Source organism: Palaemon carinicauda, chromosome 3 (assembly GCF_036898095.1).
Source record: "Palaemon carinicauda isolate YSFRI2023 chromosome 3, ASM3689809v2, whole genome shotgun sequence".
In the NCBI taxonomy this organism is placed as follows: Eukaryota; Metazoa; Arthropoda; class Malacostraca; order Decapoda; family Palaemonidae; genus Palaemon; species Palaemon carinicauda.
The window spans coordinates 44,749,814-44,853,702 of record NC_090727.1 but is presented as its reverse complement, the minus strand read 5'-3'; the positions used below and the strand labels follow the sequence as shown (position 1 = coordinate 44,853,702).

The 103,889-nt window shown below is 43.7% G+C and overlaps 1 protein-coding gene, 1 long non-coding RNA gene and 1 pseudogene across 2 annotated transcripts; 1 reads left to right on the top strand and 2 right to left on the bottom strand.

Moving 5' to 3' along the window:
• Positions 1-30,172: 30,172 nt before the first annotated feature.
• On the bottom strand, positions 30,173-83,785 carry LOC137637202 (uncharacterized). The gene is made up of 6 exons (XR_011043474.1): positions 83,671-83,785; positions 82,527-82,689; positions 69,770-69,964; positions 38,075-38,211; positions 37,695-37,906; positions 30,173-30,427 (listed from the first exon to the last, which is right to left on the bottom strand). It is a non-coding gene; the product is annotated as an uncharacterized lncRNA (long non-coding RNA).
• Positions 77,583-77,701, bottom strand: LOC137638894 (5S ribosomal RNA; annotated as a pseudogene).
• Positions 83,786-99,277: 15,492 nt separating the features above from the next.
• Positions 99,278-100,759, top strand: LOC137631625 (uncharacterized). Its single transcript, XM_068363493.1, has one exon. The coding sequence runs from the start codon at positions 99,278-99,280 to the stop codon at positions 100,757-100,759; it is 1,482 nt and encodes a 493-aa protein (XP_068219594.1).
• The last annotated feature ends 3,130 nt before the right edge of the window (positions 100,760-103,889 follow it).

The window sequence follows — 103,889 nt, the reverse complement described above, 5'->3', positions numbered from 1 at the left end:
CTGATGAAATTACATTACAAATCAAACCTCTTCTAAATTTTAGTTATGGAAGGGGAGTAGTGTTCATTTAAGACCTGTACAAATTGACAGAGGAAGAGATACTTTCCATGTGTCCACTAAATGTATGGAAAGTGCATAAGGTTCCTGGAACATCAATGATTATACAGTTCTTACTTTCCAGCATGCCGATGTACCTTTCCATATTGTTTTTGAAAATGAAAGGATTAAAGTTCATCCTTTCAAGCAGAAGCCTCTGCAATGCTTTAATTGTTTTAAATTTGGACACCCATGTAAAGTTTGCGAAAATGAAAAAATGTGTGGTATTTGCCCAGAATCCTATCATGGAGACTGTATGCTTGAGACCAGGTGTTTAAACTGCAACTTGAATCATAAATCAACTGATAGGAGATGCAAACTGTATAAGTTGGAGGAAGCTGCCCTCAATAAATCCAGTATAGAACACATAAGTGTGGGACATGCATAAAGACGGCTGAATAAATCAGCTAGCTATGCAAAGGCCTTAAAATCAAAGGTAAATTTACCACAGGAGACATCAAACCCACCTAGCACTGCCAGTAATTCTAAGAAAAGAAATAAATCATCTAATAAGAAAGTGCTGTATGATGAGGTAAGCAATTGCCTTCTGAGGCTCTGCCACGGTACTGTATAATAAAACAGGCATTGCCCATTTCTGTACAGCCTTCATCCCCCATTACCAACAATAGGAATAACCTCTCTCAGGCCAGGTCCTTGCCTGATTTGATGAAGATTCCACCAGAAACCAAGTATTGGGGAAGGCACAAACACCTGGTAGCTCACCACCCATTATTTGGAAGAGAGACAGAGATACCTCTATCTCTCGCCCCTTCCATAAGAAATATTAATGTTTTGACATTAAATAAATAAGATGTTTTGTCTGTTGATGTTTCTGATCATTCACAAGCCAATTTGAATAAATCAGAAAGACTTCATTCAAAAGTTCCTCCAAAAAATAAACCATAGTTTTTCACTCCATTTTGCAATGGAATTGTCAGGGTTTAAGGGCCAAATATGAAGAACTTAAGCTCTTAATTCACGAGCATTCCTCCATAATTCTATGTCTACAGGAGAGTAAGCTTGATGCTTATACCCCTTGTCCTCGCGAATATATTAGCTATAGGACACCATATGATCGAGTAGGGAGCCTTGGCGGAAGTCTTATATACGTTCGTCGAGATGTTCCTCAAATATCTTTGTCTATCCGTACACCTCTGCAGGCAGTGATTGTACAGATTGATATAGGGAGAAAATATACAATCTGCTTTTTGTACTTGCCTCCAAATGACATCATCTCATACGATAATTTAGTAGACGTGATTCAACGACTCCCTAGACATTTTCTTTTACTTAGAGATTTAAATGGTAGACATCCTTTATGGGGTGATGTTTTAGCAAACACCAGGGGTAATATTATATCATCAATTGTAGGAAATGAGGATGTCAGACTCCTTAACACAGGAGAGCCGACATGCTTTCATTTTCAGACAGGTACTCTGTCATGCATTGACCTTTAAATTGCAAGCTATAACTGCCTTCTTGATTGCGACAGGAGGACATTAGAGTATTAGCATACTAGTGATCATGCACCTATCATTATAAACACCAATAGTCGTCCCCCTTTACAAAGATCCCCACAATGGAATCTTAACAAGGTGAACTGAGTTATATTTCATTTTCTAAGGGAGATCGAGGGAAGTGCAGAACAGTTTGAAAGGGTTGATGATGCAATAGACTTACTGAATGGAACTCTTCACACAGCAGGAGTCAATTCCATTCCCAGAACAACAGGGTTTCTGGGCTTGAACCTGTGCCGGCCAGTGAATAAGCTCCTATTAGCACTTATTCTTAGGTAATTTACTGCTAAATATACCAGAGAAAAAATGTAAAGGAGTGCTAGGTTAACTAGCTCGCTCACCTATTGGTGTCGGTATAGAATTGGGCGTATAATCCAGAGGTCCCGCACTATTTAGATTCATCCACGACAAAGACCCCAATAGAGGAGAGCCGTTCAACCTCACTCGGCACCACCAACTCTGCATCCGCTCAGAACCCAACTCCTTTTTAGCACGCCTGTGTGGTAACCCGCTTGTTTGTGCTCTCGTGTTTTGCCTTATTTTTCACTGGATTATGGCTTCTACATCGGTTTCCCAGGAGACACCGTCTAAGTTAAGTACCAAGCTATGTTTTGCTGTGTTTTGAGTAATCTAGATCGTTTAATATTTAAATTATAGGAGTTTATTCTCTTCGATCATCTCGGTCTTGCTCGATTCCGCTTACGGTTGGTACTCCTGTTTTGAGAGCTTTTAGTTTCACTCGCGGTGTTACTAAGTGTATTATTTTTATTATTAGTTTAAATTTTTATATGTTTTATTGTGGATATTCATTATTTAGCGTTTAGAACCCTTGTGGTTCATATTTAGGGCCGATATCATATTACGTATCGTAGATGGCTTGCCGACCTTCGTTACTGGGCGGCAGAATTTTATTATTTAAGCCATCAGGATGTTGTCCTTCGGGATTTATTTATTATTTTGCATGCCTTGCCCAAAATTTTTATGTGTATATTTATATATTTTTCAACGCTATTACTTTTATAATGAATATTTGTGCTTATTACTCCGTATGATCTGTTTTAATAGTGTTTGGGGATCGTCAGTTGGTAGCCCTGCTACTCCGTATCACGTGATCCTCCCCCAAGCTCCCCCTCTCGCTAGGTTGGTGGCTAGGCTTCTCTCCCCCCTCCCCTAGGGGACCGTTGCCTTCCCTCCTTTTAGAGGGGGTAGTTCAGTGTTTATGGACTTTGTCCTCCGGGTGTCCCGGCGGTTTCGTCTCTGTCTAGACGGGTTGGCCACCGGTCAACAGAGTAGGATCCCGGTGCACCCTATTTTATATTCACCTATCACACTTTTATTATGTTATACGAAACCCTCCGGGTTCTGTTGGTGGTTCTTATCTACGGTTCCGCCCCACTCATAATTTATAACAGTTCCTATGATTATATATGACAGATCACTATTCCGGAGTTCCTATATGTATTGGTTTATGGATGTACTTTTATTTCCCGGTCCGGGGCTTAACCTCGCGCCGGGAAATCAGACACCATGTGTCTTAATTCTTTGTTGCATCCTTCTTTATGATCCCGGCTCGACCGGAATGGATAGCTATACTCTAGTCTTAAGTTAGACTTATGTTTAGGCCCGGGTCCTCCGGACCCGCCCCTACTTAAGAGTATTACAGTTAAGCTCTAGTCTTAAGTTAGACTTATGTTTAGTCCCGGGTCCTCCGGACCCGCCCCTACTTAAGAGAATTACAGTTTCTCATATACTATTCTTTTTATAGATGGTGCATTGTCAGACGACGGCCTGTGCGGCTGTTCTTCACCAGCCTTGTGGCCATACTGTGTGTAGGTCTCACGCCCTCTGCGGAGTTCAGCTGGAAGACATAGTAGTCTGGCACCCTGATAATTGTATGGTCTGTTTTGACCTCATCACCACCCTCGGATCTGATTCGGTGAGTCCCGTTGGCTATGTTGTCTTTCTAATTATTTTACCTTTATTTGGTATACATACACTATTTAGTAAGATTTCTATGGTCTTGAAGGACCGCCGGGAATCTTCCTTTCTGTGATTCCCACTATTATTTCAGGCATCCCCGGAGCAGAAGACTGCGGCTCGGGCCACACTGAAAGTGTGGGTTGGGGGATTTGCCCGAAACGTGAAATCGAAACAGCCTTACGTCCTATCTGAAGACTACTGTGCGATGATCTACCCTAATGCCAAGTCTTCAGCCGCTGTGGCTAGGCATGTTGCGGCACCCATCATTGCCGACATTGATGCCACTATTGCGGGATTCATCGACCCGGAACAAGATCCGTTGGATGCCCCCGGAGATCTGGAAGACAATGTTGCCTCCTTGAACTTGGATGTGGAACCTATGTTGTTGGATGATCCGGATGCAGGTAGGGTGGTAAGTGAGGCAGGTGTTACCGGCGCTGAGATTCCTATCCTCAGCCCCGCTCTTTCTTCTTCATCTGATCTCTCTTCTTTCCATGGTTTTTCTGGGGACCGCGATTCGTCTCACCGATCACACCCGGTTCCCCCCAAAGATAAGTCTATATCTAGAACTTTGCCAAAAGCTCGTAAGCCCCACAAGGCTTCCCATAGTTCCAAATCGAATACAAACCCGTCATCTAAGGCTTCCGGCTCCTCCTCTAAGTCTCACGACCCGGGAGTACAATCCGCCACTTCTGCTCCTAACCCGGGCCTTTCCGAATCAGCCATGCTTCGCATTGTGTCGGAGATGCAGTCTAAGATTGTGTCGGAAATGCAGGCCAAGATGGACACGATGTTCTCTAACATTGGTCAGAGACTTGGGGCATTAGAGCATGGTGCTCCGGAGCGAGTTCAAAGCTCTCTCATCCCGGATGCCTCTAAGCTTCCGCCGTTTACCAAGAATAACCCTTGGCGCATGGCTCTTCATTCCCCATTCTCAGACGGGATGTTAACGTTGGAAGGTCTTGGTACTCGTCCACTAGAGGATTTTGAATTCTTTCCTCCTGGTCTCGCATTTCCATTTCATGGTTATGCCAGGCTTACTGAGGAAGCTCTGGTTCGGCTGGATAAGGTCCCCAAAGAGACCGTCATTTTTCCAAAGGAACAAGCCCAATCTGTTTGGGCTAGGTTTCTGAATGATATAGGTTGTACCAATACCATGTTGACGCCTCATAAAAGTTCTTTCACAATGTTCTTAATGGACAAGAACACCGTGACTCCATGCGTCAATAAGATTGCAGAGCTTGCTTTTCAATATGCTCTGGAGGAGAAGCCCTTGCCTCCCATCCGAGAGGTAGATCCGATCTCCCTCCTTCTTCCTTCAGGTAATGAGTGTTGGGACAATGTCCATACCACCTTTACTTCTGGCAAACTAACAGCGGACTGTGCGTCAGTAATGTTTAGTGAACGGCTTCCCCGTCTCCCGGAATCCCTTATTAAACAGGAGTATGATTCCCGCCTACGTGTTGGTCGAACTTTGAACTTGGCCACGTCTACGGAGTCGATAGCCTTAACTTATGATACTGAGAGTATCTTTAAGTCTCTCAATAAGGCTACTTTACAGTCATTATATTTTGACTTATATGACTTTGCTCTTGCTAAACGTAGGTGCCGCAAACACGTCCTGGCTGAGGCGACTATTAGGCACGAGCCGAATAAACTTATCCGGTCCTCTTGTTGGGGTCCAAATCTTTTCCCTGAGGATCTTGTGGAGGAAGTCTTGGCAGAGGCTACTAGAGTTAATCAGAGCCTTAAAGCCCGTTGGGGTTTGACTCCTAAGCGGAAATATGATCCCGCAAGTTACCAAGCCCGGGGTAGGAAGAAGCTCCGCCCGTATACCTCCACTCAGTTCCGGCAACAGCAGAGTAGCTCGTCCGTTTTCCGGCAGCCTCTTCCTCCATCTCCTGCTGTTCCTGCACAGCCTTCCACCTCTCAGGCTCCTTCCTCGGACGACTATGTCACCGTTCTGCTCCCTAAGAGCCAGCTTCCCGGTGCCTCCACCACCTCTCCAGCCTTTAACCAAGCTTATGAGGCTCAAGGCTCTTCCCAGGGTTATAACAGAGGTAGAGGCTACCACCGTGGTTCATACCAGAACAGAGGTAGAGGTAGATTCTTTCGCAAGGGAAAGAACTTCCGAGGCGGACGTGGAGGCAACTCCTCAAGCCAATACTGAGGTGCAGCGGGTAGGGGGGAGGCTTTATGCCTTCCGCAACAAATGGAGGTTCAGTCCCTGGGCTTTCAGTATCATCTCCAAGGGACTGGGGTGGAGTTGGATTCAAGGACCTCCTCCACCGAACAGATTTCATCAGCATTCCACTCCGGACCTAGTCGAATTTGTCCAGGACCTGTTACAAAAGAACGCCATACAAGAAACGAAACACCTGAAGTTTCAGGGTCGGCTGTTCAGTGTCCCGAAGAAGGATTCGGACAAGAGAAGAGTGATTCTAGACCTATCCCTTCTCAACTTGTCCATTCAATGCGACAAGTTTCGAATGCTTACCGTCTCGCAGGTGCGGACCTTACTTCCCCGTGGGGCCGTCACCACCTCTATCGATCTTACAGACGCCTATTATCACGTCCCGATAGCGAGACACTTCCGTCCGTATCTAGGCTTCCGCCTTGGAAACATAAATTACTCCTTCAAGGTGATGCCTTTCGGGCTCAACATCGCCCCAAGGATCTTCACAAAGTTAGCAGAAGTTGCTGTTCAGGAACTCAGAAATCAAGGGATTCAAGTAGTAGCCTATCTGGACGACTGGCTCATTTGGTCAGACACCTCCCAAAATTGCCTAAAAGCCACTCACAGAGTCATCCAATACCTTCAATCTCTAGGCTTCCAGATCAACTTCAAGAAGTCCCGTCTTCTTCCGAAATCAAAGTTCCAATGGCTCGGCCTGCAATGGGATCTTATATCTCACACTCTGTGTCTTCCCAAACCCAAGAGGTTAGAGATTGCAATGAACACCAAACGTTTTCTCAAAGACAAAGTAAGTTCCAGACGACTCCAAGAGAGGATCCTAGGGTCCCTTCAATTTGCTTCAGTGACGGATCTACTTCTGAAAGCAAAATTGAAAGATATCAATCGTGTCTGGCGTTCGAGGGCGAACCGGAAGCTCCGGGACAGGAAAGTCCGCCTTCCTCCCATTCTCCGGGAAAGACTTCTACCTTGGACAAGGGCCAACAATCTGTCAAAGTCAGTTCCCCTTCGATTTCCGCCTCCGAAGTTAATCATTCACACGGACGCATCCCTATCAGGTTGGGGAGGCTATTCTCAGCTCAGGAAAGTTCAAGGTCTTTGGTCTCCCTTATTCCGCCAATTCCACATCAATGTGCTGGAGGCCATGGCAGTTCTTCTAACCCTGAAACGTCTCGCTCCATCCAAGAGACAACACCTTCGTCTGGTTCTCGACAGCGAAGTGGTGGTCCGCTGCCTCAACAGAGGCGGATCAAAATCAGGGCCTCTGAACCATGTTCTAGTAGCCATATTCTCCCTAGCAGCCTCGAACCGTTGGCATCTTTCAGCTGTCCACCTGGCGGGAGTCCGGAACGTAGTTGCAGACGCCTTGTCCCGGACCTCCCCTCTAGAATCGGAATGGTCACTCGATCTAAAGTCATTCCGGTGGATTCTCTCTCGGGTTCCGGGTCTCCAAGTGGACCTCTTCGCCACGGAGTCCAACCACAAATTGAGAGTATATGTGGCTCCCAATCTAGACCCTCAGGCTTACGCCACAGACGCCATGTCACAGAATTGGGACATCTGGGAAAGGATTTATCTCTTTCCCCCGGTGAATCTTTTACTGAAAGTCCTAGACAAACTGAGATCCTTCAAGGGACGAGTAGCCTTGGTCGCACCCAACTGGCCCTAGAGCAATTGGTACCCTCTCCTGCGAGAGTTGAGACTACATCCTCACCCGATACCCAATCCGGTTCTGTCTCAGATAGTACAAACACGCGTTGTGTACGCTTTCTCAAACATTCAGAGCGCCCTAACTTTATGGACTTCATGAAGTTTGCGGCCATGCATGGTGCCAATATCGATCCTCAAAACACCCTGTTCCTAGAATCAGATAAACGGGATTCCACCATCCGCCAATATGATTCTGCGGTTAAAAAGTTGGCTAAATTTTTGATAGACTCAGACGTACACTGTATGAACTTGAACCTTACAGTCACTTTCTTTAGAACTTTATTAGAATCAGGTCTGGCAGCCAATACTATCACCACTATTAAATCTGCCTTGAAAAAGATCTTCCTAGTGGGTTTTAACATAGACTTAACCGACTCTTTGTTAGCTTCAATTCCGAAAGCCTGTGCCAGACTGAAACCGGTTACTCGTCCTACCCCGGTTACCTGGTTCCTTAATGATGTACTCAAATTGGCTTCTGATACCATTAACAGTTCTTGTGATTACATTCCCCTTCTCAGGAAAACACTTTTCTTGGTGAGTTTGGCTTCCGGGGCAAGAATTTCTGAACTGGCAGCTTTGTCAAGAGACCCGGGTCATATTGAGTTCCTTCCTTCGGGAGAGGTCCTTCTTTCACCTAACAAATTCTTTTTAGCTAAGAACGAAGACCCTCAGAACAGATGGTCCTCCTGGAAAATTGTTCCCCTCACGCAAGATCCGTCTCTGTGCCCTGTTACTACTCTTAGGTCTTATTTATCCCGGACCTCCTCTAACTCCTCGGGGCCTCTATTCGTTAGAGAACAAGGCGGTACCATTACCATTAAAGGGATCAGGCAACAAATTTTGTATTTTATTAAACAAGCTAGCCCTGACTCTTTTCCTCTTGCACATGATATCAGAGCGGTTGCTACTTCGGTGAACTTTTTTCACCACATGAATTTTACGGACCTTTCCAGGTATACAGGGTGGAAATCACCGTCAGTGTTCAAGAAACACTACCTTAAACATTTGGAAGCCCTTAAATTTTCTACAGTAGCTGCAGGGAGCGTAGTTACCCCCAGGTAACTCACATGTTAATTCCTTGTCATTTTATCTCTCCCCCTTACCTGCCTCATTTATACCCTATTTGTATTCGTTGGTTTCGCACCTGATTACTATTACTATATTTGTAAATTTTTGACTCCTGAGTATCTGTATATATCATCACTCACGGCATTATTATACCTTACCTTTTTTGTCAATTGTTCTACCAAGTGGATTTATGTTCTTTTTAAGATACCCTTATAGCTGTTTTTGGCACTCATCTCTGATTAAAGCAACTTGTATTTCCCTTATGTTTATGTTTTTTCCTTTATTTTGCAAGTTTGGTGACATTTCTCTTGTATATATTCACTGGCCGGCACAGGTTCAAGCCCAGAAAAGGGATTTTGACGTAGGAAAAATCTATTTCTGGGCGAGGGACCTGTGCCGCCCAGTGAACCCTCCCAGCTCCTCTCCCTTGGAGTTCCCAAACTTTGGGTGCTAAGGAGTTGGGTTCTGAGCGGATGCAGAGTTGGTGGTGCCGAGTGAGGTTGAACGGCTCTCCTCTATTGGGGTCTTTGTCGTGGATGAATCTAAATAGTGCGGGACCTCTGGATTATACGCCCAATTCTATAACGACACCAATAGGTGAGCGAGCTAGTTAACCTAGCACTCCTTTACATTTTTTCTCTGGTATATTTAGCAGTAAATTACCTAAGAATAAGTGCTAATAGGAGCTTATTCACTGGGCGGCACAGGTCCCTCGCCCAGAAATAGATTTTTCCTACGTCAAAATCCCTTTATTAAAATGACAACCAGTCCACTGGTGGTCTTCAGGACTAACTACCCTACACAGAGCCACAAGAAGATCTCTTAACACAATTGCGCAGACGGCGTACTGAGGAGAATTTAGTTATATACAAAAAATGCAGAGCATAGTTCTGTCATGCCATGAAAGAAGCTAGGCACCAGTCATGGGTGTCTTTTGTTTCTTCCACTAAGAGTAGAACACCACCATCATCTGTGTGGAGGGAAGTAAAAAAGATATCAGGCAAATTCACCTCCAACCCCACCAGTGTTGAAGGTGAATGGTGATTATGTGACTGGACCAACTGAGGTTAGCAATGCCATGGCCAATCATTTCTCAAATGTATCATGAAAATGTCAAGCAGCCCCTGGTTATCATTGAAGAAAAGAAAGTTTTAAATTTTGCAACAGGAAAGGATGAGTCATAGAATTCTCCTTTCACTGAAAGAGAATTTGATTATGCACTTTGTACTTGTAATGATACAGCCCTTGGATCCAATGGAATTCCATATGCAATGATTAAGCATGTACCTATTAATACCAAGTCATTTATTTTAAACATTATTAATAGAATATGGCATGATCATAGTTATCCAAGTGTTTGGGAACTAGCCATTATTTTAGCCTTTTCAAATCTGGGTAAGGATAAATTTTTAGCAGCAAACTGTCAGCCAATTGCATTGACATCTTGTTTATGTAAAATCATGGAGAAGAAATGTCAATGAATGACTAATTTGGTACCTGGAAAAGAAAGGTATTTTATCACCTATCCAGTGTGGATTTAGAAAAATGCATTCAACTACTGATGTGTTGATACGACTTGAGTCCTCTATTTGTGAAGCCTTTGCTTCCAAACAGCATCATGTAACTGTGTATTTTTTTTTTTACCTTGACTAGGCATATGATACTACATGGAGATATGGTATACTTAAAACCATTAATGAATTGGAATTAAGAGAAGAGCTACCACTGTTCATTCAAGCATTTGTTTCACATAGATTTTTTCAAGTTAGAGTAGGTGAAACTTTATCAGAGAGTAAATGTCAGGAAGAGGAAGTTCCTCAGGGTAGTGTGCTGAGTGAAACCCTATTTGCACTAGCAATTAATGGGATATCGTCAGTCATTCCCCAGGATATTCTCTCAACACTGTTGGTGGATGATCTCTCCATATCATTTACTGGAGCTAGAATGGCAATGGTTGAGAGAAAACTACAGCTCTCAATTGACAAAATTATTCAGTGGGCTGATATGAATGGATTTAAGTTTTCAACAAGGAAAACTGTTGTTGTCCATTTCTGTCGTATTCGGGTCCAGACCTGGATATGTACATCATAGGTCAACGGATCCCATGTGTAAGGGAAGCTAGATTTCCAGGGTTGATATTTGATTGTAGGCTTACATGTGCTCGCCATTTGAAAGCCTTAAAAGTAAAATGCCTTGAGGCTTTGAATCTTTTAAAAGTTCTGCAAAAATTTTGAAATTATACAAGGCCTTGATTTTTTCAAAAATTAGTTATGGGTGTGAAATGTACTCCTCAGCCACCCCAAGCCGATTAAAAGTTTTAGATTCTATACACCATGCTGGTATCAGATTGTCCACAGGAGCCTTTAGAACTTCGCCCTATCTCAAGCCTCCTTGTTGATGCTGGAGAATTGCCTTAAGACCTTTACTGGAAGTCTTCTATTATTTGGTATTGGCTTAGGTTGCAAAGACTCCCTAATTCTTTAGCCTGTCAGACTGCAAACCTTATAAAGCATTGTAGATATTTTGAGTAGCACCCAAAATCCCCTCAACCTTATGGTTTCCGGGTAAAAACATTATCGGACAGTTTAGATGTAGGTAGAAATAAAGTGCTCTTATGTAGGATACCATTAACCCCTCCATAGAAATTACCGGATAAATCTTTTTGTGAATATTTTATTTGTATAAAGAAGACTGACTACGAAGCCAGGTTGCTCTTTATGGAGCATGTTGAAGAACACAGGGAATCGCCTTTTATATATACTGATGGCTCCAAATTTGAAGCTGGCTCTGGATTTGGAGTATATAGTAGTGCTTTTAATTGTAGAGGTGCACTTCCTCTAGCATCCTCTATATTTACTGCCAAACTATATGGCATACTAACCGCTATTGAGAAGATAGCGTTGCAAGACGAGGGCAATTTTACCATTTTTAGTGATGCAAGATGTGTCCTACAAGTTTTTAATTCCAATAGTCTTTTAGTTTTAAAGATTTTAGAGTGGTTTTTAACTCCAAAGATCTTTTAGTTTAAAAGATTTTAGAGTGGTTTTTAACTATTGGTCGGAAAGGTATAACAGTTCGATTTTGCTGGGTTTTGATGGTGTCGGGATGTAAACAAAAACAAACCCCCACACCCTTGATCACTCTGACAGATCAATTATCCCACAACACAAACTTTCCCCCTTACTTTTACGCTAACTGGACTATTGCACGAAGGGAACAGTAAAACAAAACATTCAAATAATAAAAAAAAATGTCAATCACAAAACCTTAATACTAAAGACAGACAAGCAAATCACCATAACCTAAATCGTCAATAAGAAAATATACAGTAAATACACGTGTGAGAACAGACACTGTCGTCAATACTCAAAAAAAAAAAACCCTCACAAAACCCGACACCGACACAGTTCACAAACAGTACCAAAAACCACTTAAACTAAAATAATAATTACAGCCAAGTTTGCGATATATATATACTGTATGTATGCCTGTGTGGACACCGTCCGTCGTCCATACAAGGCCCAAGAGACCTTCACAGCCCACTGCCACAACTTATTGGCAAACGGTAGTACCCCGAGTCAAACTACCACACTCGCTTCCTATATCGGGACTAGTTAATCATAGTCATCATCAGCAATCCAAACGGAAACTCCTTCAAACGGGCTGGGTCATTATGGCATCATTATCAATAAAATCATAATCATAGTCCAGGTCAGCAACAATAGATCGGCATTCAAAAAAATAAGTTCTCCAAAGGAGGAATTACGGCCTGCAATAAAAAAGAAAAACGCTTACGAACACTCCTAGCTAACTAAACTACAGTATCGCACTATAATCAAAGATAAATAATAAACTTTCTATCATTCATGATTGCGCCTAACAAATATAGATGAAAACAGTACTTACTCCGATACAAAAAAAAAACACTTCCAAGCCGGCTGGCCGATGAACACAAAACATACAATTGACTCCTGCTACAGTGAAATAGAAAATGCTTTCGCCCAAGACATTCATCACCGCCTTAACCTAGCTGAAAAATGTGAACAAACATCCGCAATTATACCAACAGTCTTTCCCACTACAAACAACCATTGCGCTGATTACCCCTCGTTTTTTCGGCACGCACTGCGGACATGCACACACATACATAAATGCATATACGTACCCGCACCTGCTCTCTCTCTCTCTCTCTCTCTCTCTCTCTCTCTCTCTCTCTCTCTCTCTCTCTCTCTCTCTCTCTCTCTCTCTCTCTCTCTCTCAATTTGGCAAAACTAAAGCAAATAAAATAAAGATTTATCCTCCACATTGACACATGTAGTTGTGTCTGGAAATGAGAAGGCACATTCACTGGCTTAGAATGTTGCAGCTGAGTCGTTACCAAGAAGGTATCCCATTCTAAGTAATGATTTTTTACTTACAATTAAGAATTTTATTTATGATAATTAGCAGCAGCATAGGAATAGTTTACTTGAAAATAAGATGAGAGAAATAAGAATAACAGGATACTTCGAAAGTGGGAGACTACTCTTCGTCGTCTCCGCATTGGTCACACTCGGATGACGCGTGAGTTTTTGCTGGCTGGCCAACATCAACCATATTGCAACGACTGTTTGGTACCATTGACAGTGAGGCATTTGTTGACCGAATGCCTCACATATAGTAGTGAAAGAAATAGATATCTGTTTGAGGCTTGAGGTGAGGACGGCAGGTTCATCCTTGCCAAGATTCTTGGACATGAATTATCCTACCATGCTGGTGGTATTTTTAGCTTTTATTTCAGAAGCAGGTCTTCTGAAAGATATTTAACTTTTGAAATGACATCGTTGCTTTTTAGGGTTTTAATTGAATATTCTTTTATTTTTTTTATTTATAATAAATGACAGAAAACCTCAAATCAGTCAGTCAATCAATCAATCAATCAAGGCCCTATTGTAGACTAGGTTCTCAGGACCTACAAAGGTATCTGAGCGACCCTTTCCATCCAAAGGCCAGAAAAGGGACCAAGTCCTTTAGAGGAAAGAAGAGAGGAAAGGGAAGTGGCCGAGGTAGTCACTCCCACGAGGCGAATGGCATTCCTTTTCATCTACCACCTGTGGGAGGATGCCTACAGTGCCTCTGGCATAGGTGGCAGCTTCACAGGGCAGAACCCTTGGCGGTCGAAGTCATCGCTCTAGGGTATCGCGTCCCGTTCATTCAGTCTCTTACTCCTCTGACTCGGGATCCAGTGCACCCAAGCTTCTATGCGAAATAATCCGCAAAGGAGCTGGCCTCAGGGCCGAATTCCAGACCGTGCTGCAAAAGGGTGCTTTCCAGGAGGTTACGTAAGTCCTCAGCCTCAGTCTACCAGGCTAAATGGAGACACTTTTGTGGTTAGTGCCATGGAAGGAATATCTCTCAACTCGATGCCACTATTCCAGTAATAGCTGAGTTCCTTGTATACCTTCCGGAGGAAAAGCTTCTTTCTGCCTCGGCGGTGAAAGGCTACCGCTCAGCCTTAAGCCTCGCCTTTAAGCTGAAAGGAGTTGACATTTCCTCTTCGTTGGAGCTTTCTTTACTCTTACAAAGTTATAAGATCACTTGCCCTTAGTCAGGGATTAGGCCTCCTCCTTGGAACATGGTTCGTTCCTGTAATCATTGAAAGGATCTCCCTACCAACTATTACGCCATGCAACTGACCGAAACCTCACTGTGAAGATGGCATTTCTGCTAAAGCTTCGGCAAAGAGAGTTAGTGAACTTCATGGCCTGTCGTATTACATCGCTCATTGAAGGGGATGGGGGATTCGCCAAGTGATCGAAAGAGCTTTGGCTCCTAATCTTCCTCCGGCTCGCTGACCTAGAGCACATGATGTCGGGAATTAGTACATCCTTGGCATTTAAACGCAACTTCTCCATGTTGCAAGTACTACAAGCAGGTGTGTGGAAGAGGCAAACTACTTCCACAGCCCATTACTTAAAAGACATGACCCACAGGAGACTCGATACATTCACTATCCGTCCTGTGGTGGCTGCTCAATAAGTGGCTTGAGAATACCTCAGGCTCATTGATGGAGAAGTTCCAATTGGTTGAGGGTATTGGTTAACTGGATTAGGACTGGGGTGAATGAGAGTATGTCTGGCTTTCCTTTCTTCATCTTCCTCTCCCTTTGAGTACAGCCCCGTGGGTCCCTCTGCAAGCTGGCTTCAACCTCTGCAGGTAATTATCACTTCCCTTGTGTAGCCTGGTATTTGTCATAAATTTATAAACTGTCACTAACCCCATTGCTTTCTGCGAGGTAACCCCATTTTTTTTTTCCTATATAAACTCGGGTGTTCATACAAGACAACAAAGGGATTTTGACGAAGGAAAAATCTATTTCTGGGCGAGAGACCCGTGTCGCCCAGTGAAATGCTCTTTTAGCACCATTTCTAAGGTATATAACTGCTATATATTACCAGAGAAAAAAATGCATAGGGATGCCACGTTGAACCCAGCTCGCCCACCTATAAAAGGTGTCGATATAATACTGGGGCGTGATAAATCACAACCAGAGGCCTCGCACTATTTAGATATCTCCTGTCAAAATCCCCGAACAGCGAGGTGCCGTTCAACATCCCACTACTACTAACAATCCCACGCCAGTGACGTCACTCCTTTTTTAGCACGCAATTTGATAGCCGTTTTTTACCTTGTGTGTGTATTTTGCGGGTTTTTTCTGGATTTACCTCAAGATGTCGGACTCCACTGTCCCTCCATCTAAGTTAAGTACCAGATCTATGAGTTTTGAGATTTTGGAGGGGGCCTTGCCCCTTTTTGTTTATATTATTCAGCTTTATTATTCACGACCTTTCGTAGGTCTCTCGTGGGCTCGGCTCCCTTCTCTCTCTCTCTCTCGTTCGTTCTTAACGATTTTCAATAAGTCCTCCATACTGATTGTTTCTCGTTATGAACCTTACGGATATCCACGGTTCACACACCGTTTTAATTCTTATTGCCTGGTTTTTATGATAACAGTTATTACATATACGTGTGCGTATTTTCGGTAGGTTGGCATGCCTGATCGCCTTCGGCGTTCTATTTCACATCTTATTACTTGGATTATTTACGTTCGCACGCCACGGACTTGCTTATCATTTTAACGTCATTCATTTGCTTGCATTAGCTCGAGGGGCTTTCATGAGTCAGATATTACATACTGTATTAGTTTTCATTTTGTTAGCACTTCACTGACCCTATGTTATGTTGGTAGCCCTGCCTACTCCCAGCGGCCCTATGTTATGTTGGTAGCCCTGCCTACTCCCAGCGCCGTCAGGCTTGATTTCTCCTGTCTCGTGTTCGCTCCCTCGTTTGTTTTACGATTGATGTATAACTATGTTATTATTATTATCATCAAGCATGCCTTCCTATCTTATTTTACCCTACGTTATGTTTATTATAGTATTATTAGTCCTTCCGAGTGATCATATCAATCGTGGGTCTGGCAGGTTGGTATACCTGCTATCGCCCCACTCCTAGCCTCCTCCCGCCGTTACCCCACCCCAGGGTTCCCTCCCTCTCTCTCTCCCATCGAGTTGGAGTCACTTTATAGCGCGATGTACCCCTCCCGGGGGCATCCGCTTTGCACTGGCGGTTCCCGTTGTTCTGTGAGGCATACTATTATTATACATTCACGTACATTACTTACTCTTTCTACTACTCTACCCGGTCGTAGTCGTTTTCTTTCCGTCGCTCGTTTGGCCAACGATCGGCTGGAAGTTTTCGGCTCGTTCCTTGGTACCCTGTTATGTTATATTATTTATTAAGTTTTGTACGCGCTACTCCCCCGGTCCCGCACGTCACGGACCCGTTAAAGATCCCTTTCCCCCTCTAGTGTCACGCACCTCACGGACCTTATATAGATATATATATATATATATTAAGATTTCATTACGGGATCCCCAGAAGTAGCTTTTATACATTACCATCCGGTCGAGTTGTTTAGTTGCGCCTCCGAAGCCAACGTTACTCTTTCTTACTTGGATTAACTTTATATTAGTCACATATATATTTTATATATACGATCCTTGTTCTCGACCTTCCCTTCCCTCTTTTGATATGATCACGGTTACGGTCTGGCTTGATTTCAATTCCTTTTACAATCAAAATAGTTATTTTGGTATTGATATCTAAGTAATCCGGACCCCACGGTCCCGATTTTCTTACATTCATATACTTTATGGCTATATATAAAAGATTTATATCATGATATTGCCATATATATACGTAGATATTTAAACTCCAGGCCCTCCGGGCCCCTAATTGGCTTTCATTTAAGATACTCGTGTATCTTTTGTCTTACAGACTGTACGTATATTAAACATTGTTATCATGATATTTATATATAAATCTTCTATCATGATATTGATATCACTTAAGCACCCGGGCCCCCGAGCCCCTATTTGCTTTCCTTCAGGATTCCTAATGTATATATAGAAAACATTGTTATCATGATATTGATAGACAAATCTTTTATCATGATCTTGATATCATTCAAGCACCCGGGGCCCCTGAGCCCCTATTTGCTTTCATTCAGGACTCCTGATTTATATATATATAAAACATTTTTATCATCAGGATTCCTGATGAATATATATAAAACATTTTTCCCTTTCATTCAGGAGTCCTGATTTATATATATATAAAACATTTTTATCATGATATTGATATGTAAATTTTTTAGCATGATATTGCTATAATTTAAGAATCCCGGGCCCCCGAGCCCCTATTTGCTTTCATTCAGGATTCCTGATGAATATATATAAAACATTTTTATCATGATATATATATATATATATATATATATATATATATATATATATATATATATATATATATATATATATATATATATATATATATATATATATATATATATATATATAGCACCGGGGCCTCCAGGCCCTAATTTGCTCTCCTTTAAGATACTCATGTATCTTTTATTTTACAGACTGTATGCTGTGCATTGACGGCATGTGCCGCTGTCATCTATCAACCCTGCGGCCATGACATGTGTCATTCACACGCCCACTGTTCTGTCTGAGTGGATGACTTAGCTGTATGGCATCCAGACGCTTGTGTAGTCTGCTACACAATGACCTCCACTCTAACATCTGACTCGGTGAGTACATTTTCATTGATACAGACTTGTAGGGAGTTACCATTAATTCTAAATATTAATTTTAAGGCCACTAGTCCTCTGGACTTCCCGCATGCCTTTCACTTAGTGTCTACGAAGTCCTTGGACTTCTTCACTTTTCTTTGGCACAAATATCCCTCGCTAATAGTCTGTTCTCTTTCAGTGCTCCCAACTTGAGAGAGATACAGCTCGGGCTACCCTCAAGATCTGGATTGACGGGTTCGCCCGCAACGTGAAGGCCACACAGCCTTATATCCTCTCTGAGGAATGGTTTTCCCATCTCTACCCCCATGCTAAAACTTCACCTGCGGTCCCCAAAGAATTGGCGGATCCTTTCATCGAGAGGTTCGAATCCCTTCTTCCAGCCCCGGACCAAGAAGAGACGGGCGGCACCCTAACTGAAGACGTCTCTACCCTCAACCTCGATGTAGAATCCATGGCTCTTGACGATCCCGATGCAGGTAGGGACGTAGGCGAGTCAGGTGGTTCCCGGGCTAAGATTCTTATCCCTAGCCCGGCTTTCTCTTCTCCTTCAGAACACTCTTCTTTTTGAGGTTTTCCGGGGACAACCGGGACTGGTCTCAATCCCGGCCTGTTATCCTCAAGGTGAAGGCTCATCGTAAGAATTTATATACGACCCACAAGTCTTCCAAGGACCACAGGTCTTCGAAATCATCAGCTTCAAAGGCTAAATCTTCCTCCACCAGAGTCTCTCAAGACCCAATTGCTGTGCCTTCAACCTCTCACGGAGTAGTCTCCGTTCCGGCACCTGTTTCCCCCCCCCCCCCCCCCCCCCCCGGCGGAATCATCTGGCCCGGTGGATTTTTCCGAGAAGATGTTTGCTCGTTTTGAGTCGATACTATCGTCTCATACGCGACAATCACAAGAGAGAATAGCTTCTATGGAGAGCCTAGTTAAGGGACTCATGCGCTCGGGGCTGCCACCGCCACAGCAGCAATACCCCATCTCCGATGCCTCCAAGCTTCCTCCTTTCAATAAGAATAACCCTTGGAGGTTGGCATTGCATGCCCCCTTCTCGGAGGGTATGTTGTCAATCGGAAATTTCAGAAAACTCTATTACACTATTGCACAGGCCGCTATTATACTCACTTTGTATATTTTTTAACAAGGTGTTGAAAATTTTCCCTAGACCACAGTCATATACTGTACTAGGTAAAACCTGGTCAGTGTCCAAGCCAGACTTATGACTTCCACCCACCTAAGAGTGAGTCATCCGAATAAATAATGGAAGGTTTGTTGGTATGGGAAGAAATGACAAATTCGGAGATAATTTGTATTTTTCCCGAACTAATGTAAACCTGGAGTTATATAAAATGGCCCGCCATCACCTGTCCCTCAGAAGTCCTGCAATAAAAAGTGACGCCTCTCACAGCTGTGTGAGTGTATATAGAGGTGGCTGGGTACCCCTAGCCACCTCGCAATTAAAGTCTAATGGCTACCTTCCAGCTCTGCTGAAAGATAACCTAAATAAATAACGCCAGGTTTGTATTAGGTAGGGAAAAATACAAATTATCTCCGAATTTTTCATTTTTCTGCTATATTTGACATTCATTGATCCCTATTACAAGGCAAACTTTATGGTACTACAACTAATTATCATTCGACATTAAAATGTGCCATAATAGAACCGATTCATAAAGCAGTCTGTATCAGCAAAACCATTTTCTGGGTCGACCTGTGGCGCCCGGTGAAAAGAGTCCTTCTTGTATATCTTTTCTGATAAAACCTTCCAATTATACCAGAGAAAGATAAAAGCATGGAACGCTGAGGTTACAACCCTCGCGCGAGCACCTTTTGGGTGTCGTGTATAAAGCAAAGGCGCGTAAAATCCACTATTCACAGGTTGTCTTCCATTTAGTTAATTCCTTCGTCAAAGGGATGGGCCGATACAAAGGCCCTAGCCAACCCCCAGCGCCACACCACCCACGCCACGACGCGAGCGCCATCTGAACATCATCCTTCTTTTTGGAATCTAAAGTGTTGAATTGTTTTGTGGTGCTCTCGGTCTTTTTTATCAATCGTGGATTTATTTTGTCATGTCCGAAGCTCCATCTTCACACATTCCAATGTTAAGTACCATAGTTTGTTTTGACAGTTTTTTATTGTACCGGGCTTTTGTTTTATATCCAGTATAGTCTGTTTTATTATTCCCGTCTGGCCTTTCATGGCGGCCATTGTTTGTTCACTTGTTTGGGAATTCATCTTTGTCTGCCCGTTTAGTACTCTGTCACTTAGGTTCTTGGTTGAGTCCCTGGCCTTATGCCTTTAGAACCGTTATTTTTTTTTTTTGGTATTTATGCTCATGGTACTTTTTGCTAGCAAGTCCAGCCTACAAACGAGATAGCGATCTAGCTTTGTATTTGTTTAGTACCCGCCCCTCCGAGGCGTTCGTCACTCGACTGTGCTATTTATTTTAAGTTTTAGCAGATGCTATTCTTCGATCGTAGTGTTATATGGATGTACATTTTTATTTTATACGTTTATAATAGTGTTGTGTGATTTTTAGTCCTGTTTTTGTGTCCAAGAGAGCGAGAGCTTGGGGTCCCCGTTTTCTGCTCGCAGTCACGAGTTACCCCTTTCTCTCGTTTTCTTTCTTAGCTCCAGTGGTTGAGCGGATTTCCCGTTTTCCGTTTTGCGCGTTCAACGGGTTCTCCCTCCCTCACCTCTCCCCCTCTGGGTGGATGATAAGTTACGAGTTATTTATTTTTCAATATTAAACTTAGCCGGTGATTATATAAGCTGCAGCTCTGCTGCTCGACAGAAAACTCTATGCTCAAAATCCGCCAGCGATCGCCATGCAGGAAGGGGGTGTACATCAACAGCGCCATCTGTCGGGCAGGTACTCAGTACTCAATGTAAACACAGAACTCAATTTTCTCTCTGTCGTGCTACCGGCAAGACCTACTAATTCGCTGTTGCTAACTGGATTGGTTTTCACATCTTTTTGGTGAAGTACAGTGAACCCTCGTTTATCGCGGTAGATAGGTTCCAGTCGCGGCCGCGATAGGTGAAAATCCGCGAAGTAGTGACACCATATTTACCTATTTATTCAACATGTATATTCAGACTTTTAAAACCTTCCCTTGTACGTAGTACTGTTAAAAAACTACCCTTTAATGTACAGAACACTTAATGCATGTACTACAGTACCCTAAACTAAAACAGGCACAAATATTAAAGGTGATTTTATATCATGCATTTCCTAAACACACTAAAAAGCACTATAAAAAATGGCAACCAATGTTTTATTTACATTTATCTCTGATCATAATGAAGAAACAAACTGGAGGTAGAGCTTTGTTTATTACCCAGACATATTTCCCATACTTTTCCCTTAGAACTACATCACATCTTCCTACTTTAGATATATATATATATATATATATATATATATATATATATATATATATATATATATATATATATATATATATATATATATATATATGTGTGTGTGTGTGTGTGTGTGTATATATATATATATATATATATTTATATGTATACACATATACATACCTACATATATACATAAATATATGCATACATATATATATATATATATATATATATATATATATATATATATATATATATATATTACTGTATATATATATATGGGTTATGGAAAAAATCCGCGAAGTGGTGAATCCGCGATGGTCGAACCGCGAAGTAGCGAGGGTTCACTGTACACATTTCTGGTTTTGAGCTTTCGCTTTGCAGGCTTTATCTTCAATACATCCTTGCATTCTTTTGTTGATATCGGATTATTTGTTGATGACTTTGGATAGTTTTTGAATTCCCCACTTGACTAATTCAAAATGGCTGACCCTTCTCAAGTCCCTAAATTCAGGAAGTGTAATGCTAGGGACTGTTCAAGGCGTCTTCCGAAGGCCTCTATCGATCCTCACACCGTTTGTTCCAATTGTCGGGATAAAACCTGCCAATTGGAAGATCGATGTGAGGAATGCGTTGGGCTTTCGGAATTCGATTTTATCGAATTCCTTAAATATACACGTAGGCTAGAGAGAGATAGAGTCAGGAGAAGTTCGTCTCGCTCCGTTGAATTTTCCTCTCCTCACGCCCCACAACCTATTCCTTCCCCTGTAGTGGTTGCTCCTGATCCCCCTTCTAGCACTCAAGAACCTTCGATGGCAGATATGATGCGTGCCATCCAAGCTCTGGGTGAGAGAGTCGAGTCCTTGGCTAGTGACCGCAACCAGCTCATGGCAGACGTCAAGGAGCTGAAGTGTAAGAGTGCAGTGGGTGATAAAGTGAGTGATAGTGTTGTGGATAGTGTTGCGCTTGAGGGTTCGTCTGTTCGTGCCTGTCGTCCTCCCAGTCCGGGACCTCTTGCAAGCTCCCAAGCCCAGGGGAGAAGCAATGTCGTACGACCAAAGGGTTCGAGAGGCTTTAATCAGCGAACAGACGTTCCCTCCGTGGTTTCGGACTGATGGCGCGTAAGCGAGCGATGGCGCGTCTAGGTGAGCGATGTTGCGTGGCCAGAAGATATGCGCGGCCAGACGATATCAGCGAGGGTGCAGAACCAGAGAGATTGTCAGCGAGAAGCCGAAGCAATAAATTCCTTGCCTGCGCCCAGATCCGAAGATCGTGGGCGAGTGGGCGAATGTTAGCGCGTATGCACACATCAGGGAATGGGGCGCAGATGCGCGCTGGCGAGCAGGTGCACGTGGAGTTCAGTGAAGGAATAATCTCCCTGCTTGCGCCCAGATCTGGAGATCATGGGAGCGAGGGCGAACGTTGGCGTGCATTGCGCACATCAGAAAAGCGCGAACAGATGTACGCCGGCGAGTAGGCGATCGTGGGCGTTCAGGAGACCGTAGGCACACATGGCGCGTAGCCGCACAGAAGGTCTCAGAAGAGTTGCCGATCAGGAGTTGATTCAGCAGAAGTCTGGTCCACATTGTGAGGTATGCCCTTGGCCCCGAAGGGACCGGTGCCCGTTTGGAAAACGGGGTGGAGAGGCGCCCACAGTGCTTCTGCGTCCAGGAACGGAGAAGGAAGACCAGAAGATTTGGCAGGTGTTGGAGATCGCGAACGAACTGCCGACAGGTCTAGCGAAGCAGCTGCAATTGTCTGTTCTCGTCGAGGAGGATCCTCTGCGGCTGAAGATGAAGACGACCACGGACAGGAGCACCATCATCAGTCCTCCGAAGAGGAGTCTCTGTAGTGAACTCCCCCGAGGCGGAGAGACACTCGCAGGAGAGACTGTTGGACTCAGCTGCCCCTCTCAAAGATGTTCGGAGGGGGGAACTGAGCCTTCAGCAACAACAGCAGGGGAGTCCTCCGAAGAGGAGTCTCTATGAGTGTCCTCTCTCGCGAACGAGAGAGGTGAACACTTCGTAGAAGAGACAGGAAGAACTGATGAAGGCGCCCCTTAGGGCTGTTGGATCAGCAAGCTGACCATAAAGAGCAACCCTCCGAAGAGGAGCTCCTGCAGCTGCTCAGCCCCTTGAGCGTAGCTGCAAGTGCGACCGCTCAGCACCAAGAGCATAATCGCACGAACTCCATGGTCCGGTCTTGCAACCGCTCAGCCCCTTGAGCATGGTTACAAAAGCGGTCGCTCAACACCAAGAGCATAACCGCCCGAGGACCAGATAAAAATAAGGTAAGAGAAGATGCCCCCCCACCCCCTGAAGGGGAAAAAACTCATACCTGGGAAGGGAACCTACCTCGGAAGGGAAGTACCCACCCATGGAGGCGAACCTCCTGAGCGTTCTAAATGAACTAGGAGCTGACAGTTGTCACAGGAGAACTTCTAGGAGAAGGGAACACGCCCATGACTCCCCAGGCCCCAACAGGATAGCTCTGCTTCGTTGGCACATTAGGCAAACGAAAAACTAGATAGTTAACTGTGAAAATAAAACAATTAGTTAACATTAAATCCCCCGGGGGAACTCCGAAGAGGAAACCCCTGCGGGAAAAGAACATAAGAATTACGCACAGGAATGCACCCTCCTCCCCCACTGACACTCACGGGAAGGGGGGTAGGCGGGGAACTGTAATAAAAACAGAATTATAACAATTACAACAATTATAATTATGTAATTCATCTAAGAATGTTCACTAATAGTAATAACGAATGAATCCCGAAGGGAAGCGTTCTACACAGAGGCTGAAAAGTTAACAAATACAATTAGATTTTGTAAAAATAATTGAGACCAAATAAACGGAGAAGCAATTCAACCCGCAACGGGAAGGAAGCTACCGCAATACGTAGTAGTAATAAAAGGGCGAACGACCTCGAGAGAGAGAGAGAGAGAGAGAGAGAGAGAGAGAGAGAGAGAGAGAGAGAGAGACCGTAGTCAAACTAAACTCCCATGTTCCCTACGCTGATAGTCCAACTTCCCCGTAGGGAAGGAGGAACAGCGGGGAAAACAGAATAATAAACAAATTCCAGCGATGACGATTCCCCACGGCGCCCGAGAAACGAAAGCCGAAGGAAGGACCGAAGGACCAAGGGAGAGATCGCGACCCATGAAATGTCACCGTGGGGGCCTAGAACCACACGGAGAAGTTGTCGTACACTACACACACACACAGCACAAACACTGAAAAGGAAACTTACTGTATTTCTAAACTCAAATATATACATAAACATAAGAATGTTTACATATATATCAAGTATAAGAAAAATGATATTTTAATTATAAAATTTTTTAATATACTTACCCGGTGAATATATAATAGCTGACGTCTCCGGCGGCTCCACAGAAAAACACAAAAACTCGCGAGTGATCGCTATGAAGGTTGCGGGTGTGCCCACTAGCGCCAACTATCGGCCAGATACCGCATATACATGTAAACAGCTCCAATTCTTCTCATCCCGCTGGGTCTCTATCGGGGAGGAAGGGGGGGGCCTTTAATTTATATATTCACCGGGTAAGTATATTCAAAAATTTATTTTATAATTAAAATATCATTTTTAAATATTTAACTTAGCCGGTGAATATATAATAGCTGATTCACACCCATGGTGGTGGGTAGAGACCAGAATTAATAAAGTTTACAGCGTACATGCTTAGAGTTTTTGACAGTTATATCATAACAAAACCCAAATATATATAGGTACCTGGTAAGGAAGTTGACTTAGACGATTACTCTGCCTTGTTAGTCTGTCTTCCTCACGAAGCCCAGCAATCCTCTTAGGATGCTGAAAGACTCCCAGGAGCTGAAGTATCAAGGGCTGCAACCCATACAACAGGACCTCATCAAACCCCTGATCTGGGCGCTCTCAAGAAATGACATTTGACCACCCGCCAAATCAACCAGGATGCGTAAGGCTTCTTAGCCTTCCGTACAACCCAAAAACAAGATTAAAAACATTTCAAGAGACAGATTAAAAGGATACAGTATTGGAATTAAGGGAATGTAGTGGTAGAACCCTTACCCACTACTGCACTCGCTGTAACGAATGGACCCAGTGTGTAGCACTCCTCATAAAGAGTCTGGACATCTTTTAAGTAAAATGACGCGAATACCGACTTGCTTCTCCAAACGGTCGCGTCCATAATACTTCGCAGAGATCTGTTTTGCTTAAAGGCCACGGAAGTTGCTATAGCTCTTACTTCGTGCGTCTTAACCTTAAGCAAGCAACGCTCTTTTTCACTCAAGTGAGAATGAGCCTCTCGGATTAAAAATCTAATAAAATATGACAAAGCATTCTTTGACATAGGCAATGAAGGATTTTTAACTGAGCACCACAAAGCCTTAGATCCACCTCGTAAGGATTTAGTCCGAGCTAAATAAAACTTCAGAGCTCTAACTGGACACAGCACTCTTTCAAGCTCGTTGCCTACGATCTCTGACAGGCAAGGTATATCAAATGACTTAGGCCAAGGACGAGAAGGCAGTTCATTTTTGGCCAAGAAAACCAAGCTGAAGTGAACATGTGGCTTTATCTGTAGAAAAGCCGATGTTCCTACTGAAGGCATGGATCTCACTGACCCTTTTAGCCGAAGCCAAGCACACTAAGAAAAGCGTCTTGAGGGTGAGATCCTTCAGGGAAGCTGAATGTAATGGCTCAAACCTGTCGGACATTAGGAACCTTAGGACCACGTCTAAGTTCCATCCAGGAGTTGCCATACGACGCTCCTTAGAGGTCTCGAAGGACTTAAGGAGATCTTGGAGATCTTGATTATTGGACAGATCTAAGCCTCTATGTCTGAACACAGACGCCAACATGCTCCTGTAGCCCTTAATAGTGGGCGCTGAGAGGGAGCGAACATTTCTCAGATGAAGGAGAAAGTCTGCAATTTGGGCTACAGAGGTACTGGAAGAGGAAATGGATGATGACTTGCACCAGTCTCTAAAGACTTCCCACTTCGACTGATAGACCTTGATGGTAGAAGCTCTCTTAGCTCTCGCAATCGTTCTGGCTGCCTCCTTCGAAAATCCTCTAGCTCTTGAGAGTCTTTCGATAGTCTGAAGGCAGTCAGACGAAGCGCGGGGAGGCTTTGCTGAAGACTCCTTACGTGGCTGCCGTAAGAGATCCATCCTTAAAGGTAGTCTCCTTGGAACGTCTACCAGCCATTGAAGTACCTCTGTTACTCACTCTCTCGCGGGCCAGAGTGGAGCAACCAATGTCAACCTGGTCCCTTCGTAAGAGGTGAACTTCTGCAGCACCTTGTCTAGGACCTTGAAAGGTGGAAAGGCATAAACGTCCAGGTGAGACCAGTCCAGCAGGAAAGCGTCTATGTGAGCTGCCTCTGGATCTGGAACTGGAAAGCAGTAAGTCGAGAGCCTCTTTGTCAGAGAGAGTAGCAAAAAGATCTATGGTGGGTAGACCCCATGTCATCCATAGCTTCTCGCACACATTCTTATGCAACGTCCACTCCATGGAGAAGACTTGTCCTCTTCTGCTGAGGCCGTCCGCCAAGACATTCATTTCTGCACAAATCTCGCCAAAGGAGAGATGTTACTGCCTTAAAAGGAGTTCCTTTTGATCCGTGGATCAAAGAACCGAGCCTTCCAGACTGTCCAGTGGAGCTCCCTAACCCAAATCCGCTGCATCTGAAAACAACACATGGTTTGGGTTCTTGATCGCAAGAGAAAGAACTTCTCGAAGTCTGATGTTGCTGTCCCACCAAGTCAGACATGTCTAGACTGAGTTGGAGATTGGGAAAGAGATACTCACTAAGCCCTTCTCCTTGTTCCAATGTTTAGGTGAAATAGGAAAGGGCATAGGTTGAGTCTCCCCAGAGAGTGAACTACTCCAGCGATGAAAGAGTTCCCACGAGGCTAGTTCAAACTCTTACAGAGCAACTGTTTTTCTCTTGCAAGTGAAGGACTTTTAACAGAGCTTGTTCCATTCTTGCGGGAGACGAAAAGGCCCGAAAAATCAGACACTGTATCTCCATTCCCTTGACTGCGGTGCTTGACGCTCAACGTCAAAACAAGGCAACTGAGCTGGTTGGCGAACGTCCTGAACGTCAACACGAGACTGCGGCAGCGGCTGAACGTCAACACGAGGCTGCGGCAGCGGCTGAAAGTCAACAAGGGACTGCAGCGAGTGAGGATCCAAGTCACGTGACTGACGTGACAAACTACCGACATCACGTTTCATAACGTCAAAAGGACGAGTAAAAGCTCGTTTGGGCGGCTGACGGCCAGAGTCTCGATCATCGTGAACCTGCTCAACGGTATACTCCTCCACAAGGGAGGCAAGCTTAGTCTGCATATCCTGCAGGACAACCCATTTAGGATCAACGGGAGTTGGGACGGGCCGAGACGATGGTAACATCTGTGTTGGCAAAACATTGCCTTTACTGAGACTCTCGGAGCCCGTGTTACGCTTACGTTTAATCGGCGAAACAGTCTTCCGACGACTGCAAAGGGTCAGAGCTGTCCCAATGGCCACAGCCAGGACGCTGGACCTGTCCTGAAGGGACTGACTTTCGCTTCAAGGGTCTAGAAACCTTGTCGCCAAGGTTTCTTTTGCGAAAAGTCTTCGGATGACGAGGAGAACACAGTCTCACCCGTCTTATGGTAAGGGCGATCTTGACGAGAAACGTCCGATACCAAAGAGGGAACGTCTGTACGTTGGTTAAAGCCTCTCGTCCCCTTAAGTCCTACGACATTACTTCTCCCTGGTGCATGGGAGCCTGAAAGAGGTTTCGGACTAGGGGAGCGACAAGCACGAACAGACGAACCCTCGGTCGCAACACTAAATACACTTTGCGCACTTAACACTTTATCACTACGATTTTCTGTTTTTTGCACTTACTTCACTGATATCGTATTTTTCAATAATTTCACATTAGGCATGAATAAAACTGATTTCTACCTGAAGCACGCAATTTTCCCTTACATCAAAAGGTTATAATTGCGAAATGAGTCGTATAATGTAAGCACATTAGTACAAAAAGAAACACACATGCAAAAATCAGTAAACATATACAGTATATCGAATAAAACTGAAATATATAAAGTTAAAAAGGATCAGTGACTGGGGAGGAGACTAAACACTAGATCACTAAAGACTACGTTTTCAATCTCTCACCGTACAGTGCCTTGGGACGAGAATAAAAACTAAAAACGTTTTATCCTCTCTCCCCGTACAGAGACTTGGGACGAGAGTAAAAAACTGAATCGAGAACAACGTTACTCGCTCCCAAACTCCTTACTTGGGACGAAAATAAAGATCGGATCGTTCTCTTTTCCTCTCTCTCTCTCTCTCTCTCTTGATTTCACACAGAAGAGAAAAGCCCACTCACCCTTCGTCAATAAACAGGTTATTTGACCAAAGGAAAAAAATGAAAGGACTAAGAAATTGAAAATTAACAAGCTCCTTTAAATTAGTATACAAAACACTTCAGTTTGAAAGAAGAATGAACAAAACGTCAAAATCGATTTACTCTTTCTGCAAAGTGAAACCGTGATTCTCTCTTTCTCTATCGTCACGATAGAGCGCAAACTGCGTAGCATAAATAAACCAAACGTTAGTTCATCTTTGAAACAGCACGAAGACTATTCAAAGAAAATCTTTCATAAAATATCTACTAAAAAATATTCATTTCATAACTCTTACAGAGCAAATGATTTAAACTTAACGAAAATAAAAGTTGAATGGGCTCAACGTTGTTTAACTTCGGTTTCCAAGTTAGGACCGCCTACTCTCGGACTAGGGGAGGAATAGGTAAGGCCGCATATAAACAAAACATAAAATTTATCTTGATGTTTAGTATAAATGGAAAGCTAATCGAAGAGGCCTAATAAAGGCGGGTGAGATATAAAATATATAGAGGAAAATCTATAATTAACAACAACAATTTATAACGTGATAAGATAATTGCTAAAAGCCTAAAACACACTTCTGTACACTAAGGGAAGGGTCGGCCATCTTTACTCTATGGAAAAAACCAGAGATAAAAGAGCAAGGGCAAAACACTTTTACTCTCCTTTCAAAAGCATTTCTTTTGAGGATAGTATTGAATAATCCAACACGGCGAAAGCAATAAAACCAAAACCAAGTACTTCACCAATTCGGTAGAAAACTCGAGGTCATAAAGCGAGTGGAATCAACTTGTCGATGAAACCGACAGAGAAGAACTGAAGCTGTTTACATGTATATGCGGTATCTGGCTGATAGTCGGCGCTGGTGGGCACACCCGCTACCGTCATGGCGATCGCTCGCGAGTTTTTGGATTCTGTCGAGCCGTCGGAGACGTCAGCTATTATATATTCACCGGCTAAGTTTAATATTTAAAATTAATTTAAAAGGATCTTTTATTAAAGTCTTACTCTCTCAGGGTTCATCTGTTTTGAGTGGGAAATCTAGTTAACAGTAAGAGGCAGAAGTGATGCATCTAAGAATTAAAGGGGTACCACAGGAGTTAGAGAACTGTCAGATAAGATCCAAGAAAGTAGACTGAGGTGGTATGGTAATTTCATGAGAAGAGATGAACAGTATATTGGGAGGAGAGTGATGGAAATGGAGGTACAGGTAACGAGAAGGAGAGGGAGACCAAAGTGAAGGTGGATGGACTGTATAAAGGATGACCTTCGATCAAAGGGATTAACCGGTGATGAAGTGTGGGACAGAGGTAGATGGAGAACGCTGGCCAGAAACATCGACCCCACATAAAAGTGGGAAAAGATGCAGACAAAGAAGAAGAAGAAGATCGAAAGCCATCTTACACGGCTCCAGCGAAGCCCGCTTTGAACGGTACTTTCCCTACAGGGATCTACATGATCTGGGCGAACTAATGCATATCAGTCATTTAATTTTGGGAGAGTGCATGAATTGCCTTATTCTAAATACCAGAGGACTTAAACATTTATTACTTTGAAAAAAACAAAGGATGAATAACCAATTGAAAAGGACACCATTTTTCAGCATTCCAAAATCTCGAAAAGAATATATTCCTTAATAAATAACCCATAAAAAAATGACTAAATTCCAGTCTCAGTCTCAAGACAACACAACTCTAATTTAGACAGATAGGCCGTAATAAGCACAAAGGAAATTGCAGTACTAATTAAAAACTTCCCCTTCCATCAGTTCTCTACGATATGTCGGCATCTCTTAAAGCTAAGCTTTGCTGTACCTTAATGTAATGATCCTTAGAACCAGTGGCGACGACGTCTTGCCCTGGTATCGTAGAGTAAACGGCAAGGCACATGACAGCTGCTTGGTGGCCACCGGCAAGCTTCCCTACAGCAGTGTGCCTAAGTGGAATGAAAAAACAGATGTAAAAAATGTACGTCCAGTAAAGTTAGGAGACAACCATGATCATTTATACATCCAGTAAAGCTAGAAAACAAAAGACAACCACGATTACTGGCCATTGGAATACCGATAATTCTAATTTAAGATTGACTTGGTGTGAATCATGCAATTAACATGTTATTTTTATTAATAAAATAAATTTTTGAATATACTTACCCGATAATCATGTAGCTGTCAACTCCGTTGCCCGACAGAATTCTATGGAGGGATACGCCAGCTATCACAATACTAGAAGGGGGTGTATTTACCAGCGCCACCTGTGGCCAGGTACTCAAGTACTTCTTGTTGACACCTCCTCAATTATTCCTCGGTCCACTGGTTCTCTATGGGGAGGAAGGGAGGGTCGATTAAATCATGATTATCGGGTAAGTATATTCAAAAATTTATTTTATTAATAAAAATAACATTTTTCAATATTAAACTCACCCGATAATCATGTAGCTGATTCACACCCAGGGGGGTGGGTGAAAAACCAGTGTACAAGACTAAAGGATAGCTAAGTATCCCGTATTTCATATAATCAGTTATCCACAATAACAATGAAATAATAAGTACCTGGTAAGGAAGTCGACTTGAACCGTTACTCTGCCTTTAATAAGATCGACTTCCTTACTGAGCGCAGCGTTCCTCTTGGGAGGCTGAATCAACTCAAAGGTGCTAAAGTATACAGGGCTGCAACCCATACTAAAGGACCTCATCACAACCTTTAACCTCGGCGCTTCTCAAGAAAGAATTGACCACCCGCCAAATCAACAAGGATGTGGAAGGCTTCTTAGCCGACCGTACAACCCATAAAAAGTATTCAAGAGAAAGGTTAAAAAGTTATGGGATTATGGGAATGTAGTGGCTGAGCCCTCGCCTACTACTGCATTCGTTGCTACGAATGGTCCCAGGGTGTAGCAGTACTCGTAAAGAGACTGGACATCTTTGAGATAGAATGATGCGAACACTGACTTGCTTCTCCAATAGGTTGCATCCATAACACTCTGCAGAGAACGGTTCTGTTTGAAGGCCACTGAAGTAGCCACAGCTCTCACTTCATGTGTCCTTACCTTCAGCAAAGCAAGGTCTTCTTCCTTCAGATGAGAATTTGCTTCTCTAATCAGAAGCCTGATGTAGTAAGAAACTGAGTTCTTAGACATTGGTAGAGAAGGCTTCTTGATAGCACACCATAAGGCTTCTGATTGTCCTCGTAATGGTTTTGACCTTCTTAGATAGTACTTAAGAGCTCTAACTGGGCAAAGTACTCTCTCCAGTTCGTTCCCCACCATGTTGGACAGGCTTGGGATCTCGAACGACTTAGGCCAAGGACGGGAAGGAAGCTCGTTTTTAGCCAAAAAACCGAGCTGCAAGGAACATGTAGCCGTTTCAGATGTGAAACCTATGTTCCTGCTGAAGGCGTGGATCTCACTTACTCTTTTACCTGTTGCTAAGCACACGAGGAAAAGAGTTTTTAATGTGAGGTCCTTAAAAGAGGCTGATTGGAGCTGTTCAAATCCTGATGACATTAGGAACCTTAGGACCACGTCTAGATTCCAGCCTGGAGTGGACAACCGACGTTCCTTTGAGGTCTCAAAAGACCTAAGGAGGTCCTGTAGATCTTTGTTGGAGGAAAGATCCAAGCCTCTGTGGCGGAAAACCGCTGCCAACATACTTCTGTAACCCTTGATCGTAGGAGCTGATAGGGATCTTACGTTCCTTAGATGTAACAGGAAGTCAGCAATCTGGGTTACAGTGGTACTGGTTGAGGAAACTGCATTGGCCTTGCACCAGCTTCGGAAGACTTCCCATTTAGACTGATAGACTCTGAGAGTGGATGTCGTCCTTGCTCTGGCAATCGCTCTGGCTGCCTCCTTCGAAAAGCCTCTAGCTCTTGAGAGTCTTTCGATAGTCTGAAGGCAGTCAGACGAAGAGCGTGGAGGTTTGGGTGTACCTTCTTTACGTGAGGTTGACGCAGAAGGTCCACTCTTAGAGGAAGAGTCCTGGGAACGTCGACCAGCCATTGCAGTACCTCGGTGAACCATTCTCTCGCGGGCCAGAGGGGAGCAACCAACGTCAGCCGTGTCCCTTTGTGAGAGGCGAACTTCTGAAGTACCCTGTTGACAATCTTGAACGGCGGGAATGCATACAGGTCGAGATGGGACCAATCCAGCAGAAAGGCATCCACGCGAACTGCTGCTGGGTCTGGAATCGGAGAACAATACAAGAGGAGCCTCTTGGTCATCGAGGTAGCGAATAGATCTATGGTTGGCTGACCCCACAGGGCCCAAAGTCTGCTGCAAACATTCTTGTGAAGGGTCCACTCTGTGGGGAAGACCTGACCCTTCCGGCTGAGGCGATCTGCCATGACATTCATATCGCCCTGAATGAGCCTCGTTACCAGCGTGAGCTTTCGATCTTTTGACCAAATGAGGAGGTCCCTTGCGATCTCGAACAACTTCCTCGAATGAGTCCCTCCCTGCTTGGAGATGTAAGCCAAGGCTGTGGTGTTGTCGGAGTTCACCTCCACCACCTTGTTTAGCTGGAGGGACTTGAAGTTTATCAAGGCCAGATGAACTGCCAACAACTCCTTGCAATAGATGTGAAGTGTCCTTTGCTCCTGATTCCATGTTCCCGAGCATTCCTGTCCGTCCAGTGTCGCACCCCAGCCCGTGTCCGATGCGTCCGAGAAGAGACGGTGGTCGGGGGTCTGAACAGCCAATGGTAGACCTTCCTTGAGAAGAATGCTGTTCTTCCACCACGTTAGAGTAGACCTCATCTCTTCGGAAACAGGAACTGAGACCGTCTCTAGCGTCATGTCCTTTATCCAGTGAGCAGCTAGATGATACTGAAGGGGGCGGAGGTGGAGTCTCCCTAACTCGATGAACAGGGCCAGCGATGAAAGTGTCCCTGTTAGACTCATCCACTGCCTGACTAAGCATCGGTTCCTTCTCAGCATGCTCTGGATGCATTCTAGGGCTTGGAAGATCCTTGGGGCCGACGGACAAGTCCGAAAAGCTCGACTCTGAAGATCCATACCCAAGGAGACAATGGTCTGGGATGGAACGAGCTGAGACTCCTCAAAATTGACCAGGAGGCCCAGTTCCTTGGTCAGATCCATAGTCCATTTGAAAATCTCCAGACAGCGACGACTTGTGGGAGCTCTTAAAAGCCAGTCGTCTGACGGAGCCGGACACAAGATCATGATACTGCTGCACAGTCTGTAAACTGTCAATCATGGGCAAGCGAGGAAGTACAGTGACAACCCGAATCTGTCTAGACTGTCTGGGTCGTACAGACAACTCCTTAACGGGTTGCTGAGGTTGCCGCACTGCGTCACAACAAGTCACTTCTGTTGGTTGTTGAACGTCTTCCCCGTGACACATTGACTCCGTAAACAAAAAATCCTCTAACAAGGACTAAGCTTGGACTGCATGTCATGCAACACAGCTCAAGGTCTATGGGAGCAGGTGTGGTAACAGACGGGATTAGCGACTGAAGTGGAACCATTACCTTCCCTGTAAGCATGTTATGCTTAAATAAAAGTCCATAAGAGGTTATGCAGCTAAAGGCTCCCTCCAAATGACAGAGTCCTCAAGGGAATATCAGAAGGAGGGAGAAAAGAACTTTCTCATCTACAGGGACCTTATCCTAGAAAAGCTAAGTTCTCTGAGTGAGGGTTCACTGGTGCAAAAGCAGCAGACTAGAAGGCAACGTTATGAAACTGCTTGACAGTCTAGTGAGTTGGCAACAACCCAAGATGTGTTGAGAAGCATGCGGTAAGGTATGCAGAGCATGATGTATGCAGAGTATGCTGTATGCAGAGCATGCTGTATGTAGAGCATGTTGTATGCAGAGCATGCTGAATGCAGAGCATGCTGTATGCAGAGCATGTTGTATGCAGAGCATGCTGAATGCAGAGCATGCTGTATGCTGAGCATGTAGTAAGCAGAGCCCGCTGTAAGCAGAGCCTGCTGTAAGGAAAGCAGAGCGTGTGCATGGCGTTTAACATTTCTCAGAAATTCCATGACCAGTGCTAGAGTGCTTTATGCATGCTTGCATGGGGTTTAAACCATGGTATGAAAATGGAGGTAAGGTATGCTGAACAGCAGAGTCAGAACGAGCTGGAACAACAATAGTTGTGGTTTCCTCTTCAAGACTCCGTTGAGGGAACACCTGAGGCTCAGTCTGCAAAGGCTGAATAAAAGACAAGCAGAAGGAAGGCGCATGGGTGGAGGAGGCTGACTCCTAGCATGAGTGGTTGAACCCAAGGGTTGCGCTTGCTGAGCGGTTGGCGGAAGCGGAGTAGCAAGTTCCAGTTCCTGTGGTGTGAGCGGAGCGCGATGAGGAAGAGGCTGCGCAGAACAAGGTAAATGTCTCGCAAGCTGAGGCTCCTGAGGCGCAAGGCTAAGGTGTTGTGGTGCTTGCCTTGTGGAGGGTTGAGCTCGCTGCAGCGAGAGCTGAGGAGACTGACTCATGGACGGGAGAGGTTGTTGTACCTCAACCGAGTGTTGCATCACTGGTGGAGCAGCAAGTGGAGGCGGAGGAAGAGAGGTATAATCCTCCTGATCCCATTGTAAAGGTTGCCTTAAGGAAGGCGGAGGCTGAACACCACAGGGAACAGCAAACTCAGCACGTGGCTCAACATCGTACGCCTGGCAGGTGGTACTGCGATCAGGCGGAGCGAGCGTAGGCGGAGGGAGTGTAGGCAGAGGCGGAGGAGTAACACTCTCAGCCCGACACTCACGCATTAAGTCCGAAAGCTGTGCTTGCATGGACTGTAGTAGAGTCCACAACATCGTACGCCTGGCAGGTGGTACTGCGATCAGGCGGAGCGAGTGTAGGTGGAGGGAGTGTAGGCGGAGGCGGAGGAGCAACACTCTCAGTCCGACACTCACGCATCAAGTCCGAAAGCTGTGCTTGCATGGACTGTAGTAGAGTCCACAACATCGTACGCCTGGCAGATGGTACTGCGATCAGGCGGAGCGAGTGTAGGTGGAGGGAGTGTAGGCGGAGGCGGAGGAGCAACACTCTCAGCCCGACACTCACGCATCAAGTCCGAAAGCTGTGCTTGCATGGACTGTAGTAGAGTTCACAACATCGTACGCCTGGCAGGTGGTACTGCGATCAGGCGGAGCGATCATAGGCGGGGGGGAGTGTAGGCGGAGGCGGAGGCGCAACACTCTCAGCCCGACACTCACGCATCAAGACCGAAAGTTGTGACTGTATGGACTGCAGTAGAGTCAACTTGGGGTCGGCAGACACTAAGGTCTGCTGAGGTAAAGCCTTAACAGCAGAGATCTGTTGCGGCAGAACCTTACTCCTCTTAGGCGGAGTGTAATCAACTGATGACTGAGGAGAGTCAGAGCTAACCCAATGACTGCATTCGGGTTGTGAACTTTAACTTCGTACGTCTGGCATAGGTCTGGACTTAACGTTTAAGAGGTCTTGAGACCTGAGACCAGCGTTACTCTGCCTTTATTTTCTCCCCTAATCTCTTCTGCAGACGAGCAAAATAAGGGCTCAATCGTCTGCGGGTGGGAGTGACGGTCTCGGTAAGACACGCCCACAACCACCGAGGATACTTCTGTGCGCCGATCAAGGCCTGCTGAACCCTTATGCCCTTCGACATTGCTTCTCCCCTGGGCTTGGGAGCTTGCAAGAGGTCCCGGACTGGGAGAACGACTGGCGCGCACAAAAGTACCCTCACGCACTAATCACTTATCACTTTGATTTCTGTTTGCACTTATTTCACTGAACTCGAAACTTTAAGTGGTTTGTACCTGAAATACGCAATTCTATCCTTTCTCAAAGTTAGTAATTGCGAAAACAGAATTACAATGTAACAGAAAAATCTAATGAAAGATAATTCAGTGGCTGGAAAGAGACTAAACACTAGATCACTCTAGAAACGTTTAGTTTCTTCCCCTAAAGAGACTAGGGAGAAGAGCAAAAACGATAACGACGTTACTCGTACGCCTGGCAGGCTTGAATGAAACGTTTATCCTCTTTCTCCCTCCGTCTCTATCTCTCTCTCTCTCTCTCTCTCTCTTGACTTAGAACCTGAGAGAAGAGCCCAATCATATATATCATTAAAACATATTATTGTTAAAGGAAAAAACTGAAAAGTTCCTTTATTAGGATCAAAACCATTAAGTTAAGAAAGAATGAACAAAACGCTAGACACGGTTACTCTTACTGCAACGTGAAACCGTGAACATTCTTTCTCTATCGTAACGATAGAGTGCAAGTTGAACGTTCTGAACGTCAACAACTGCAGAGACAAAACAAAACGTTAGTTCAACTTTGAAAACAGTACGAGACTATCAAAGAAATTCTTTCAAAAACATTAAAATAGCATAATATGTTAACAGGTAAAACCGAAATGACGGGCTCAAAGTTTATTAACTTCGGTAAAAGACCGCCTACTATTAGGAAGGTCGAATATAAACAAATATAAAAATTAATTTTAATGAGTTTATAATAAAAGGAAGTTAATCGAAGAGGCCTATAAGAGGCGGAGAGATATAAAATAAATCTATAACTTTTGTTAAGCAAAATTAAGAAAGAGAGTCTATACTCTCTTAGACACCAACACTTCCGTCTAAGGGAAGGGTCGGCCATTGAAAGGTGAACGAGAGTTCATACTCTCTCGTCACCATAATTAATCAAATTAATTCCAAAAGCTAACTAAGCTAATATAGAAGTTTCCAGTAAAGCGACAGCCGAAATCAAAGAGAAATACTTCACCAAAGTCGTGAAAATACTCCAAGAACATAAGCGTATCCCAGAACGTCTTGCCGGAAGCACGACAGAGGAATAATTGAGGAGGTGTCAACAAGAAGTACTTGAGTACCTGGCCACAGGTGGCGCTGGTAAATACACCCCCTTCTAGTATTGTGATAGCTGGCGTATCCCTCCATAGAATTCTGTCGGGCAACGGAGTTGACAGCTACATGATTATCGGGTAAGTTTAATATTGAAAATTTTAAAATTTAAATGGCAGAGCTACATATCCTAAGGATGTAATATTGTAACACTAGTTCATACCTACAGTACCAGGAATTTTCTTTTTGAAATTAAAATAATTCATCACCATAATAAGCTATGCAAAAAAATAAGGCCTTGAAAAAAAGAAAATCTGGATATGGCAGTCTCAATCAGATCAAACATTTCACAGATTATTTCAACTGTTTACTTATTTTGAAATGGTTCGAATAAACTTACTTTCTCAAGTGTCATATTCTAACAATATTTCCAGCAGCTGAATACAAGATACTAGTGGATGTCGATATAGCTATATCTGTAATTAAGGTTTCTCCCGGAGGTATCTGCAACATTCTCGACTGGGTGTTGATTTGTGTGAGGCCGCTAGAAGCCAGGCCCGATGAAGTAAGCATCTTGTTACACTTGGCGGGATTTTCACAGATATCCCAGACCTGAATGTGAAAACAGATGACATTTCAGACAATTTCAGACAATTCAAGGTTCAATTTTAGGTTCTACAATGAATTTTATGGCAAAATTAAAACATGCAATTATTGTCTTCTGTACAAAGATGCAATCATACCACTGACAGTCATATCAACTAGGAAAAAATTCTGTACCTTGATAAACGAGGAGGACACTGAAAAACAGAGTCGCTGCGACTCACAGTACCTAACGCAATTTACGTTGTTGGGGTGACCTCTGAGCGACTGAATTTCCTGGCCCCTAACCAAGTCCCACATCTTAACAGTACGATCTGGAAATAAGAAAAAGATACAGTACACGAAAGAAGCATTACTTTGGACTCGAATAGATTTTGAACTCAAGATTTTGGATTTTGTAATCAACCTTTTATTCAGTGAACATCTTTGAATAAAATTCAAATCAATAAAATATGACCTTTGATTAAAATTAATGATTGGTAGCTATGTTTAAAAGTTTGTGGTTTGGTAAAACAAAACAATAATACATACATACATATACCAAGGCCCTTCCCCCAAACCTCTCCTCTCTACGTTCCTCCCAGCTTGACAAGGGACTCAACCGAGTTCGGCTGGTGCTGCTAGGGGTACCACAGCCCACCTTCCCCCGTTATCCACCACAGATGAAGCTTCATAACGCTGAATCCCCTACTGCTGCTACCTCCGTGGTCTTCCAAGGCACCGGAGGAAGCAGCAGGGCCTACAGGAACTGCGTCACAATCGCTCGCCATTCATTCCTATTTCTAGCACGCTCTCTTGCCTCTCTCACATCTATCCTCCTATCACCCAGAGCTTCCTTCACTCCATCCATCCACCCAAACCTTGGCCTTCCTCTTGTACTTCTCCCATCAACTCTTGCATTCATCACCTTCTTTAGCAGACAGGCATTTTCCATTCTCTCAACATGGCTAAACCACCTCAACACATTCATATCCACTCTAGCTGCTAACTCATTTCTTACACCCGTTCTCACCCTCACCACTTCGTTCCTAACCCTATCTACTCGAGATACACCAGCCATACTCCTTAGACACTTCATCTCAAACACATTCAATTTCTGTCTCTCCGTCACTTTCATTCCCCACAACTCCGATCCATACATCACAGTTGGTACAATCACTTTCTCATATAGAACTCTCTTTACATTCATGCCCAACCCTCTATTTTTTACTGCCCCCAACACTTTGCAACCTTCATTCACTCTCTGACGTACATCTGCTTCCACTCCACCATTTGCTGCAACAACAGACCCCAAGTACTTAAATTGATCCACCTCCTCAAGTAACTCTCAATTCAACATGACATTTAACCTTGCACCACCTTCCCTTCTCGTACATCTCATAACCTTACTCTTACCCACATTAACTCTCAACTTCCTTCTCTCACACACTCTTCCAAATTCTGTCACTAATCGGCCAAGCTTCTCTTCTGTGTCTGCAACCAGTACAGTATCATCCGCAAACAACAACTGATATATCTCCCATTCATGGTAGTTATCCTTAGTAAAACAGCTGATATCTTGCAAAAATATATGCTGGACCACTTCAAAATGAATAGATCATTCCATTAGGAGTACACTGAGCAGGTCCTTCCATCAGTTTGTGGCCATGCTTTACATCACATTTCAACTGAGGTTTGGCATCTCAAAGTCTGATCTGACAATTGTTGAGCTTCTTCCGTACACCTGCTAAGCAAGGTAGTCAGAAGGAGCAGCAATTTACAGACACTCCAAAGACAGAGAGACCCAGTTTAAATAACACTCTCCAGCTACACAAAGGTCAGATAGAGAACGTTGGTGGAAATGCTTATCGAGCATGGTAACAGCGTATCATACAGAAGGGTGCTAGAGATACCTGCAGAGCTTAGAATATCACCTCAGTACCAATCTTGAGAGCCAAGTTCCAACCCCCTGAGGCAGAGCCAGATGCCGACACCATCATAATTGATGGTGCAGTGTTGGTGAAGCATCAGCACTCTAGGAGTTCAAAGGCATTCAAAGGGTAGGCGTACCCAATGCTAGATGTCTTTCCTACAGTGCAAGCATACTCTACTGACCACAAGAAGACACACATTGTGTTTGATGTCTACAGGCCATCTAGTCTGAAAGCTGAAACTAGATCTAAGCAAGGACAAAGAGAGGTGCAGGGTGACAAGGGTGGCAAAATTTCCTCAAACTGATGAAGCTACCCAAGAGAAAATGACAAAATTGCACATTATTATCATTATTACTTGCTAAGCTACAACCTTAGTTGAAAAAGCCAGAGGCTATAAGCACAGGGGCCCCAACAGGGAAAATAGCCCAGTGAGGAATGGAAACAATGAAAAATGTTATTTTTATTAATAAAATAAATTTTTGAATATACTTACCCGATAATCATTTAGCTGTCAACTCCGTTGCCCGACAGAATTCTATGGAGGGATACGCCAGCTATCACAATACTAGAAGGGGGTGTACTTACCAGCGCCACCTGTGGCCAGGTACTCAAGTACTTCTTGTTGACACCTCCTCAATTATTCCTCGGTCCACTGGTTCTCTCTGGGGAGGAAGGGAGGGTCGATTAAATCATGATTATCGGGTAAGTATATTAAAAAATTTATTTTATTAATAAAAATAACATTTTTCAATATTAAACTTACCCGATAATCATGTAGCTGATTCACACCCAGGGAGGTGGGTGAAAACCAGTGTACAAGATTAAAGGATAGCTAAGTATCCCATATTTCATATAACAGTTATCTCAAATAACAATGAAATAATAAGTACCTGGTAAGGAAGTCGAATAGAACCGTTACTCTGCCTCTTTATTTAAAGTTCGTCTTCCTTACTGAGCGCAGCGTTCCTCTTGGAGGCTGAATCAACCCAAAGGTGCCAAAGTACACGGGGTTGCAACCCCTACTAAAGGACCTCTACCAAACCTTTAACCCAGGCGCTTCTCAAGAATGAATAGACCACCCGCCAAATCCAAGGATGCGGAAGGCTTCTTAGCCTACCGTAACAACCATAAAAACAACAATAAAAGTATTCAAGAGAAAGGTTAAAAAAGGTTATGGGATTAAGGGAATGTAGTGGCTGAGCCCTCACCTACTACTGCACTCGCTGCTACGAATGGTCCCAGGGTGTAGCAGTTCTCGTAAAGAGACTGGACATCTTTCAGATAAAATGATGCAAACACTGACTTGCTCCTCCAATAGGTTGCATCTATTATGCTCTGCAGAGAACGGTTTTTATTAAAGGCCATCGAAGTAGCTACGGCTCTTACTTCGTGGGTCCTTACCTTCAGCAATGCAAGGTCTTCCTCCTTTAAGTGAGAATGTGCTTCTCTGATCAGAAGCCTTATATAATACGAAAGCCCATTCTTGGACATGGGTCTCGAGGGTTTCTTGATGGCACACCATAAGGCTTCTGACTGTCCTCGAATAGGTTTAGACCTCTTAAGATAATATTTGAGAGCTCTGACAGGGCAAAGAACTCTCTCTAGTTCGTTACCTACCATGTTGGAGAGGCTAGGTATTTCGAACGATCTAGGCCAAGGACGTGAAGGAAGCTCGTTCTTTGCTAGGAATCCAAGCTGAAAAGAACATGTTGCAGATTCGGTTGTGAAACCAATGTTCTTGCTGAAGGCATGAACCTCACTGACTCTCTTAGCTGTTGCAAGGCAAACGAGAAAAAGAGTCTTGAGGGTAAGGTCCTTGAAGGAAGCTGACTGGAGAGGTTCGAACCTAGATGTCATAAGGAACCTTAAGACTACGTCTAGATTCCAGCCTGGAGTGGAAAGACGACGTTCTTTAGACGTCTCAAAAGACTTAAGAATGTCTTGAAGGTCCTTGTTGGAAGACAGGTCCAAACCTCTGTGGCGGAGAACTGAAGCCAACATACTCCTATATCCTTTAATCGTAGGTGCTGAAAGGGATCTCTCATTCCTAAGATGTAGAAGGAAGTCAGCTATTTGGATCACAGAGGTATTGGTAGAGGATATTGAATTGGCTCTACACCAGCTTCGGAAGACCTCCCACTTAGACTGGTAGACTCTACGAGTGGAAACCCTTCTTGCTCTGGCAATCGCACTGGCTGCCTCCTTCGAAAAGCCTCTAGCTCTAGCGAATCTTTCGACAGTCTGAAGGCAGTCAGCCGAAGAGCGTGGAGGTTTGGGTGCAACCTGTCTACGTGAGGTTGATGTAGAAGGTCCACTCTTAGAGGTAGAGTCCTGGGGAAGTCGACTAGCCATTGAAGTACCTCTGTGAACCATTCTCTTGCAGGCCAAAGGGGAGCAACCAGCGTCAGCCGTGTCCCTTCGTGCGAGACGAATTTCTGCAGAACTTTGTTTATTATCTTGAACGGAGGGAATGCGTACAGGTCGAGATGGGACCAGTTCAGTAGAAAAGCATCCACATGAACTGCTGCAGGGTCTGGAACAGGGGAACAATACAGCGGAAGTCTCTTGGTTATGGAGGTGGCAAACAGATCTATGGTAGGTTGACCCCACAAGGTCCAAAGTCTGTTGCACACACTCTTGTGGAGGGTCCATTCCGTGGGAATGACCTGATTCATTCTGCTTAGGCGATCTGCTGAAACGTTCATATCGCCCTGAATGAACCTCGTGACCAGAGTGAGGTTTAGACCTCTTGACCAAATGAGGAGGTCCCTTGCGATCTCGTATAGGCTCCTCGAATGGGTCCCTCCTTGCTTGGAGATGTAAGCCAAGGCTGTGGTATTGTCTGAGTTCACCTCCACCACTTTGCCTAGCAGGAGGGACTTGAAGTTCAACAGGGCTAGATGAACTGCTAGCAGCTCCTTGCAGTTGATGTGGAGTAATCCTTGTTCCTCGTTCCACATTCCCGAGCATTCCCGTCCGTCCAAGGTTGCACCCCAGCCCGAGTCCGATGCATCTGAGAAGAGATGAAGATTGGGGGTCTGAATGGCCAATGATAGACCCTCCTTGAGAAGGAGGTAGTGCTTCCACCACAGGAGAGTGGTCTTCATCTCTTGGTTGATAGGGATAGAGACTGCTTCTAGAGTCGAACCCTTGTCCCAATGAGCTGCCAGATGGAATTGAAGAGGGCGGAGGTGGAGTCTCCCTAGCTCGACAAACAGGGCCAGTGATGAGAGGGTCCCTGTGAGACTCATCCACTGTCTCACTGAGCAACTGCTCCTCTTCAGCATGCTCATGATGCACTCTAGGGCTTGGCTTATCCTGGGGGCCGATGGAAAAGCCCGAAAATCCTGACTCCGAATCTCCATTCCCAGGTACACAATGGATTGGGAGGGAATGAGTTGAGACTTCTCTATATTGACTAATAGACCTAGGTCTCTGATTAAGTCTAAAGTCCAATTGAGATTCTCCAGACAACGACGACTCGTGGAGGCTCTCAACAGCCAGTCATCTAGGTAGAGGGAGGCTCTGATGTTCGACAAGTGTAGGAATTTTGCTACATTCCTCATCAGATGAGTAAAGACCATAGGAGCTGTGCTTAGGCCAAAACACAGGGCTTGGAATTGATAGACAACCTTTCCGAAAACGAATCTCAGGAAAGGTTGGGAGTCTGGATGAATAGGAACGTGAAAGTATGCATCTTTCAAGTCCAACGAGACCATCCAGTCCTCCTGTCCGACCGCTGCTAAGACCGACTTGGTCGTCTCCATCGTGAACGTCTGCTTGGTGACATACTCGTTTAGAGCGCTGACGTCCAGCACCGGTCTCCAACCTCCTGTCTTCTTGGCCACAAGAAAGAGACGGTTGTAGAAGCCCGGGGATTGATGGTCCCGGACTATAACCACTGCCTTCTTCTGCACAAGTAGCGACACCTCCTGTTGCAATGCTAGCCTCTTGTCCTCTTCTTTGTAGTTGGGAGAGAGGTTGATGGGCGATGTGGTCAGAGGTGGTTTGAGGCAGAATGGAATCCTGTAACCGTTCCTCAGCCAACTGACAGACTGTGCGTCTGCACCTCTCTTCTCCCAGGCTCGCCAGAAGATCTTGAGTCTGGCTCCTACTGTTGTCTGGAGAAGCGGAGAGTCAGTTTTTTCCTTTAGATGTCCTGGATCCTTTCCTAGACTTGCTCCTGTGAGAGTCTGGACGGGAGCTTCCTCGGCTGGGGGCTCTACCACGAAAGGGCGGTATGAACCTCGTAGCAGGGGTATCAGCCACTGGGGAGCGATAAGTCTTGGGGACTGAGGTAGCAACCTTAGACTTACGAGCCGATGAGGCTACAAGATCGTGCGTATCCTTTTGTATCAGGGCAGCAGACAAGTCCTTAACTAGCTCTTCGGGAAAGAGGAACTTCGAGAGCGGAGCAAAAAGGAGTTGTGACCGTTGGCAAGGTGTAATGCTGGCGGAAAGGAAGGTACACAGTTGTTCCCTTTTCTTCAACACCCCTGATACAAACATCGACGCTAGCTCACCCGATCCATCTCTGATGGCCTTATCCATGCAGGACATTAATAGCATGGCAGAATCTTTGTCCGCAGGAGAGGTTTTCTTGCTGAGGGCCCCCAGGCACCAGTCGAGAAAGTTGAACATTTCAAATGCTCTAAACATCCCTTTCAGTAAGTGATCCAGGTCTGAGAAGGTCCAACAAACCTTCGAGCGCCTCATAGCAGTTCTCCGAGGCGAGTCTACCACACTTGAGAAGTCAGCCTGGGCAGAGGCAGGAACTCCCAAGCCTGGTGCTTCCCCTGTGGCATACCAAACGCTCGCTTTCGAAGTGAGCTTCGTTGGAGGGAACATGAAGGAAGTCTTGCCAAGGTGTTGTTTAGACTGCAGCCACTCCCCTAAGATCCTTAAAGCCCTCTTAGAGGATCTAGCTAGGACAAGCTTAGTATAGGTGGACTTAGCTTGTTGTACGCCCAGCGAAAACTCAAATGGCGGAGAGCGGGGAATAGCAGAGACAAAGTGGTCTGGGTAAATCTCCCTGAGTAGAGCCAAGACCTTACGAAAATCAATAGACTGTGGAGAAAGCTTGGATTCGTCCACGTCTGATGAGGGATCAAGGTGTGCCTCCTCATCATCCGACACCTCATCACCAGAGTGTAGCGAAAAGATCGGACAAGAATGCTGAACCGCAGAGTCAGAACGGGTAGGAACAATAACAGTGTTTTCCTCTTCAAGTAACTGTTGAGGAAAAACCTGAGGCTCAGACTGCAAAGGCTGAACAACAGACGAAGCAGAAGGAAGGCGCATGGGTGGAGGAGGTTGACTCCTAGCAAGAGAGGTTGAACCCAAGGATTGCGCTTGCTGAGCGGAGGACGGAGGCGGGGTAGCAAGATCCTGTTCCTGTGATATGAGCGGAGCATGATGAGGTTGAGGCTGCGCAGAACAAGGTAAAGTTCTCGCAAGCTGAGGCTCCTGAGGCACAAGTCCAGGGTGTAGAGGAGCTTGCCTTGAGGAGGGTTGAGCTCGCTGCAGCGAGAGCTGAGGAGACTGACTCATGGACGGGAGAGGTTGTTGTACCTCAACCGAGAGTTGCACCACTGGTGGAGCAGCAAGGGGAGGCGGAGGAAGAGTGGAATAATCCTCCTGATCCCAAAGTAAAGGTTGCCTTAAAGAAGGCTGAGGCTGAACACCACTGGGAACAGCGAACTCAGAATGTGGCTCAACATCGTACGCCTGGCAGATGGTGCTGCGACCAGGCGGAGCGAGCGCAGGCGGGGCGAGCGCAGGCGGAGCGAGAACAGGCGGAGGGAGTGTAGGCGGAGGCGGAGGTGCAACACTCTCAGCCCGACACTCACGCATCAAGTCCGAAAGCTGTGCTTGCATGGACTGAAGCAGAGTCCACTTGGGATCGGCAGAAACGACAGTAGACTGAGGTAAAGCCTTAACAGTCGAGCTCTGTTGTGGCAGAACCTTACTCCTCTTGGGCGGAGTACAGTCGACAGATGACTGAGGCTAGTCAGAGCTGAGCCAATGACTGCAACCTGGCTGAGCACTCGCGGACTGGACTCTACGTTTAAGCGGTCTCGAGACCTGAGACCAACGTTTCTTCCCTGACAGTTGATCAGCGGACGAGATAAAGACGGGCTCAATCGTCTGCAGGTGGGAGTGACGGTCTTTGGAAGACACGCCCGCAACCACCGAGGATAATTCTGTGCGCCTAACAAGGCCTACCGAACCCTTATGCCCTTCGACATTGCTTCTCCCCTGGGCTTGGGAGCTTGCAAGAGGTCCCGGACTGGGAGGACGACTGGCTCGCACAGAAAAATCCTCACTCACCACACTGGCACTAACACTAGCACTTGGCACTGCACTGACACTAGCACTCGTCACAGCACTGGCACTAACTCCACCCACTGCACTCTTGACCTTCAGTTCTTTAACTTCGGCCATCAGAGACTTATGGTCACTTACCACTGACTCTACTTTATCGCCTAAAGCCTGAATAGCACGCAAAACAACTGACATATCAGGCGGAGGGCACACAGTAGGTTCGGGGGTAGCCACTACAGGGGTAGGAAAAGGTAGGGGATCATGAGGTGAGGAAAACAGTGAAGAGTGAGAAGAACTCCTCCTAACTCTACCTCTCTCTAACTTAGTTGAATATTTCAAAAGACGGACAAATTCCAATTCCGAAAGTCCGGCGCATTCCTCACATCGATTTTCTAACTGACAGGGCCTGTCCCTACAGTCAGAACAAGCGGTGTGAGGATCTACCGAGGCCTTCGGAATACGCCTATTGCAAGACCTACATCGTCTATGGGAGGGGGCTTGCGAAATGTCAGACATCTTGAATCCAAAGAGTTAGCCAAAGGGGGTTCCAAAAACAAGCAAAAATCGTTAACCGTTAATCAGGACTATATAAAAGCTATCTAGCTAATATAAGAAGGTTTCCAGTAAAGCGACAGCCGTTAATCTGAGAGAATACTTCACCAATTAGCCGTGAATAAACTCGAAGACCATAAGCGTATCCCAGAACGTCTTGCCGGAAGCACGACAGAGGAATAATTGAGGAGGTGTCAACAAGAAGTACTTGAGTACCTGGCCACAGGTGGCGCTGGTAAGTACACCCCCTTCTAGTATTGTGATAGCTGGCGTATCCCTCCATAGAATTCTGTCGGGCAACGGAGTTGACAGCTACATGATTATCGGGTAAGTTTAATATTGAAAAATAAAATATTTTAAGAACTGCAACATTAAAATAAATATTTCCTATATAAATTTTAAAAACTTTCAAAAAACAAGAGGAAGTGAAATTAGATAGGATAGTATGCCCGAGTGTATCCTCAAGCAAGACAACTCTAACCCAAGACAGTGGAAGACCATGGTATAGAGGCTATGGTACTAGCCAAGAATAGAGAACAATGGTTTGATTTTGGAGTGTACTTCTCCTAAAAGAGTTGCTTGCTATAGCTAGAGTCTCTCTTCTACCCTTACCAAAAGGAAAGTGGCCACTGAACAATTGCAGGGCAATAGTTAACCCCTTGGGCGAAGAAGAATTCTTTGGTAATCTCAGTGTTGTCGGTTGTACGAGGACAGAGAAAATTCTGTAAAGAATAGGCCAGACTATTCGGTGTATGTATAGGCAAAAGGAAAGGTAACCATAATAAGAGAGAAGGATCCAATGTAGTACTGTCTGGCCAGTCAAAGAACCCCCCTAACTCTCTAGCAACAGTATTTCAATGGGTGGCTGGTGCCCAGGTCAGACCAAATGTAATTATTGTGACCAAGGAAGAAGGTGCTGTCAGCAACTACACCATGAAGAAGCTGACACGCACATCTTTGTGCATGCAAGGCATGTAACAGAAGTCAGCAAAGTCATTATGGTCAAAGCTAAGGACACAGATGATGTCAACATTACAGACTGTTCTGCAGGCACTTCAGAATCTAGGTATGACCAGTTGTGGATTACCTTTGATCAAGGAAAGAACCTGAGGTGGGTTCCTGTGCATGATTTGCGTTGATCTCTTGCAGAAAAGAGCAAAGGGATGCTCTTCTTTCAACCCTTCATTTGAGCCAGTACCCATTGATAGTAGATGATGAAGACCTTGGGAGATGTTCAAAATTATGACATACGACAGATCCAGCACAGATGAAAGCATCGATGATATGAGGTTACAAATGTTTGCTTGGAAGCAGCGGCTATAAGAAACCATTTCTCCAGTCTGAGAAGCGTTTTAGCTGCATGAGAAGCATGCTGTCCACCAGGTGGGCTGCATCTGGTGTCAGTCAACGGTGCATTGACCAGAAATGCAGACTTTAGCCAATTGAGATTAGATGATTAAAGGATATCTGCAGTGGATTATCTAAACAGAGCTCACACCTATTGCAGAAAGTTGACAGCAGCTGATTAAGTGTGAATGCAAGTGGAGCGTAGTTTGTAGCGCTACGGCCAAGCGTCCTAATTTGCTTATTATCGCTCCGACTGTTATCTTATATAGAATAAAAACGTTTGGAAATGGTCTACGGATCTTAAATATGTGCTTGAACGCACACTTTTGTTTTTTGCCGAAAACCCTAAATTACCTGAAAATTTGTGGCTCGAGTTCTTTCTCCGGCCACGAATCTTCTCGCTCCCGTAGTAGGTAAAGGCGGGGGTCCGGAGGGGCGAAGCCCCCCTGGGTAAGGATACGGCTTTTAGCATAGGTTAGGTGGGTTTTTTAAGTTAGCTTCTCCCGCCAAAATCGTTTTTAGAACGACGGCCACAGTTCAGAATATTCCAGTTTTCTACGAACTTGATTTTAGAATGATGGCCACAGTCCACCCCACTTTATAATATTCCCATTTTCTATGAATGAAAACGGATCTGGCCGTCACGCTACAAAGGCTCCCAAGTGGAAATGCTAAGGTCAATGCAAATGATACTGCTTTGGTCTGCCCTGCACAGCACAGTGCAGCTGCATGTGCAAAGGCTTAGAAACTCAAGACAATACATGGCATACAAGTGTAGGTGTATTGACTATATATATCAGACTGGTGCTGTCTATGATATGGAGACTTGTTACACTATTCATGATTCTGGGATTGAATATTCCTGTATGTTCAATGAGGGTCATTTTGAAGAATGGTCACCATCTGGAATTTTATCAAACAAGCAATTCCCCAAGGAGTGTATGCGCTAATTTATGGGCTTGTTTCCAGACATGAAAGATTGCCCAATTGTCCGCTGTCACAAATGGCAAACATACAAGCACTGTGGTCGAATCCAATCTGAGAATTCTATAACAATTTTCTATAGTCCTGATAGAACAAACCATTGCCAATATTCCTGTAACTCGTATAGATAGAAAAATATAAAAAAAAATTTCCATTGATGACAATATATTAGTGAGAGTTAATTTATTATTGAGACTTCTATCAAATTTAGTAGGACACAAGATAGCACAAGACTGAGATTCAGATCAAAGTAGTTCAAACGGTGACTCAGAGATTTTCAAGTTGTGAATAAAGGATTTCTTAATTTCAATCTTTGTTCTTTGTTGAAATTTTCAAATGTAAAACTGACGGTAGTCGACTATAATTAAGTAAAAGTAATCAGCATAATATAGAAAGAAAACTATATGATATAGAAAGCAAAAGATTTCAAGATTTACTGATAAATTATCTGTTTTGCAATGGAATTTGAATATTTACATTTAACAGATTAAGTAATACACACATACCAACGCACTTCCCACAATTTTTGGGGGTAGCCGAAATCAAACAAATGAAACGAAAAAGGGGACCTCTCCTCTCTACGTTCCTCCCAGCCTGACAAGGGACTCAACCGAGTTCAGCTGGTACTGCTAGGGTGCCACAGCCCACCCTCCCCCGTTATCCACCACAGATGAAGCTTCATAATGCTGAATCCCCTACTGCTGCTACCTTCGCGGTCATCCAAGGCACCGGAGGAAGCAGCAGGGCCTACCGGAACTGCGTCACAATTGCTCGCCATTCATTCCTATTTCTAGCACGCTCTCTTGCCTCTCTCACATCTATCCTCCTATCACCCAGAGCTTTCTTCACTCTTGGAAAATCACTTTATCCTGAAAAAAATATAAAATTCATTATTTACTCCTCTTACAATTTAGGGGAAATATGATTTAATAGTTGAACTCACATAAATTACAAAATATCAAATAAAAACTGTTATGAGGAGAGATTATGACATAGAAATTGATTTGATTTTCATAGCTTTCCTTTCATGAAAATGAATATGAACAAGTACTCAAGCATATTGTAGGTCAAATTTACAAAAATGATTTTAATGTCTTAAATGATTTTGATTTTATATAAATAAAAGAGATTTAATTCTTGAATTTGCTAATAAAGCATTTAATATCAGAAAATAACTAACAAAAACATATTAGGGTATCAATTTATATGCAGGAAAATGTCTAGAAAGTATAAGGAACATTCAAGAAATTGAAGCAATAACATTTAGAATATTATAAAATTCAAGACCTCAATATGGAAGTAATTTATTCCTTAATATATATTCAAAGTAAGATCTAAGTTATACAAATGTTAAATGCCAATATTCAACTGGTTTCTTTATGTAACCTTCATGCACATATTAAAATCTTTCAGTCTTCATTTGTACATACATACATATACCAAGGCACTTCCCCTAATTTGGGGGTTAGTCGACATCAAACAAATGAAACAAAAAAGGGGACCTCTACTCTCTACGTTCCTCTCAGCCTGACATGGGACTCAACCGAGTTCGGCTGGTACTGCTAGGGTGGCACAGCCCATCCTCCCCCGTTATCCACCACAGATGAAGCTTCATAACGATGAATCCCCTACTGCTGCTACCTCCAAGGTCATCTAAGGCACCGGAGGAAACAGCAGGGCCTACCGGAACTACGTCACAATCGCTCGCCATTCATTCCTATTTCTATTTCTAGAGGCCGTGAAAAATTATAGAACAGTTTTCCACTTCTACTCTTTAAAATTTTAAAATAAACTCTTTTACAATCTGCATAGATTTTACTTATTATTATTATTATTATTATTATTATTATTATTATTATTACTACTAGCTAAGCTACAACCCTGGTTTTAAAAGCAAGATGCTGTTACCCCACAGGCTAGCTGAATCACTAAAACCTGAAATACGGTACCTTTATAACCTTCATAAGAGATTTTCCATTATCTTACACATACCTATACAAAGGCATACTCATATAAAGTATAATACTGTATATATAATGTATGCATGTATGTATGTATGTATGTATGTATGTATGTGTTTTATAATTTCTCTAAATGATTCCTCTTTCGACTACTACTGAATTACGGACTCTCAACTATTCCTAAACATGATTTGTCATTGATCACGCTAGAAGATATGTTCAGAGATCACCTGGTAAACCTATAAGTGATATTCTAAATAAGCTAATATCATGAAGTCTAGAAATTTTTATCATTTAGGATGATTCTAGAAGAGACTCTTTAGCTATGGTAAGCAGTTCTTCTAGGAAAAGGACACTCCAAAATCAAAGCATTGTTCTCTAGTCTTGGGTAGTGCCATAGCCTCTGTACCATGGTCTTCCACTGCCTTGGGGTAGAGTTCTCTTGCATGAGGGTACACTCGGGCACGCTGTTCTGTCTTGTTTCTCTTCCTCTTGTTTTGTTGAAGTTTTTATAGTTTATATACGAAATGTTTATTCTAATGTTGTTACTGTTAATCACTTTATTTTTCCTTGTTTCCTTTCCTCACTGGGCTATTTTCCCTGTTGGAGCCCGTGGGCTTATAGCATCCTGCTTTTCCAATTAGGGTTGTAGCTTAGCAAGTAATAATAATAATAATAATAATAATAATAATAATAACAAACTCTTTGTGGTTATTTTATTCCCAGATGTTGTTGTTATCATTTCATTACCTTGAGAGTTACAAGCCTTGTAGGTTCTTGTCGAAAATCCTGTACTAAACTCAAACTCACAAATAGGTCCCATAATTACTACTGTCCCTATCAAGAAAATGAGGAAGATCACTTCCAAACTTATTCTTTTACATAAAAAATATTCTATGGTCATTGATATACTCAACAGGAAGAGCCTGTGAAAAATCCTCATTTTTAAAGAAATAACTTGATTCCAATAAAAAGGAGATTGTTCCAGCACCTGCTGGAGGGAGTCATTACAATGATTTTACGAGTGGTTAAAATACTGGTGGAGTGTGTGGGTGAGGAGTTCCACCCTCAATAGTCTGAATACTTCACTTTTGACATTTTGATCCAAGACCGAGAGGAATGGTTGTGGAGGGAAGTAGGATTTGTATAAATAAAAAAAAAATACAAATTGCTTTAGAGATTTGTGATTTGTTCCTACACGGCAGGAAAAACCTCATCCTTTAATTAGGGAGACTTAGTGCTTGGCAGGTTGGAAGTCCCCCTGAGAACCAAATTGAATGGTTCATTCTCTTCCTTAGAAGTATGCAACAGCTTGGTCCTCTATGGGAGCAAAGTACAGTAGTGACTCCGGCAACAACAAAATTGTCTTTCATGTGGATGAGAAGACTGATAGTACCTTGTATGTACATAAAGACATGTACTCGGTCAAATGAAGAGACCCTTTTCCCCCAAAGGGGATTTATCAGTTTGGAATAATACACCTGTGTGATGATCAGTGGGTTGGTATTCATTTCACCATCCTCCCTCTTGTTTAGGAGGACGAGGGAAAGGATTCTTTAGAGATGAATAAGGGCATTCAGAAGTGTAAACTTACCAGCATCAGGTTCAATTCACCACTGATGCCCAAAGCAACCCTGCTAATGATTTAACAGCAAAACTCAAGGGTTTAGTTACTGTGTTATTCTCCTTGGTAGCCAGCAAACACGGATAGCCCATGCAGCGATTCTGACTCAGAACTTGAACTCCTTCCCTTTCAACAAAGCAGAGACCTGAACATTATCCAGTGGAACATCAACAGTATTTGCAATAAATTTGCCCTCCTTCACTCACTAACAGAAACACTAAAAGCCAGATGTTGTGCTTCTACAGGAAACTCTACTTAGTGACATAGCCCTTTTTTTGTTAAAAAATTACGCCGTTTACAGGACACCCCACACTAACAACACACGTGGTCTCATGACCCTGGTTAACATCACCATTCCCTCCCTTAGGCTCACTCCAACCCCTTGCGGTAACATTGAAACACTTTCCCACAATACACTTACAATTCATAACATTTACAAGAACATTAATAAAACACTCGAAGCAGAGCACATGTTCGAAGACATAGAAAACAGCCACACAATCATAGCTGGTGACTTTAATGCAAGACATCCTTTTCTGCACTCCCACAGCACCAACCAGATTGGTCGCCACTTGTATACCCTCCTCCAAGAATTCCCTGGTGTCTCTATCCTCAACAACCCAGCCATCAGTACTCACATCAGAGGAGGCACCCTTGATCTCACTTTTGTCCCCAGGGAGCTGCAAAATGCAGCCTCATGGGAACTTCACTCCTCATTAACAAGCGACCACTTTGCAACACTCACCACCCTTTCCCTCTCTAAGCTCCCACTCCCTAGATGTAACCCTGATTTTACCATGTGGGATGTTTTCGAGAGAAGCATGACCTCCTGGACTCAGGAAAATGGAAAACCTCCCAGAAGACCCTATCCCCGTCCTTGACGAATTCACGCACCTACTTGGCACTGTTGCTGATGCCTCTATGCCAAGGAAGACAGAACACAAATACAAACTACAAAGACGCCTGGTGCTATTGCCCCAGGATCAAGGAAATGAATAGGAGAGTCAACAGCGTTCGTAAACTCTTCAGGCGCCACAGGACTGATGCGTTTTACCAGCTCCTGCGGGAAGTCGTTGCCCACTCACTTGAGGTGGCCAAAGAGGTCAAGTGGGAAAAGTGGCTTCTGTGGTGCAGAGATATTTCCAACCAGACATCCCTAAGGGCCATATGGGCCTGGTTTGCCAAAGTCTCAGGGAAGAACAAGCCCAAAAGTACGCCTACTCACCCTGCCCCTCAGGCAGAAGCTGATAGGATTGCAGAAACCTTTGCTGAGAGAACCAAATCCTCTAACCTCAGCAGAGAAACCAAGATAAGGCAGGATATCCTCCGGCCAATCAGGAACAAGGTAATTCAAGCTCCCTGCAATGTCCCAGCACGTAAAGACACCCCTCAAACCACTGAAGAGCTTAACTCAGCACTTGCCAAATGCAAAAACACTGCACCTGGAGCAGACAATATTACATACTCGATGCTTAAACACCTAGGTACACCTGCCTCTTTGGTATACCTCCACATCATCAACTTGACTCACACTCAGAGAATTCGCCCACCTCAGAGGAATAAACAAGACACCGCTCCAATCCCCAAACTAAATGAACCAAACTCTTAAAGGCCAATTGCTCTCCTCAGCTGCATTGGTAAAGTGGCTGAGCGAATGATTCTCAAAAGACTGCAATGGTGGACCGCTCCCTTGCACCACAGAATATATGCCTACACCAGTGGCATTGGGATGCAAGAATGTATCTCAGATATCATGGCAATTAAAACCACAAAAGTGCCCTCGTAGTTTTCCTTGACCTAGAAAAGGCCTATGAATTGGCCAGCCCTGAGGCAATGCTTATGGCCCTAGTCCTGAAAGGAGTCAGGGGTCACCTCCTTTCCTGGGCAAAACAGTAATCTTTCTGCTGCTCCCCAAATTGAATGGTTAAAGCTCAGAACTAAACCCTGCATTTCAGCCCTTAGGAAAATCACCTCCCAGAGTCAGGGTGCCTCTCATCGAACCCTCAGGCTATTTTATGTCCAGACAGTCTGCTCCCTTGTGGAGTATGCTGCCCCTGTATCAACTTCTCTATCACCCTCACAGATGAAAACGCTGGAAGTCATCCAAAATAACGTTATGTGAATCATTCTTGGTGGCCCCATGTGGACCAGGCTCTCTCTTCTCAGGACCGAGGCTCACCTCCTCCCACTTGCTGACAGAATTAACATACGCAATTACATGACCATTATTAAGACCTTCAAAACTGACAGGAATGGGCCACTGCGTAACAAACTTTGACAGCTAATTAGCCTTTCAACTGATTTAGATCCACTCCCTCTTATGAAGGACAACTTATTCTGGCACTCAGACTCACTCTCAAAGTACTGTAGCTTCCCTCAGAAAAGACACCACTTTCCTAGAAATTATAGAGCAACCCCCATGGGTTCCCTGCCCGTTAAATTTCAATTACACCTCCCTCCCTGTCTCTAAAGCCCTCTGCACCCCTGAAGCAGCCTTCAGAGCTAGCATTATATCCATTCAAAACACACCTGCTAACGTCTACTTCACAAACGGCTCCGTTGACAGGACTCCCTGCTGCTGCTGTCTATTTTGAATCATACTGTGCCAGCTGGAGGCTTTCCAATGATGCCTCCACTATGCAAACTGAACTTGTAGTAATACTCCAGGCCCTGGAAAACTGTCACTGCCTGAGGCCACACCACCATCCACTCTGACTCAAAGGGGACTATTTCTGCCATTAAGAACCCCATGATCAAGAAAAACTCTCTTATAATCTCCAAGATCAGGCACCTTGCCTTCACTCATTTCCAAAACCACAGGAACGTCATGATCAAATGGATACCCAGTTACACCGGTATTCAGAGTAATGAGGAAGCCGACAGTCTTGCCAGGGGAGCCCTTGCAGTGGATACAATTAGCTTCCCCCTTAACCCCTCCCTTCAACAGCTAAGGAAGTCAATGATTCATTATTGCCAAAATCAGCTCCTCAGCACAGTCAAACAGGCCCAACTGGACTCTTCCCGGTCAGCCACTTGGTACATATAAATATATAAACAAGCAGGCAAATGAGAAAACCTTACTCGACACAGTTCCCAACTATGTTGGAAACCCCACTCTGCCTTGGCAGAGTTCAAACAGCACTCACCTTGAAGCTACTATTTAGAGGACTGGCCTCTACGTCCAGTCACAAAACTGGGGCTTTGGTCCCAGTTGCAATTAGAAAAAATTGACTACTTTCAACCCTGGTTGGGAACACTGTTAGCTCTAGGGCTGAGCTAGAGCCAATTCCTCCCTGGAGGTTTGGCTCTCAGGACTCGCCACTGGCTGGGTCTAATTACTGGGGCTTCGATCCCAGTGCTTTCAACTTCTACTGAAAATGTTCTGCTCTTCACTCAGTACCTTCTACTAACTGAGTCTCACTGCTATCCCCTTTCTCCCTCCTCCGCAAGCAGGTGTCAGTGGGCACAGAAGTTCAGTCCTCAACTGCATTCCTTCCGGCTCCTCTATGGTGCCTGGTTGTCTTGCCAGTTATCTGCTGCTAGTTGCAGCGGGATGACCTCCCTACTCTCCTCCCTGCCGTTGCAGTGCATGATGTCTGCTGCAAACTGATTTTCGTGAACACATGCTAAACTAGCATCTCTGTAGTATAATAAACAAGGCCTGCTTGGGGTTGAGCAAGACCTAGTGCTAGGGCTTCTCTTTGGGCTGAGAAACTTGCAAGACCCAGACCACACCGGCTGGGTCTGCCACTCTTGGGGGCTATGACCGGTTGTCTAAGAGGCCCCTTCCGGGCACAAGGCCCGAACAATCTCCACGCACGCGTGATCCTTCGGACACCACTGAAGGGATTTTTGGAGGAGGCACTTGTGATCAATGAGCTTCTCTAGCAAGGAAAGGTAGCCGAGAAGACTGCTAGCATGGAACTGGTACTTCTGTCTTGAACAGGAATGGTTGTGCAACCTCCTGAAGCCTGATGATGTCATTGTCTGATAGAAAGACTCTTGCTGTTGCCATGACTATCAGCATGCCCAAGTACTTCAACCTCTACATGGGTATGAGTTTAAACTTCTCCCAGTTTATCACAATCCCCCGATTATGACAAAATGCTAGAATTTGATCTTAATCCTGTAGGAACTGCCCCTCCAAGAAGGCCAAGTTCAGTCAATTGTTAAGATACATCAAACGACGCATCCCTTGCGAGTGGGCTTGAGTGGCTACCATGGCGAGGACCTGTGTGAACACCTGGAGAGTTGTACATAGTCTTGAACTGGTACACCATACCGTGAAGGGAGAAGCATAGGTACTTTCAAGAGGAATGATGAATAGGCACTTGAAAGTATGCATACTTAACGTCCACTGAAAGCACGAAGACTCCCTCTTTGACATAAGACAGTACTGACTGTACTGTTTTAATCCTGAACTTCATTTGACAAACAAACTTATGCAGAGGAGAGGTTGATGAGAGGTCTAAAACCTCCGGTCGACTTCTCCACCAGGAAGAGCCAACTGTACAAGCCTGGGGACTCGTCTTGAAGGACTTCTTATGCGATCTTCTTGAATATCCCTTCCACCTCTCATCGCAAGGCAAGGACTTTCGGCGATGTAGGATAATTGAACAGAAACTATAGGAAAAGGTGACAGAGGGTGCTGACGATCCTGAGAGGATAGTAAGTAATGTCCCAAAGGACACTCACTACCTTGGCCTGGCCTCATGTCTCTGCCAAGTTGCCACTGGCTAGACAAACATCCCCATAAACTCAGCAGCGGGATAGGAGGAACGCTAGTACCAGCGTTTCCCTCTCCATCCCCTCTTCCCACAGCGTCCTTTCCTGAAAGAATGAGATTGCAGTGCTCGAAAGGGCTGTGCATGTATAGGTTCCTTTCTGGAAGAGGTTGTGGATGGGACCAAATGGGTTCTCGAAGTGGGAGAAAGGTCCTTCCTTGATTCCAATTCCAATCCCACAGGCTTGGCCATACCCTATAGTTTGGCTGTTGCTCCCTCCAAAGGGCTGGGACTTTTGAAAGAGACTGCGCTGGATCAAGAAGTCCTGTGAAGCAAACCTTCAAAATTCCACAGCTGCCTACACACGACTCTTAAAAACTAAAGACTTGGCATCCATCACTGATGAGTTTCTCAGTGACAACGCAACCTTTGGAGTAAACTATTTTGACAAATGAGAAACTAAAGTATCCCTTCCCTTTAAAACCCAGTTAGCCAAGTGATTTTTTGACAGGTGACCCAGGAAGGTCACAACCTTCCAACTATTGTACGTTCAATAGCATTGTTGTCTTTGCAAGTATGTTATTGCTCCTGATCATTGATCGAGCCAGGAAACAGCAAGGGAGGAGACCATGGCAGACTACTCATTGGCTAATGACTCAGAGGCCGAGAAGCTTGTGCCTTTCACCTTGAGTTTCTCTAACGAAAGACTCCCTGTCAGTGCGCACACTGATGGGTCATGCTGCAGAGAAGTGACGAACATTTTCTGGTGTAGAGAATCTTTGCTACCTTGACAGTACAGAGGCCATGATCTTATTTGACTGACAGGACTCAAGTGAGTTCTCAAATCCACAGATTTGATTGTCAACTCAATCAAGGGACAAATCAACAAGAACAAACCAAGGTAACTTCTAAGGACATCCTCGAGCCTTGAGTAGCTCGAAAATACAGGGTTGTTTGCCTCTGTAGGCACCGGAACCACAGTTCTGTGACCTCAGGACATCCAGACCTCAAGCACCCTACCAGATGGGGTGTAGAGTGTAGCAAGAGACTCGGGAGATTCCACTACCCCCAACATACATGCCCGTTCCACTGCACGGACAGAGCCTGGCACGTAATTGGGGCTGAAAAATGCCCATGAAGGCAGACGGGAGAATACTTGGCACCCATCACAGAGGAGATGGCCAGAATATCATTCTCGTCACTCTGCAGGTCAGGGTAGGGGACAGTCAAGGCCCACACTGCAGGAGTATTCCATTGCACCTAAGTGTGTAATGACAGCATCAAGTGGTGCCATCTCCTCAACCATCTCAACTGAAAGGAAGGGAGATGAAGGACACTGAAACTCTTACATCAACTTGGGAACAGAAAATGTATTGTGACATATATTCCTGTCCTGGCCAACTGCTGGGGTACCTGGGACCCAGGGGAATAGTGGGGCCTTGACAGCTCACACAGGGCCAAAAGCAACACAGGTTCTGTCCAACCCCCAAAAAGAGAGGTGGGGTTGGAAGGAGCCCTTTCCTTACAGCTACGGCTGGCCTTCCTGGACTTCTTCAACCTCTTCCTCTTCTTCAACTGAGAGGAAGAGTCAGAATCTGAGTCAGAGAACAAAAAGGACGAAGAGGAGGAGTAACAATGTGCACACTTCTTTCTCCTCCTGGTTCTCTGAGTGACCAGCAATGACGATGCTCCACCTGGGGGAGAAACCACAAGGGTGGCACTGGGACACACTGTCAAGGGAAGGCACATTCACACTCATGGTGGGGCTGGAGGCTTAGCCACTGACACAGAGGGAGCAGGAATTAAAGACCCCAGATCCTCAGGCACAGGAGTCAGGGTGGCGGGTACTGGGGAAGGGGTAAGTAACACTGGGACAAGGTCAGTGAACCGAGTACCCCAAGGCGTAGGGGCAACTCGCACTTTTGGCCTGGAGACGACTTCCTCTCAAGCTACGGCAATGCGGCACAATTTCCACCGGCACAAGTGTTCCCTTCTGAGCCTTCACATTCCTTTTGGGGGAGGGGCACCTGACTCTTGGGGCAGTACCATGACTTTCACCACTGGCATCAGCAGAACACAGGGGACATTGTCATTGAGGGAATTGGAGAAGAAGTAACCTTAGTTACAAGCTCCTCAAGAAACTAATATAGGACCTACCTGAAAGACCTAAGGAACCCCAAGAATTCCTTAGGTCAAACTCATCGTCAGCAGTCTGCATGGAGAAGTAAATAGCTTCCAGTCTCCATAGGGGTGAGGCAAACACTAGGGGTACTCGACACCACCGAAACCTGAAAACCCATCGTTGTAGATCCTAGGGCTCCTCTCTTTTGATCCATACTCCTGGAGGAACGAACCAGATACATATGCAAAGGGACAGACCAAAGCTACAAAAGACTTCCTCAGTGTCTTGTTGGGTGTTGCCAAAACATACACAGGTGAAGGATTAGCTCGCTTCTTTCCCTTCAGGATCACTGCACCGGAGGCCTAAATTTCCACTCTGCACATAGATGTGATTGAAAACAATCATGGCACCTACAAGAAGCTCAGAGTGAGTGTGGATCTACAGCCGATTTACTCATAAACCGATTGAGACGTCCTTTCTTCCCCCTGAAAGTAGGAATCACATTCAACAACCTCAAATGTATTCACTTCATGGTAAAGAAAACAAGAGAGAGAGAGAGAGAGAGAGAGAGAGAGAGAGAGAGAGAGAGAGAGAGAGAGAGAGAGAGAGAGAGAGAGAGAGAGAGAGAGAGAGAGAGAGAGAGAGAGAGAGAGAGAGAGAGAGAGAGAGATTTCTTTTTCTGTATGTTTCATTTTTCTCTTTACACTATTAACAGATTCGACCAAACCATACTGCTTACTATTTCAATAATCATTTCAAGTTTCAACATATTGATTACCTCAGTAAATGCAAACCGCAATTAAACATAGTTAAGCCAAATATATAATATTAATCTTTATTTCATTGGAATTATGCAAAATGAAAAGCAGGTAATGTCACACACACGACAATTTACTTGTATTGTTCGGAAAGTTTAAATTTAAAAGGAAATCGTGATGTAGTCACAAGCTGAGACAGATGTTAAGTATGATTCATTTTACTCCCAAAGAGACCAACAGAGAAAAGAAAATACCTGAATGTGAATTGGAAAGATTAATGGGATAATAGATTTAATAATGTGTAGCAGAGGAAAAAAGTACAATTAGCGTAATAAATCAACAATGTTAGTAGAGTGAGGGATTTGGGATTTGAGAGGAATCCTGAGAGACGCAGGATATTCAATCAAGGAAATATATCGAAGTAAACAAGAGACCCTCAAATACTGATGTCTTAAGAGTTTAAAGGTCGCTCATGAATGGCAGAGGCAAGGGACAGTGACATTGCCCTACTGAGCAGGACAATGACCTAGAGATTGACTGGGGTACTTCACACACCACTGAAACCTGAAAAGCCAATCGTTGTGGATCCTAGGGCTCCTTTCTTTTGATGCGTAGGGGAAGACCAAAGTAGCAAAAGACTTCTTCAGTGTCTTGTTGGGTGTTGCCAAAACATGCACTGGTGAAGGATTAGCTCACTTCTTTCCATTCAGGGCAAACGCCTGCTGCCACTGCACAGGAGGCCACGATTTCCACCCTGCACAATGAGATGATTAAAAACAAACATGGCACCTACAAGAAGCTCAGAGGGAGAGTGGATCTACAGCCGATTTACTCATAAACCGATTGAAACATCCCTCCTTCCCCCTGAAAGTAACAATCTTTGCTTAGCTCACATTCCAACAACCTCAAATGAACTCTTCCTGCAAAAGAGAATTGAAAGTTTGACTATGAGCTGACAGTACACCAATACTCGTCAGCTGCTGAATTAAAAGTTACACTTTTGAATAGGTGGGGGGGGGGAGGACTCCTCATCCCCCCCCCCTTCCACTGGTAGTTTAACCACTCGTTCAACAATTCTAACGACCGTTTTCAGCTCGCTCTGAAACCATCTCCCTATTTGAGGCTGATGGTTTGTATGCCATATAGGAACAATTTTCTGTGCAAAATAATGTTTACTTTCCCAAATTCATGTTGCATACATGATAGCTACATACCTAAACCAAACGCTTATCAAAATCTAACAATCAGACTTCATTTAAAACATCTTTCCCTCTACTTAAACTATAGGGACCAGTCTTTTGCAGACAAAGTATTGTACTCTTTTTAAATGTCTGCCATTGAGAAGACTTTAGAAGAAACTGTAGCAAATTAACTCAATTCCCATTTTCTATTTGATATATCCTTCTTCTCTTAGAAAGACAATACATTAGTATAAAGATCTAATTAACTCATGGTTCACAGTGTTCTACCTGACTATAAGAAAATGACATCACTAAAAACATTTCTTGTGATAATTGAGAACTAGTTCTAACCTTCATTCTTGACAGAAATAGAAGCAGCGCAAATTTCTCACTGAATATTTCTACTACAATGATATTTCTCCCATCTTGCATGGTGCTCCATGTCAATCTTGGAGGTTTAAAGGTCGCTCATGAATGGCAAGCGACAGTGACACTGCCCTACCAAGCAGGACAATGCCCTAGAGACTGACCATAGATACATATCGTCCCCCAAGGCCCCTCTCCTCCCAAGCTAGGAGGGACAGGCATTGGGTGCTGATGACTCAGCACACAGACCTATAGGCTCCCCTAAACACCCCCAACCTTAGCTCACAAGGATGGTGGTGAGGTTGCAGCGACCAAAGGAACTAACGGGTTTGAGCGGGACTCGAACCCCAGTCTGGAGTTCACCAGGCAAGGACGTTACCACATCAGCCACCATAACTCCTATATTAAAATGAACCTGGAAACTTTTATACTTCACAGCTGGAAAGAAAATAGTGACATAAATCAAATATGACCTTTTCATAGTTATCCAGAAGATGGACTTTCCTCAGGCATCAAACAGGGTGTCCCCTACCAGGTCAAATCAGTACAGTACTTTCTAAGAATAACCCACGTTTCTGGGAGTATAGGAAGTGAAAGAGTAGACTTTCAATTAACTAATATTATTCTTTTTTTTCTAAATTGTTATGAACGCGTCATTACCTCATCATAATTATTAATTATTCGACAGAATATTTGACACATGAATATATGCTATTTAATCCTACTTTAGCTCCTGCATCACTGATAAAACGTTTTTGAGAATTTACCTTTGGATAAATATTTGTATTTTTAGAATGACCTGATAGTATAGAGACATACAAATAATATTTACACCCTGTACTACTGTAAATGACAAAGATGTAAAGACAAAATCTATGACCATCTCACGAAAACATCGGAGAACAATCTCACTCTTAAGACAATATCTGCAATACTGGACCTTTTTCAAATAAGTTATTTTCATTAGTAAAATAAATTTTTGAATATACTTACCCGATAATCATGTAGCTGTCAACTCCGTTGCCCGACAGAATTCTATGGAGGGATACGCCAGCTATCACAATACTAGAAGGGGGTGTACTTACCAGCGCCACCTGTGGCTAGGTACTCAAGTACTTCTTGTTGACACCTCCTCAATTATTCCTCGGTCCCACTGGTTCTCTATGGGGAGGAAGGGAGGGTCGATTAAATCATGATTATCGGGTAAGTATATTCAAAAATTTATTTTACTAATAAAAATAAAATTTTTCAATATTAAACTTACCCGATAATCATGTAGCTGATTCACACCCAGGGGGGTGGGTGAAAACCAGTGTACAAGATTAAAGGATAGCTAAGTATCCCATATTTCATATAACAGTTATCTCAAATAACAATGAAATAATAAGTACCTGGTAAGGAAGTCGAATTGAACCGTTACTCTGCCTCTTTTTTAAGTTCGTCTTCCTTACTGAGCGCAGCGTTCCTCTTGGAGGCTGAATCAACCCAAAGGTGCTAAAGTATATAGGGTTGCAACCCCTACTAAAGGACCTCTACAAAACCTCTAACCCAGGCGCTTCTCAAGAATGAATAGACCACCCGCCAAATCAAAAGGATGCGGAAGGCTTCTTAGCCTACCGTAACAACCATAAAAACAACAATAAAAGCATTCAAGAGAAAGGTTAAAAAAGGTTATGGGATTAAGGGAATGTAGTGGCTGAGCCCTCACCTACTACTGCACTCGCTGCTACGAATGGTCCCAGGGTGTAGCAGTTCTCGTAAAGAGACTGGACATCTTTCAGATAAAATGATGCAAACACTGACTTGCTCCTCCAATAGGTTGCATCCATTATGCTCTGCAGAGAACGGTTTTTATTAAAGGCCATCGAAGTAGCTACGGCTCTTACTTCGTGGGTCCTTACCTTCAGCAATGCAAGGTCTTCCTCCTTTAAGTGAGAATGGGCTTCTCTAATCAGAAGCCTTATATAATACGAAACCCCGTTCTTGGACATGGGCCTCGAAGGTTTCTTGATGGCACACCATAAGGCTTCTGACTGTCCTCGGATAGGTTTAGACCTCTTAAGATAATATTTGAGAGCTCTGACAGGGCAAAGAAGTCTCTCTAGTTCGTTACCTACCATGTTGGAGAGGCTAGGTATATCAAACGATCTAGGCCAAGGACGTGAAGGAAGTTCGTTCTTTGCTAGGAATCCGAGCTGAAAAGAACATGTTGCAGATTCGGTCGTGAAACCAATGTTCTTGCTGAAGGCATGAACCTCACTGACTCTCTTAGCTGTTGCAAGGCAGACGAGAAAAAGAGTCTTGAGGGTAAGGTCCTTGAAGGAAGCTGACTGGAGAGGTTCGAACCTAGCTGACATAAGGAACCTTAAGACTACGTCTAAGTTCCAGCCTGGAGTGGATAGACGGCGTTCTTTAGACGTTTCAAAAGACTTAAGAATGTCTTGAAGGTCCTTGTTGGAAGAAAGGTCCAAACCTCTGTGGCGGAGAACTGAGGCCAACATACTCCTATACCCTTTAATCGTAGGGGCTGAAAGGGATCTCTCATTCCTAAGATGTAGAAGGAAGTCAGCTATTTGGGTCACAGAGGTATTGGTAGAGGATATTGAATTGGCTCTACACCAGCTTCGGAAGACTTCCCACTTAGACTGGTAGACTCTACGAGTGGAAACCCTTCTTGCTCTGGCAATCGCACTGGCTGCCTCCTTCGAAAAGCCTCTAGCTCTAGCGAATCTTTCGACAGTCTGAAGGCAGTCAGCCGAAGAGCGTGGAGGTTTGGGTGCAACCTGTCTACGTGAGGTTGACGTAGAAGGTCCACTCTTAGAGGTAGAGTCCTGGGAATGTCGACTAGCCATTGAAGTACCTCTGTGAACCATTCTCTTGCAGGCCAAAGGGGAGCAACCAGCGTCAGCCGTGTCCCTTCGTGCGAGATGAATTTCTGCAGAACTTTGTTTATTATCTTGAACGGTGGGAATGCATAAAGGTCGAGATGGGACCAGTTCAGTAGAAAAGCATCCACATGAACTGCTGCAGGGTCTGGAACAGGGGAACAGTACAGCGGAAGTCTCTTGGTTATGGAGGTGGCAAACAGATCTATGGTAGGTTGACCCCACAAGGTCCAAAGTCTGTTGCACACACTCTTGTGGAGGGTCCATTCCGTGGGAATGACCTGATTCCTTCTGCTGAGGCGATCTGCTGAGACGTTCATATTGCCCTGAATGAACCTCGTGACCAGAGTGAGGTTTAGACCTCTTGACCAAATGAGGAGGTCCCTTGCGATCTCGAATAGGCTCCTCGAATGGGTCCCTCCTTGCTTGGAGATGTAAGCCAAGGCTGTGGTGTTGTCTGAGTTCACCTCCACCACTTTGCCTAGCAGGAGGGACTTGAAGTTCAGCAGGGCTAAATGAACTGCTAGCAGCTCCTTGCAATATATGTGGAGCAAATCTTGTTCCTCGTTCCACGTTCCCGAGCATTCCCGTCCGTTCAAGGTCGCACCCCAGCCCGAGTCCGATGCATCTGAGAAGAGATGAAGATTGGGGGTCTGAACAGCCAACGATAGGCCCTCCCTGAGAAGGAGATTGTTCTTCCACCACAGGAGAGTGGTCTTCATCTCTTGGGTTATTGGGATAGAGACTGCTTCGAGAGTCGAATCCTTGTCCCAATGAGCTGCAAGATGGAATTGAAGAGGGCGGAGGTGGAGTCTCCCTAGCTCGACGAATAGGGCCAGTGATGAAAGGGTCCCTGTGAGACTCATCCACTGTCTCACCGAGCAACTGCTCCTCTTCAGCATGCTCATGATGCACTCTAGGGCTTGGCTTATCCTGGGGGCCGATGGAAAAGCCCGAAAATCCTGACTCCGAATCTCCATTCCCAGGTACACAATGGATTGGGAGGGAATGAGCTGAGACTTCTCTATGTTGACTAACAGACCTAGCTCTCTGATTAAGTCCAAAGTCCAGTTGAGATTCTCCAGACAGCGACGACTCGTGGAGGCTCTCAACAGCCAGTCGTCTAAGTAGAGGGAGGCTCTGATGTCTGATAAGTGTAGGAATTTTGCTATATTCCTCATCAGATGAGTGAACACCATAGGAGCTGTGCTTAGGCCAAAACACAGGGCTTGGAACTGGTAGACAACCTTTCCAAAAACGAATCTCAGGAAAGGTTGGGAGTCTGGATGAATAGGAACGTGAAAGTATGCATCTTTCAAGTCCAACGAGACCATCCAGTCCTCCTGCCTGACCGCTGCTAGGACCGACTTCGTCGTCTCCATTGTAAACGTCTGCTTGGTGACAAACGCGTTGAGCGCGCTGACGTCCAGCACCGGTCTCCAACCTCCTGTCTTCTTGGCCACAAGAAAGAGACGGTTGTAGAAGCCCGGGGATTGATGGTCCCGGACTATAACCACTGCCTTCTTCTGCACAAGTAGCGACACCTCCTGGTGCAATGCTAGCCTCTTGTCCTCTTCTTTGTAGTTGGGAGAGAGGTTGATGGGAGATGTGGTCAGAGGTGGTTTGAGGCAGAATGGAATCCTGTAACCGTCCCTCAGCCAACTGACAGACTGAGCGTCTGCACCTCTCTTCTCCCAGGCTCGCCAGAAGGTCTTGAGTCTGGCTCCTACTGCTGTCTGGAGATGCGGAGAGTCAGTTTTTTCCTTTAGATGTCTTGGAGCCTTTCCTAGACTTGCTCCTGTAAGAGTCTGGACGGGAGCTTCCTCGGCTGGGGGCTCTACCACGAAAGGGCGGTATGAACCTCGTAGCAGGGGTATCAGCCACTGGGGAGCGATAAGTCTTGGGGACTGAGGTAGCAACCTTAGACTTACGAGCCGATGAGGCTACAAGATCGTGTGTGTCTTTTTGTATCAGGGCAGCAGACAAGTCCTTAACCAGCTCTTCAGGGAAGAGGAACTTCGAGAGCGGAGCAAAAAGGAGTTGTGACCTCTGGCAAGGTGTAATGCTGGAGGAAAGGAAGGTACACAGCTGTTCCCTTTTCTTCAAAACCCCTGATACAAACATCGACGCAAGCTCACCAGATCCATCCCTAATGGCCTTATCCATGCAGGACATCAATAGCATGGCAGAATCCTTGTCCGCAGGAGAGGTCTTCTTGCTGAGGGCCCCCAGGCACCAGTCGAGAAAGTTGAACATCTCAAATGCTCTAAATACTCCCTTCAGTAAGTGATCCAGGTCTGAGAAGGTCCAGCAAACCTTAGAGCGCCTCATTGCAGTTCTCCGAGGCGAGTCTACCAGACTTGAGAAGTCAGCCTGGGCAGAGGCAGGTACTCCCAAGCCTGGTGCTTCTCCTGTGGCATACCAAACGCTCGCTTTCGAAGTGAGCTTAGTCGGAGGGAACATGAAAGAGGTTTTGCCAAGGTGTTGCTTAGTCTGCAGCCACTCTCCTAAGATCCTAAGCGCTCTCTTAGAGGACCTTGCTAGGACTAGCTTCGTATAGGTGGACTTAGCTTGCTGAATGCCCAACGAAAACTCAGATGGCGGAGAGCGGGGAATAGCAGAGACAAAGTGGTCTGGGTAAACCTCCCTAAGCAGAGCCAAGACCTTACGAAAGTCAAGAGACTGTGGAGAAAGCTTGGATTCATCCACGTCTGACGAGGGATCCAGGTGTGCCGCCTCATCACCAGAGTGAAGCGAAGAGATCGGACAAGAATGCTGAACAGCAGAGTCAGATCGAGCAGGAACAATATTAGAGGTTTCCTCTTCAAGTAACTGTTGAGGGAGAACCTGAGGCTCAGACTGCAAAGGCTGAATAAAAGACGAAGCAGTAGGAAGGCGCATGGGTGGAGGAGGCTGACTCCTAGCATGAGTGGTTGAACCCAAGGGTTGCGCTTGCTGAGCGGTTGGCGGAAGCGGAGTAGCAAGCTCCTGTTCCTGTGGTGTGAGCGGAGCGCGATGAGGTAGAGGCTGCGCAGAACAAGGTAAATGTCTCGCAAGCTGAGGCTCCTGAGGCGCAAGGCCAAGGTGTAGTGGTGCTTGCCTTGTGGAGGGTTGAGCTCGCTGCAGCGAGAGCTGAGGAGACTGACTCATGGACGGGAGAGGTTGTTGTACCTCAACCGAGAGTTGCACCACTGGTGGAGCAGCAAGTGGAGGCGGAGGAAGAGAAGTATAATCCTCCTGATCCCAAAGAGAAGGTTGCCTTAAAGAAGGCGGAAGCTGAACACCACTGGGAACAGCAAACTCAGAATGTGGCTCAACATCGTACGCCTGGCAGGTGGTACTGCGATCAGGCGGAGCGAGCGCAGGCGGAGCGAGCGCAGGCGGAGCGAGTGCAGGCTGAGGGAGTGTAGGCGGAGGCGGAGGCGCAACACTCTCAGCCCGACACTCACGCATCAAGTCCGAAAGCTGTGCTTGCATGGACTGAAGAAGAGTCCACTTAGGGTCGGTAGAAACCACAGTAGGCTGAGGTAAAGCCTTAACAGTCGAGCTCTGTTGTGGCAGAACCTTACTCCTCTTGGGCGGAGTGCAGTCGACAGATGACTGCGGCGAGTCAGAGCTGAGCCAATGACTGCAACCTGGCTGAGCACTCGCGGACTGGACTCTGCGTTTAAGCGGTCTCGAGACCTGAGACCAACGTTTCTTCCCTGACAGTTGATCAGCGGACGAGCGGAAGACGGGCTCAATCGTCTGCAGGTGGGAGTGACGGTCTTTGGAAGACACGCCCGCAACCACCGAGGATACTTCTGTGCGCCTAACAAGGCCTCCCGAACCCTTATGCCCTTCGACATTGCTTCTCCCCTGGGCTTGGGAGCTTGCAAGAGGTCCCGGACTGGGAGGACGACTGGCTCGCACAGAAGTATCCTCACGCACCACACTGGCACTAACACTAGCACTTGGCACTGCACTTACACTAGCACTCGTCACAGCACTGGCACTAATCCCACCCACTGCACTCTTGACCTTCAGTTCCTTAACTTCGGCCATCAGAGACTTATGATCACTTACCACTGACTCTACTTTATCGCCTAAGGCCTGAATAGCACGCAAAACAACAGACATATCAGGCGGAGGGCAAACAGTAGGTTCGGGGGTAGCCACTACAGGGGTAGGAAAAGGTGGGGGATCATGAGGTGAGGAAAAAAAAGAAGAGTGAGAAGAACTCCTCCTAACTCTACCTCTCTCTAACTTAGTTGAATATTTCAAAAGACGGACAAATTCCAATTCCGAAAGTCCGGCACATTCCTCACATCGATTTTCTAACTGACAGGGCCTGTCCCTACAGTCAGAACAAGCGGTGTGAGGATCTACCGAGGCCTTCGGAATACGCCTATTGCAAGACCTACATCATCTATGGGAGGGGGCTTGCGAAAGGTCAGACATCTTGAATTCAAAGAGTTAGCCAAAGGGGGTTCCAAAATCAAGCAAAAGATCGTTAACCGTTAATCAGGACTATATAAAAGCTATCTAGCTAATATAAGAAGGATTCCAGTAAAGCGACAGCCGAAATCTGAGAGAATACTTCACCAATTAGCGTGAAAAAACTCGAAGATCATAAGCGTATCCCAGAACGTCTAGCCGGAAGCACGACAGAGGAATAATTGAGGAGGTGTCAACAAGAAGTACTTGAGTACCTGGCCACAGGTGGCGCTGGTAAGTACACCCCCTTCTAGTATTGTGATAGCTGGCGTATCCCTCCATAGAATTCTGTCGGGCAACGGAGTTGACAGCTACATGATTATCGGGTAAGTTTAATATTGAAAAATATGCTATTTAATCCTACTTTAGCTCCTGCATCACTGATAAAACGTTTTTGAGAATTTACCTTTTGATAAATATTTGTATTTTTAGAACGACCTGATAGTATATAGATATAAAAATAATATTTACACCCTGTACTACTGTAAATGACAAAGATGTAAACTAAAGACAAAATCTATGACCATCTCACACAAACATTGGAGAACAATCTCACTCTTAAGACAATATCTGCAATACTGGACCTTTTCAAATACAGTAGTACAATTGTACATTGTCTTTTGTACATAAACTACCCTGTATAGATATTCATTACCTAATCTATAACCTGAGAAGTAAATTTCTTTCAACTAATGTCAGTTGAATCTTGACAGTCTCCATCCCGATTATCAGCTTCGATATAGACTAAATACGACTGATTTCATCTTGTGCCGTCAACGTTCCTTTCGCTTCCCTTTCTGTTAACAGGCTTCGGCTTTTGGATTTCAAATGTTCAGGTAAATAGAGACATCTGAAAGAAAGATAAAATGCTCAGTCTACAAATTTCCGTCACGTTCAAGGCATAATCTGACTCTTTAGGATCAACATGATACACAAAATCAATTTCTAGTTTTATCCATTAGATTAAATGACATACTCAACTCCACCTTTAGAGATCAATATAACAAGACCATGCTGGAATGTTCTTCAACAGCCCAGCAAGAAAGAACAGTGCTAAGAACAAGAGTTCGTGTGAAAGAACAAGAATAAGGCACAGTTCAGCTTGCATAATCATCCGCATCTATAGTAGCAGCCATGTACTGCATGATATGAGATTGGTGCTTTCTTCTTAACAAAGGGGTATCTACCAGTATCATCAATGCATTAGTAATATTGCATTTGAAGTATTAAGAAGTGAATAAGATTAAAATCTCACAATTATATAGGTGTATAGATAATTAAGGATAATTATATTTTTCTTGTAAAGTCTCTAGTGCAAGAATAAAAGATGAAAGATATAATAAATCTCTTTAAATAGTTTAGCTATCTGAAAAGATTTCAACGAACTCATTGTTTTAGAACTTGAATTCAGAGTTAGAAAGTTTTAATTTCCTGAAGGATAGAAGTAAGCCAGTAATAGATGAACTGGTCTTCTCAGCTACTCCCAGACCTTGCCTAGTTCTCCTCGCTATTGATGTGTTGTCAACTAACTGTTGCATGGCACAGCTCAGAATGGGAATTTTGTAGACAAGGTGTATAAAACTTTTAATGCCCAGTCGGACCGTTTTCTTATTGATATCTGCAACAGGTACACAAAGTGTGTACTTTACCAGTATGATTTATATATAGTGGTCATATGGCTCATTGCTACAGGGAGGCAATTTAGCCCCCACAATGAAACTAGGAGAAATTGCCTCCAATAAACTAAGAAGTAAAAGTTGGTAGATGTTGCACAGAAAGTTGCAAGACAGGTAGTTGGAACAAAGGCAAGGTAGAAGGTTAGAAAGAGGTTCAGGTAGTGGCCACAGGGAAACTGTGAAAATCCTTAATTCATACTTTTAGTACACTGCAAGATGTAAACTGAGGCTCTTGTCCCTCTAAGGACAGAAACCAATTAATAGTGCATCATTATTGTAAGTGACAAAACAACAACGATGCAGAGATCTGTTGCATAATCCAATCATCTTATGAATGAAAAGGGAGACATTGAAATGAAGTGGAGGTCATTTAATGTAGTTGACTATTCCTGCATCATGTCAATGCTTTCTGTCTAACTCAAAGAGCCAGTGTGAAGTTGGCTAAGATTGTAAACCTATTTTTAATATAGAGACATGTATAGAATTCAAAATGAGACAAGAAGCTGTTTTAGTTTAACACCATTTAAGAGTGTGATATACTGAGATTACCTTCTTTGAATTATATAGCTTTGAAACAGTTTGTAATTGATTTTGGCAAAGGCAATAAAATCAATTTCTTTATATATATTCTAGAGCAGACTTTGATCACTCACACTTGATCCCCTTCAAGAACTGAAATGTCTCAAAACATGTTCTGCAATACCAAATGGAACAAAGTAGCTTGAAAAAGAATAAGTTCTGTCACTCAAAATGAACTTCCTTCTCTTTGAAAGCATTGAACACCAAAGCAAATGTTTTATGAGGATGAGACACACACCTGGTTCCAAATAAATTCTTTGGTAACATGGATAAGTCACTGAATTAACCCTTTTACCCCCAGGCTCTTTGGAAATTTCCAACCCTTAACCCCCAGGGCGTTATTTTTTCCCCAGCACATTTTGCAGTATATTTTTCTTAAATTGCTCTAACAGCCTTAATTTTTGTCATAGAGAGGTCAGGTAGGTCTCATTTTCTTGGAAAATGCCTGAAGTTTCTCAAAAAATTATCAAAACTATAAAAAAAAAAAAAATTTATAGCTTTTTTTACAAGGACGTACCGGGGGTAAAGGGATGTACGTCCATGGGGGTAAAGGGATGAGTTTTGTGAAACGTACCAGTACATACTTTGGGGGTAAAAGGGTTAACATTTATAAATTAGATGATGGAATGAGGTTCATATTGTTTAGTACACTAACTTGTGCAAATGCAGCTGGTAAGTTAAACCAGAATGTGAATATCATCGAATGCCAAAGTCGTTAAACCTACATAAAATCATAATGTTATATCAGTGAAAAATCTGGATTTAAGAGCAACTTGAATTCATGAGGCACTGAAGCATTAAAACAGCAACACAAAATTCAAAAAGTAATATGGTTTCAGCAAAGCTGAATGAAATGCTGGTAGTTAGAGGGTGGTGAGTAAGCCCTGCCCACATGACAGGACACGAGAGTCCCACTTTGACTTCAAACCTAGCACATATAGGGTTGTTGAGGCAGAAAGTGCAACTAAAGGACTCAAGGCTTGTATCGTTAGGAATTCATTAACCTTCGTCCTTTAACAGGAGACTCATCATTAAGGAGAGGAAGTCCCTGTATTATCATTATCATTATTACTATCCAAGCTACAACCCTAGTTGGAAAAGCAAGATGCTATAAGCCCAGGGGCTCCAACAGGGAAAAAAGGCTGTGTTATTCTCTGGGGAAATATCAAAGCACTTCAGTCCTCTACAGCATGGAAAGTTATGACTCCTGTTAACCTCCTAATGACATAGACATGAAGAGGAGGTAGGTGTTAGGCTTGGGCATTACCAAGGACTAGTAGACAGTCAAGGAAGAACCTAAATCTGTTTGGGGAATATGTTGTCTGAATGTCTTTTCATTTATGAGAAATAGGTTTGTTTACACTTGGCCAAAGAAATCCAAAACCCTCTTGTCTAGAAAGATGGAGCAGATATTAATATTCAAAACTTATTTCTTAATAAAAGTTACTATATAACCTCATCTAGCGTCCAATACTGTAAATTAAGAGAGTCCGTGGGGATCCGCGAGTATAGCCCCATAGGTATTGGGAAGAGAGGCTTAAGTTTATTGTTACCCAATTCTCGTGTATAAGAATTGTGCCCCTGACAGGTTCTTCCTGAGAGCTGGCCGAGATCCAATATGTTTGACCTCATGCGCTTGAGTGAAGTGGGATCCTTTCGTCTCAGCGCCTTCAAGAAAAACAAACCTGAATGTTCCACCAAGTTTTAGGATCGTTTTCTTATACCTTCTATTGCTGTAGAGAGAGTTGCGATGTTCACCTAGGATAAGAAGACAAGTTATCCTGTCCCCACGAGTCACTTCTTGTAAGGAAGAGATGCAAGAGGAATTGAAGTCATGAGCAGCAGGATTCTAGGTCCACACCACAAATTTCTCAGCCAAAGAGGGTTGAGCTGTATCCTTCACGTTGAAGATTGAGGAGCTTCACTTGTGAAGGAAAATAGAGAACAGTCCTGATGCAAGCAGTTCTTGTGGTTAATCTTGTATAGGACCTAACACTATTAGCTCTCCACTTCATACCAAAACCCCCTCCTAGGGATGTTGGGGTTTTGGTATAACAATGCTCCTCATATAAAACGGTTTAGAGGGGTTTCATGAAACTCGGTTCGATTGGTCTTCTTGTGCTATGGTGACTACGTCTTTCTTCTCTTTGTTATAGCTGGCATCCCATCCAATGACTCCGCAAAAGGCAAAGTAGAATACTGGTAGATGATATCGGAAAGGATGAGGTGATAGGGGAAGTTGAGCGAATACACGTTGGATAGTGGAAAAGGCTTTCACTCTTTGTCCCCACCACCTGAGATCCTGCTCTGTACCAGAAGGAGAAGGAAGAGCCAAAACCTCTTCCTGTAGGGGATGGTAACATGCGTACAATGTGGAATCTCGATGATCGTAAGGGCTCTGCGAGTGGTATGTGAAGTCACCTGTTTCTAATTAAGCACAAGGAAAAGTAGGGAGGTCCAATTTCATTGCTCAGTCTTGATGCTGGGGTGGGAAGAAACTTGTGATTTAATTGGACTTGGTACATAAGAAGATCTTGATACATCATCTCTACGATGAGAAGCCCGAGAAAGGTGCCTTGTGTCTCGAACATTACGACCACTGAAACATATGCTCAAGGAGTTCAAGCATGTGGTGTTTTAATGCATGATGTCCTATCGAGTGGAGACCAAACATATGTAGACCATCGAGGACATGTATCCTTGGTGTGCATGGGACCCAGGTGCCAGGAAGTTCGGTCAGCAGGTGACCAGTGAGGAAAAGGTCAACGATGACATTCTGTCAATGTCATCATGTTCCTTGTCAACATCATCATGCTCATGTTTGTCGATTGTAGACACTGACCGCATGAATTATAGATGCATGTGGATCATGGTGTATGTGTGTATCACAAGAGCAAGTGGAGCACACGTGTGTGTGAACGGCAGTAAATTAAGAGCATGTACAGGTGGAGCCCTGCATACGAGTAGAGCCTGTGTGTGCGTGCATGGACACTGGGAACACGGAGAAAATGCACATGGAATCCTTGTGTGCGGAATACTTTCGTGCGTGGAACCGTTAGGCATGGAGAGCAGTCGCTGTGGTAGTGACAAAATTCTGCTTACATCCTAATACTGCTAGTATTAGGAGAAGTTTAATCTCAACAATCCATACTAGTTGTAAACAAAGTGGGACCAAAGTGGCTTGTTGGGTGAAAGGGGCTCGCCCACCGTCCTCCAGCTAACTACCGCCACCTCGTTAAGTTCTAGCACACTTGTCCAGCTTTGCTGAAAGCATACTTTCATCGAAGGACATAGGCTTATATTCGAGTGAGAACCAATATATTTTATAGATCTGAAGTTGAAATTACTGTAATTAAAGCTTTGTGGGATTAATAATATAAAAATGACAATCTTCCAAAGTAATATGACAAATTCGGAGATAATTTGTATTTTTCCTAACCATACAAACCTTAGCTATTTACATAGGGTTTACTTTCTGCCTAGCTGAAATGACGAGCCATTAGAATTTAACGAGGGTGTATTACCCCCGCGCTAGTTAGCAAGTGGGTAGGGGAGTGGTAGCTAGCTACCCCTCCTCCCCTCACACACCGGTGAACTTCTTCACTTCACTTAGAGGTAAGACTTGCTTTGGGGGACAGGGCTGGCAGGCAAATATGTGTAAATAGCTAAGGTTTGTATGGTTAGGAAAAATACTAATTATCTCCGAATTTGTCATTTGTTCCGTAACTGAAATACAAACCACGCTATTTACATAGGGTGACTTACCCTTAGGAAGGGTGGAAAGTCCCCAGCCTTACTGGCTTTGGCTTTACCCGGGGACTCAAAATCCGAGTGAGTCGCACTCGAGAAAAGGAGTCCCTGCACCTCACAAGTTCCTTGCTCCGCAAGGAAACGTGTGGCCTACATAAGCTTGTGTGTGAAGGAAGAAGTGTGACCCGTCCTAAGCAGTTGACCTGGAGTTCCAGAAGGAACTCTGGGTTAGGACGTTCCCAATACCACCTCGTCAGGGTATGGGGGACGCGACAGTATTGACTCAATACTCGGAATACAAGGAAGCATGGTTTACCTGCAGAGGTTTGAGGTCAGCTATGCAGAGACCAGGATGCTGCTTCCCAGTAGAGGGAATGATGAAGAAAGAAGTAAGGGCCAGACATACTTATTTCGTTCATGCAGACTAAAACCTGATAACAATGCCCTTAACCTTCTGCTACCTGTCCAAAAAGGAGCCTGAGGTTAGACCAGCTGCTGTGTAGCCACCACAGAGCGATAGAAACGTATCGATACTCCTGTGGGTCACGTCCTGCAGGAAGCAGGCTGCGAAGGTCATTAGACGCTTCCAGACTCCAGCTTGTAGCACCTGCGTCACAGAGTAGTATTACTCGAAGGCGAGGGACGTTGCGATGTATCCGACATCGTACTGTAGGGCGACGTGACGGGGGAGGGTCTGGATTCAGGTCGAGATGAATGTCCTTGAGTCCGAGCTGGTGACTCTCCCCTGTGTCCTTCTTGTGCTCCCAACCCAGCTGCACGTGAGGACAAACTGCAGCTGTTCCCAAAGATAACCCCTCGATTCCTTTACTGGCAAGAAGGAGAAGGTTTGGGTCATCTGATACAGAATGGTGACTCGGAATCTTAAAGGAATTGGACCGAAGGGCCGGGACCCCAAGATTCTGAGTCTAGCTTACACACTGGCTGAGGCCAGAGTGAGCAGGAGCCCCAAGACGGAATACGATCAGAGGCCTGACGTAACGGGTCTTGAGAAGATCTCTTAAGGGACTAAAAAGTCCGAACCATGCTCCATGTTGGAGGTCTCACTCCGACTGGGGGCAGGGACATTCGCAGCTTCACATGAGCGAGTAAAGGTCCAGCGGGAAGCAAAAAGTTTATTCCTTTCAGCCTGAACGCCAGGGAAAGGCTGAGCGACAGGCTTCACTGCCGAGAGCAGAAAGGAGTTTCCTCCCGCCGAAAAGCAATAAGTTCGTTATTGCTGGAGAAGAGGCCTCAAGGGAAGAGGTATCTCTCCCATGACACCAACCACAGAAGACTCTCCACTTCGCCTGGTAGACCCCTGCGGATGACTATCGCAGATGACGCGACCTCCACCCCGCGACTGTAGCGGGTTGTCTCTTCTTGAGGAGGAGGCGTAGTGTCTCCAGGCGTGAAGCCGAAGCGATGCCCCGGCTTGTGAAAGATGTTGCAGTGTGGTTGTTTGAGTAGCCTGTGCCGTGGGAGAAGCTCTCCCGGGAGTTCCGTCAGGGGGAGCAGAGGGTCCGGAAACCGTTCCGCGTATAGTCCCAGTGGAGCTCTCAGGGCCATCGAAAGGTTGACAGACAACCTGGTCTTGTTGAGACCCATTCTCAACAGACAACAAAGGATTGAAAACGCAGGCGTCGATGTTGTCCCACCATCACCGGAATGCATCTTGCTAAAGAGTCTTGGGTCTGAGACTGGATGGAAGAACAGCGGAAGCTTGAAGTTCCAAGCTGTCGCGATCAGGTCCCCCGGGCCAGGACTTGCTGGTTACTAAAGGCCAAAGACCCCCAGGTAGACTCTATCTGCGAGGCTTTGCTCAGATAGTCGGAGAGAACATTCCTCTGCCCGGAATGAGCGAGCCGATAGTGGTATTGAGAGGATCTCAAATCATCTCAGTATCTCTACTGTAAGATGCGAAGGTATGAAAATGCGTCCCATGCTGGTTGGAATACGCCAGTACCATGAAGTCGTCGCGCACGGAGCGACTCGGCAGGAGCTGAAGGATCTGTAGAGGGGCCAGACTACGGCCCCTAAGCCTGCCTGAATGATGGAGAGGTATCCTTCAGGTCCTCACCATAGGCCTGAACCGGAACAAGGTCCCCCCGCCCCCCTTTTCTTTGACGAGTCCGGGAACAGCATCAAAAATGTGGGGAAAGGACGAGAATATCCACTCCCATCAAGAGGTTCCATAGTTCAACACCCATTGCAGGTCTAAACGTTCCGCTGGTCCCATAGGGGCCAGAAAGTCCGGTTAATCGTTGCTTTGAAACCACCGGAACTTGGGCCGCCCCACAGGGAACTTATCCTGAGGCGACCGTTCGGGACTTTAGCCGGGTCAATGAGGAAAAGAGACCTAGGAAACGTTCCAAGGTAGGGCTGAAAGCTCTGCTTGACTGAGAACAGGTACTGCGACTCTCCTCAGCCTTGCCACAGTCAACTGAAGGGAAGGCTCGGAGGAGGAGGCAACAGGATCTGGCGTCCCCAGGCGGTCACCCATCCAAGTACCAACCAGACCCGACGTTGCTTAACCTTGCTGGACGGACGAGAAGCGGTGTTTCCAACGTGGTAAGGCCGTTAACTCAATATCATGGCTAGATACTCCAGATGTTGAGGCAGAAGAAGAGAAGGCTCCTAGCAAAATACCATGAACCCCCACTCATGGTAAGCATCCGGAAGCTTGTCCCGGCGCTGAAGAAGGTCGAACCCGAGCCTACCGGAGTTGACCAGACCTCCAAAAGGCGAAGGAGGCGGAAGCCTGCTCTTGAGCGGCCATGAGGAAAGCAGGGAGAGTTCTCTGGGAAAAAAACTGCTATGTCACGGCGGGATCGCCACACTGCATCTTAAGCAGGAATACCTGCAGTCTAGGCTGAATTCCACGAGCTTCCTGGAAGATGGATGGAATGGAAACTGAAAGTACCCGTCCTTCCGATCCAGGGCCTAAGGAGTCCTGCCGCCTCGTTACCAGTCTGATCGATGCTGCTGTTCCACGCTGGACGAAGTTTGTTCGACAAACTTGATCAGAGCTGAGAGGTCGACTACGGAATTCCCGTCTCAGATGCTTTCCTACGAGAAAGGATCGACTGAAGAAGCCGGGGGGTGAAGCCGTCGACGACCCTATGGAGGACCTACTCCTAAGGCATGGATCATTCTACCCAAACGGGCAAAACTCTTGCCGACCCCATGGCATAGAGGTTCAGTGACACTGAATTCGCTGACAGAGACGGAGAGATGGTAAGAGCGAGGCGCGATATCCTTGGCTGATCACGGAGATCGTGCAGGAATCGGCATCGGGAAGCTGTTATCCGGATGAGTAACCCTAGGCATTCTCCCAGCGTGAGACCTGCAAGGGGGGGTTGCCAATCCTAGAGTTCGTGAACTCTGCCGCTCCCTCTAGGATTATGCCCCCCCGGGAGAGCCTCCCGTGCTACCTGTTCCTGACAGGAGGGGACTGCTATTGGACACCTCGTCTTAGCTGCCGTAGCCGGTCCGATAACTTAGGCTGACGAGGCTGAAAGAAAGAGGCGCTGGAGGCCTGCAGGGTCTGGAAGAAAGCGCCTTGGAGGAGTGAAAACGGAAGTCGACTTCCTCCGCACAACCCCTGTCCATGTCTCTGTCCTTGGGCACAAACAAGCTCTTCCCAAGGATGGAAGTGTCCGAGCTTGTCGACATCCACGGATGAGACACCCGAGAGGAAGCCCTCGGTCATTGCGTCTAGATGGTCCAACATCGAGCTTGCCCGCAAGTTCTAAACTTGGCGACGAAACGCCAAGGTGCTTGAGCCCGAGAGGAGGAAAGTACCCATGATCTTCCTGGAGCTTCCTTGTACAAAACCTCGGGTCGCCACCGAGGAGGGAAAGGACCTGGTAAGCCCCTTTCACGATACGGAGAAGACGAAGGGGTAAACCAGTCACCCCTTGGCCGACGGAGAAATCTCGAACGGAAAGCTCCCTGGCAAAACCCTTCCAGGGAATGACGAGGAAGGGCTAACCCAGGTTCTGGAAAGAAGAATGTTGCTCAGACCTCCCTGAAGATTCTTCCTGCTCCTGCATGTGCCATGCTCTGCGTTTACGGGGTGAGGACCGTGTTCTGGAAATACGCTCCAGAAGACTCGCCAGGCTGGCCATGTTGCGAAACCCCGACGGGAATCGCGGTCGCAATCGCCCTGGCGCTCGCGCGATGGTAAATCAATGGTTTGTGCATGGCCGAACGTGGAAGCGCCCATGTGCGGGCACACAGGAGCGCAAACGAAAGTGCGCGAAGGAGCGCAGAAGGAGGGCGAGCGTGGTAGGAAGGGCGAGAGCTTGTGGTCGGCGAGCGATGACCCGTAGGCGAGCAATGGAAACTGCAGGAAACAAGCCGACGTTCGCACGATGGAACACCGTCGGTCCGCGCGACGGAACACTGTCGGTCCGCGCGAGGGAACACCGTCGGTCAGCGCGACGGAACACCGTCGGTCCGCGCGACGGAACACCGTCGGTCCGCGCGACGGAACACCGTCGGTCCGCGCGATGGAATACCGTTGGTTCGCGCGCAGGCGAACATTGAAGCGCATGTGCGCGAGCGCGCATGAGCGTAGCCGCGCGGGCGCGCAGGCACGTGGGCGTGCGGTCTCGCGGGCACGTGGGCGGGCGGGTTAGCGCAGGCGGTCGGGAGACCGATGGTGCGTTGACGAGCGATGGCGCGTTTTGGCGAGTGAAGGCGCGTCGGCAAGCGGCGGCGCGTTGGCGAGCGGTGGTGCGTTAACAAAACGCTAGCGCGCAGGCGAAGAATCGCGCGGGCGCGCAGGCGAAGAATCGCGCGGGCGCGTAGGCGATCGCTAACGCGTAAGAGACTAGGGATGGTTAGCGCGCATCGCGCTAACAGAAGGCGCGCAGGTGCATCAGGAAGGCGAGCGCTGAAGCAAGCTGTTAATCAGGCGATCCTGGACGGTCAGAAATAACCGTTGACGCCCATTGGTGCGTGGCAGAAAAGGGCGCGCAGATGTGCGCTGGCGATTGAAGAAAGCTGGCGCACAGAAGGACAGAAGTAAAGGTGAGCGCTGGCGAGCAGGAGGAAGATCTACGGCAAGACTCAGCTACCGGAGATCGTGGTCCACAGCAGGCGAGCGCTAGATCACTACTGACGGTGTCCAGGGGAACTGACACGCGTAGCAGATCGATGGTGATCGTTGACGAGCAGGCGAACATTGACGCGTCTGTGGTCGCTGGCGAGCAGAATGCAACGCGTGGAATCCTGTGCGTAGAAGAAGAGTCCTTGTCCAAGACCTGAACCGAGGTTCTAGATCGCGAGGGCGAACGTGGGCGCACAGGGCGCGTAACAGGAACCAACAGGAACAGCAGAGACGATCATCAGGAGAGCGCTGACGAACAGGAGAGCGTTGGCGAACAGAAGAGCGCTAGCGATCAGGAAAACGCTGATGAGCAGGAGAGTGCCTGTGCGCTAACACTGAGCAGGAGAGAACACTGCAGAAGGGCACGCAGGGCAACCCTGACACGCAAGGGAAGCACCCCCGTGGGAGGCAACCCTTTGCCCCGAAGGGATCGTTGTCCGTCGGGAGACTGATGTCCGTCGCAAGACCGTTGCCCGTCGGAAGACGAGGTCAGACTGCTGTCCATCTGCACCAGGGGCGGAAGATCAAGAAGAAGGAGTTGTAGGCTGCATACGGAGATTCAAAAAGGCGCATCTTAGCACCCTTATAGGGAGATGGGAGGCCCTTACAACGTAGCGGACGGAGAGCCTTACGGCGAAGGCGGCCAACAGCAACAACAGCAGAAGAGTCCTCCGAAGAGTAGTCTCTATGAGTGTACTCTCTCGCGAACGAAAGAGAAACACTTCGTAGAAGAGACGGGTCAGCCAGTGACCTAAAAAGAGCAATCATCCAAAGAAGGGCTCCTGCAGTTGCCCGGGCCCCTGAGCGTAACTGCAGGTGCGACCACTCAGCACCAAGAGCATAGTCGCATGAAAAAAAGACAAGAGAAGAACCCCCCAAAGGAGAAAAACTCAAGCCTGGACAGGAAAACTTCCCTCGGAAGGAAAGTTACCCACCCAAGGAGGCGAGCCTCCTGAGTGTTCTAAAATGAACTGGAGAGCTGTCAATCGTCACAGGAGTACTTCCAGGAGAAGGAGACATGCCCCTGACGAAGATCTATAGGGGAGGCAGCAACAGCCGAATCCCCAGGCCTCAACAAGACAGCTCACTCCGATTACAGAAACGAACTAGATCGGTAACTGTGAAAAATAAAAACAAAAATCATTAGTTAACATTCATTCCCCCGGGAAGGCTCCAAAGAGGAATCCCGAGGGAAAGGAACAAGAATTACACAACAGGCACGTGCCCTCACAACCACTTACACTCACGGAAGGAGAGCTGTAACCAACACAGAATTATAACAATTATAATTATGTAACTATGTAATTATGTAATTTAAAAATGAATGAACACTAAAGAAAGAACGAAAACCCCGAAAGGAATCGTTCTACAAAGCTGAAAAATCAGCAAATACAATTAGATTCATAAACTAATTGAAACAAAACGTACGGCGTAGCAACTCCACCCACACGGGAAGGAAGCTACTCAGACGTAGTAAAAGTAATGTAGTAAAAGGGTGAACGACCTCAAAGAGAGAGAGAGAGAAAGACCGAAGTCAAACTCGATCGCGACCCATGAAATTACACCATGGTGGCCTAACTGCCGAGGGCTCCACGGAGATATCGTACACTACACACACAAGCACAAACTCTGAAAAGGAACCTTACTGATTTCTATACTCAAATATATACATAAACATGAGAAAATGTTTACATATATATTGAGTAAAAGAAAAGTAAGTGATTAAGAAAAGACAAAACAAACAATGGCTGCCAAGCGAGGACAAAGACAGAGACGTCTGTCCATGTCCGAGCCAAAAGTGAAGTGAAGCAGTTCACCGGTGTGTGAGGGGGGGAGGGGTAGCTAGCTACCACTCCCCTAACCCCCTGCTACCTAGTGCGGGGGTAATACTCCCTTGTTAAATTCTAATGGCTCGCCATTTCAGCTACGCTAAAAGGTAAACCCAATGTAAATAGCGTGGTTTGTATTTCGGTTACGGAACAAAGTATTATTCAAATGGCTAGTCTTGGCGGGAGAGAGCGGGGCAACGTCCATCTGCTACCGAGCCAGAAAGCAAAATGGTTGCTCAGCAAAGGTGTGTGAGTGAGCATGTTAGCCAGCTACCCCTACCACTAACTAGTGGTTGGGGTGGTTTTCCCTGGCTAAAGTTATCATAGCTCGTCTTTCGGCGAATTCCCCTATAAATAGCGGAGGGTTTGTATTCAGTGACAGAACAACTGACTTTCGATAAAACTGTGATAAGGTTGAAATACCTTTTCCATGAACTATTAGATTTATGTGAAGGCTGAAGGTACCTTTTCCTTGAAGCTTCTCTTCACACAGACCTTTCTGTCCTCCACCTCATAGACGTCCCCTCATTGATGCATCCGCCTCCCATCTGACCTGAGGCGACAAAACGTGACGTGCCTAGAGCTTTGCATATGGCGTCGTACATCTCCGATGTCATGGCAAAAGGTCCTGAAATTGTCAAATGGAATATTAGTGCGTAATAATACAGTACAGTTATTAATAACATACAATGTATAAAATATAGTAATGCATCTAAACACATACCAGATCTATGTATATGCATAATGTATATCTATCTTCAGAGTAAAATTTTTAATCAATATCATCTATAAAATAGCCGCGATCTAAGACAGTCTAATGGGTTTTCAGTTTATTTGCTGTTGAAATTAAGATCAATTTCAGTGAAAGCACATTACAGTATTTACTACAGGAAGAACTATATGATCAAAATGTTGTCACGTCCGTAACTCCAATTTTACCGCTTTTTCTCTGATCCAAGCTCGCTTCGCTAGTGATTAAACATGATCTCATTGCTCAAATGTTCTGGCTGGCGGAACGTATTGCTATTGGCGTCAGCCTGTGGGCTAGTATTTCGGGGTTATCAATTATACAAGTTAGATTTGATTCCCTCGATAATCATAACCCAGCGATTCATGGTTATCGGTTTAAATGAACGTAATAATTATTTATCAAAATTTGCTTGAAATTACTGAAATAGTTTTGGGAAAATTTTGTTAATGGAAAATATAAACCTAAATGTTATAATCAGTGAAATAAATATCTTTTTACTTTAAATTCTGTATCTCCATCAACAGTGGCTGCCGACAGTAGGCCATGGGGTTCAAAACACTGTATTTTGAGAGATCTATTAGATTGTGTAAGTTCCAATGTCCTAATTAATATTGTACTAAACTACAATAAAACCCAATAGGGCACAAAATATGCAGTTACATTGCATGAAATGACCAAGCAATATTAACAACTAAGCACAGGTGCTGTTGTGGACCAATGGACGCCATACAACAAAACTTGCATAGGGTCACCTATGGGATTCAGGTGGTCCTGTCATAAATTGAACTCGTACATTAAAAAACATAATTACGTAATAAAAAACAACAATCATAAGATTAATTTGTAATAAAAACTTACTTTGGTATATAGTAAAGGAGGAATTGACGAAGAATTGACGAAAATCGAAGAATTAACTTGGAGGAGATTCTACTAGTCCGCTATGATAGATTGTTTGTTTACATTGGCACAGTGGTGCCAGATGAGCAAGTCTAAAAATCCCCAAACTCATGATGAAAAATCCCCAAAACAACCCAAAAATTCCCATTTCCACATATATATATTTTCTTCTGATCTTGTAACTTTATTTTTATATAAATGACTCACTTCATATGAGTACCAGCAAACTAAATGCAACATATATAGGCTAAGGATTTACTCATCTAGGGATAAATCTCCATATCTGGCAACACTGGCCTTGGCTTACAACTGGCCAAAGCAGCTTGCTCAACGAAAATCCATAGACTCAAAATTTTTCCCAAATATGAGAAAATTTCCCCATTTTATTCGTTAACACGAATTAAAATAAGCGCTACATATACATCGGCATCTTCATTAAAATACACTATATTTTGTATTTTCTTTCATAAATAGTATTCTTTTCAACCAAAAATGTTAGAATTTAGATTACAACAGATAATTAGAACAATCTGAACTACAAGATTTTTCCCAAGATTCACTAGAAATTCCCTATTTTGGGACAATTTCCTTAAAAGTAGGGTTCCCTTGTGCGACGTATTTCTGGTGCATATCAGGGTCAATGCAACGGCTCCTCTGATAATCAAAAGAGATTTAAGTCTTTATCTTTCTTTTAGTTTCTTTTGTCTTTATCTTAAGATCGTCTTTAATAAACTCTCTCTCTCTCTCTCTCTCTCTCTCTCTCTCTCTCTCTCTCTCTCTCTCTCTCTCTCTCTCTCTCTCTCTCTCGAATCTGAGGCGAAATTCTTCACCTTTCTTATTTCCTCCGAATGAAAATTATTAATAATAAATAGAATTTTTAACTTCTTCGCCCAAAAGTTTAGTGAGAAAGAGAGAGAGAGAGAGAGAGAGAGAGAGAGAGAGAGAGAGAGAGAGAGAGAGAGAGATGAACACCAAAGAAGCACATACGAACAACTGTCACAAGAATTCTCGTCTATGAAATGTTCGATTTGTCTTGATGTCGGCGACTTCGTTTGTAATAAATCTAATGGCTGTTACAATAAGTAAAATACTATAAAATGTTATAAATCCTAACTTTAAATAAGGAATTTAGGCTTTTAGTGTAGGCCTATAAGTGCTTATAATAAACCTGAAAAGCTCAAATTGATAACTACTTATGCGAAGTCTTAGTTATATAATTAGACATTCGAACACAAAAAGGAAATATTTCGCGAATATTGTAAAGTAAGATTTTAATTCGTAAAACTAGACCTACGCCATTGTTTTTACGTAAATTTTCTCTAATATTTGAACAAAATGTAAATAAATTTGTAAGATAATTATGTATCTGGCAGTTGGTAAACTGTAGTTGGTCACAGCCCAGGCCAGATAAGACATGTAGGTGTGGCAGCCTCATCCCTCGTTCTGTGTCTAAGATTATTATACATTTGGCAACAAGTTTCGATGAGGACGAGCTGTGATTGGCTGAATTGAAATGGAGTTCTGTGATTGGTTGATTCGAAATGGGTGGAAGGTATAAATAGGAGGAGCCAACCAGTTGGCACTCAGTAGAGGGGGAGGGAAGGGTGGGGTAACAAGGGGAAGGGAAAGGGGAGGAGGGGATTGGGGCTTTGGGGGCTGGGGGAGGGATGGGACAGGGTGGGAGGGTTGGGGATGGGTAGGGTGGGGAAGGGTTGGGGGTTAGGGTAGGGTGGGAATGGGTTGGGGGTTAGGGTAGGGTGGGAATGGGTTGGACTGGGGGAGGGTTGGAGTTAGGCCAGGGGAATGGGTTGGACTGGGGAGGGTTAGGGTTAGGCTAGGGTGGGAAGGGGTTGGGGTAGGGTTAAATTGGGTAGTGTGTGGTTAGGGGCAGGGTGGGTATGTGTTGGGGCTCTGAGGTTAGGGATATGACCAACGGCCCAGGGAAGACCAGGCAATGGTTGCTGATGAGTCAGCAGGTAAACCAACAGGCTCCACCACCAGACACCCCATCCTTACCTCACATGGATGGTTGGTGAGGTTGCAGACACCAAAAGAAACAACTAAGCAAAGAAATTAATTATTAAAGTCACGTTAAGATCTATAAGTTTATCATTTAGTTTATAATAAAACATAATAAACTCCATTTGGGAACTCAATTTACTATTTGAAAAATCTCGTTCTTTTGTTTTAGATGATCTCAGCCTTAAGATAAGGGGTGAGGGGGAGGGAGGGACACGTTGTTGCAACCATTTCTTAAGTATTTGCGTTCGTATGTGTTCAAGTTTGACTTCATTTGGACAAGTATTTATAATACCAGTTGTTCCCGGTACATATATGCTGAAACTCAACAAAAACACCTTATTTATAATAATTAAGAATTACTAGACTCACTTAATGTTCCAATTGTTTCATATAAATTTAACAAATGAAGACGAAGTCAAATCACTTCGAGCATTCGTTCGAGTTAAGATTTGACACAAGCGTAGCAACAATATTGTTCTATTTGCGTTCGTATGTCCTCAATTTTGACTTGAATTGAACATAAGTGATTCTACACATATTATTTGCGGTATAACTATCATTGAATTCATCAAAAGAATTCCATAATTTTATTTAATCATTACAAGCCTTTATTTGTGTTGTATTTGTAATAAATAAATATCATATATTAAGATAAAGTCAAATCCCTTTGAACGTTCGAACCCATCAGCCTTGAATTACAGACGAGAAATCTTAATCTTAATTTCATCATCATTAGTTTTATAATTCAAAGGAAAATAACATTAGGAACAACAACATTAAATACAACATCCCAAGGCAAACAACACTGAAACAACAGGAATTAAGATATCAAGAAAAACAACAGTGAAGGTTTGAATAACACCAGGGAAAAAACAACATTAGAAGGAACAACATAGAAAACAACACCGATGGAAACAACGACAACATTAAGAGCAATAATTCCAGGAACAACACCAGTAGCAACAACATCAAGAACAACAACAGTAGCAACAACATAAAAAACAACAACAGTAGCAACAACCTAAAGAACAACAACACAGAACAACAACATTAGCAACAGCATAAAGAACAACAACAGTAGCAACAACATAAAGAACAACAACACAAGCAACAACCTCAAGAACAACACAAAACAACATAAAGAACAACAACACAGAACAACAACAGTAGCAGCAACATAAAGAACAACAACACAGAACAACAACAGTAGCAGCAACACAAAGAATAACAACACAGAACAACAACAGTAGCAGCACCATAAAGAACAACAACACAGAACAACAACAGTAGCAACAACATAAAGAACAACAACATCAAACAACAACAGTAGCAACAACATGAAGATTAACAACACAGAACAACAACAGTAGCAGCAACATAAAGAACAGCATCCCAGAACAACAACAGTAGCAACAACATAAAGAACAACAACACAGAACAACAACAGTAGCAGCAATATACAGAAAAACACAGAACATCAACAGTAAAGACAACATAAAGAACAACACAGAACAAAAACAGTAGCAACAACATAAAGAACAACAACAGTAGCAGCAACATAAAGAACAACAGTAGCAACAACAAAAGAACTACAACACAGAACAACAACAGTGCCAACAACATAAAGAACAACAACACAGAACAACAACAACAACACAGAACAACAACAGTAGCAACAGCATAAAGAAAAATAACACAGAACAACAACAGTAGCAACAACAGAAAGAACAACAACACATAATAACAACACAGAACAACAACAGTAGCAACAGCATAAAGAACAACAACAGTAGCAACAACATCAAGAAAATAAATACCCAAAATAACACCAAGAACAACAACACAGAATAACATCATCAAGAACAAGAAATACTAATAAAACAATAGTAGCAACACCAAGAACAACAACACCAAGAACAACAAAACCAAGAACACAAACACAAAACCAACAACAGTAGCAACAACACCAAGAACAACGACACAGGACAACAAAACCAAGAACACGAACACAAAAACAACAACAGTAGCAACAACACCAAGAACAACGACACAGGACAACATCAAGAACAACACACACTAATACAAAAACAGTACCAAGAACAACTGTAGCAACAACATCAAGATCAACAGTAGCAACAACATCCTAAATACAAACAATCAGCAAATACATCAAGAACAACAACACAGAACAACAACAACAACAACACAGAACAACAACAGTACTATCAACAACATGAATAACAAACACCAACACAACAACAGTAGCAACAACAATTCAGGTTCAAGTTCTGGAGAGAGAGAGAGAGAGAGAGAGAGAGAGAGAGAGAGAGAGAGAGAGAGAGATCTGACACCACAGAAGCACACAGCGAGTAAAGGCCGATTCACACGACCCGTTTTCTTTCCGACAGGCTCGCCGTCAGTTAAGCGGCGTCTAGGTTTCTTACGTGTATTCAAATGCAACTGTTCACACGACCCGTCAGGCAGACGCTGGCCCTCGGACGTCGCCCTTCCGAGGCGGCTCGGCTTTCTTCCCAAGAAACCCCGACCGGTTTGACGGACGTTAGCCACCCGTCCCAACCAACGGGTGGATGATGTTTTGTGTGAACGAGGACCTGTATTGTACCCGTTCGTTTCGTGTCCTATAACCCCGACTTTTCCTCATAGTATAGAGTCATAGAAATTAGTTAGTTTGTTGTTGACACCATGTATTAGAGGTTAATTGAACTTTTTCAAGGGTATGAAGAGATGTTTGACATGGCAAACAGGATGTATAGAAATAATTTACTTAAATAAAAGATATGAAAAATGACTGGAGAGGCATTAAATAAAACAGGTAATTTAACGCAATTTTAATATTCTTGGCATAGTGCATAAAGCATTATGAAGTTGCATAACTTATTTTATCAACACAGTTATCAACCAACATCTTAAAGTGTCAAAATTATCGTGATTTACTCGGTCCTCACGTGACAGAGTCTAAGTAAACAATGAAAACCGCGCGCTGGTAAACGGATACGGAACGCCTCGTGTGAATGTACAACATTTCGACGGCGGTTAGCCACCACCACCCAGCCTGTCGGAAAGAAAACGGGTCGTGTGAATCGGCCTTAAAAGTTCTCGTCTCAGAGTTCAATCGTTCGATTTCACTTAGCGTCGGCTTCGTTTTTAAAATTTAGTTTTAATTCTGTAAATTATAACTTTAAGTAATTTGTGCTTTATTTTTGTTTATATCTAATTTATTTGATTTGAATAATGGCTATTTTACTATTAAAATCATAAAACGTACACAATGATAACTATTTATGCGAAGTCGAAGTTAGAATTAAAGACATTCGAACACCAAATACGTCTTTCTCGCGATCAGGATAAATTGAATGGGTTTGATACATAAAACTAGGCCTACGCCATTGTTTTCTATGTCATTTCCTCTATTTGAATAATGTTGAGATCCTGTTGTAAATTATTAGGATGTTGGAAGGATATTGCAGGAGGGATAATGTTAAGACAACATACATTGGTGATTGAATGTTGGAGAAAGACTGAAAGCTAATCCCAAGAGAAATCTATATTGCCAAATGTAGGATGAATTTATTCTTTTTTCTTTTTCTTTTTCTCTGGCAATGGCTGTGACCAACTACAGTTGACTAACTGCCTAATAAATAATGCTCTTCTCAACTCAAGAAACCTCATTAACCATTAAGAATTTATTGTTCAAACATTAAAGACGATTGGCAGGAAATAAAGAAGTTAGGCCTAGTTCTGTTTCGAAATATTTCAGTTATTCCTTTTTAAGTCTAATCCCTAATCGTCTGAGGGATTAGAAGGCCTGATTAGGGGTCGACTGTCAATGACCAATCTATGTATTATAATGTAATGATTAACAGACATATCATTTAATTGAATATCCCCTTCCTTTATCTGCTGATAACTGACCAAACCCCAGACTTATCTTCAGGACATGTTTGAAGGTTTAAAAGCCGCTCATGAATGGCAGGGGGCAAGGGACAGTATCATTGCCCTATCGAGTAGGACAAGGCCCACTCTCCACCCAAGTTAGGACCAAGGAGGGCTAGGCAATGGCTGCTAATGACTCAGAAGATAGACCTATAAGCTACCCCAAAACCCCCATCCTTAGCTCACAAGGATGGTGAGGTTGCAGCAACCAAAGACACTATCACATGTAGATATTGCATTTAGGGTCTAGCAGTATCTGCACCCACTTTTTATCCATCTTTTAACCCTGCCAACGTATTGAAGATGCATTTAACTGCAATATTAAACTTCCGGTGTTAACTACACCCTCCAACACTGTGTACTAAAACACTACACTTAAGGAATCTAGTCACTAACTTTGAGTTAAACACACACACACACACACACACACACACACAATATCATTAATCCTTATTGACTTAAAAACACTTTTCATTATTACAAATCTTATACAGAAAATGTAAGACTTATTATTATTATTATTATTATTACCTCCGCTAACGAACTTGGAAGGAGGTTATTATTTGAGAAGAGACCATTTTTAAGTTTGACTCGATTACTGAGAGAGAGAGAGAGAGAGAGAGAGAGAGAGAGAGAGAGAGAGAGAGAGAGAGAGATCCAAGGGTGACACTCAGTACATACTTGCCAATGCTTCCATATTTGTTTATCAAAATTAAAACTTTTTAATTTTTTAAATGAAGTTCATATGTCAGGCTATCAATGTAGGTGTTTTATTCTATATATATATATATATATATATATATATATATATATATATATATATATATATATATATATATATATATATATATATATATATATATATGTATATATATATATATATATATATATATATATATATATATATATATATATATATATATATATATATATATATATATATATATATTGTTCCCAGGTCTAGGCATTAACACAATATATTATATTGGAATGGCTCCCAAAGTGTGGGAACTATAATATATACTATATACTAAAGCTCGTGACTGGGAACCAAACAGCAATATATAAAACATATGAAATTGCCCTAAATCATAGAATTTCACTTAATTAATTCTAACTAAATGATTGATTCAATTAACAGAACAAAAAACTCTTTCGAAACATTTAAGAAAGAAAGAAAACTCAAATTCACAAAATATTTTGGTTTTGAAATCTACCATAGAAATAATCTAATATAGAAAAATGATGTTACTAATATTGTTCAAAATTAAAATTGTGAAATAATATTGGACAACACTCAAAGGTCACTGATCAATAGGTCTAACTAGGCTTCAATGGGTTGAATTTATCAGTTCACAATATCTCGTATATGTATATAGGCCTATGCATTCCTTTCATTTTTATGGCAATTTAGATGCAACTCATAGAGTCCTACTCAGAAAGTCATTTTCATCTTTATATAGAGAAATCAGTATTTTTCGGGAATTCCTATGATGGGTGAAGGATATTCCATATATATTTTGTTCTCAATATTAAGATTCCCCAAATTCCTAAGTCCCCATTATGAACACAAGATTTTGCAATGTGGGACTTAGCGAATTAAGTGAAACACCAATTTAATCAAAATTTGGTCTATTTCAAATACAGTTGTCATTTTCCACTACAGTAAAAGGATATACAGTATACAGCGATAGGTGAAATGAGCTGGGTGGGGAAAGAGGTAAATGGGGTGAGGTATGTACAGTGTAAGGGATTTGAAATCTTCGCTCCATAAAAATCTTTAATTACGAATGTGGTTTATTATTCAATAGGTATTGCAGTTATCTCTGCCGCGTGTAGGTGAAATTGCGAAGTGAGATCTCGCGTAAAAAGAGGACTGACTGTGCATAATATACACATGATAACCGAATGGAAAAACTATACTGTTGGTGCAAGTGGCGTGAAAATGAAGTATAATTACAAATTCTATGGCTTTGATTTTACAGGCAGCGATGGCTACAGTTTCTCTTCTACTAAACCCAGTGATTCATTGTAGACTATAGATTCCAGAGTCCACAAAGACAATCATAAGATATCAGCCCAGGTGTACAAGAATGAATGAAAGTTAATCTACTGCACTTCTGTCTCATCCATTTTTATTAGGAGGAGTAATAAATACTCTTCCCTTTTCAATGATAGTCTACTTTGTCTTTAACTAGCTTGAAGAATTTAAGGATTCCTAATGGTTTTTTTTACGACCTATCACAATGAACTGCAGACTTCAAATCTGAAAGTGATATTTTTATGTCATATAAAGCTAATAAGACAATAAATACTTAAATTATTAATTATATTCTTTTGTTAAATTAATTTTTAATAAATATCTATTCTTTTATATAACTGGAAATGTTTTTATTTGAATTAATCGGTCGATTTAGTACGAGACACCAGACCACTCTGCAACTTGGAACACTGCTGGTCACTGAACTATGTACAATTCTCTATTCAAAAACGGATTTTGACTTAGGAAAAATCTATTTTTGGGTGAGATGAACATGTCGTCCTGATGGAAGTTCCCTCCGGCAGCTTCCTACTCTATAATATTTCTGCGATTGATATTATAAGAGAATTACCGTCAGGTATCACGGGGTTCTAACCTTCGGACTGCAACTGCATAGATTGCCGTACGACACTCCTGCAAGGAGCCACTGCTATTGCAGAGAACATCTTAGCTACACAGTTATAGGAAGCCTCTGCCAAAGTTTTGGCTCTCACATATTGACAACGAACTCTCTTATGCCTCTGTTGCTGCCATGGCTGCTAAGCCAGGCATGCAACTCACTGCAAGACCCAACAGGAAAGGTGATCTTATCATCTACCCCAAGGACGTTGAGACAGCCAGATTCCTCCAGGAAGACCCAACTTTAACGCTGCTGGATCCTGCTTTTATTAGGAAGAAAGCTGTCATCACCAGGTATCCTGTGACGATGTCTATCACCATTGCAACATCGTGCAGCAACATTGACTGTGCTGTTTGCTGCACGAGCAAAGACAACGTTCCAGTTCGACGCCTCATTGCCACCTTCATCGGTCCAGCTCCCTCCAAACTGGATCTAGGAGTCTGGGGAACTTTCCCCATCGAAGAATATACTCCTGAGCCCCTTCTATGTTATAGATGCCAACGTTTTGGTCATCGCAAGGAAGAATGCAGAGGCCCCATCATCCATAATCTAAATTAACTCCTGGTTCTCATGATTAGTCAAGTCGCCTGGTTCTAGCTTTGGTCTTCATTGGGTGACTTTGATAAACGAACATCTGAAAACTTATAGATTGAATTCTCAACATTCAAACTTCCTTTCATTTGAGCGTTTCTCTGTTGGTAATATAATCCTCTTAGTACGGGGCAGATATACCCGAGATAGTGAAGAAAGTAAATGAATTTACAGCAAAAGATTTGTTTTTTCTTTTGCTTTGAAGGTGAAGATTTCTATCATGATTTCCTCGTGATACATTCCTGTTCCCATCCATTGCTTTCAGCAAGATTTCTCTTGATTAACGTGAATTCCTGTTCAGTATTTCACTGGGATCCCTAAAATAGTTTTTGAGGGTGAAATGACTCTAGTAAGGAAAAAATTAATTAGCCAATTTGGAGTTTTATAATTCTCTGCCACTGTATTTATATAGCGCTCCTATCCCCCTCGATTAATTCTGTTTTTAGGGAGAAATTCCTGGAATAATAATGAGTCTACTCAGATTCATTCTAAATATAAATTCTCTTAAGTAAAATTATCTTATTGTAGGCTTTTGTGGTTTTCTTTATTTCCTGAATGACGGAGACGTGAAGGTTAAGGGAATATATTGTAAAAGTGTACAAATAAATGAATTACTGAATAACAGATAGAGGAAAACCCTGGATGAATGATGGAACATGGAAAGGAATAAAGGAAATGATGGAACTAAACAGAAAGAAAAGAGATAAGAACTCATAAAAGATTTTTTTATGTAACCGCAAAAAACAGGTGTTATGCCACTTCCTACTAAACATACAGGATCAGGGAGGGAAGGAACCTCCAACAAAGAGGAATCATTTAACTGAAGCACTTTTTGTGGCCGCAAAGATCATTTTACCAAAGATTTTGAAAGGCATTCAAACATCTAATTTGTGTGTTGATCATCCTTCCTATTTATGGTATTCTTAAACAGCCTATAGGAGATTTCACACCACTATAAATCTACGCTACAGGAAGATGGTTACTGGATCTTAAGGGTCAACTTTAACAAACGGTTACATGGAGTCTTTTAAAGCTGATGGCTTCATGAAAAAGCTGAGAATCTTTTCTTCGACATAGTTAGGTGGGTTTGATGAGAACAAGCTGCAATATGCGACTTGCAAGAAAGAATATGTGGCGACAAGTAGTGCGAGACCCTGAGATGGCATTGGTGACTGGGTAGAGTGCCACTAACTGTTTGATGTTCAGGACGTTTTCAAAGCAGCTGTGGATACATGTAGTGAACGCTTGCAGTCATCAATAGTATAGTACACACATAGGAAATTCTTGCGACACCAATTGAAAATAACGAGCGGAAGAGAAATAAGATGGAATAGTGTGCCCGAGTGTATCGTCAAGCAAGAGATCTCTAACTAGAGCGAGTATTTTCTCAAGTCAAATTTCTTAAAATATATATATAAAAAAAAGGATGAACATATTGTGTAAAGGGTATAATGTTAATGAAATTAAAGTCCTTCACAGGTTCCATATTATGAGTAGAAATAATTTATGGGAATGAATAAACAACATCAGAATTTTAAGATGCACAAGGAGAGAAGTAGCTCAAAATATTATATAATTTGTTTTTCATAATTAGATAGACCTAATAGATATCAAGAGGTGTCTGGTTTCAGTTCCAGCTGAATAGATACTCACCAGAACATCAGCCGGGCCAGCACAACAAACCACTGCGGTTTCCTACCATAGCAGTGGCCTCCCCAGTAAACAGCTTAAACTCACGGACCAGGGCTGGGATCAATCTGTCGCCATGCGAAAGTTAGGCAAACACTTTAATATTTTCTCTTTATTCTCTTGAGAAACCAAAATTTGATTATGGTACATTTTCGGCAATGGTAGTTTTAAAACTTTTTAAGATCCTAATAACTGAAAATTTGCTATACGCGGAAAATGGTAGGAATTCAATATTAATTATTGCAATAATTGCTGTAATCAGAACAAATGTAAGCAATACCAATTAAAAATAGAAAAAAAAACATAAATATTCTAAATTATCAGAGGGAAATGGAACCGCATAATTTCTGATACACGTTGAATGTCTATAAGGTATGTAATAAGGAACAGGAATTATCCTGTACTCCTCAAAAAGAAGATAAAACGAGAGAATGATTACTTAGGAAACATAATACGTATTGAGAAGAACTAATTGCTTTGATATATTTAAATACATGAGAAAGAAACAGGAATGTAATATATTTTATATTTTTCATTAAATTTGATTTTAAATGCTCATAGTAGCTAGCAATTTCTATATATGTTTATTTTATATTGAATATATATATATATATATATATATATATATATATATATATATATATATATATATATATATATATATATATATATATATATATATATATATATATATATATATATATATATATATATATATATATATACAGCTATTTCAACTTGAAAGGTTGATGTGCAATCAGGGAAAATCTTCGCACCAAAAAAAGAACCGAGAATTAGAAGCATCTCTCTCTCTCTCTCTCTCTCTCTCTCTCTCTCTCTCTCTCTCTCTCTCTCTCTCTCTCTCTCTCTCTCTCTCAAGAGCATGGGCCTATGCAACTTCATCCCTGTCCTTAAGGTTCAAAGGCAATTCATGAGTTGCAGAGGCAAGAGACAGTAATAATACCTTAACTGAAGGACAATGCCCTTGAGACTGACCATATATGCATAACTCCCTCTCCACCCATAGTAGCACAAGGCTGGACAATCTAACAAGCAAGCATAGAAGAGTCTTACAAGCAAGAGCCCGTGCCTTGCATAAGGCAATGCAATCTCAGCTCAGTTCCCAGACTCTCTGCCAGTGCTAGTACCAGCTTACCCGGTGTAGCAGGAAATTTTTCCCCCCTGGCTGAAATTCCCCCCGGGAAAATTAGCCTAGGATCGATTTCCCCCCCGGGAAAAGCAGCCCGGGCTGTTATTCCCCCGGGGGGAATTTCAGCCCTAGGATATTTTTCCCCCCCTAGGCCATTTCTCCCCCACCCTCCCATACAGATAAACTATTTTGATGAATTAAATAAGAACAAGGTAACCAGTTGGTAAAACATATGGATCATGTAAATGGCTGAACATAGGCCAAACATGATAATTTAACACATTTGAGATTTGTAAAATGGTACAGAACCTAACAAACCTACCTAACCTAACCTAGTAGTTCCCAGGTCACAACCCCTAGCCGGGGGCAAGCCCCCGGACCCCCTTCCCAGGTCACAGCCCCTAGCCGGGGGCAAGCCCCCGGACCCCCTTCCCAGGTCACAAACCTTCGCAGGTCACAACCCCTTGGACTATCCCAATATCAGCCTTCATCATAAATTCCTTAAACAAACCGGCATTTTTTTTTTTTTTTTTTTTTTTTTTTTTTGCATTTGGAGGTTTATAGTTACGTCTGCACAAATTTCTTGAATTGAGGATATATATACTAAAGAATTTGATTGTTCCCTCACATTCTTCGAAATCAGCAAGTTTGTTTTCTAAGCAATATTGCATGGGGTTTGATACGGATTCACTTAAGAAACTGAGCAGCACGCTTAAAATTCATTGTTCTTTTTATCCACGCAATATGTTGTGACCTCAATTTATTGCCTAAATGTAACCCTTCATTGTCTTGCAATTTGTGCAGCTTTTCTATGAAATCCCATTGAAATTGATTTCCATGGCAAACGAAAAAAAAAAATAATGGTTACCTCCACCAAGCAAAGGGGGAATCTTGGCCCAGAAGGGGGAATATTATCCTGGGACAAAGTTCCCCCGGGGGGATATATATCCTGGGCCATATTTCCCCCGGGGGGAATTTCGGACGGGGGGAAAACCAGACCGTTACACCGGCACAGGGGACACCAGGCTCCCGTCTGTGCCTGCCGGCACATTGGACTTGCTTGCTTACTTGTTAGATTTCCCAACCTTGTGCTGGACACGGGCTCTTGCGTTGGCCCGTAGCAATGCACATTGGACACCAAGTTACCCCCCACCCAGCTTACCCGGCACAGGGGACACCAGTCTCCCATCTGTGCCTGCCATGTCTGTCTTCTATTTAGGTGTCTGGGCATGGACTCACTTATACAATGAGAACAGACACTGCAAGAAGTATTCAGAGAACTGCAGATGGCAATTCTGCAGGGATTATGAATGGCACAGAGTCAATGTTCCGCGCTATGTTGGAATCTGCGCCGATTCCGAATCGGGTTGCGCGATGTTAGAATTCTTACTTTGTGCGGCAAAGTTGAAATGCAGTGTTGGGTTCCCTAAGGGTGTTGACGCCTAAATAAAGCACAATTTAGATAGATTGTGTATAATATATAAGTATTTTCTGGTTAGAGGAAATATGCAAGGATTGTTGAACCCAGGCATTGCTTTAATTTGCTATCAAATGATACAAAAGTGCCTCTCATTGTGAGTTTGTTATTATTACTGATTTCAATGATCAATGTTAAAATAAAACGATGGAAATTGACGGATTCTGGTAATATATTAAATGCATTTTTAACAATCTCAGAATAGAATGAGAAGGGAGTTATATTGGATAAGTATTTGCGTGTTAGTTACATAGTAATTTATAGCAATAGATAGTTGAAGATTGCATGAATGGTGGATATATGAATTGAGGTGTCCATTACAGAAAGGTTGTACTGTATGTGCATGATCTGAGTGTTCTTGTATGTTTGCTGTAATGTGATGAATGTTTGTTGGTTTGTTAAAGACTAATTGCATTACATTTAATGTGAGAGACTACCAGAAGATTGTATATCCTTTCTTGACTTCCCAACATCAAGATGTGGTTATGATTGCAACAAAAAATCATTTGTAATTTATGACAATTGATAGTGTGTTAAAGGTGCTCTGAATCATTATGAAATTAACATTCACACTGTTAAAAAAATATCAAATGCATAAAGAAAATGATATTAGTTAATTAACTACAACACCCTCCCCATTGTTTGTGAATTAGAGGCTGACATTCAACAATTTTAAGTGGCCTAAACACAGTGACAGATAGGGGTGGCAATTCCATACCACAATAACTAAGACGCCTTGGAAACAAATGAAACACACACATAATGACCTGACTTTAAATAATGGCCTGATCACTGCATAGACGACGAGGAGATCACATATAGAACCTTATACTGTTAACACACCTATTGCCATATAAGGTAAAAGAGTCAGTCGGCCTATTTACGTGAATCTGTTTCACTAAACAGTAACCTAAATGCGATTCCAACTTGGTCGCGCGATCTGGGAATCTTCACATTGCGCAGCGCCAAGTGAGAATATTCCAACACGGTGCAGATTCTGAAATGGGTCACAACACAATCTATCTCTAAAGTATACTCGGGTACAACATACTATCATATTTCTCTGACTCTTATTTAGGTTATTATACTTTATATAAGAATTATCTACTTTAATGGTGTTACTGTTATTAAAATATCTTATTTTAATCTTTTATTATATCTTCTCTCGATAATGGTAGATTGAAATCCACAATCAATTGAAGAGAGACTAAGACCAGTTTTGATATGAAATTATTATTACTTTTATTATATGATTATAAAAACTGATGAATATCTCCAGTTCCATAAACTTTTCCCTTCAAATACAAAGTCGTGTCATTTGAAAGGATATACAGAAGGATCATTGCAGATTTTCATATCTATACGATGAAAAAGAATGACTGCGAGTATCTTAATCTACCATTATTGAGTGAAGAAGTAGTCTGAAGCTGAAAACATTAATTTTGATAAATATAAATAAAAATATATATAAAATACTACATATTTGATGCTTTTAAAATTGAAATCATGGAAAAAATCAGAATAGATTATATTCTTGTTTCCTTCTCTGTTAGTTGTAAATGTCGTTCTGACTAGTACTAAACTTTCCACGGTCATCTCGACAGTATTCGCTTAGACTCGGTGCTGTGAACAACTCCCCTGGATTATAATCATCGTAACCTACCGAAAATTTCATAGTGATTCCCGTAGAGTTCAACCATGTCCGTTACCATTCTTGGTAATTGGGCATGGTCTCTCTATGGAGAGGTGCGCCATTGCAAGTCCCTTTATCATGGGGAATGCAACTGTACCCAATGCAACCAGTACAAACACAAAAGAATTGAGCTATTTACCTTGCCTGGAATCACCTCTGAACATATTCAAGACCGCTCAGCTCCCTACCACAACATCAGATGTAGTTGCAATTCTTGTAATATTGCATCCCAAATGATCCTTGCATAATATCAACAACAGAGCGAACGTTCTGCATCTAATTACGACTCTGATTCTGAAGAAGAGTGCCCTGAACAATCTTCAACAGCTCCCATGGATTCCTCATCATTTATGTCACCTTCACAGACAGCACCTGTTGCAGCCTACCTTCCTTCTCCAGCACCGTCCTCCTCCACTGCCATGGAGGTAGTGCCTCAGGGGGCACAACCATCGAACTGCAACTGGATGTCTGTTCTTGGAGATGCACTACAGCATGCTTTGGTCAATTATATCCAAAATTCACCTGCTACCAAGGAAGCCTATGCTGAGTTTATCAACCGGCCACCTACCCAGGAAGTCATTGCTGAAGTTGTCAGCCCTCCACCTACACAAGAAGACGTTGCTGAAGTTGTCAGCCTTCCACCTACACAAGAAGATATTGCTGAAGTTGTCAGCTTTTCACCTACCCAAGAAGACATTGCTGAAGTTGTCAGCTCTCCCCTTACCCAGGAAGATATTACTGAAGTTGTCAGCTCTCCACCTACTCAGGAAAACATTGCTGAAGTCGTCAGCTCTCCACCTACCCAGCAAGAATCTCAGTTACCTCTTCCAAAGTTTAGACTCTCCAACAACTCCACATCCTATGCAGCAGTTACTGCCATGGCTGTCAAACCTGGCATTAAACTCTCAGCTAGACCAAATCGTAAGGGTGACTTAATCATCACTCCCAAAGATTTGGAAACCGCCAAGCACCTTCAAGAAGTCCCAGATCTTACTCTTCTAGACCCTGCCTTAAACAGAAGAAAGGCAATCATTTCAAGATATCCTACTACTATGCCAATCTCCATTGTTACATCCTGCAGCAATATAGAAACAGCTGACCGCTGCACAACTCGTGAAAACGTCCCTGTCAGGAGGCTTTTAGCCACCTTCATAGGTCCTGTGCCTTCATCACTGGATCTTGGAGTATGGGGGACGTTTCCAATTCAAGAGTACACACCTGAGCCTCTTCGCTGCTACCACTGTCAACGCTATGGCCATCACAAGGAGGACTGTAAAAGCCCTGCTTTCTGTGGTGTTTGTAGCCAACGCCACAACACTGAAATATGTATCCAGGCCCACAAGAATGGACAAGAAACTCGCCCAAAGTGCCGAAATTGTTCCAAACCACATCATGCCTGGAACAAGCGGTGCCCTGAACGCCTTAGGAGAATTGCCGCAATGAAGGGCTCCAGTTCTCCTAAAAACAACAAACCAGTTTCACCTCAAAAACCTAAGGGACAACGACCTCCTCGCCAAAGAAGACAACGACAGCCTACCACTGCTCCAGCTTCTGCATCTGCAAAGCAAAACCAGGCACCCACTGTTCCTGTATCTTCACCTGCAATTTCATTGCAAGCAGCTTCAACTTCACAACCTGCAACCTCCCCTCCTCAACCTACATCCTTGACTCAACAAATTGAGTCACTCACCTTATCTGAACTTGTTCCCATTGCCATCCACATCCTTACCAAAATCCTATCCTTAACCTCTAACCCCTCACAGTCCCCTGCTATCCTTACTAACCTCCAATCCAGGTCCAGAGAGGGGATATAGCTTTTAGCTTAAAACCCTCATATGCATCCTTTTTATCCCTCAATCCATCCTGTTTTAATCCAAAATCCTAGAAGGAGAATAGTTATTGCGGGGCTGTCTTCCTCATAAGGAAACAGCTCCTGCTTTTCCTATCTCCTTTATCCTTTTTTTCCTCATAATTCCACTTCCATCCATATCCTTAGGGGGCCTTTCTCGTGCCAGCTGACCGAGCGCAGCACAGTTTTGCCCCCTCCCCCCTTTCCATCACAAGAGCAGGAATAAGCCTCTTTGTTTAAACCTACTCCTTTACTCTCCTACTAAAAATTCCTTCACTCCTCTCCCAGTCTCTTTTACTTACTGGGACTTACTACTATCAATACTTTATCCTCTGACTAAAAACTTTCTTTCGTGGACCTAAAAGGGAGTCCCCCTTTTCGGGTTACTATCTACCCCTTGTCACGTCTTGTACCATTCCATTCCATTCCATCACTCATTTATCATCCTTACATATCATTTCCTTTACCTATCCCTAACCTGACATTCCTTTTCCTAATTTTACCTAACATTCCTTTTACTAATACAAATTTTACTCCTTGGAGTATACCTTTTTACAAACCCAATCCTCTTACGGGCTGCCCAAAGGCAAGAGCCCGTGTCATGCTATATGCATGGCAATCTACACACACACACACACACACACAGGTCATCTCGAGAAGAATTTTCTGGTAGAAGAACGCAGTATTCTCTTTTTTGTGGAGTACAGAGTCAGTTCTGCTCCTAATAACACTACAGCATCTTCACAACGTTTTAATATCAATAACAGGAATAATCCTAAAAACTTCGTATTGGGAAGGTTTAGCTCGAAATGTCAATAGGATTGTGCATATTGTGATTCAAGCATCATGAATTCTCTCTTCAAGTCTGCCATATTGTAATTCAAAATGGGCGTTGTTTGAAATCTACATTGTCGATTATCTTTGGGTCTAATGCTGCTATTGACTCTACTCTGGTGCCCAAATGTATGTTTTGGGAGGAAAGGAATCCGATGGTTACAATTTGCATTGTGTATCTTTATGAATTAGTCAACATATTGGATTCCAAAATGGCCACCACTTGAATTCTACATGTGCGATGACCTCTGGGTCAAATATTTTTACAGTACATGACAATATCTTAGGTTATAGTCCACCCAAATCTCAGACATTGTTTCTGATATGGAGACTGACCAGGTTGACTCACCCAGCCACAAACAACAAGCAGTTACATCTGTCTGTAAATGACCTCCTGTAGATCTGAATGAACAATTGATTGTAGCAATTAGATCCATATAACGGATTTTGAGATAGCCATGACGTCCTGATGGACCCTCCCGTCTATTCTAGTTCAGCCTTTCAGGCCCTAGGATGCTACTGAAGGAACCTTCCATCAGGACGTCATGGCTTGAGCCCAAAAAATCAGATTGGAGGATCAAGATGAACGCATGCTGAAACTCCGCCCACTTTGATCTCATCTCACAGATTCAGTCGCCAGTGAATGGGCAGCCTCACTCCTAAGTATAATAGACTGAAATGTTGGAAAGAATCATTTTGAGAACAGATTTTCAACTGGTCAGTTTGTATAATAGGGTTTACCCCTGAGTTCTAGTGACACTACATTAATTTTACTCTTAATATTATCTCATTCTGCGGTAAATTACCGTAGGCCTATATGCTATTAAGTATTAATTTGCGCAGGTAATAAGTGTCAAATTCGAAGAAAACAGGGATCCACATTTCTTTACTAGTAAAGTTTTTCCTGTTCTATAATAATATACTTACATACATACACATTCATACACATAAATACAGGACATATTTCACATTGATACCAATAGAATGCGCTGTTGTATTTGATAGTCCTTTGGCTTCTCTCCTTCAGAATCCTTGTCTGGTGACGTCATCCAAAACAAATAGTCTGTCAATGAACGTTTGTAAAATACTTCCTCAAAACGTTATGAAAGTCTTATTTATATTAAGTGTGCAATGATTTAACGCTATTTAATGACGTTTAATTACCTACAAGACTTGAATCAATCTATGGTGAGTAGCTTTAGTCTTTTAGACTTGGTCTAATGTGTTGAAATATCGTTGTTCTGAAGTCAGGCCTATATATGTGATATGGCTTACCTCTTCATACTTAATGACTTCTTGACAAAGGTTGTAGGCCACAGAACAATGATATTTATATATAACCCTACCTGTGTCAACCAATATTCACTTCATGACCTCTGACCTAAGCTGGTTTTGTTCCTTGGTTCTTCAATTTTGTGATTTTATGATATTATTGTACTGGGGGCCTTTGTAGGGTGACGGCCAGATCCCGTAGAAAACGGGAATATTCTGAACTGTGGCCGTCGTTTTAAAAACGATTTTGGCGGGAGAAGCTAACTTAAAAAAAACACACCTAACCTATGCTAAAGGCCGTATCCTTACCCAGGGGGGCTTCGCCCCCCCGGACCCCCCCCCCCCCCCCCCGGACCCCCCCCCCCCCCGGACCCCCCCCCCCCCCCTCATACACAACAGTTTCCTTACCTACGAGTACGACAGGACAAGCTAACTTAAAAAACCTACCTAACCTATGCTAGGAGCCGTATCCTTACCCAGGGGGGCTGCGCCCCCCCAGACCCCCCCTTACACAACATATTTAAGTTCTGTAGACCATTTCCAAACGTTTTTATTCTATACAAGGTAACAGTCGGAGCGATAATAAGCAAATTAGGACGCTTGGCCGTAGCGCTACAAACTTCCCTTGTACTGTATCACAGGGTAATGTTAACGAGGGAAAAAACTATCTTTTTTTGTATAAGTTACAGAAATAGACTTAATTTTTATACTCTTACATTATTGTGGAATATTTTTTAACATAACAAGGAAGTACAGCATTGTACTTATATGACCATATATACATATATATGGATAGATACACACACACTATATATATATATATATGGTAAATTTTTAGTTTCAGCCAAATTTGGAAAAATGCAATAAAAATATATTTGTTGCATCAGAAATAGTGTGGTTTCAATGAATTTAACGTTTATTTTGACTGCAAACCAACCGATTTAGAGATTTACTATGTATACCCTAGTTCATCCCACCAATTATGGGGG

Excerpts from the sequence above, each read along its gene's own strand:
- LOC137631625 (XM_068363493.1), top strand. The coding sequence starts at position 99,278 with ATGGATTCCTCATCATTTATGTCACCTTCACAGACAGCACCTGTTGCA.